General features: G+C 37.9%; 1 protein-coding gene across 7 annotated transcripts; it reads right to left on the bottom strand.

Annotated features, from left to right (window-relative positions):
* Positions 1-25,810: 25,810 nt before the first annotated feature.
* Positions 25,811-142,500, bottom strand: TRPC6 (transient receptor potential cation channel subfamily C member 6). Of its 7 annotated transcripts, XM_073808276.1 has the most exons (15): positions 141,909-142,047; positions 86,591-86,648; positions 83,417-83,533; positions 74,766-75,540; positions 56,750-56,935; positions 54,694-54,858; positions 48,763-48,979; positions 42,616-42,849; positions 39,977-40,241; positions 38,543-38,738; positions 37,538-37,741; positions 35,803-35,877; positions 28,420-28,503; positions 26,876-26,951; positions 25,811-26,178 (listed from the first exon to the last, which is right to left on the bottom strand). In XM_073808276.1, the coding sequence occupies exons 4-15, from the start codon at positions 75,450-75,452 to the stop codon at positions 26,027-26,029; spliced, it is 2,541 nt and encodes an 846-aa protein (XP_073664377.1). In that variant the 5' UTR covers positions 75,453-75,540; positions 83,417-83,533; positions 86,591-86,648; positions 141,909-142,047; the 3' UTR covers positions 25,811-26,026. The 7 variants fall into 7 exon arrangements, with proteins under 7 accessions (XP_073664377.1, XP_073664376.1, XP_033718002.1 ...); XM_073808275.1 differs by lacking the exon at positions 83,417-83,533; XM_033862111.2 differs by lacking the exons at positions 83,417-83,533; positions 86,591-86,648 and having other exon boundaries at positions 141,909-142,498.
* Positions 142,501-144,179: the final 1,679 nt, after the last annotated feature.

Genomic DNA, 144,179 nt, shown 5'->3' with positions numbered 1-144,179 from the left:
TCTAAAGTCTCTATCTCCCACCCAAATCCTACTCTTTCCTCTTGAAGTCCAGATCATTATTTACAGCTGCTTACTGAACATTATCTTTCATTTGACTTTCCTATAAATACCTCAAATCAGCACGTCTGCAAATAAAATCATTATCTTGTCCTCAAACATGCTATTTCCCATGTTCCTCATCTAGGTAAATGGCAGTGCCATCCACCCAGTTGCTCAAGCTGGAAACATGGAAATTATTCTGACTGTTCCACCTCTCCCCACCCCCAATATCCAGTTAACTACAAAGGACTTTTAATTCAATTCACTTTGCAAAATTCATCTCTTGTCTCTATTTCCACCAACACTATTCTACCTTCTAGTTGCTCTGCCTCCTTCTAGCTTGATTTCCAAATGCTCTCCCCCTGCCATTTGCCCACACACAGACATACTCACCTACAACCCATTCTTCACATTGTGTCAAGTGATCCATCTAAATGTGAATATGATCAATTGATCCTCTTCCTTTAAAAAATTTTATGTCTCTTCATGGCCGTGAGGAGAACTTCAAATTCTTATAATTAGTTTGTTGGATGGTCTCAATTTGGAGGCACATAACCTTGAAATGGTTTTAATTTTCTCCATTCACTGCTGGTGGTCAATATCCACACTTCCTGCTCAGGAGCAGGGTCTTTCATGACATATTGGGCAGATTCTTTAACCCCAGGTAATTTTTGTCTATTAAAAGTCTATCAAGTTTAGCAAACTAAGTGTCCATCGACAGATGAATGGATAAAGAAGATGTGGCACATATATACAATGGAAAATTACTCAGCCATAAAAAGAAAGGAAATTGAGTTATTTGTAGTGAGGTGGATGGACCTAGAGACTGCCATACAGAATGAAGTAAGTCAGAAAGAGAAAGACAAATACCGTATGCTAACACATATATATGGAATCTAAAAAAAAAAAAAGGTTCTGAAGAACCTAGGGGCAGGACAGGAATAAAGATGCAGATGTAGAGAATGGACTTGAGGACATGAGGAGGGGGAAGGGTAAGCTGGGACGAAGTGAGAGAGTGGCATGGACATATATACACTACCAAATATAAAATAGATAGCTAGTGAGAAGCAGCCGCATAGCACAGGGAGGTCAGTTCCTTGCTTTGTGACCACCTAGAAGGGTGGGAGGGAGACGCAAGAGGGAGGGGATATGGGGATATATGTGTACATATAGATGATTCACTTTGTTATACAGCAGAAACTAACACAACAATGTAAAGCAAATATACTACAATAAAGATATTAAAAAAAAAAAAAGAAAAAGGACACAGTATGGAGTGGTAAACCCATAGAAGGCTTAAAAGATATTGATGATTCTTGATCTCTTGAGTTACGTCATGTGTTTGCTTTAGGGTTGTTTTTTTTTTTTAACATATGTATTAAACTAAAAAGTCTATCAAGTTTAAAACTCAAATCTCCTAGTGAAGATTAATCTGATCTCCTCTGTTCCTCTTGTTAGTCAGTTGGGTGGAGTTGGAGGAGGGAGGCTCTTGCACTCTCAGCTTGGGTGAGACCAGAAGAAGCATGACCTGCCTCTGGGATATTTCCTTTCCCTCTCTCTCTTTTTTTTTTTTTTGTGGTACGCAGGCCTCTCACTGTTGTGGTCTCTCCCGTTGCGGAGCACAGGCTCTGGACGCGCTGGCTCAGCGGCCATGGCTCACGGGCCCAGCCTCTCCGCGGCATGTGGGATCCTCCCGGACCGGGGTACGAAACTGTGTCCCCTGCAGCGGCAGGCAGACTCTCAACCACTGCGCCACCAGGGAAGCCCTTCCTCTCTTTTTAAAGCTCTAACTCCCAAGCTATGCAAGGCAGAGTAAGGGCAGACAACATTTGTCCTTCCCTAAATCATGTTGGGGGCTGTTGCAGTCCTCTCTCTGTTGGTTGTTGCAGTCTCTCTGGCTAACACCGACTTAGCCCTTCTTCATTTTCTGGTTTCTACTTTTCTGTTAAATTTTAACAGAAAAGAGGAGCTATTTCATCCTTCAGTTTAGGTAGGAGTCAGTCACAGGGATAATATGTGTCTACAGAATAGGCCTCTTTAAGGTGTGGACAGCCTCCTCCAGAACACCACCTCAATGACAGGTACGTCTTGAGGACAGCCACACTGTATCAGGGAGGTTGTGGTGCCATGAAAATATGACGCTCAGATCTCTTGCTTCAGGGAGCATAATTGACTGGTGGCCTCAGCTGCTGCTCTTCTGGGTGGCATGCTAGGACCATGCTTCCCATGGGTTCTTCCTAGCTAATAGATGAGTGTAGTCAAAGAACTAATGAAGGACTATTCCTGCAAAACACAGACTCTTTTAGCGTGTGGCTTTGCTTGGGAACTTCCACCTGGCTGAAATTTTCATAGAACTGGGCTGTGGTCTGAGACTCTTATTACTCAGTTCCTTTCGCTTTCTCAAAACCTCCTTGTCTTCACAGCTTTAAGACCTGTACCATGGCCTAAAGGCTCTCCCTGCCTTCTCTGGTGTTGTCCCCTTAATTCTTAATTGACATCTCCTTCACTAAATCAAATCTCATCTTGATACCTGCTTCTCACAGGAACTGAACTAACACAAGTGGAGCCTGGAGTGATCCAAGAAAAAGGCAGTAAGATGGCAATTTGGGACTGGCTTGCTCATTGCCCAGGGAGGATGCCAACCTGAGTGGTGTATATAGTGCATGGGTAGTCTCTGGCACAAGGTGTCCTCTCAGATGCTAAAGATTTCACAAATCATGACCTGGAGAAACTCCCCCATGGAGGGGGGCATCACTGCAGGTACACAGTTCAAGTTTTTGAAAAATTTGGGAGGTGCAATGTCTGGGGGACAGAGAAGTTGGTCAGTGACTGCTAAACTATAGTGATGTCTTATGCAAGGATAATGAAAAACTGAGGACCTTTAACAAGCATTTAAAGGCTATGTGTGAGAGCCAGAGGGCTTCCTTAAAACCTTATCTCCTGCAGTGGGAAAGCTGACACAGTTGAGTAGCTGACCAGCGATCTGAATTTTGAAGTTGGAGCTCCTAAGATGTAAAAAATGGTGAGAAAGCTTGGAAAAGGGTGAGAAAGCTTGGAAAAGGGTGAGAAAACTTGGGACCCTGAAAAATGGTATGAGGGCATCGAGAAGTACGACAATGAGTATGAGAATGTTGGCTCTGTACACACACCACAGCCCCCTTGCCAATCCTCAGAGCTTGTAGCAGGTAGCTACCCTTCCCTAGTAAGAGCTAACACTTTCCCCTATACTGGAAGATGCAGCAGAGACTTCTTCCCAACGATGCAAGAGGCACCCTCCCCACATAAGAGCTACTCCTACTTTATCTCCTGTGATCCAGACTGATAACCAGTTGAAGATATGCTGGATCTGATAAGAGAAGGAAGAGACTATATACTAGGAGGAGCCACAAAAACTGGCTAGCCTGTACCACTACTGTATTCTGAGGGTATTTGATCAAGGGTGATGGAATGAAAGAGTGGATAAGCAAGAATTCATTGACTTGGGGGAAATTTCTCAAGACACTGGATTTAACACCACCCTGGCAAGGACCCTAGGGGATGAGGCAAATTCACTACTAGGGTGGCTATTGGAAACCTAGAGAAATTGATGGCCCAGTTTGAGTAAAGTGCAAATGCCTGAGTCCTGGAAGACAGCAGAGGAAGGAATAAAGGGGCTGAGGGATGTGGACATGCCAGCATGGATATATTCTGTAAGGGCAGAAGAGCCAGCAGAATTCTGTTTTGCAGGAAAGCCCAGAGGACACACCATTCACCAAGGCCATCAGGAATGTACTGATGACAAGGACAGCAGTTTAGTGGGAGCGCTCCTCTGCAGGCCAGTGCTACAGAGCTGACAGAGCTGGCCTTGTTAGTGTCCATGGGGATGACGGAACCTTGAGGTATTAGATGTTAGGTGGCAGCCCTTAGCACTTAACTGCCAGAAGCCAGGAGACCATAATTACCATAATAACTGGCAGGTAGAGAGGGAAGTCAGGAGGGCTTGATCTTCAGGGAGTTTTGTAGATGGTTAATTGAGCATACCGTTCCCAGGAGCAAAATGGACAGCAGCCAAAAAGGGAGCCATAAAAACCTACAGCCAGAAAAAGGAAGAACGGAGGAGCATGAGGCTGAAGACAGCTATCCCAATACAAAGTCAAAATTCCGTGCTCAGTTCCCAGACCTAAGCCAAATTTCAGATGCTGATTGATATAGTTCATCCTGGGAGGGATGGCACCTCAAGATGCAGAGCTCATGGTCCCTGTCATGTCTCCATTTAAGTCATAGGCTGGCCTCTGCAGAAACAAGACGGATCCTGGGACAGACTGCAGTGTGCCCCAAGCTCAGCTGCCTGGTAAACCTGATCAGTGACTATGAGCTCATCAGACAGGACAAGGAGAAGGTGGCTAGTGCAGTGAAGACACATGCATTCCAGGTCCAATGAATCTCTTCCCACCCGCCTGGACTGTCCTTCTTGCCCCCTTTCCCTCACTGGTGCCCGTCTCTGCCCACCTTCTCACTTTCTCTCCCCTTTATCCTTACAGTAAGTCTCCTATGCATCCAATCTTGTCTTGAGTCCGCTTTTAGGAGGGTCCAAACTAACACAGGAGCCTTTGGTATTAGTCTATGAGGAAAAAAGCCAGAAAGAGAAACTCCATCAGGGCTTGTTTTTCTTGAGGAATTTTTTTCTCTTGGATATTTTCCCCAAATCTCTGATAAACAATCTCAAGTAATGTGTTGTTTGTCCCCAAGCTATCCCTATACTCTCAGACTAGGAATTCTATTTCCTAAGGCTACTCCCGTCCACAGCAGAGCTATAAATTTTAACTACAGCAGGGCTTGAAGAATGAGAGCCCAACTCAGTTCTCCCAGGCCAGAGGCCTTCAGTTTATGCTCAGGGCTCCCATTCCAAATCAGCTGTAACTGGTGATCATTAAAGTGAAAGGAAAACTGCCGATCTTAGTCTGTGTGGTCTCCCCCTCCCTCCCTTTACTCTTATTCTTCATAGTATTGTAGGTGGCCCATGCGGGAGCCACAAGCCCTGTTCCACATGTGGCCCACCCGAGGCGAATCATCGTGTGGTTCTGATAAGGTTTCAGGATCCACCCTGCCCAGGGCTTTTGTGATCTGACAGGTCTGATGGAAGTACCTATATGTTGGAGTCCTCCCTCTGCAAATAACCTTTGCTTTGAGCTGAAATTAACAATCACTTCCACCAAGTACACCCTCATTTGTAAGCAAGGAATCACCTGGCCAGTATTGACTGCCTACATCACAGTATTCCCTGAGGCTCTGAGAGCATGGATTTATACAAATATTCATATCCTTCCTCACCTGCAGGTAGCTCTGTACCATGTTAACTTGCTGTGTGAGGTGCTTGCCACTTTGGTGTGCCTTTTTTGTTCATTGCGGCACTATTTACAGTAGCCAGAACATGGAAGCAACCTAAGTGTCCATCGACAGATGGATAAAGAAGATGTGGCACATATATACAATGGAATATTACTCAGCCATAAAAAGGAATGAAATTGAGTTATTTGTAGTGAGGTGGATGGACCTAGAGTCTGTCATACAGAGTGAAGTCAGAGAGAGAAAAACAAATACCGTATGTTAACACATATATATGGAATCTAAAAAAAAAGGTTCTGAAGAACCTAGGGGCAGGACAGGAGTAAAAACGCAGATGTAGAGAATGGACCTGAGGACATGGGGAGGGGGAAGGGTAAGCTGAGATGAAGTGAGAGAGTGACATTGACATATATACACTACCAAATGTAAAATGTAGCTAGTGGGAAGCAGCTGCATAGCACAGGGAGATCAACTTGTTGCTTTGTGACCACCTACAGGGGTGGGATAGGGAAGGTGGGAAGGAGATGCAAGAGGGAGGGGATATGGGGATGTATGTATACGTATAGCTGATTCACTTTGTTATACAGTAGCAACTAACACAACAATGTAAAGCAATTATACTCCGATAAAGATGTTAAAAAATAAAATAAAAATTAAAAAAAAAATAGAAAGGTGTATTGCCGAACACTCATTTCTTGAGATGCTAATAATTGTTCTGCAAAAAGCGTTCCATGGGGCTTCCCTGGTGGTGCAGTGGTTGAGAGTCCGCCTGCCGATGCAGGGGACACGGGTTCGTGCCCCGGTCTGGGAAGATCCCACATGCCGCGGAGCGGCTGGGCCCGTGAGCCATGGCCGCTGAGCCTGCATGTCCGGAGCCTGTGCTCCGCAACGAGAGAGGCCACAACAGTGAGAGGCCCGCGTATCGCAAAAAAAAAAAAAAAGGGTTCCATGGTGTTAAATTAATTAAACCTGAAGGCCATTAGATTGAGGTGGCTCTAACATCATGGTGACCTATGCAAGCAAACCAAATCTAAGCCTGTAACGGCCTGAAGATTAAGGAGCTGATACCTAAGGACAGCCGATCACAAACAGCCAACTGGGATTTAAGCCATAGATAATCAGTAATTTGTTTTTTACTTCTTCACTTTATAAGTCTTCCTTCTAGCTCCTATTGGAGTACTCCTAACCACTTCAGCTTGGAGCTGCCTGTTATAAATTGATTTTCCTCAAATAAACTCTTAAGGTGTTCAATATGCCTCAGTTTATCTTTTAACAATGGTTAAAGAAATTTTGAAAATGCTGGACTAAAAAATATGTAAAGGAATACAAAAAAAAATGAAAATGTTTTGACTTCAGAATTTCTGATGTCTTTAAAATGACCAAGAATATTGTGACTCTTCAGGAGGGAATAAAATAGTTAACATTTGCCAAAATTATTTACCACAAAACCCCCAGAGTCCACCCTGACGTTTGCAGGGTAACTTTCCACAGGTAATGCCTCAGGGCCTGACATGTGCAAAATTCAAGGTGGAGTGATGAAAAGGATGTAGGCTGCTGTCCTCTGTCTAATGAGTAAAGCCTTGGGGTCCCAGTCTCAAGTGGAATAGGCCTGATCCCTGCTGCTCCTCCCGTGGAGCTGCCTGCAGCCGGAGCCATTAAGACTGGAAACAATTTGATTTTTCTTTATGTATCTTTATTGGAGTAAAACTGCTTCATAGTGCTGTGTTAGTTTCTGTTGTACAACAAAGTGAATCAGCCATATGCATACACATGTCCCCATATCCCCTCCCTCTTGAGCCTCCCTGCCATCCTCCCTATCCCACCCCTCTAGGTCGTCGCAAAGCACAGAGCTGGTCTCCCTGTGCTATGTGACTGCTTCCTACTACCTATCTATTTTACCCTTTTTATGGCTGAGTAATATTCCATTGTATATATGTGCCACATCTTCTTTTCCATTCATCTGTCAATGGACATTTAGGTTGCTAAGACTGGAAAAAAATTGATTTTAATGTCCTGGATGCATCTCTGGCAACATGAGGGTTTAAATCTAGGCCCTGCCTTCAACTTTAAGTGTTGCCAGATCCAGACTATGAGGTGTACAGTTAATGGTTTTAGTTTCTTTTTCCCAGGTTCAACTGAGTCTCATCAGAAGACAAACTCATGGTGGCTGAGAAAAACAGCTGGGCTTGAATTCATTTGGTAATGTTTGAATTCATTTGGTAATGAAGGGGAGCGGATTGTGTCCCTGGATATCTCCTTTGACAACACTAAAACTTCCAAGCTTTGGCTAAATAAAAGGTTCCTGTTTACCTGACACACCATAACAGTCATGAGTCCACACTGCCCTTTGGTTTGAAGGCCTCCTAAGTTGTGGTTTGTCTTTAAACCTGTTGCACATCCCCATCCAATGCTTAGCAAACTCTTCCAGGATGCATATATGTTCAGAGGCTTCCTGATATGTGCTGCAGCCTAAACATAACCTGAATTGCTTCAGAAGGAACCCTTTTGCCAACTCCTCTCTGGAGGAGAGGAGTGTGTCATTGCCACATAGATGAGCATGACAGACTCAAGTAGAGAAAACTGCCTAAATCAAATGGAAAAGACTTAAGTGCTTGGCTGATACAGCAAATCCTAGGATTAGAGAGGAATACCCTTGTGGGGACGTTTGTTGGTTTTCTGACAATCTTGAGGCTCCATCTGGCTTCGGGGGACTGTCCTCAAATGTAAAGGCACTTGCTGCTGCACAGTGGAATATTCCAGTTGTTACAGGTAATTTCTTTAAAAATCTCCTTGAATTTTCTTCATTTAACATGGAGAATTTACTTCAATTTATATTTTTATTTATGGCTTTATTACTCTCTTCCATTAAGAATCTGAGGGCATGGATTTATTCCAAGAACATGAGTTTTTTTCCAGATACACAGACTTGTTTTCCATCCTTACATTGCTTCTTCTGCATCAGTGTCCCAAAGTGAATACATTGACACTCCTATAACAAGAGGACATCAGGACTTTCCACTTTGCCATTTTTTTTTTTTCCTGGAGAAGTGTCAGATGTCGATAATATTAATTCATATATCAAGACCTCAAGATGGAGGCCATCCCAGTGACCCAGCCCAGATCACAAATCTAAACCTACATCAGCCTGCACTTATGGGAAACACTTGTCAAGGAAACCTAACAACACAAATTGCAATCCTCCAACTCAACTTTAGCTACTTTACCTTTCCCTAGAAAATAGGACCCGCTTGCCTTGACCTTGACCTTCCAGCCAGTTATGCCCTGTTTCTATGTTGCTGCTTCTAACTCTTGTTAAAACTCACTTTTGCCCCAAATCCCTTGGGCAGAATGCTCCACTGCTTGTGAGCAATGTACTTCCCCAACCCATGGACTGTTTCCATTGAATAAAGGACATCAAACTTTGACTAAACTGTTTTAGTTTTGTCAAAATTTGACAGTTTATATGAGGAGGACTTTGTTGAGGTATTACAGGCAGGCAGGGAGAGGGTCTGTGAGAGGAGGGTTAAGGGGAAATGAGGACAGACTTAATGGGCATGTAAAGAACAACTAGAAGACGTCAGGAAACCCTGTGTGCCTGACCCTCTAAACTACCAGATTTAGTTACATGCATTCACCCTGTGGCTTAACTTCATGGATCTTGACAATACCCTTTTCTTAAGGGAAATGTTGGCACGTCTGGCTTGTAAAAGACAAGAACACTCTAGCTGAATGCATTTGCCAGAATTTTTCTCTTATTGTCTAAAGGAGATAAAATGAAGATCACAATTTTGTAGGAGAAAAAAAATCAAGAAATGAAATAAAGTTGGGGGCACAGACCCTAATGGCACCGTCCTGGGAGCCTGAGTGGAGCAGCTGCCAATGGAACAGCCCAAGTAAGGAAGCTCACCCCTTGGCACGGAAGGGAGGGTGGCAGTTGGGGCGTGCTGGAAGGAACCTACAGCTATCTAGATGAGTCCTTTCACCTCTCAGCTCTTTTCTAATCAGTTTACAGGAGGGGAACGTTAGGATTATGTACTGGAAAGCCATTCTCATTCCTTAGTATGATGTTCTCATATCCACGAACTCAGAAGTTTTCTACAATTCTCCTTATCTATAGCAATAGAATAAACCGCTCCCTTCTCTGTACTGCATCTTGTAGTTTTTATGCATTGATCTATTGTCACGATTACTACTCTATATGATCACTTGCCTGCCTTCTGTATAAAACTAGTTCTGGAGGTGCAGGGAGCAGGCCACACTCACCTCACTGCCTCAGTGCCCAGCATGGTGTGAGGTGTAAGAGCTCCGTTGATGTTTGTTAGACTTAATTGAATTGAAGATGGGAGTGGAGAGGGGAGAGACAGGTATAAAACTGACTTTCTTTTCATGCTCAGAAGGAAATTAGGGACAGAGCTCTTAGAATCATTAAGCTTCATTTTCCCACCTGCAGCCAGAAATCTGTTAACTCTGTTTGCACAGACATGCAAGCATTAACCACACGCTCTATCTCCTGTATAGCTCAGATCGAAAACCAAGGCTCTATCTCCATAGTTTACAGCCTGAACAAGCCAATCTTGGTTTGTACCACCCACCAGCTGCTTCTTGTCCTTGTCAGACAGAAAAATAGATACATGACCTATAGCTGTCACAAATTACAGTGCTCATGCTACCCAGAATAGTACAAGCTGTTCTTTCTTTTCTCAACAGTCAATCAACCTAGATGTGGAAAACCCATTAGGGCATCTTTACTGTGCTTCTCCTATCTCTCTCATCCTCTCATAGCATCCCTGCAAGACGGCCTCTGGGCCGAGCTATTTCTTTTTCTAAGTTAATTAAGGTAGGGGACAGCCACTGCTATTGATGGGAGGTGATTACACACAGCAGATTTTACCATTACTCTCTCCCACTTAAACTATTCCATCTTCAGTTTTCCAGGGCTCAGTTTCATCTAGCACTCCTAATTAGAGCCAGCTCCTACTTATTCAACTCATCAGGTATTTATAAAGCATCTACCAGGAGCGTAAGTTGTGTCTGTAACCATGGATAGGAAAAGGACAAATTTAAACGTCATCTATGCTTGATCTTCAACATGCTCACTACTGATAGGTATAAGGCAGGCAGCTCAAGACCATGGCAGGAGGGGTAGCTGGGGAAGGTTTCCATCACCTTGTTACTGTTGGTGGTATTTAAGCAGAGATTTGAGTCAGTCAATCATTTGTTCGACCAGCAGTCATTAAGTGCTCACTGTTGACAGAAGTCCCTGTATTGTCCACTGTTTTACTCCCATGTCCAGTAAAATGGCTGGATGAGAATTCAGAATTGGTGGTGGTTGAGGAATAAGGTTAGAGATCATTCTCTGTCAAAGTTTAAACTTTCTGGCTCTCCTGACAGAACTAGGAAAAGCTGATTATTTACGAACTAATCCTTTCTGCCTAAAAGAGGAAATTAAAGTTATTTCAAGAAAGACAATAGGAGTTATTGTTTCCCTCCTGGGCCTCATTTAGTCATTTAAAAATATTTTTTAGTGAGTTAAAAAATCTGAAGACAGTTTCAAAGACATCAAATTATCTGTATCCATAAAGTGCAACTCCCTACTTGCTTAAAGGAAAATTTTCTTTTTGATCTCTTGAATTTTGAGGAAAGAAGATGCAGGGGCGTATATCCTCATTTTATATATATATATATATATATATCCTCAGAAGTTTGGGGACCTCTCACCTGGACCTCTTCCTGAAGGCAGGCAGGGCAAGCATCCTAGGAGTGCTTTACCACATGCGCACAGAAGGGCAATGGCACCCTCTAGTGGCTGACATTTTTCAGGACGCTTTCTGCTGCTCTCCTTGCCTGGTAAATTAAAAGACAATTTGTTCTTCTTTGCCTAACTTCGCTGCGGATGGACAGGAGCAACTTGACCAGCGTCTGAAGATTGCTTCAACACTCTTCCTTTTGGAGATAGTCTCTTCTTTTATTGTTATGGAAAATGCATGCATAAAGTACCAGCCTTGGCATCAAAAGATCTGGGATTAGAATCATGGTCTCAAGCCAGAAAAATGTTAGCTCCTTTTTTCTCTAAACCTCAATATGAGCGCTGATGTGAAGATTAAAATAAGCAAATGCGTAAGATATCACATGAAGCACACCCAGAGAAAAACAGTACACATTAAACAGGTATTCTCCAAGGGCTCACCTATTTGTTCTTACTCTGGGTATCAGAAATTTGACTTTAATAGTCAGATAGGATCCAAATATATAAAAATGACCAGAGGGGCATAGGGATTCTTAATAAATCTTTTAGTCATCTTTATTTAGTATGGAGTTAAATGCTCTGCTAAGAGAATTAAACACAGCTTGGCCTGTATACTCATTAGAACCTTCTGTGTATCTCTTTCAGCAGTTGCAGAACTCAGGCTCCAAGTTCTTCCTACTGTAGAGCTAGGGTTTGTTTTAACCCATATGATAAGGGAATGGAAGAGAATTCTAATTGGGTAAGCAGCTAAACCACTCTTTGTATGTTAGCTTCATATTTTTGGACCTTTGGGACCAACCAAAGTAAGTATTTTGTTTTTGTGATCTCGGGACACGGCAGTGCAGAGCGGGAGTTGTCGCTGTGATGGGGGGCTCTGCAGACTTCTGCTGTCACAGTCCCCCTCAGGAGTAGTGTTCTCCATGGGCTGTGATAGCAAGTGGAATGGGGACTGAAGTGGGAGCTGAGATACATCCTTCCATTTGTGCAACACTGTTACACCCACTGTGCAACACCATTAAACACTCGCAAACCACCCTCTGTCCAGAGAAGCCACCACAGCTCTACGAATCGCAGGCATTTTAACTCCCAACACCTTCACTGCTTCCACAGCACTGTAGTTTTCAGACCTGTATTTAAGTCCTGACTCTACCACATTAATATGAGGTACCGTTAATGCTGCATGGTTTTGGGCAAATTAAGTGATTTAACTGAGCTTGAATGTTCTCATCTTTGATAAAACAATAATATTTCCTTCATAGGGTTATCTGAAGATTACATGAGACAGCAGGGAGAGATGTAGCACAGAATCTGGCATTGATGTGTGTTTCCTAGATGACAACTGCTGCGGACTAATCTTACTAAATCTTCTACAAATAATAAGGATTCATAAATTATAAAATCTCAAACTATAAAATAAAAATGTTATCATTTAAAAATCTTTATAATTTTAGATTTTCTTCATGTTATATTTGAACACATTTACTTGCAAAACTCAAATATCACAGCAGAGTCCCACACATTATTGGGGAAGATAATATGATGGAGAAAATTGTGTGTGACCCTGATATAAGTCGAGGCCATAATTGCATTCCCTCTTCAGACAGTCTTCAGGGCCCCTTCTCAAAGGCCATGGTTATAAGCAGGGCTATTAGAGGTCACCAGGGACCTTGGAAAAGCTACGGAGCCAGCACAGTGCTCTGGGCTGCCAGGCAGCCTGCTTCAGAAGCTGGAAGACATGCTGGTCCTCAAGCCAGGCCAGCTAACTGAAGAACCACAGCATCACTCTTCCTCAGCCAGAGAGTGATGCTGGAGGGTGACCTGGATATATGGCTCATACTGGCCCCTGAGTAACCAAGCGCATCTTGTTCTGAAATACTGGCTCAAGTCAGTCAATTTCATGAAGAAACAAGTTGATGAGATCTTTCTCTCTCTCTCTCTCTCTCTCTCTCTCCTTCCCTCTTCCCTCCCTCCCTCCCTCCCTCCCTTCCTTCCTTCCTTCCTTCCTTCCTTCCTTCCTTCCTTCCTTCCTTCTTTCCTTTATCTGTTCTCCTCTTAACCTATAATTCTGAGGCAAGTGTTATGTTACTTTTATTATAATTTCTTGATAGAAATGGGCAGAGAGGGGGATACAGAATCTTCCCACTAATCACCAGGCAGCTTGGCATCTGTCACCAGCTTCTAGCAGATATTTAGAAAGCCCTGAGACTGGTGCCAGTTTCATGACATGGTAAGGACAAAATAGCCCATTTCAAGGAAATTATGGGGAAAGGATGGGGGAAAGGAGAGAAAGATTCAGCTGGAAGCCTGCATGTATAAGCTGTAATCAGAGAGAGTATATAGAGGGATGTGATTGACCCAGTTCATTTCCTGCAGGTATGTCAAGAGCAAAGGTGTGCAAAGAACGTCACCAGGTGGACTCTGACCCAGCCAGTTCTGATGTTCCCAGCATCTCCTCACCAACCCGCCATTCGTGAGATGATGGCAATGTGAGATGAAGAAAGACAGGGCTCAGCTTCTAGAAATGAGGGTAAGAATCAGACCCCAGAGAGATAACTGGGGAAGAATGTTGCTTTCACTGATTGAAGATCTTGCTACGGTTTCCGATGCCACTCAGAATAAAAGCCTCTGCCATCTCTGGCTTCAAGGCCAGCAACCAGGCCAGCACTTGTTTCCTGTCTGCCCTCATCTTCTCTTGCTTTCCCCTCCGTCCCTCTGTGCCAACCCCACTCCCCTCCTCGCTGTTCCCCAAACACACCAGACACGCTCCTGTCTCAGCGTCTTTGCTCTCAGGTTCGCCCACGAGAATGTTCTCCTCACACATCTGCTAAATCCCCTCCCTTGCCTCCTTCTGGTCTTTTCTCATGAGACCTTTTCCAGCCACTCTACTTATTTATTAATTTTTAACATCTTTATTGGAGTATAATTACTTTACAGTGGTATGTTAGATTCTGCTGTATAACAAAGTGAATCAGCTATATGTATACATATATCCCCATATCCCCTCCCTCTTGCGTCTCCCTCCCACCCTCCCTATCCCACCCCTCTAGCTGGACACAAATCACCAATCTGATCTCCCTGTGCTATGCGGCTGCTTCCCACTAGCTATCTATTTTACATTTGGTAGTGTATATATGCCCATGCCACTCTCTCACTTTGTCCCAGCTTACCCTTCAATTGCAACTCCCTCACCTCTTTATTTTTCTTCATAGCACATATCACCCTTTTACACAATGTGTGCTTCACTTATTTATTCTGCTTCTAGTCTACTATGCCTTTCTGAACGTAGGTTCCATGAGGAGGCAGAGGTTTCCTGTGCACTTCACCATCCAGAGTGGTGCCTCGTACACGTGAGCGCCCAGTGCATATTTGTTCCACAGGAAATTAATGTTGGACTTGCCGTTCTCAGCACCGTGTCTTGGGTGGGGCACAGAAACTCAAGGGACTCAAGAGTCCTGAGCACAAGGGGCTCACACAGGAGTGTCGAGGTGGGGCTTCTGATCCAGTGGGGTTTCCGTGTGCCAATGTGTTTAAGACTCAGCAGTAGAGGCCTTCGGTCTGTGGGGGGGTAACTTTGAGGAATAGTCATAAGATTGGGGGTGCCAATAATTAAGCCCCTGCCATTGGGACCCCAGGGGTATGAGAAAACAAAGCCCAGAATGAAACTCTTGTCTCTATCAGGAAGAGCAGCCATATATTGAAGGTAAATTATGTGTGAAGTTTGGAGGGGAAACTTCAGATCCAGATGAACCAAGGCCTACAGACGAGAAGGGGGCATGTGGGCCTTGATGTGCCTCTGGACCACTCCCCTCCCCCAACTACCTGGCAAAGGTCAGCACACATCTTAGCCTGGTCTTTATTGGCCCAGGTGCATATCCTGAGGCTTGTCCTGGGATTATTTTACAGGTATCTCAAAAGTGAGTCGGGCCACCTAAATGTCCTTCAACAGATAAATGGATAAAGAAGATGTGGTATGTTTATACAGTGGAATATTACTCAGCCATAAAAAAGAATGAAACAATGCCATTTGCAGCAACATGGATGAACCTAGAGATTATCATACTAAGGGAAGTAAGTCAGACAAAGAAAGCCAAATATCATATGACATCACTTACATGTGGAATCTAAAATAACAATACAAATGAACTTATTTACAAAACAGAAATAGACCCACAGACATAGAAAACACATGGTTACCAAAAGGGAAAGGGGGAAGAGGGATAAGTTAGGAGTTTGGAATTAACATATACACACTACTATATGTAAAATGGATAACCAACAAGGACCTACTGTATAGCACAGGGAAATATACTCAATATTTTTAATAAACTATAAGGGAAAAGAATCTGAAAAAATAGATATATATGTATGTATAACTGAATCACTTTACTGTACACCTGAAACTAACACAACATTGTAAATCAACTCTACTTCAATTTTTGAAAAAGTGATTTGGGTGTCTGGGAAGACGAGGGGTAAAAGATGTCTGAGGATTGTATCACCCAATGTCTGACAGAGATGCTCAATTGTAAGATCCTCAAAGATGAAGTGCTTCTTGCCCATATCCTTATTTAATCCTCACGTTGACCTCATGAGGAAGGCATTGTTAAACAGCTGAGGAAAATGAGCCTCAGAAAAGTTCAACGTTAGTCCAAGCTCACACGGGGGGTGGTAAGTGGCAGCATGGGGTCTCCCTCCAGATCTGTCTCTGAAGCTCTGTGTGTTTCTCTGAACCACACTGCCACACATTGGCACCAGCAGGCTGGGGCCATCCTGCCCGGTTCCTCACACATCCTGTCGCCAGCCTGCCTGAACTGTGTCAGTGTGACCTCCCAGGTCTGGATAGAATACCTTGTGGTTTGGCTAGCAGCCAGGCATAATGGGAACAAAAAAGGCCCAAGTTGGATGTAATGTACAACATGGTAATTATAGTTAATAATACTGCATTGTATATTCGAAAGTTGCTAAGAGAGTGGATCTTGAAAGTTCTTGTCACAAGAAAAAAATTGTAACTGTGGTGATGGATGTTAATTAGACTTATCGTGGTGATCACTTCACAATATACACAAATATAGAATTATTATATTGTATACCTGAAACTAACATAATGTTACATGTCAATTATATCTCAATTTTTTAAAAAAGAGAATGAGGGGCTTCCCTGGTGGCGCAGTGGTTGAGAGTCTGCCTGCCAACGCAGGGGACATGGGTTTGAGCCCTGGTCTGGGAGGATCCCACGTGCTGCGGAGCAACTGGGCCAGTGAGCCACAGCTACTGAGCCTGCGTGTCTGGAGCCTGTGCTCTGCAACAGGAGAGGCCGCAATAGTAAGAAGTCCACGCACCGCGATGAAGAGTGGCCCCCGCTCACCGCAGCTGGAGAAAGCCCTCGCACAGAAATGAAGACCCAACACAGCCAAAAATAAATAAATTAATTTAAAAAAAAAAAGAGAGAGAGAATGAAAGAAATTCTGAGAGGTAAAAGTCAAAGTCACAGGATTCCATGGACCCACAGATTACCACCTTCCACGTGGTAATTACCTGGTTGGTGGTAATTACCACCAACCAGTCAAAGACTGGGTTGATATTTGCTCTCTTCCCATTGGTTGTCAATGAGATTTTGGTAGAAGAGTCTCAATTATTCCAAGTAAATGGAAACCCTTAAGGGGTAGAATGCCATCACTGACTTTCTGTTCAGGGTAGCTGTCTTGCTCTGTGGAGAAATTTTTAAAAACTTTAGAGACATCACTTTTTTTTGGCACCTCACGTTAATCTCAGGATGTCAAGTGTACAGCAAGGATTACTCCCCTCATCTGATGATAAAGGAAACCAAGGTGGCAGAGATAAAGCCTGCTTCCCTCTGCCCCTTTCTCCCTGGCAATTCTGATTGCACGGTGTCACCCAGGCAGACTTCTTCTCAACTCTAATCTCTCTTCTGGTGTGGATGAAAGGTGATACCCAGAAGGTTGGGACCAGAATACAGTCCTCAAAAAGTGGGGAAACAAAGAGCCCAAGTCAAGGCAGATTTGTGTGTTCTCTCTCTCAGTCTATGGGTAGATCCCTATGGTGGCCAGACAGAGAGAGCCTCGCAGCATTAGAGATCTGTGTCCCTCACTAGACCGCACTGCTGACCGAGCCAGCAGGAGGTTACTGGGGGTCTCATGTCAAAGTGTTTGGCCAGCAATTCTTAAACAGGTCTCCCTCAGGAGTTTTCTCTGCCTGTTCTATTTTTCTTCTCCGGAGGTATAGCAAGCCCCGTTGGGGTATCAAGTGGCAACAAACACATTCATCCAACAAATGTATTCATTCAGAAAATATTTTTTGAGCACCCAGTATGTGCTGGGAACACTGAAAGTGCCTGTGACATAAATCCTTGGGTTATGGTTCTCGAAGAGTTATGCAAAGTCTTCTTTGGCGGCAATAGCATCATGAATATGGTGAAGTAGGCCACGTGAGGGAAAAATTAGTCATTGCTGCTCTTTGATGCATTTTGTAAAGGCTACCCTTGGCTCCTGCATTCTCCACAGCCTTCTATTACATTTCTGCTGTGCCTTAAGCCAGGGACACTGCTATGATATTCTTGGTTGTAAAGTGTCTAATTGAATGGCCCCATATTCTGGATTTTTTCTTGGACCCACCTACATCTAAAGTTACCAATTCTGGGTCTCATTCTCTAGAGGTCTAGGTAAATTCATTCAGTTTGATGATCATAATTGGTTAATGTATCACCCTTATTAAAATTACATTTCAGAGGAACATACTATACCTCTACTTAAAGGAATACCAACTGGTGGGCAATTTGAAGGACCTAGTTGCGTCATGAGGTATGTTGGTCCAGGATATATGTGTAACTCTCAACACTTATTTAGTTTAATGAAGTAAGCAGCCACCTGTGGAAACAGCCCTGTTTCTGGAGGGTACACACTTGAGGTTAAACCACCAAGTACAAGTAACCCAGAATCTCCTTGATTTCAAGAAGATCTTAACCATCTCCTCTGCAGACTCAAAAACAGATACTATTTCTCAAATTTCCAAAGATCCGTAGAAAACCAAGTAGCATTTTAGAATCCTGACACAATCTATAGTTACAAAGAATACCGTCCTTGGCACTGTACATTGGGAGTGGAGTGGACGCGGTCAGTGCTTCTACAGATGCCAGCAGACCTCTTTACAGCGCATCTCCTCCTGACATCTGTGTGCTTTTGCTTCTAAATACCTGTACGTGACGTGTTCTCTGGAGGGGCTGCCCTTGGGCCACTGAAGGTTTATATTATATATTAAATGCCTGGGAGTTTGCATCCCCCTGGGCCAGCCCTTAAGCAAAGGACTGATGGGCCAGGGCATGAAAGTCCAGAGGCAGAACTTCAGAATTCCTCTGCAGGGCCAGGCTGAAGTTACCCTTAGCAGGGTTTTGCCTGCATCAGACAGTTGTGTGGATTTCTTCTTCCCTGTCCTGCTTTCCCCAACTCTTCATCAGTTGGTCCTGGGCCTGGAAGCATTGCTTCATTCCAAGTCTGCTTCTGGGGAACGTTCTTTAAGACAGGCTACATAAAGACAAGCAGCGTGCCAAGCCACAGATGTACTTCCAATACCGCTGTTCCCAGAGGATAAAAGGAGCAATGCTTCAGCCTAATGCAGGCTTGTCTGAAATGTATGCTACTTCCAACCAGAAGCCTCTCTGACCTGAAATAAAGCACTCCACTTCCCCCCTACACCCTGATGCTCCTCCTGGGGGCTTTCATGGCATCGATCAGGCGACATGACTGACTCCTGTGTCTGACTAAGAACTCCTTGAGGGCAGAAACTGTGTCCTGACTGTTGTTTGAATTTTAAGTGAAATGACTGAATAAACCCCTATTGCTGACACCCACAACATCCCAGGTGCTGCACCGGGCATGGAGATGCATAAAAATCACTGGAATGAAAGTATCAATAGCATTAGATACTTCTCTTGTAAAGCACAGGTCAAAGCACACTGAATATAGTATTATTTTAATTTATGATAATGCATTTGATATTAGTATATTTGCAATTTTCATGATATATTGTAAAATACTAGCAGGCTGCAGGCCTGGCGCCTGCTTGGAGGAGGAGGAGGAACGAGTTACAGTCAGCTGCGGAGAGGCTACAATTAACGTCCAGATTCTCTAACAATAGGTAGTAGTGGATTGCTGGAAAAATCGTTATTCTCCCATAATGCCACAACCTCAGCCCAGATTGCTTAGAGAATAAAGTTGTTTTTTTCTAAATGTGCTGATCCTGTAACATATTAAATGATATTTCCAAGCACAGACAATACTTCAGGACTTCTGATTTGTCCTGAAGGATGGATGTTCAAAACGCTCTAGCCTTTGACCACTCCTCACACCAAGGTTATCTTTATAAAGCCTACCAAACTCTTAAGCCATCAGCCAGATGTCATCGGTTTAAGAGAGAAAAACTCAAACATATTCCAGGTGGTAATTAGAGACCTGAGTTAGGAGTTTGTGAGGAAAAGTAACTGGGCTCCAGAATGGACAGCATCAGGGAGAAGCAACAAACTATGACAGTCTGTTCCTCCTTATTAATGAGGCTAAACGCTGAGTGAACTAATGACACAGCCGAGGATTAACAGTATCCTCTTAGTCAATCGTGAAAGATGACTGAATCACATCTTTGAGAAAACTCAATAGGCTAGACCCATAAATGAATTAATAAGAAAAAAGCTGGCATATGATCAATTCATTACTGCCTACTACTTCTTGAGCCAAAGGATAACTATCTTATTAAACAAAAGTATGAAGTGAATGAGTCATGTTGCTTACCCTCCAAGAAGGAGGTAGAAATCAATCAGGAACGCCAAGATTTCCTTACATGGGTTTGGTATGTCCTCTAAGAAATGAGATGAAACCACAAACCCTAGCAGGTAAACTAAACCTAACACAAATGAGTCCAGGCTTCATTTCCTACTTTGTGGATGCTGAAGAATTTCTTCCCAAGTGTTGTATAGCTCTCTAGGATGAACAAGTTAAAATAGGCTTCATGGAACTACTGATTATAAGTCAGTTCTGTATTCTGTTTCTAGTACTGCTATTGGCACTGGTACACAGCACATTGCAATGAATATAATAGGTTTTAAATAAAAGTTCTATGAGTGGAATTTAATATGGTACCTGCCCTAAACCATCTTATGATATTATTTTAAAATGATAACAAAATTATTACAGTGAAAAGTAACAAATGTGCCTTGAAATTTTCCTAAATATTGTTCATATATGATTCCTTTTTTTCAAGGATGGCAAATATGTGGCATGAGGGCCAACTTCCCATGTGCATGGCAAGCATTGTTAATTGTCTCTACATCTCTCTTTCCTCCTTTTCTCCACAGGGGCCTCAGATTCCTTCTCAGCACAATGCTCCAGACACTGTATATCAACCAATCAGAGAAACATGAGTTGAAACTTAAATGTCATAAGATTTTATGAGGTTTAAGAGGGAGAGATTTAAGACAGGGTAGAAAAAGGAATTTGAGAGCCATATCCTTTCTCCACAGTTGCTAACATTAACTGAATGCTTATATGTGCCAAGTATGATTTTCTGAGTCTAAGAGGTATTAACCCATTTCATCCTCACAGAAATTTTATGCAGGAGATGATGTTAGCTTTTTTTTTAATCTGTGGAATTTGGATAATGAGACCCAGAAAGGTTAAACAACTTAGTGAAAAATGCACAGCTGGTAATTGTCAGAGCTGGGATTCAAGCCCATGTTTTCTGGCTTTAGATCCTATACTCTGAGCTACTAGACTGAAAAGAACTCAGTAGAAGAGGTAGAAAACATATAGAGACTAGGAAAAAAGGTTGAAATCATTGAAATGAAAAAAGAAAGAAAAGGACAAGTGAGAAAAGAAACAAATAAAATCCAGATTTGTAAGCATAATGTTTTTTCTAAGATCATTACTATGCTTTGAAAAATGTCTTTGATCATATATATATACACATATATGTGTGTATATATATACATAACATGCATATATTATATATGTGTTATATGTTTATAGACTAAATATAATGACAAACTATATATATGTATAGTGTGTACATATATTCTTCTACATATTAATAGTAGCGACGATATGACATGTTAACATTTTTTGAAATATAAGGTAACACTGAAATTTGACCTTTTACAACTAGTCTGAGAGTACATTTTCTGAGGAAAAGTGAAAGGTAAATGTCAGATGACTGAATCACAAAATACTGGAAAGGTTAAGGCAAAAGCAGAGCATTGCCATAGTACTTTTAGTCTCAGACATGATAATTAGTAAACTTAATTTATTCTGAGTCTGTTCTTGTGGTGCTATGAAAGTCTATTTTCATGAACAATGATGAGGACAAAAAGGCAGGGCAGTGAAGTTCAAGACTCACTTCTCAAATGTCATCATCAAGGCTTCCTCTAATGATTTAGGAAAAAAAGTAATGTTCTGTGCATTTACTAGAGGACATGCCTGTCTGCCTACTTTTTACACACTGTTCCTACAGTTTATCAGTGGACAATGGCTTCCAGAGTGGGCATTAGAAAAAGAAGAAAGGTAAAGCATTCTGAGATTCTGGACATACCTATTTTCTCTTGGTTTTTACTTCAGTGTCTTTGATAACATTATACTTAGAGAGTACTATGACTATGATGAATCTGAAAAACGAATTTTTAGTACTGTGACTTATGTAATCTCCTTAGTATGTAGAACTCCCCTTACCATTGACTATGTGGGCTATTTGATCTGTCATTTTCAAAGAGTTTGAAAAACATGAATCAATATCCCTATGATTCACTTACACTGGATAAATTATCTATCAAGTGGCACTAATATAAAAAAAGCCTATCATACAGTTGGTCAGTGTCTCTAGCTATTTACTCAGTTGTACAAAATTTCTACAAAAATTGATTCCAAAATGAAAGCTTTTGTGACTTGTGAATAGGTGTTATCATATTCATCCTGGAGAAGTATTTTTAAAAGTTTCCATAGAAACATTTACAGTTGTTGCTGTAAATAGAGTAAAGAAGAAACTTCAAGCAATCATTCTAGTGATTCAAGAAAAACAATACATTTGCCTTAATTACCGGGGTCTTTCATAGAGTTTGTGGTGTATCTCTAACCTCAGCTAGTCACACATAAAAGTAAAGACTCAGGATATAAGTCAATGTTGTGTATGGTAACAGATGTTTGGCTGAATTTTCAACTTCTTCCAGTGGTAGGGTGCTGAGCTGTGCTCCTACACAGCCTCTGGTTAACTTTCTCAGGTAAGTTTCCAGAGTACAACACAGAGGTCTGGGTCAGGAACTCACATCCGTTTTTGTTCTCCAGTGATTCAACCTGCACCCTCTGCACTGAAGGGCAGAGACTCTAACTACAGTGTAGGACCTCCCACCCAGCACCACTCAACAGAGCTGCGGGGACAGCTGCCATGGCTTTCATAAACCCTGCCTGGCACACAATGACGACAGACGGTTTCAGAGTGAAGAAGGAAGCTGTATCTGCTTGTTAGAATCAGAATAGATGCAGGCCATATTTAGAATGTGGCACTTAGAGAAAACCCTTGGCCCAAAGCTGGAAATTGGTCCTGACAGTGATTCTATTGGCGCACTGGTAGGTCAGGCTGCCTATTTGGCAAATACTACTGTATAGTCTCTCCATTTTAAGTAAAATTTTAGTTTTTGGTTTTCTTTTACTATTCACATAGTGATAAGATTAATACTGGAATAGTGCTGGATGGGTGGCAGAGATTGTCCAAATAAAGTCAATCTGTTCTCACCAAGTCACAGCCACTGAATTCACTATTTCTCCCTTAGTGTCCCACACTCATGCCCAACTCTTGGCCTTGCTCACACTATCCCCACCTCTTAATATAAATCTCCATCTTTTATTCTTTTTTGTATCTGCAATCATTTTGAAGCCAAGTATTCTTTTTACCCCTAGCCTTTCTTGATTAACATGATTGCGTATCTCTGGACTGGGTATAGAATGGAATTTTGGCTTTTCAGATACAGCCCATTTTTCCTCACCTAGAGGTTGAAATATAAGCTTCACAATGAGACAACCACACTCCAAAATAGCTGTTCAAGATCCCAGGTAACTGTGAGGCCTCTGCTGAGAGGCAGGCCTAGGTTTTGTTCCTGGTTCTGACACTTGTTCTATGTGCAAGTTACTTAGCCACTAAAAGTCTCTGTTTTCTCATTTCTAAAATGAAGATAGTAACAATAGTTACCTCATATAGATGTTGTAAGCATTAAGTTAGATTAAATTATATACAGCATGGAAAGCATTTATCACAGTGCATGGCACATGGTAAGTGCTCAATAAACACTTCTTATAGTTGTATTAAGTCTTATTTCTTTACTTTGTTGCAGATTCCTTGAGGTCAGACACATTTTTTATTCCTTTTAATCCCTGGCAAAGTTTTAAGCAGACTAGATTCTGGTGATTCATTTTATATTCCTAGTAAAATCATATTGAATTTGTGTTATTTCTCAGTCTCAGAGTAATGAGAACAGCAGAGAGTCAAACTAGGCAGCGATGTACAAAACCAGGGGCTTCATTTTGTTCTTTGGTGGATGGTCTGCCATGAGGAGTGGGCAGGGCTTGGCGCCTCAGGGAGTAGCTGTATGGTCAGAGTGCCAGATATCATTGTTCTGTCCTCCTTATGGTACCCAAACTTCCAGAAAGCACCAAACCACAGAGGAGAAATATGAGAGACAGCAGTTTGGATAAACACATTTAAATTTCTTAACCACCTAATTTTAAAAGATTAAGCTTACTGCAACATGAATACAGGATTTAAAGCCAGTGGTCTTGAGATATTTGAAGGATCATTGTGCTTTGACAATCCTTTGCCAATATGCCTTGAATTAAGTTCTTGCTGGAATTTTTAAAGCCTTTCTTAAAATATGCTTGAGTTGTCTTTTCATCTTCCAATTAAAAGGAAATTAGAAGAGATGCCAATTCAGCTGCACTTCAAGGAAAATGTGTTGACTTCAGGACATTTAATTTTGAACAACAGGTGGCCCTTGATGGCAGTGTCTTTTACTGAGGAACTCATTGTCATGCCTGTTGCATTTCCTAAAACTTACATCTTGTCAAGTCAACCCAACTTAAAAGACACTGAGACGTCTAAATACCTTTTCCAGAATCTTCTGGAGTCAAGCCCATTTGCTGTCATAGTGGCTTGGAGGCCAGTCTCTTGCATGGCATGACACACAAGCTTTATGCATTTAGATTGTTTTAATTTGCAGATAGTGCATTTGGTTTTGAGGTTGATTTTTAAAATTTCTGATTCAAATGTTGTCACAAAACATTTGAAAACAGACCTTTTCTGTATCACTAAATAATTTCTCAATAAGTAATAACCAAACACAAAATCACAAATCTCAGCTATATTTTCTGATCTGGTTACATAAAGGCTTTTTGATGTAAACTAAATCAAAGTTGGGGCTAAATAGATTCTCTGTAACCATTTTATCTTTTTTTTTTTTTTTTTTTGTTTGCGGTACATGGGCCTCTCACTGTTGCGGCCTCTCCTGTTGCAGAGCACAGGCTCCAGACGTGCAGGCTCAGTGGCCATGACTCACGGGCCCAGCCGCTCCGTGGCACGTGGAATCTTCCCGGACTGGGGCACGAACCCGTGTCCCCTGCATGGGCAGGCGGACTCTCAACCACTGCGCCACCAGGGAAGCCCCTGTGACCATTTTATCTTTAAAATGAAATTTAAAATTTGCTTGAATTTAAAGCAGCACTTCCAGTCAATGCTCAGCATCATCCAAATGTTGACAGTCTTTGGGTAGCTGAATAGTGAACCTTCATTTCTTTCTTTTAGTTGTTTTAGATATGGCCTCATATCATCAGTAAGTAATAGCAACCTCTTGGTAAATGCTCATGAATTCAGATTCCTGTTTTATATATTTTGAGAGGAGGGTAGGACATACTAAGTATTTGCAAGTTCCCTCAACACGTTTTTTGCTTTACATTTGAGGCCAAACATAGGAATTCACCTGTAAAGTCCCTTGGAAATGGCACAAAAATTGTGCTATAATTGAAGCAAATAACGATAATTGTTTGTGGCTTTCATACTTCTCCAATAAAGTGTTCTTATTTGGCCAATAATTTTTCAATAAAATAAAAAATTGTACATTGTACAATAAAAAGTATAATATAAAGAGCTTTTGAGTATCTGTATTGGCTGCAAAAGAAAATAGGACAAGTATTTCACATGCACATGTGCAAACACACACACACACACACACACACACACACACACACACACACACACAGAACTGAACTATGTTTCCAGAGTTCAGTGAAGGAAACACTTTTTCACTGGTAAGTGTAACATTTTCAAAGAGATGAATCAAAAAATTTAGGAAAGATTTAACCCCATTTTGCAGATATTATCAATCATATTCTGTGGGGGCTAAGAAGGGTAGATGATTAAACAATATTCTCTAAATGGCAAGAGATTATTTTTTTCTAGATTTCAAGTCTGGAAGTCACCAGCAAGGGATCCATAGAGCAGGCAAGAAGGTACCTGATATCTCCATCAGGGAAATACCACAATATGGTGTGTCTGCCCTGCCAGCTAAAATGATTCCCAGGCAAACACTACATGGCAATCACATCATCACAATAGTTGTACCCAAGAAAGCAGTTTACACAACAAGCACCAAACAACTGGGAATAATTTTCATCATAATCTGCAACCTTTAGCCTGAATAATGAAATTTAATCATCAAAAATATTAAATAGTAGAGTTCCAAATAATAGGATGACCCAAGTTATCTTTGAACATTTTCTTCTCTAAAAGCTGGTCATATTGCCAGTTAAAAAAATAAATCAGAAAATAACATGGCTTCAAGTGGACAAATAAATATGAATTTTAAAGAAAGACTTTGCATTATCTATTGCTTTCCTCTTGATTTGGTTTCATTGATAATTTCTCCCCAAGTTTTCTAATAAGTTCTGCCAAGTCTTCTGAATTTTGAGTTTTTTCTTCAAGAAGTTCATAGCGGAGACTTGAGATGTCCTGTTTAATTTCCTTCAGCTCCCCTTTGCAAAACAAGAGTGATAAGAAGTCAATTGTAAATACGTAATGCAGAGAAAGTAGTGATTCTGGGATAGATTGACATGAGCCTTAATGCCACACACACCTGTATTTTGAATCCCTTCAAAGGAAATCACTTTTTAATGGGGGCAGGTTTCTATTTTCTCAGCTCAGTATTTTGGTTAGTGAAAAGATTATAGAGAAAACTTACAACGTCGTCCTCCTGAAGTCAGTGGAAAGGAAACACTGGTGGCAAATGTTACAGGGTTTGGGGGCAATGGACCCTTACTATTCCCAACCACTTCCTTCTCCCTCCAAGCCCCCCACGGATATAACACTGTTCGCTCTCCTCGGGTATTAGGTGTGCGGAGGTGGAGGGTAGACTGTAGTAGTTACTTCATTTTATATAAGGGACTTGGGCACCCATGGGTTTTGGTATCCACACAGGTCCTGGAAACAACCTCCCACGAATACCAAGAGATGACTGTAGTTACATATCTAGCAAGTGTCATCTGCCCCCAACTGCGGAGACATAGCCTATTTCCCCAGTGTGTAGCAATACTGATGGTTGGCGAGATCCTGTCTTCTCCTGTTGAAGCTCACCCTTCCCACGCCCATCTCTCCAGCTCTCCCTCAGCTCTGCCTCAGGCCCCAGGTCCTGGCTTATGCTCAGGGGCTGACTTGTCCCTGTGTTCAACTCACCTTCATTCACTTCATCACTCTCCTTATCTATCTGGGCTTGTAATACATATCTTTTAATGAGCCTCTTCATTATTTTCTAGACAGAGAAAAGAGAAATCCATCTTAGTTTTATGTTCATGATAAATCACTCATTTGGAATAAGTGTCTGATTTTTTCTCTCTTTAGTAAACACTTCAGAAATGATAGCTATGAAAGATTAAGATGATTTATCTGGTAGGGGATGCATACTATCTCCAGATATTAAAAGTAATTTTCACATCACCAGGACTAATGACTGAAAAGTTAATTCTTGAGAAAAGAATAAGTTCAGAGCAAACATCTAATCCTTCATTGCTTGTATTTTACTTGAAAGTGTTAGAACAAGACACAGCCTTAACAGCTGGGCAGGTCAGAGGTGTGCACTTCTGCACGTGGAAATGGAAAGTTAAGCAAATGTGCCCTCATTTATGGCTTTTCCCCTCCATTACAAAGAAATGGAGCCAGTTTTGATTTTATACTTGTTAATAATTTAGGAATGGCTAGCTTCAATGTAATAATATTTCTCTAGCACTTGAGCTTCCACCATGAGGATATTGCTTTTACTATGTACTTTTCATAAAAAGTAAGAGACTCAGCAAGTATGCAGGAAGTCCTGGGTGGATATATAGCTAAACCAAATCTTGCTACCTAAACCTTAAACTAAATGATAGTCAAATCCCACTTTCAAGAACTTATCCTAATGATGTAATTAAGTACATGGACAAGTATGTTCATAGTAGTCTACTTACAATAGTGAAAAAAAAAAAACCCTTAAATGTCCATCAATAGAGGATTATTTATTTGTACAAAGGAATATAGTACATCCATTAAAATTAATATGAATATATGTTTTGTGAAGTGAAAAACTATTATTCATTATATAAGTCTTGTTAACTCATTTATATAATATTACATATACATTTCTATAATAATATTAAACTATATGTAAAATTATATACATACATATAATCATCTGGAAGAATATTCACGAACAGTAAGTAGTCTTTACTTCTCAGTGGTGGGGTTTTTTACTCTCTTCTTTATGTTTTTTGTAAGATAGACTTTTTTTGTGTGTGTGTCTGTGTTCATGTATTGGAAGACTTTATATAGTTAGGACAACAATTCTACTCAAATCGATCTATAGATTCAACACAGTCACAGTTTTGGAATACACAATCAATTCTAAAATTTATATGGAAAGGCAAAGAAACAGAATAACCCAAACAACTTGGAAAAGAACAACAATGGAGAATTCACATTAGTAAGATAGGCTTTTTACAATAAACGTGTAGGCTCTAAGTTCCATGATGGCAAGACTTCATCTATTTCGTTCGCTTCTATATCTCTAGTACTTAGAAAGTGCATGGTACGTGGTAGTTACTCAATAAATATTTTTTTGAATTAGTGTATTATTTTGATATTGAGAAAAATATCATAACAGTTCATTTTCACTTAACTAATCACATAGTTTGAGTTTCTAAATATTACAAATAACTAGTCTTATTTCTTTAAAAATTAATGCTTACCTGATATTGTCTTGGAGGATTACTGAAACTGTTTAACTGGAAATCTTCTGAACTTCTTAAGCTTGATTGTTTACTATGTCCAAACTGTATTTTGAAAAGAATTAGAAATTGATTATCATTTAATTTTTTTTCAATGTGATGATATTTATCTCATTGTTATATATGTGAACTAAGTCTCATATATATAAATAATCTTTTCTATATGTATAGTACCATTTTAACTTAATTTGTTTAATATTCTGTCTTCCAAGACAAATCATAGACACTTTAGGTGTGTTCAGCCTCTCAGTGTCTATTAGAGGTTGTCTGAGGACACTCGTAGACTTTGTGGCTATCAATCATTTTGTCATGAGAGTCATGTTTTAACATTCCCACAGATACACCCTTGGTGGAGGAAGAGGCAAACAAGTTGAGAAAATAACGGTGGTGATCTCAGAAGTCCATTGATGAGGGATCCACAGTCCAGCATGATTGACTACACCATCCACACCTGCAGTAGAGACTGTGCTAAGACTCCTGAAGAAACACCAGGGCAAGACTTTGTTGTAGGATAGGATTCAGGTGCCAAGAAAGCACTAATAAACCATTTGAATTTTAGGATATATATAGTATCCTATCTGGGCAGCACTTTTCAAATAATACATTTGCTTGAATAGGAAAATAACAAGGAAAGTAATCTGCAAGAGAGGTGGTAAAGTACCATATTAACATGATAAGAGGATGATTAAAAACCTCTTTAAGGCATTTTCTAAAGGGAAAAAATTGGTTTTACAAAGAAATAAGTAGGAGAAATTGAGCAAAACACAGCATCTCCAAATATACATTTTTGGGGGTGCAAAACTCTTTTCCAGGGGAGAAGAAACTTCAAGACTATCTACTAAGACAACCATGATTTATATTTCCCAATGACATCTAAGTTGCTACAGGTAAAGCTCGATGAGACTCAATTAAAATCTTTGACTTCAATGCATTGATGCTTTAAATGGCCACATGCTGAATTCAAGCAGCTATGCACACATTCATCCATTAAACAGGTATGTGTGAGTGACCTCTATATATAAGGTGCTGTGCTATGTTCTGAGTATTTAATGAATAACATAAATAACTATGATCTAGCTGAGTTATAATAATGGGAAAAGTATGGCAAGGCTGACAAGATTCATATTCATTGTGAAGATATTGTTTAGATAGCATCCTTTTCCATGTAGTTATTTGCCTTTTATTTCACCCTCTCTAATAATGTCAGCAAAATGTCCGTATTTTTTTTAACTTTATATTAACTTTTAAAAAATTAAGATAAAATTGTACAATTGACCAAATTAACCAGAGGCAGCTTGGGTTCTGTAGAAGAGCACTTGACAGAAACCTGAAAACTCAAATCTGGCTCTGCCACAAGTTAGCTGTGGGATAATAGGTGAGAAGCTGAAACCCTACAATCTCTTCTGACAGTGAAGGGAATGCCCTAGTTGACCTCTACAGTCCTTCAAGTCCTACTAATTTATGAATTCGTGAAACAAATGCAAACTTCAACATATTTTAATGTTTATTTTCAAATTACATAATCATTTATTTTTATAATATTATAAAATATAATGATATTTAATATATTAGATATGATTCCTGGATTTCAAACTATGATTTATGCTTTAAAGACATCATTAAACATGATGACCAGAGTCATCACTTCCATCCCCCAGTTTTTATGATAAAGCATGGAGGGTGAGGACAGGTTCATAATCAGAGCGAAAGGATCCAGGCAAAGGGAATCTTTGTGTGCATCACGTCCATCCCTTCATGAATGCACAGCCTCATGGTGGCAAATCATTAATTTGATGTCTCCTTCTTTTGTTAGAGGCCACTAACACATCCAAATGGTGTTCATGGAAAAAAAGAAAGTGAAAAATTATACTTCTTTGAGAGTTTTTTAGAGATGAATGTGTGGACCTTAATACTCGTGCCGGTCATTCCAAATTAAGGCAGCTCCACAACCCACCATGCCTATGGCAATCATCCTTTTTTGTAAATTTAATATTATATGAACACTATGCAGGCTTTTTTTCATTTGCTCTTTTCTAATTTAATGTTTGTTATTCCCAATTCCTGAAACACTCTTTTCCTGGCTCTTTGCCTGTCTGACTTGCTTTGTCTGATCCTCTGGAGTTTAGCTCAACACATAAGCTCCTCAAATGGCTTTCTCTGCCTACCCCATGAAAATAGATCTTGAGCAAGCTAGGCCTTTTGTACCCTTCAAAACATGCTTCACAATTGTTAATTACTTTATTCACTGGCTTGTTTACATGGTTATTGTCTACATCCTCCTGGGCTCTACAGAAGGAGGGACTTTGTTTAGTTTATCTCAGTGCCTTAAGAGCCGTCGCTGTCCCGCAGATGGTAAGTGCTCAAAAGTTGTTGATTGGTGAATGAATGAAGGGAGAAGTGCTTTCGGGTCACTAATAGAGTTCACCTGGTTTCTGAACAACTTGCTATACAAGACGTGTACAATACAGGTTCATGAACCAATTGGCTGCAGCTCAACCACATGGGAAAGATAAATCTGAAACATGGTTTTAAGGTCTGAGGCAGATGACTTACAAATTAATACCCTGGATGACACAGAAGAGGTAACAGTACCAGGAAAGCCAGAAAACAGTTTTCTGTTCATTTGAGAATGGGTATAATTGTAGATTTTCCAGATTGTAGATCTTGACGTGTCAATGACTACAGCTACAGTGTGTCATACAGTTTTATAACACACAGCTCCTCTTTGCACGCACCCAATGGGTAGAGTCTGGGATTTCTCAACTGCAACATTTTTGACACTTTGGGCTGGGTAATTCTTTATTGTGAGGGGCTTCCAGTACATTGTACAATGTTTGCCAGCACCCATGGCCTTGATACCCTAGATGCCAATAACAGTTCCCTTCTCTAGTTGTGACAACCAAAAAAGTCTCCAGGTATTACAAATGCACCCTGGACTGCTGGTAGTGTGGAATCAAAATTACCTCTCAGTGGGAACCACTAGTATAGTTAAATGGTATATGACTAAACAGTTACAAATTAATTTGGATCACTTTTATGTGAAGAGTTCTGCTCTAAATCTGAAGTATGAATTTGGATGCAAATATAACATTTATTTAGCAAAAATTTCTAAACAGTTTCTGATCTATAGTAGGTATTCAACAAATACATGTTTAAAAATTTAATAACACAAAGAAGTAATATGTAAGAAGAAACTTACCCAATGGTGCAAAGAAGCATTATTACCACTTGGTGGCAGAAAATTCTAATTTATATTTGTTTTGATGTACAGCTACTAAAATAGACTGGGAAGTCAAGGGAATTCAGTTGGCAATATGAATAGCATTTAAACCTTAGTGATTTGGACATTTATAGATGGCACTGACGCATAATGTGATGGGAGTGGGAAAGGGGAGCTTGCTGAGTAGAAGCAGGAAGGACTGAGTGTAATAAGCTTTCTTCCTGTGTAATGCAAATACACACTCTGATTCTGAATAAAGCACTGCCTGTCCTTTTTTTCCCCCATACCTTCTACCGCATTTCCTGCATTCTTTATGTTTCTTTTCTTTTTTAATCCTAGTAATTAGTTTGATATTAGCATTTCTTACCTTGCTGCAGCTTCATTGTAGGATTAGAGTGAGGAACACTAAATAACTTGTTTGTTATTCATTAAGAATAACAAGTAAGCCTCAGGCTTGGGAATTTTTTATGTTGTTGGACATAGTACTAGGAGTCAGTCTCCCATTCCCCACGTTGAGGGGTCTGAGGCAGGGATCAAAGCAATGAACTGAAAATGTAGAGGAAATATGATCAGTCAGCAGGGGGTGCACATATGACATGAAACCATGTGGTACAGTGCTTGTAAAAGCTCTTGCTTGAAATCAAACAGATATGGATTTGAATTCTGGCTCTGTCATGTGTCTGAAGTGGGACTTTGAGCAAGTCATTTCACCTCTGTTAACCAAAGGTTTCTCATGTATAAAATAGGGAAAATAATATTACCTACCTTCTAGAGTTAATATGAGGATTAAAGAGATAAGGTGTGTAGCTTGACATAGTAGATGTTGTACAAGTGTCAACAGCTATTATTATTGTACAGAAGGATAATTATCTACTATGTGGCTTTAGGCCTATTTCATGGTTAGTTTTAATCTGCTCTATTTCTTTTGGAGACACTTTGCTGAATATTGCTTTTTACTGATGTGCTCATGTCCATGACTAAGTCATCCAGGGAATGAAATATTCAGTGATTCCCATACCCAGATAAGCATTAGAATCTCCTAAGTACTAATTAAAATGCACATTTCCAGGCCCAATGGCCAGAGATTTTAACTCTATAGACCCGGAGAAGAGGATGGGTAATTTGTACAAATTCATCTGTTGAAGTGACCCTGGTGATAGTAACAAATTGGAACCACTACATTATATAACTGGTTCATCAGATGACTAAAAAGAAAGCCCCTGACCTAATTAGAAGCTAAAGGACATAGTTCCTGGATATGTAACTGCTAAAGCAAAAAAATCTCCACATCTCATTCAATCCAGTACAGAATGGACCCCAAATCCTAAAATAACATTTACGCTCCATACTTGCCTATGGTCCATGGCATGTAAAACCTGCTCTGAAACTGACTACTTGAAGGGGATCTGTTCTAGAGCTAGAACAGAGCAAATATTCAAGAAGTTATTTGGCATTTTCAGGTTTACACATGTAATACAGTATGGCAGAGACTGAATATTAATGTATGCTGTCCTTTCAGACTATATGTCCGGAAAGCTAATGCTAACCACCAAAGTCAGTGATACTCGGAGCTGAAGGAGATGATTAAAGATAATAAATAGATATGCTAAAAAGTATTTTTATATGGCTCATCTGACTGATTTATATAGTGTCCGTGGAGCAGATGTGAAGGAAGCAGATGTGAAGGAAGGTTTGTGCGACCTAACCACTTTAACTTTCAAGGAGCCAAGAAAGAAGACCCCAGCAAAATAGAAACTTAACTGTGCCATTTTAGACATAGACTTTATGAAAAAGAATGAACAAAAGCCATGCAAATGGGTTAGGGAAAACACACAGCAACAGGCGAAACTGATTGGAACTATAAATGGTTGCTTTAAAAAACATTTTCTCAGGAATATAGTTAATGTATCAAGCAAAAGCAAGCTATGTGAAATATGCCTCAGTTTTGTTCACCACAAGCTTAAATAGTGAGGGAAAATAGACACTTGTGTTGATTTGGTCCTCTAGGAATCAAATGCCAAGACAAAGTGAGAAATATGAGATGTATTCAGAATTATGCCTGTGAAAGATAATGGGAAGTGGCAGCAGAAGGCATAAAAAGCTCCCAGACCGTGAGGCACGGCTCACCTGGGAAAGAGGGAAAGGTAGTAAGATTGTCTGGGAAAGTCAGCCAGCCCAACGGGGAGCTGCGGTGCAGAATGCCCCAAGAGAGGTCCTGTGTTGGCTTGAACTATCTGGGACCTAAAGAGCATGGCCATGGCAGGAAAGCTGAGGGGATCCCAAAGATGCTGCAGCCGGAGGCTGTCAGCTGACCGAACTCCTTGAAGCAGGCTCTCTCTCGAAAGAAAACATGAGCCGTACATTCCCATGGCTGCCACAATAAACAGTCTCTCAAAAGGGTCTCTAGAAGGTTCAGCTGACATTGGAATCAACATTTCATCGATCTACCACTGTGATCAGATACCAGAGGCTTCGTATTGCTGTTAAAGAATTTGCTTTCGCCTGGGATTGAAATATGTGCTATCGGAAAGTGTAGAGTAATCCAAGCTATGTTTAAAAAATATAAAATGTATTTTCCAGATGATTAAAACAAATTTTAAGTTTCCACATTTTTTGAGAAACTCTAAAGAAAATAAAATTATTTGATTTGAAAGACACTATAGTTTCTATCATAAAGAAAAAAGCCATGTTGATCCCCCTTGAATTTTTCTCATATTTGTCCAACGCTTTATTGTTATCATGCATTCATCATACTTTCAGCACAAGTAATTTCTTACTGGAAAACTATAAAATCCAACTCACACTGACCTATTTTTGAAAAATTTTTATTGAGTTATTCATAACCAAATAAAAAAAGCTGCTTCTTTATAACAAGTACTTCACTATTTGTATAATAGTGTTTGTGATTTACAAAGCATCAACTGAATCCTCTCAACGATTTTGTGTGATGGGCTGTACAACTTGATCATTCCTATCTTGTAGATGAGGAAATTAAGGTTCAGAGAAGTCAAACGAATTGCTAAAGGGGCAGAGATAAGATGAGATCCCAATCTTCTGACTACTTGGTTCAATGATCTGGCTATATCAATACTATATCAATACATAAGAGTATTCCTATTTTGTTGGAGGAGGTAACATACTTGGCTTAAAAGCAAAACAAAATAGCATCCCTCCTTGGCATTTGTGTCCCATGGGGTGGCCCTGTAGCAGAGTTCTGTCTAATGAGATATAATAACAGAAATTGTTGGGAGGCATCTCTGAGGGTGATTCAGCTAGGAGCCCACTTTTCCTTTGCCCCATTCCTTCTTCATGCCTGAAAAGTGGGTGTGATGTCTGGAGGTGAAGGTGTCATCTTGCATCTGACTATGACAAAAAAATCCAGGAGAATCAGAGAGACTCACTCCTGGCAACAGTCCTGTACTGCCAACTCTGGAGAGTTAAATGAGAGAGGGAAAAACAACTGTCTTGTTGAAAACACCATGATATGTGCAACTGAATGCTAGTCCCACCGGATACACTGCCTTCTCCTAATGAATTCACTCAAAATTTCCCTCAGCAACATGCATTTATTGTATCCCTACTATGTGCCTGCTGCCAGAATGAAGCAAAAGTCCTCAGCATCAGGGATTTTGCCGCTCCAAATTACGGAGCTGATGCAGCTCCAGGGTACATTGCTCATTATAAACTGGGCTGACGACAGGAGCCATTAAATTCTCAGGGTGCCTTTTTGTGACAGCTTCTCGATTACTGACAAATAATGCAGCTCTGTTAGGTGTGCATAATCTCCACCTGAGCTGCCGAGAATTAAGTTAATTATATCTCCATCAGGTCCCTATTGTTTCAATTTTCCCTTCTTTACATCACAATTTCTATATTCCATCACCCATAAGTACCCCAGTATACTTGTTTACTATCTGTCTTAAACAGCCATGTAATTCTTTTTGCTGATTAACAGGACACAGGCTTATTTTTACTTCTCAATAACAGATTCTTTGAGCATTGTTAAATTGTTAATTCTTTAATGTGTCTACTGTTTCTTGAAATTGCTTCTGAACATCTGTCCTTTTCTCTGAGTAGAAAGCCTGAACCTACTCGTGGTTTCATATTTTCAAATGTGATCTTACCTGTCTTTTGTCAAGTGATAATTTTGAAAGGTCTTCATGACTTCCCAGAATTCCAAATTTCTTTTCTTCATTTCTCTTTTAAAGATAGAGAGTAAAATAGGTACAATCACTAATTTTACATTGGGAATTATAAAACGAATTTCACTCTTTCTTTATTCCATATTCTAAAAGCCATCTGGTCCAATTCTCCAGCAAGTTTCAATGAGAGAAACATATTCTTATTCAGGTCTTCCCTTTGGTGAGTACTTGGACATTTCCTTTTGGAGACTGAATTGTCTTGGGTTGCAGCTCTAATCACACCTGTAAACTACACACTTAATAACATTAAGTAAAGTGAGGGAAATTTTTGCCACTCAACACACTGAGTTCTGTAAGTTATACATTTGGGAGAGCACCAAAGATGGCATATTTTTCCAAAATTCCTATACAAAATAATGATAATACATTTAAAGAGGGCTTTAGAATTCTCAAAGCACTTTTACATATTTATCTGATTTGATTTTCATGATGTAGATGCAATTTTTATTCCCATATTACAGTTGAGGAAATTGGAGCTCTGGGAGCTTAACTTGAGAATCTCACATAGTAAGTAGCAAATCATTCAATAATAGAATCTTATAGCTGCAAGGAACTTTTACAATCATTTGGCTCAGTCGATCACCAGTGTAGGAAAACCTATAAATTCCTAATGTTGGTTAGCCAACATTTATTGATTACCTGCAAAGATGGGGAGCTCACTATTTCACAGGACAGCCCACCACTCTGTTGGGCAGATCTTGTTGTTACAAATTTTATTTACATAGAACTAAAAATGAACTATTTGCAACTTTTGCCCATTGCCTCTCTTCCTATTTTTGAAGAGAAAATTAAATGTGCTTCCTCATTAAAATTGGGAATTGGAAGCAGCCAGCTCCTTCACGTCCCCATAATATGACACCATATCCACACCTGTTCCCTTCCTGGCCCTCCTCCTCTGGAGGCATCTAGTCCCTCAGTGCTCCTTCTGGATATAGAGTTCTGTCCCCTGCAGAGTTCCCTGCTGAGAGTAACCTCCCCACCCCCATGCATTCCACACAGCATTCCACATGCTCCACACATTTCTAAACCCACTGTGATTGTTCTACTCCTTCATCTAAGCAGTAGACCTCTTCTCTTTCATGGCTTCTTAAGATGGTACTGCCTCATGGGATTACTGTTTCCAATTAGTCTCCTTAGATATTTCTTTCTTGAACTACTTAACGCCAAACCTGGTCTCCCATATTACATGTGATCAATTGATTTCTGAACTTTTCAATGTACGACTTACTTGTCTGTCAGATTCCCCCAAGTCATAATCAGCTAGCTGTATAAATTGAACATGCAAAAAATGGAAGCTGTATAAATTGAAGTATATAAATATACCTAGCTGTATAAATTGAAGGTGAAGTGAGGGACATGTAGCCACAATAGCAAAAATGGGGCCCAGAATAGCTCTCCCTTTCAGTACCCACTCCAGATAATGTAGTACATTATTTTAGTTATATTTCATGAATTTTTCTTATATTTTTAAGCAGAAATGCCCAGTGTTCTCCTAATAAACAGACACAAGCCAAAGGACTGCTCTGAGCTAAGTGACTACATTTGGGAATGGATGGACATGTCATCACAGACTGCTTCTTTATAAAGGGATGTGGCACAGTGGTTATAATGGTTTCAGCATTTAAAAATATAATTTTAAATTATCAAGTCAAATCACCTTGTTCATTTCCACATCCTCCTGGAAACCTTTTTTATGGCCCTGGAACAGCTCAGAAATCCATTTTTTAAGCCTCAGTAGGAGATAAAACAGGGACTTTGGACTTGGCACCAGGTTGAAGGGAACAGGAAGAGTTCTTCCTTCCTCAAAGTAGGAAAACCAAAGTTTGGCCCTTGCAAATTTCCACTCCACATCAGCATCATCCTATACAAATACATATGACAGTTCAGCAAGGAAATGCGTAAAAAGAATTACTGGGATGCTTCTAACATTGCGTGACTAGATGGAAGTAATGGTGCCTACAACACTCTCAGGCCCCAAAGACCACTCCAAGATTTTTTCAAAAATGTTAAGGTACTATTCACACACTCTTTCCTAAATCTGCCTAAAATTTTATCAGGCTTATAGATCTATAGATCTCAAAACTTGCATGTGTTTATAAATACATTGAAAGATATAAATGCATTTTCCTACATTTGAGAAAACACTATGAAAAATTATTCACTTTTTTATTCTGCAACAGATCACTACTTTGATTAATTTGGGAGACAGACCAAGATTTCTGGAATAAAGATGTACACTATCACTCTGAGTTTGAGAAAGGGTCAATTCTGAACATCACTCAAAACAAGATTTGGAGAATAGTGGTATTCGGAAGCAATAACTTTTAAAATAAAGTATAAATTCATGCTGATATAGTATTTCTAAAGAGTTTGTAAATAATAATAACAAATCATACATCATTTCTCATCCTTCCGCCTTACTATCCCACCACACCCATAGATATTGTGTTTGGAAGCAAAACATTAAAATTTTCTAGATTCCTTGTATATAAAGTATACAAAAATATAGATATTCTCTACAGTATATATAGTATATAAAGAAGTATGTAAAAAGGGAAAGAACAGATGGAAAGCAGTCTATACTGTCACCACCAATGCTGAGTTGATCCCTGGAATAGTTAAAACATGCAGCACATAGTATACAAATGTATAGAGATTATACCTCAATTTCCTGGAATGAACTGTTGATCATTGCAATTAACATATTTAGCAAAACAATAACCATTGTAACATTATAGACTCCATAAAGAACATAACCGATGTTTTCAATGAATTTGTGATTATAGTTGATGACCACTGATTTCACTTCAGAAAGTCCAAATATAGCCCAAAACAGTGTCTTAAAACTCTCTTCCACTCTGGTGAAAAAGAAGGAGAGAAAGGAAATGATAAAGTGTACAAATAAACAAAAATGGTACCATAATAAAAGTGAGTTGATTTAGTGTCTTTGAAAATTATTAGATATTCATGAGAAAACTCTTTACTTCCCTGAGCCTCATTTTTCTTTTCTATAAAATGGGTACAATAATTATTTATTTCTAGGATTGTTGCAAGGATGAGGAAATATTGTGTATATGAAGCACATAGCTCACTATCTGGAACATAATAAGCACTCAGTAAATGCTAGCATAATTACATAACCACAGATATTAACATTTAAATAATCCATAGTTGTGGCAATGGAAGTGTTAAATGTATTACTTAATAAAAGATAATGCTATCTGTTAGAGTCCTTTTGGGTTTCCTGCTCATCTATACTTCCACTAATTTCCAATAAAAAGATTACAATATTATGTGTCTTAAAGGTGTCTTAAGGAAAATATGACAATATAAATAAGTCGATGTTACCAAAATCACTGACATGTCTTACATAGGAATTTCAATGCTTTAAGCATAATTATTGACCTTAAACTAAGCCCCTCTGCTTAGCCCAGGTGGTTTAATTTCTCTCATAAACTGAACTTTACAGGAATATGGGTAATAGGTTATGCTTCAGTCAATACTTATTGTAACACTGAATACCTAACATTTGAATAATGTATTCCAAACACACTTTATAAAAAACATGTGTCTATGGTGAACATAAGTTAAAACTCTTGTCACTATTGATAAATTGGATTGTCTCAGTGATAAGATCCAACAAATTGAATTAGGAAGCAGCTGTTCTCATAGTCAGCATCCCAGGAGTCTGTAGTAAGCAGAAGGACACAGCAGTGAAGAGCACAGATGTTATAGTGGACAAGGGACTATGTCCTGGCTTTTCTATCTATTAGCAGCTACGCAGTGTTCAGCACATCATTTAACTTTTCTGAACTTCAGCCTCCTTTTTTTCTTCTGAAACAGAGATAATAAAATGATGTGTGTGAGGTAGTTCCTAGCCTTAAAAATGTTAGCTATAATTACTTAATATTACAGAGGTTGCCTACATTATTGAGTTCTTCCAACCCATTTTAAAATCCTCTCATTTTGCTAAAGAGTAACTGGAGATGAAGTCTTTACCAAAACATTATTTATGCCATGGACGCATATGAACACTGTTAAGCTAACATTTATTTAATCGATGATCTCCATGATCAAAATATCTGAAAGCACATACGTTGTGAAGGCTTCGTTTTGCTTTGCACCAATGTAGTAGGAATAGAGGTTGAACATTCCAATCATAAAGGCCACAAACACCATGATGAATATGACCATGAACTTGAAGATGTCTTTCACTGTTCTTCCAAGTGATATCTGCAGAGGTCCAAAGCTTTCATTTGCTGGTAAAATGTAGGCTATTCTGGAGAAACTTAAAACTACAGCAATTGCATAAAGACCTTCAGATATAATTTGAGGATCAGAGGGGTCCCACTTTATCCTGGCTAGGAGAAAGGAAAGACAAGAGTTATGGTGAGTTTATTTAAGTTTTTTACTTAGGTAACTTCTTTTCTGGGGTAGAAATAAAATTACATTAGCAATCCAGTTCCTGATGGAAGTCTTTTATCTTAAAGGGCTTCTTTAAGTGTCAGGTGTATTTGAACTTCTGAATTTACTGAGAAAATTACGCCCCTGGTTTGCTGGAAGTTTTCCATAGGGTATAGCATAATGGTTAAGAGTACACATATATATGGAATCTAAAAAAAAAAAATGGTCATGAAGAACCTAGGGGCAAGACAGGAATAAAGACGCAGACCTACTAGAGAATGGACTTGAGGACACGGGAAAGGCGAAGGGTAAGCTGGGACAAAGCGAGAGAGTGGTAGTGTATATATGGGCATGTATACACTACCAAATGTAAAATAGATAGCTAGTGGGAAGCAGCCGCATAGCACAGGGAGATCAGCTCAGTGCTTTGTGACCAGCTAGAAGTGTGGGATAGGGAGTGTGGGAGGCAGGGAGACGCAAGAGGGAGGGGATATGGTGATATATGTATATGTATAACTGATTCACTTTGTTATGAAGCAGAAACTAACACACCACTGTAAAGCAATTATACTCCAATAAAAATGTTAAAAAAAAAAAGAGTACAAACTGTGGACTCAGCATATGTAAAAATTCCAATACCTACCTGTCTATCTATCTATCTATCTATCTAAAGTCAGCTGGAAGAACTGGTACAAATTACTTATCTCAGTTTTATTTTCCCCTCTTTAAAAATGAGATAATACTGCTTCTACCTCTGTCATCTGTTGTGAGAATCCAGTAAGTCAACATACATTCAGTGTTTAGAAACTGCTTGGCACTAACTAAATGATAGCATTTACTATTTAATCTTAAACTATAATAAAAGAAAAGAAGGCCCTAAATACATGATATCATTATTTAATTTTAAACTGTAATTACACTATAATGTAATTTGGGGCTTTTGGAGTTATTTAAACTTACTAAAGTAATTTATATTGGTCACTCAAGTCTATTTTTATCATAAAAATGTAGTAATTATTCACTTATGAGTTCTTCTGGCATTATTACATCAGGTCATCAAAAACCTAATTAAGAAACCATTATGAAGAAAAGCAGTGTGTAGGAAAGAGGAAAAATATAATTATAAATTTGTATTTGCTTATTTGCTGAGAAGTGGAATCAGGAAAGGGTACAGTAAACTAATAAAAGCACTTTCTTTTTTTATAGCACTTTGAATATAAGTACAATATATAAATAGATAGTTCTGACTTTAAAATTCCATATAATAAAAATTTTTGTTATAAAATAACGGCTACATTCCCTGTGCTGTACAATATATAGAAGCCTTACATTATGCACTAAAAGTTGTTAATTAAATATTAAAAGAAATATTAAAAAGAAATAATAAAAAAGAAATCCCTATGTGATATAGCCAGTAAAACCCATAGAGATGTCAACTGACTGTTAACTGACATCTTAACAGAGGATTTGAAATAAGTATTCAAAGAGAATCTGTTTTCCCCACTCTAGGTTTCTACAAGGAGAGATTTTCCCTAAGTAAATAACTGAATCTATTTCTATCACTTAGTCACTTTCCTCCTGGGGAGGTGGAATGACTTATCTGATTACTAAACTGGGGTGGAAACTGAGCATACTTGGTTCAGCTCTGCCCTCTTTTTTCTTGAGAATTTTCCTCTGTTCTTCCATGGGGGAATCTCACATGATCAGACACTTGCTGCCATACCCCTCTTTGAGGAAGACTGCCCTGTCCATATATCTGCCTAAGCCTGAGGTTCAATATTACTGAGCCAGCTGGCTAATAAACTCAGAATTATGTCATCCACCCTGAACTTTGTCATTATTAGAGGTGATGATCTGGTCTCCGTGTTCGCTTTTGGTTTTATCTCTTATCTAGTTTCAAAGACTGGGTGAGAAAAAGTGGTGTTATTTATTGGGGGCCCTCTAGAGCCTCCAATGATTCCTTTGCTTTCAAATAGTTTATATGCCTTAAATGGAAATAGTACTTAAATGTATACTATTTTTAATGGACAAGAGGAAAAAAATAAATCCAAGACATAATACAGGCATTCTCAATGAAGTTTGGTGGTTAGCCAATTAATCCCAGAGATAAAGTGAGATGATTCTTGTGATTAAAAGAGGTTTCCAGCCAGAAGAAATATCAAGGGAAGAGGTAGAAAGCATGCTTCTTCAGATACAGATACTCTAAAGAAGCTGGAAACTGACCAACAATTTTATGAGAGCTGAGTAGTAATCAAACTGTTACTGATGTGTACTTTTATAAGAAAATTCTGCATTTTATAAACTTACATTGACTGTGTCCTATAAACTCACCCAAATTGTAGTATTTCACATTGTCTCCCAATGTGACTTTTGTCAAATCCTTCAAAGTATCATTTGCATCAATAATGCTCTGGGCTTTGGAAGCATGCCAAAATGCCATGAATCTTGCAATGAATGATGCTGCAAAGATTGCCAACATTCCAAAATCAAGCATATTCCACAACTCAAACAAGTACTCCTTGGGGCCTTGAGTCCAAATTTCTTTACATTCAGTCCATATCATGCCTGTATTAGAAAGAGGTTAAAATATCAATCCAACTTCATTCCAGCCTTAGCTCTTCAATAAAACAATAAATTTGAAAGATCTCAGGCTGATATTCAAAACCCTTCAAAATTTGGCCTCATCCCACCCATCCAGCCATAATTATCTTGTCCCCACAAATCCTAGAGTCCAACAATATCAGTGCATTACCTTATAGCAATGTGACAAATTTCATCAAGGGCATTCAATGTTTGATTCAATGGATCAAACATGATTTGATCCATTAATTCTATACATAAAAATACATTAATAAGATGTTCAGTGTAGGGTTCTTTATAACAATCAAACCATACAAACACACCCACATTCACACACTCAAAATAGAAGTAACCATGGGACTTCTACATATGGGATATTATGCAGCCATTTCATATGATATTTTAATTACCATGGGATAGTGGCCACAGGAATGTACCTCCCAGACCTCCAACTACAGGAATTTAATTGGCCATGGGCCTCAGCTACAGCATTCTGAAAACTACTGCCACTTTTGCCCTAAGGCCATGCTTCCCATGGGCTGCTCCCCAGTAGTGACTGAGGGCAGTCCTTCTTCAGAGACATGGGACTCCTTTGATGGCTGACTTTGGCTCAAGGATTTCCTGACGGCCTTGTTAAACTTTCTTTAGACTGGATGGAGATCTAGGATACTTCTACCCTACTTTCCTTCCCTCAAGATAAGACTTGCATCCCCGTCTTACAGCCCTTGCAGCTCTCTTCAGTTCTCTCCCATTTTCTCTCACGTGGAATTTCCTTAATAAAATTGTTGTACATTAAATCCTGTCTTGCACATGCTTCCTGGAGGACCTGGACTAATACACATTGGAAAATGTTTATGTCATAAACATTCAAGCATGCTAAGTAAAAAATGTTATATATTGTATGACTTTATGTTTCAAACAAGCATAGTAAAAGAATAGAAATAATTACAGGAACATATTAATAGTAGTTGTCTCTTGATGGTGGAATTATTAATAATGTTGCATATTCACTCCAAAACTTAATGTGGTACTCAGGAAGGAGCATAGGTTTTGGAATTAGACTGCCGCAGATTTGAGACTTTGCTCTTCCACTTATTAGCTGTGTAATCCTTGGCAACTTATTTAAACTTTCTAAAACTCAATTTGGAAAATGGGGATGATAGTAGTTTGTACCTACTTCACAGGTTTGTTATGAGACTTAAATAACACATGTAAAATGCTCAGCACAGTGCCTGGCACTTGAAAAAATAACTAACATTGATTGAGCATTTACTATTTAAAATTTCCTATGTCTGGCACATTTTCTTTTTTCATCTGAAAAATCGTGCTTTATTAAAAAGAAGTTACTTTACCCCTATTATCTTTAGATCCCTATGCTCTGATGTCCCACCTCCTCCTAGAGCCATCTGGAGAAATACAAGCCAAACTCCAACAATCCATCAAAGGCTACCTCCATCAACAAGTCTCCATGGTCCCCTAGCTGAAATTAATCTTCTCCCCTTTCTCCTACCAAGCACCTTCCCCAAGTCCCCACATTTGTCATGAACCTTTATCACAACCTGCCATGTGAATGACTGTAGAGCTCTTCAGGGGTTTACAAAAGCCATGGTCTCCACTCTTCCAACAGCTTACTATGTGCTTTTCTCAAAATGATCATTCACTGTAACCCACAACTTACTTATTTGTAATTATTCAAAATTCAGAGGAGACTAGAATTGAATTCATATATACTTTAGTGGATCAGATTTAAAACAGGACACACTACATGTGTACACTCATGAACACATACATGCATGCACACAACTATGAGCAGGGGTGAAAAAAATCTGAGGGCAGCCTTTTTTTGTGGTCCCTGGATTCCTGCCAGCTTCCTCAATAGGACAAAAGGGTAGTTTAGAGTAACTGAAGAATAGGAATTAAAGGGCGGTTTAAATTCATATCGTTTAGTTGTTTTCAAAACTTCTCTCCTTCTTCCTCCTACTTCTCCATCTTCTCTCTCTTTAAGATGTACAGTTTTTGGTAAAAAATGATATGTCACCAAAGCTTAAAAAATAAAATAGATAGAGCGAACTCTTCTGTTTGAAGGAAGAGTTCCCGTCTTATTTCCCCTGTGGACCCCCAGGAGCTGCCAAGCATAGATTGAAATCCCCCATCTAGTCCAACTTCTCCAGCAAGCAGGGGACTTCTCCACAGGGTTGAGCCTCTTCTTGAATTCGTCCTGAATGACTACTTCTGAAGACGGCTCATCCCATTGTTGACTTTTTAGGAAGCATCCCTTCACTGTGGACCTGTTAGTGCTAATTCTGCCCTTGAGAGAAGAGAATGAGTCTGCTCTCTCTGCCTTTAAATTTCTTAAAGCAAAACAGAATAAAACAAAGCACAAACACCTGCACACTCATTAAATCTATGCTTCTACAGCAGAGGCAGGTTTCCCACAAAGCTAATAAAATTTAAACTTCAAGATGTCTTATCTGCCCAGGCTCCTCCTAGGGCTCTGTTTTGTCTTCTTTTTCTCTAAATGGGGCCCTCCAAATAACTAAACTTCAGGTTCCACAATCCCAGGGTTCTGCCCTACCTCCACCCTCCAGAGTAAGCTTCCGCAGTTCCCACAAGTGCTGTTCCCTGGAAGAGCCACTCCCTTTTCTGGTTGCTTTCAATTTGTGATGCTCCCTAGTTTGCCAATTGCCTGCAGATGGGATGTGGCCAGAGTGTGGAGCAGGAATGTGATTACGGCCCTTGCCTGCAGTCCTCTCCTTCTGTTGAAGGGTCAACCCAGCATTGCATTTGCTTCCTCAGCAGCTCACACTGGATGTTAAGTTAAAAAGTGCTCCTTAGGTGAAGCGTCATCAAGCGTGTCTCCCCCCTCCCTGTGTTCCTGCTACACTTCTCATTGGTTTCAGCTTGCCCTTCAGCCTTGTCAAGATCTCCTGGAATGTCAATTCCATCATCCAGCCTTTCAACATTTTGTCTACTAAAAATTATATAAATTTGCTTTCTGTGACCAATAATGTCAGTCTTTTCCCTCAAGCCAACTAGCATCTTGACCTAACTAGTCCACTTCTTATTAATATTTCCAGAAAGTACAGCAACTGTCTTTCAAGAATAACTTCAAAAAGAAAAATAAATACCAGTGTCAGAAATTGAACCAGGAGTCTAACATATGCTACAAAGTATCAGCTGTCCATTCTGAGTTGTTCCTTGTCTTCCCTTTAAATGAATGCTGTAAGATCATCTCTGAATCTCAACCGTAAAGGTTATCCAGCCAGTTGTTCCAAGGAAACGGCTTTTATTCATAAAATTAAAAGTTAACATTCTTGGTTTAGGTTTCCAAGTGAAAAAGGAAAAACTTCCAATGTTTATATTAAAATATTAGTATGAGGAGAGTCAATTAGTTTTGATAAAGAATAAAATGTGCATTCATTGTATTTAATCCTCTTACATAAAATTTAATGTTTTCAAAGTTTAATCTTGAACTGAAGTGTCATATCTTGCTTAATATGTTTTCAGTAGGAAATAGCACTTCCATATAAAACACATGAACTCTTAATGAAGAGTTTAATAGTAATCATAGTTATCTGAAATTTATTAAACATTTCCTATGTGCCAAGTGCTGTAATATGTACTTTAAACATACTAACATAAAACAAAACCTATAACATATAGGCTCTTAGCTTGAGGTAAAGGCAATGTCCAAATGATTATTCTTATTTTAAATCAAATATTCAAAATGAAATGTAATTTATTTCTTATAGCATTATGTTATAAGGTAAATATCAATTAAATTCGAAAAGAAAAAGTGGAAAATCAAACTCTTCTTTATCTAAGGTTTACTTTAGTGATGCAATTCACATGTTAAGACACTATATTTCTCCTTGGAACATTTCCAGGAAATGAAGAGATTCAGAAGTTTTGAGTAACTCTCAATGCTGTTGAATTACCTCATATGCATTTAAAATGATCATATGGTAATTTGTATAGTGCTTTGTAGTATTTCAATGGATCATCCTATCAGCCCCAGTATGAGGAAGCCAAGAAGACAGCCCCTGCCCTAGAAGTGATATAAAACTGACTGCAGATGCTTCTCCAGATCACTGAAAGAGAACCAAGCTTATGGGCTACCAATGGTTTTGTATGAAGATTCCTTGGGCCTTCTTCTCTTGACACTCTCCACATTACACCCTAGGTGACTTCATGCATAGTCAGGGCCTTATGAAGATTGCTGAAACTTTATCCACAGCCTGGCTTCTCCCAGGGGTTGCATTTTAGCGGACATCTTCAACTGGAAATCCCATGGGCACTTCAAAGTCAATCACAACCCAAACTTACCTACCAGCTTTTCATTCTCCCAGTCTCAAGCATGATCTTCCCTCTATATTCTTCTTCCTAGAGACTTGCAGTCACCACCTAGTAATCCAAGGCAGAATCCACAGTTCTCCCTTTCCATGTACAATACATCACCAAGTTATTTGAAGCGTATCTTTTAAGAAGCTCTCAACTCCTTTCCCCACGCCCTGACTTCTGGCACCATGTTCCTCACAGGGATCACTTCAATTGTCTCTCAGCCTCCACACTCACTCCTCCCCAAAGCCACCCTCTACCTCACAACCACTGTGATCTTTCTAAAATGTGATGGATCACATCACCAACAGCTGAAAATCATCCTCTGGCCATGTCACCACCCTTATCTCCCATCACCCACATCCATAAGTGAACCTGCATTATAGCCAGACCTAACACATGACTTTGCAAATGAGGTGCCAGCTGTCGACCTTTGCAACCCCTGGGAGAAGCCAGGCTGTGGATAAGGTTTCAGCGATCTTCATAAGGCCCTGACTATGCATGAAGTCACACCTTTGCATCTAACATTTTGCATCCATACCTCGTAGTGTCCTTACTCCCCATAAACACTCTGTAGGATTAACATGTCCTTATCTTCAAAGTCTCAGATTGAACATACTGTTCAGGGAGGCCTCCTTCGTCCTATCCATACCCCACCCCATTCAGATTTAGATGCCCAATCCATGTGTGTTCATAACACCCTAATAGCTCCTCAGTTACAGTATGTGTCACATAGGTTTTCTTTATTGATTTACTTATTGACCTGTCCCCTCCCCCCAGACCTAACTTCCTTGACTATAAAGACTGCATTTCATTCACTTCAGTATCCTCATTATCTAATGAGGGCACTTTGTTAGACAGCTATTAGGTAGGTAATAGCTACTGACTTTATTCATTCATAAATATCCAATTGAAATATCTTTCATTTGCATTATATTTAATGACAAGCCATATGGATGAGTGATTCTAAAGATAAATAGCATAGTAATTAAGACCACATTCCCTCTGTATCACTTAACATCTGGGAGATCTAAAGCAAATTACTTAATCTTCACATTAATGCTGTAGTGTAGACATTATTATATGACAGATTGGACCACTAAGGCACAAACAGAGTGTGTGATATGATGTATGTAAAGTGATTTGAACAGTTCTTGGTACATAACAAATGTTCAATAGATGTGAGTGGCTACTACCTTCAGTTCCTATTAAATTGCAACATAAAATCATGTGGTTATTTTTAAACTTGAAGTCACAGCTCTCCTAAAACATGAATGGCAGTTTTTCATCACTGGCAAGGTTTGATTCATACTATCCTGTTCATTTTCTTCCTGAGTTTTTCTTAGAAATCTAAAGAGCATGTGACATGTGAGAAGACTGTTGTACTGATAATGAACCCGAGATAACTGTGCTTTAAAAACAACAACAAAAAAACATGCTATGTGGAGCATTGTATCATGCTGTATACATCTGTATAACTGATGTGTGAGGGAATCAGTGTCATTCAGTCCTACTGCTAAGGCTGTAAAAATAAGTGATGACAGAAAAATCAGTCTTTACCTATTACCCAGGAAATAATGAGCATCTCCATCCATGAGAAGCAGGAGGTTTTCATCCTGAACAGCTGTTTTGCATTATCTGTGCTGGTTTCATTAGGAAGGAGTTTGGTGCCTTCAAATCTGTCAGCTGCATTCATGACTAGTAGCCCCAGAAAAATGGTGAAGGAGGCTGCATGTGCTACAAACTTCATGAATGGGCCACGCATTATCTTCCCCATCTGCCACAACACACACCAAAAGAAAATCTTAGCTTTGTTCTGTACATTTTGCAAAACACACATGCGTATACACAAGAATAAATATCTGTGCACTCCAATCTTGTCCTAAGATAATTATGTACCTTTATATAACTAATAATAGAAAAATAATTCCTTATGCTGATATAAAATTTTGGTCATGTTGCTCAGCTACATATGCTGATATTCTGGATTGATAGTTAAATAAATTAATTTCTATTAAATGTTATTTAAGTTCTTAAGATATTACTGACAAAATATTTTATGAATATAATAATGACAAAAGGCAGAGCATAGTATCACCATTACTCATAAAAAGAAAACTAATTTAGTGGGTGTGAAGTATTGAGGAAGCAGCAATGAAAATATTAACCTGAATCTGCTTTACAGTGTATACACCCTTGGTTGATGTTTGTCTGCTTGTTGTCCTCATGTGCATTTCACTGACATGGGTGCAAATCAGGCTTCAAGTGATGCTGTAAATGGAGTAAGAGTCAGGAGTACCAAGAAGAGAACTCCCAGCCCAGGACAGGACAGCAAGGCAGTTCCCATCACGTACTGGAAAGATGTCCTGGAATGACACTGGATTGAAAAAAGTCCAAGTGTCTTTTTTTTTTTTTAACGTCTCTAAATCTTTAAATATGGGATAGGAGCAAAAGGTTAAAACATTTGGTCTCGCGTTGGGAAGGGAGTTTTGAGGAAGAATGGGTGAATTCACTGGAGCTGGCCCAGGCGACAGAAGCCAAGTAGGGGGTGGGTCTCAGGTGCAGAGGCTGGAAACAGGGACTCAATGTGAGCAGTTTGTAAGGGTGGCTGTAGGGTCTTCAAACTGTTTTTTATATTTGCAGAAGCCTATTGGAAATCACTTTATATTTGCTGTTCATAGGCTTCGGGAAAAGGTTTAAAAAAAAGTTTTGTGGGGTTTTTTGGCTAGAATTGCATCAGTGTGGTAAGAAATGCAGATTGGCAATTACATACCTCTCTGGTCACATAACCAACACATTTTAGGTTCAGGTTCCAGTTTCATTCCCTCATTAGCTGAGTAGCAATGAGTGAATTTCCTAAATTATGTGAAAGTCAGATTCTTCATATGAAATACGGAGACAATAAAAGTTCTTGTGCATCTATAGTACAGGAATCATTTCCATCTGAGATGCACGAATCCTAGCTGGGGCAGAGGGATGGTGTGTGCCCAGGATGTGTCTCAAGGGCTCTGTGTATCCCCTGTAATGGTTAACAAAACTCAAATACAAGTATGCAAGAATTTTTTCTTAGGAGAGGACCAATAGCTTTCGACAGCTTTTCAAACGAGTTTATTATTACAGAAAAATGTAAAAATTAATAATACCACCAACACTTGGCCAGTACTTTTATGTACTGTTTTAAGTGCTTTACCCTGTTAATTCCATGATATAATTACAATACAAAGCGGTATATGCTGCTGAAATGCCCATTTTATGGATGAAGAAACTGAGGAAGTGAGGTCCAGAAACTAGCTTAAAGGTCACACAGCTTATAAGTGGTAGAGCTGGAATCTGAACCCAGGCATACTTGTTTGAGTTAATGTTTCTATTTGGTTTACAAAACAAGTTCATATTTTCTCACTGAAGTACATATATATGTAAATTCTTAGAGAACAAACGGTTCTAAGATTTTAAAAAGCTAAATGCTATAATGGAAGGAATGCAATCAATGTTCTCTGTTCCTACACACTTTATCTGTCTATATGGTTTTCAAAATCATAAAAGTTAGAGCTAGGATGAATCACATAGTTTAGTCCCTTCTCTCTTGATATTTAGAATCTTAGGTCAGGCAGAATATCAGGGTGTGTATGTGCGTGCATGCATGCGTGTGTGTGTGTGTGTGTGTGTGTGTGTTTATCTAGATCAATAGATCAACTGCTCTATCTATCTAGTTTTAAGCCAATGGATCTATACAGTTAGATATATTGCAGGCCCAATCCAAGGTTACTTTGTAAAAGGTTGCTGTAAAAACGTTGTCCAAAAACCATACTTCCATAAGTAAATGCTCATTAGATTGAATCAAAGAGTACTTTCTGTGTTTTTTTAAGATCTTGTTTAAATAGAACTCTCAAATAAAGTTAAAACAAATGGGAGAGAAAGTAGGCTTGATTTTTCTCTTGCCTATTGTCCTTAGCAATGTTTTCTAAAAAAATATGGACTATTAAAAACTGAACATTAATGCGACTTTAATTTCTTTTTCTATGGTGTGCCACATATACAATTTTAATTCTACATTTGCTTTATATGCAATTTATTGTAATCATGGCTATTTAATCATGTTTTATATAAGATTTAATCAAGTGTACAAGATTTATTTAATCATTTATTGCAAGGTTCAATATCTTCCTGGTGAAAAGAGCTATTATTATAAATATTAAACCAATTTTTTAAAGTTCTCAGTTTATTTGACTGTTGTGGAAAACTGGGATTGGGGCATTGACTATTAGTAGTAAAATCTATGGAAAACTTATTTATTCCCTGTTTTGTTCAGGAGAGAATCAGAGGTGGCCTTCAAAATACAAAATTACGAAAAACTCAAGAGAGCACAAATTAAAATAGGAGAAGGAGAAGAGAAAAGGCTGGAGACGTAAAACGGGGTGAGAATAAAGCTACGCACATTAGAGTGTGCCTCAAGCCTGAGAGGTCTGGAACTTGAGTTCAGCTGTCTGGACACATCTAAAGTCAACGTTCAGTTATTCAGGGCATGGTATCTGATCTGCTCCTTACTCCTGACCTGCCTCACCTTCCTTCTTCCCTGGGTTCCTGGTTCTTACACAATATGACTCCTTTATTTTATTCGGAAGGGAGAGAAGAGAATCAAACCAGGTACTTTTGTTGCTTACTAAATATATACTACCAAACGTAAAATACATAGCTAGTGGGAAGCAGCCGCATAGCACAGGGAGATCAGCTCGGTGCTTTGTGACCACCTAGAGGGGTGGGATAGGGAGGGTGGGAGGGAGACGCAAGAGGGAGGATATATGGGAATATATGTATAGCTGATTCACTTTGTTATAAAGCAGAAACTAACACACCATTGTAAAGCAATTATACACCAATAAAGATGTTTAAAAAATAATAATAAATAAATAAAATTTAAAAAAACAAACACATAAACAAACAAAAAGATGGTTGACAGGAAACTAAAGTGGTGTGTTTGGATAATCATATCTTCTATTTCTTATTACAAATCACTGAGAGTTGTGTTTCTCTTTAAACTAAAGGAGATTCTGGTACCACTCAATGGACTTTAGGAACTGAAGTGAGTTATTCATTTTAGTAAAATTTGTCATCTATATATTCTGTGATGTAAACAGATTTCTAAAAAATAACTGTAAAGAAAAATTGAACAAGGTGAAAAACTGATGTACCTGGAAAAATGACTGAAAGAAATACCTGCTTTTAAATATTATATCATACTCTTTTTAAGTATTTACTGATGATCAAATAACTATCAAATACCAATAGTAGCAGAAAATGTTGAAGATAGCTTAAGTCAAAATGATTTGAAATCACAGCATGACCTATTTTTACTATAATGAGTATAAAACACATTTGGGTTATGGTGGAAAAAGAGAACAAGTAAGGACAAAAAGAATTTCTTAAAGAAAAGAGCAGACTTGAGGAAAGAAAACCAAACTTTAAATAGAAACAAGGACTCTGTCAAGGTGCATATGCCTGCAATTTGATCTCGCTTAATTTTCATGGATGCTTTGGAATTTTTTAATATTTTAAATAATATTTTAAATAAAAGCATCAATATAGCTTGAGCAATCTCCCCCCGTTTAAAAAAATCAATTCTCTATACTGTAAATAATATTTATATATATTAACAAAGGGAAAAATGTAAAATAGATTTTATCATCATGCTTCAAACATTAAATAACAGTAAAATAGATTTTACATATGAAAAAAAATACAGTGTCCTTGACAGTGTCCTTTTAATTTGATTATTTGCCTCAGGGTGGAAAACATGGCCAGGAAAGAAGAAATAGTGAAGGAAATCAGGTTTAATTAGGATTCAATCAAAATTTAAGAAATGTGCAACTCTAAGGACTGCCAAAACTAGTCTGTCAAAACACCAAACACTCTGGAAGGCATTATGCTTTTGAACTCACTGGATATGGGGAGGCACAATTATTCACCTTAGAAGAGATATTATAATTTAACTGATCACAGAGTAATAACAAGGATAATTCAGAACGCCCCCCCACTTTTTCCCCCAACTTGTAATTCAGGTTAAATCTCTGAAGACCCAGGAAATGTGAGTAGAAGCAGAACAGAGACTACATACATAGATGTAGCTTATGTTCTAGTAAGGAGAATTAATTCTTTTTTCAAAGTGAAATCTGTCATTCCTATGAAAAAGGGAAGAAAAGAAAAATCTTAACTTTCTAGAAAAAAATCCATGCTATAAATTTCTAATTCTAGTAAATATAACTATTTTCATTTTACTTTCCTCCTTTATAATTTACTTACAAATATATAAGGCCAACTTTTGGCCTTATATATTTAAGGGAAAAACATTTATAATGACAGATTTTACCCTCAGGAGAAAATGCCAAGTTTCCAGCAGTTCCTATCATCATCAATGGAAGTAATTATGAAGTTCCCACTATGTAAGGCTTTGCACCAGCTTCCTACCATAAGCCACTTAATAACATTCCTATAAGGTTAAAGCACCAAATATATGACTAAGTAATAAGAAGAAGAAAATATGTAGGTAATGGTGATATATGTCTTTGCACCCACATGTTACAAATATTTGAAAATGAGTCATGCCCAGATTTAACAACAGCAAGTGATTCAACTGGCATATCGACATGGCACATAAATAGGTGGTCCAGCAGACATTTCAGCCACATAGCTTTAGAGTTATTTCAGTCTGACTCTAAGAGTTGAAACTTTGACAATTCCAGAAATGTGGCTTCAAAAACATGCAGAATAAGATTGTTGGCAATGCAGGGCAGACAAATCTCTATGCCTGTTAACAGAATGACAGGTCAACATTTTCCAAACTTCTTCGGTCACACTGATGAAAGGCTAGGTCCATCTGAACAAATTAATTTCATCAAATCCTGGGCAGAGTTTGCAAAAAACAAAAAAACCCTAAAAAACAGGCTATCTTTGTTGTCAGGTTACAATGTACTCTGTCCTTAAAACAAATAGTCTTCATTGAAACAAGCATTATAGTAATATTTACACAATTGCCCTTTATTTATATTAAGATTTATCTGGTCATATTCGTTAAAATAAATACAAAACAAAAACTTTCATCTCAAATTTTGCCAGAGGAGAAATAACAAAAGAAAACATGTTCTTTTAGGGTGTTATTTGAGATATCTACTCAATGCATACCTCATCAAAAATGTAAAAATATATGCATAGGTGTAACTAGAGAGAAGACAAATAGGAAATATACTGAGGTTTTCTTTCGCATATTAACAGTGGTAATATTACAGGTGAATTTTCTCTTTCCATTGCTTTCATTATTTCTTATAGCAAATATATGTTATTTTTATAATAGTAAAAACAATAAGATTATTTAAACCCAACTCTGACTTCCCTGAAATTTTTATTTGGGAAATAGAATTTTCTTTGCTTAACTGGCTCTGATATATAAACCAGATACACTTCTAGGAGATAACAGAGGTGCAGGCTTCACAGACATACCTTGCTGCATGGAGCAAACCAGTAAATGAGAGCCAGGAAAGGCAGTCCGATGGCAACGGCGAGGACCACAAGAAACTTGACTGCCGTGGTCTGCTGCCGCAAACCGGAAAGGTTCTCATACCATATGGACAGAAGCTGCTGTTGACAGTTTGGATGAGCTACAAACTAGCAGGGGAGTGACAAAACATTTAACAGCTTGCTTAAAGATTCAGCATAAACTCTTTTCTTGCATTCTAATATTATGTTCTGTTCTTGCCCATGAAAAATATTGTTAGAATTAAAGAACAAATGTAAAATATCTAGCAGGCAGGTATTAAGCAAGATGGCACGGGGTTCTAATATGTATTACATAAATTCAAAGATTCCAACTTTTGCTTTATGACTAATGGGTTTTCTTTCAAAGCACAAACAAATTTTGGAAATTTAATATTGGAAAATGATTCATCAATATTTTACAAAAGGACTTTTATGATTATATGTTTTTTCCATCTAGAAGGAGTGATATAAAGATCCTGCTAGATCAGATGTCTGAATACTTTTTTTTTAAAGTATACGACCTTTTCTGCACTGACCTAAAATGCTAAACTTATTTTATACTAGGCTCCCATTTGCATATGGGTCTTTTTCTGGACTGCCTATTCTATTCTACTGATATTTCTTTTTATTCCTGCACCATAAACTCTTTCAATTAAGAAAACTTTATAATTAAATTTCACTCTTAATTTTTCAGAATTTTTTATTCTTACATATTTATTGCTTACAAATGAACCCTATATATGACAGAGAGCTGCATTATTTAATATACAAAAAGCAACAACTCAAAATAACAATTGGTAAAGAATATTAAAAATTAGACAAAGGACAGGTTATATAAAGGAACTAAAAATGTTTCTTAAGGATGGTTAACCTGGAAGATAATTAAATCAAGATACAATGTTTGTCTTCTCAGAATGGTAGGGTTTAATAATACCCATTATGTAGCACAGGGAGATCGGCTCAGTGCTTTGCGATGACCTAGAGGGGTGGGATAGGGAGGATGGGCGGGAGGCTCAAGAGGGAGGGGATATGGGGACATGTGTATGCATATGGCTGATTCGCTTTGTTGTGCAACAGAAACTAACACAGTATTGTGAAGCAATTATACTCCAATAAAGATCTATTTTAAAAAAATAAAAAAATAATAATACCCATTATGAGTGGAAGAAATAATCCCTCTCACATACTGTTGACATGTGTAAACTGGTGTACATTTTTTGAAGGGAAATTTAGCAAATGTTTTGAAATAACAAAAAAAATAAGGAAAATAATAAACACCCTTAAATAGTAAACTGACTAAATGAACATAACAATATAAATAAACATAACGATATGCAGCCTTTGAAAAGATTAAGTGGATGTTTATTTACTGATATGTGAAGATGTCCAAGGTATAAATTTATGGAGAGAAATATAATATTGATTAACCACTCTCCATTAAGAATTGAGAAGACAGAAAGAGGGCATGTCTATATTGTTTGAAAGCTTACCATAAGTCTGTGTTACTTTTATTAGAAAACCTACCTTTAAAAACTGTTTTTTTTTAAGATATCTTACATAACCTAAGAAAGCAGTCAAGGATAGGGGGCACCACATGAAGACAGAAATAAAAATACTCCACAAATAAAGATGAAGGAGATTCAAATGCTCTAAAGAAGGAATAGAAGGCATTGGTCTGGAATTGGAATATATTAACAAATGGGAAAACCGAGTTGGGTCTTAAATAATGATGTTCCTATCCTATAACAAATGCCTTGTAGTTTGAACACACAAAGTCATTTTTGTATCATTAGTTAAGTAAAAGAAAGTGTCAATCACTGCATAAACAAGTCTAGGTTTTAAAGACTGGCATTAGTGTAGGTTAAATGCCTCACAACCAGGCACTTAGAATTGTTAGAGAACCTACCTAGTGCAATTAATTAGAAAAAACCAGCTCAATCTAATTATGCCAACCCTTCATCCTGATTTAGCACAAATAAAAACTGAAATAATGTAAAAGGGGCTTCAGGCCTGACCTTACTTTTTTTACGTCATATTTAATGGCAAGTTTTAAACGGCTGAGATTTGGACGACCGTGATCTCCACCACTGTGGTGTATTTCAACATCCCCATTCAGAATGGCCTCTACTTCTTCGGTATTTCTGCACAGATCGAGGAGTCCAACAACAAAATCTTTGCACTGCATTGACAGTTTTTTGTAGTCATTCTAGGAAAGACAAAGCAAAGCAAAAAACAATAATGTAGAAGTAGCAAATTTTACTATGTTATGCTGCAGAATTTATCAGTGATTTGATGGTCTGTAGAGGAAAAAAACTCTATTTTTAGGTTTACTATTCTTTTAACATCTTCAATTGCTGTTCTGCTGAGCGATCTCTGAAATATCTTAGCACAATAAAGATTTTCTTTATATTCTGAAAGAGGAAATTTGTCTAAAACATAACCAAAGTTATCAAAAAGTACTGCACTGTGCCAAACTCATCTGCTGATTCAGGAGAAATATAAAGTAAGCAACATTTCCCACGGCATGCTCATACTATTTTGCATACATATATCTCTTATGTTCATAACTTCATCAGCTAGGCACGTAATATATATTTGCTAGACAAAAGCAAACATATATCACTTATCTATTTACTAAATTGTTACCGAGGAATTTTATGTACCAAACACAGGGTCAAAAGACAAGATCTAATATAAAGTCTGCAAATTGAGATTCTTCTTTGGAGAAAAGGAAATTTAATGAAAATGCTTTCACTGTAATTTACTGCTGATGAACTAATGGTATTTTGGGAGGATTTAGAGAGTACAGATCTTATTTAAACACCAAAAACTCATTTTGAACTTACATACACCATGCATTCATATCTTCATTCAGGTCTTTGATATTTCCTTCCTCTTTATTCTCTTACATTGAAATAAGGCCATTTATAACCCAATGTTAATAAAGAAAACCTATTAGCTAGAACTTGTTGCATTCCAAGTGGATCATATCATTTAATCTTCACAGTTGCCTTGATCACTTAGGTTAAATAATATGTTCAAGATCATGCAGTCACCAAGTATCAAAATGAGGCTTTAAACGTAACCCTGTTTTGCTCTAAACCCTTTGCCTGTAAGAATTATGCCACTTTGTCTTTTTGTAGAATGCTTCTCTATTTTGATCTATGAAGAACTGGGAGGCAAGCCAGGGAAATACTAGTCCCATTTTACACATCAAAAAACTAAGGTCCCGGGCTTCCCTGGTGGCGCAGTGGTTGAGAGTCCGCCTGCCCATGCAGGGGACACGGGTTCGTGCCCCGGTCCGGGAAGATCCCACATGTCGCGGAGTGGCTGGGCCCATGATCCATGGCCGCTGAGCCTGCACGTCCGGAGCCTGTGCTCCACAACAGGAGAGGCCACAACAGTGAGAGGCCCACGTACCGAAAAACAAAACAAAACAAAACAAAACAAAACAAAACTAAGGTCCCTTGAGGTCACTGCCTCCATGGCAGAGTTTACTCTTAAAGCCAGCTTTGTAGGTTCAGAATTAGTTGTCTCCTCCATCTTGAAGCCACCATTGTGTTGTAGGATAAAAAGATTCCTTGCAGGGGGAGTTAAGATAGCAGAGGAGTAGGAGGACATGCAGTTCATCTCTCCCCATGATGCATCAGGAATACATCTACAGATGCAACAATTCTCACAGAATACCAGCTGAACACTAGCAGAAGACCTTCAACACCAGAAGGGACTATAAAGATCCCTGAATAACTGGGTAGGATGAAAAAAAGGAGGGAGAAGGAGGAGGAGAGGAAGTGGGATGGGACATGCACCTCGGGGCAAGGGAGCTAAAGCAGAGGAGAGATTCCCGAATTCAGGGAAACCCCCACTCCAACAGGGAAATCAATTGGGACAGAAGGGAAAAGCATTTGAGGCTGTCAGAAGAGGGTGAAGTGGCCGATCTACGGCAGGTGGGACAGAGTGAGAAATATACAGGTGGTCTGTACCACAGCCCTATGTGCCCCAGACTGGGATGTGTGTTCACAGGTGTTCAAGGGGGCTGGGAGCTGGACTGTGGGGATTGGAGAATAGACCTGGAGTGAGAACTGCTGTTGGCTGTGGGGAGACAAACTGAGGGGACGGAAGGGAGGAAATCTGCAGCAGGGAATGCCTATGGAGGAAGACTGGACTGCCATGGAAACAGGGCGCTATTGCAGGGGGAGGAGCCGCTACTGTAACCTCTCTCTCCCCACACACCGGCACCAATAAAAGAAGCCTTCTCACGGCTGGCCCTCACATGCCTTATGCTGAGCACCAGAAAAGGCCCTCACTTGGGCCATATCTCTTGTGCCCATGGCCACCAGCTTCCCTGTGCATTTGGTGCCACCAGGGGTCCTGTGATCCAAGCAGCCATACCACCTCTGCACCCCGTCCTCACAGGGGAAGACCCAAGAGCTCCAAGGCAGCCTCAGGACCAGACTCCTGTGGGTGGACCACAGGAGAGAGGTGGGGATAAAACCAAAGCTGAACCTCAGGAACAGGGTGACTAAGGAAGAAGATCAAAAATCTTTCCATCAGCTGTTCAAGCTGCAGATTAAATCCCCGTGATCAGCTAGGTAGACCCTGTGTCTATGGAATATCTGAGTAGACTATGAGTGTTCCCACAAATGAAAACAGTCTAGCTCTGGCAGCTGTGGACTTTGGGGGCAAGCACACACAGGAATTGGGCCCAATCAGAGTCTGAGTGGTTCCCACAGGGCCCCCAGCAAGTCCAGAGACCAGCCCAGAGGCAGAGGAGGGCCTCTTGGAGAGGCAGAAGTGGGCTGTGTCTCACTGCATATGCAAGGACACTTACAGTGGAGACCCCAGGGAAACATAATTATTACTAAGAATTTTATCATGTTTTCATTCATTCTGTTGTTGGTTCTGGCTTTTTTGTTTGGTTCTTTTTCTTTCTTTTTTTGTTTGTTTGTTATTATTGTTTTAGTTTTATTTTTTTTAATTTAGTCTTTTGGGATCTTCATGTTTTATAACTTTCTTAAATATATATTTCTATTTTTACTTTGCTTTCCTGTTGTTCTGTGTTCTTTTCCCTTATTTTTATTCCTCTTCTTTTTCCTTAATATATTATTTATTTTAAAAATATTTCCATTTCTACTTTGCTTTTCTGTTGTCTTGTGTTTTTTCCCTTTTATTTTATTATTATTTTTTTAATCCTTTTTATCGGTTCTGTTTCCTTACTTTATTCTTCAGTTGGCACACTGCTTTGGTTTTGTGGTTTTGTTAGTTTTGATCCTAATTGTTTGATTTCACCTTTGAGTTCCTCTATTTGTCTGGTTGTTCTTTGTTTTTTGTTTTATTTGGTTCTATTTTTATTTCTTTTGTATGTGTGTGTGTTTCCTTGCTGTTTTTGTTTGATTTTACTTTTTACCATTTGTCTGGGGTTTTGTTAGTCTTTCTTTTTTTAAATCCCCTTTATTGTGGGAATGAGTGACTTGCGGAGTCTTGGTTCCTCGACTGGAAGTTGGGTCTGAGGCTTTGGGGTGGGAGCAGTGACTCCAGGAAGCTGGACCACTAGAGAATTCCTGGCCCCAGGGAAGATTAATTGCCAAGAGCTCTCACGGAGGCCTCTATCTGAATCCAAGACCTTGTTCCACCCAAATGCCAGCAGTTCCCAGAGCTGTATGCTTCACACAAAACAACAAAAAAGACAGGAACACAAACCCACCCATCAGCACACAGACTACCTAAAGTCATACTAAAGTCACAGACACCCCAAAACACACCACCTGACATAGCCCTGCTCAGCAGAGGGAAGGACTCAGCTCCACCCACCAGAACACAGGTACCAGTCCCTCCCATCAGGAAGCCTACACAAGCCACTGGACCAACCTCTCCACTGCGGGAAGAGAAAAGCAGGAAGAGGAACTATGAACCTGAAGCCTAGGGAAAGGAGACCTCAAATACTGTAAATCAGACAAAATGAGAAGACAGAGAAATATCTTGCAGGCAAAGGAGCAAGATAAAAACCCACAAGATCAAAAAAATGAAGAAGAAATCGGCAAACTACCTGAAAAAGAACTCAGAGTAATGATAGTAAAGATGATCTTGGAAATAGAATAGAGAAAATACAAGAAATGTTTAACAAGGACCTAGAAGAACTAAAGAGCAAACAAACAGTAATGAACAACACAATAGCTAAAATTAAAAATACTCTAGAAGGAATCAATAGCATAACTGAGGCAGGAGAACGGATAAATGAGCTGTAAGATAGAATGGTGGAAATAACTGCCGCAGAGCAGAATAAAGAAATGGAATGAAAAGAATGGAGGACAGTCTCAGAGACTTCTGGGACAACGTTAAGTGAACCAACATTCAAATTATAGGCATCCCAGAAAAAGAGAAAAAGAAAGGGTCTGAGAAAATATTTGAAGAGATTTTAGTTGAAAACTTACCTAACATGGGAAAGGAAATAGTCACTCAAGTTCAGGAAGTGCAGAGAGTCTCATACAGGATAAACCCAAGGAGGAACATGCCAAGACTCATATTGATCAAACTAACAAAAATTAAACACAAAGAAAAAATATTAAAAGCAGCAAGGGAAAAGCAAGAAATAACATACAAGGGAATCCCCATAAGGTTAACAGCTGATCTTTCAGCAGAAACTCTGCAAGCCAGAAGGGAGTGGCAAGATATATTTAAAGTGATGAAGGGGAAAAAACTACAACAAAAATTACTCTACCCAGCAAGGATCTCATTCAGATTTGACACAGAAATCAAGAGCTTCACAGACAAGCAAAAGTTAAGAGAATTCAGCACCACCAAACCAGCTTTACAACAAATGCTAAAAGAACTTCTCTAGGAAGGAAATAAAAGACAAGAAAAAGACCTATAAAAACAAACTCAAAACAATTAAGAAAATGGTAATAGAAACATACATATCAAATATTACCTTAAATGTAAATGGATTAAAGGCTCCAACCAAAAGACACAGACTGGCTGAATGGATACAAAAACAAGACCTGCATATATGCAGTCTACAAGAGACCCACTTCAGATCTAGAGACACATACAGACTGAAAGTGAGGGGATGGAAAAAGATATTCCTTGCAAATGGAAATCAAAAGCAAGTTGGAGTAGCAAGATTCATATCAGAAAAACTGACTCTAAAATAAAGACTATTTTAAGAGACAAGGAAGGACACTACATAATGATCGAGAGATCAATCCAAGAAGAAGATATAACAATTGTAAATATTTATTCATCCAACATAGGAGCACCTCAATACATAAGGGAAATGCTAACAACCATAAAAGGGGAAATCAACAGTAAGACAATAATAGTAGTGGACTTTAACATCCCACTTACACCAACAGACAGATCAACCCAAATGAAAATAAATAAGGAAACACAAGTTTTTTTTATTTTGTTTTTTTTTCTTTTTGCTGTACGCGGGCCTCTCACTGTTGTGGCCTCTCCCGTTGCGGAGCACAGGCTCCAGACGCGCAGGCCCAGCGGCCATGGCTCACGGGCGCAGCCGCTCTGTGGCATGTGGGATCTTCCCGGACTGGGGCACGAACCCATGTCTCCTGCATCAGCAGGCGGACTCTCAACCACTGTGCCACCAGGGAAGCCCAAGGAAACACAAGTTTTAAATGACACATTAAACCCACAGCCAACATCATTCTCAATGGTGAAAAACTGAAACCATTTCCACTAAGATCAGGAACAAGACAAGGGTGCCCACTATCACTGCTATTATTCAACATAGTTTTGGAAGCTTTAGCCACAGCAATCAGAGAAGAAAAAGAAATAAAAGGAATCCAAATCAGAAAAGAAGTAAAACTGTCACTGTTTGCAGATGACATGATACTATACATAGAGAATCCTGAAGATGCTATCAGAAAACTACTAGAGCTAATCAATGAATTTGTTAAAGTAGCAGGATACAAAATTAATGCACAGAAATCTCTTGCATACCTATACACTAACAACAAAAAAATCAGAAAGAGAAATTAAGGAAACACTCCCATTTACCATTGCAGCAACAAAAAAATTAAAATATCTAGGAATGAACCTACCTAAGGAGGCAAAAGACCTGTATGCAGAAAACTATAAGACACTGATGAAAGAAATCAAAGATGATACAAACAGATGGAGAGATATACCATGTTCTTGGATTGGAAGAGTCAACATTGTGAAAATGACTATACTACCCAAAGCAATCAACAAATTCAATACAATCCCTATCAAACTACCAATGGCATTTTTCACAGAACTACAACAAGAAATTTTTAAATTTGTATGGAAACAGAAAAGACCCTGAAGAGCCAAAGCAATCTTGAGAAAGAAAAATGGAGCTGGAGGAATCAGGCTCCCTGACTTCAGACTATACTACAAAGCTACAGTAATCAAGACATTATGGTACTGTCACCAAAACAGAAATATAGATCAATGGAACAGGATAGAAAGCCCATAGATAAACCCATGCACTTATGGTCACCTTACCTTTGACAAAGGAGGCAAGAATAAACAATGGAGAAAAGACAGCCTCTTCAATAAGTGATGCTGGGAAAACTGGACAGCTACATGTAAAAGAATGAAATTAGAACACTTCCTAACACCATACACAAAAATAAACTCAAAATGGATTAAAGACCTAAATGTAAGGCAAGACACTATAAAACTCTTAGAGAAAAACATAGGCATAACACTCTATGACATAAATCACAGCAAGATCCTGTTTGATGCACTTCCTAGAGTAATGGAAATAAAACCAAAAATAAACAAATGGGACCTAATGAAACCTAAAAGCTATTGCACAGCAAAGGAAACCATAAACAAGATGAAAAGACAACCCTCAGAATGCGAGAAAATACTTTCAAATGAAGTAACTGACAAAGGATTAATCTTCAAAATATACAAGCAGCTCATGCAGTTCAATATCAAAAAAACACACAACCCAATCCAAAAATAGGCAGAAAACCTAAATAGACATTTCTCCAAAGAAGACATACAGATGGACAACAAACGCATGAAATGATGCTCAACATCACTAATCATTAGAGAAATGCAAATCAAAACTACAATGAGGTATCACCTCACACCAGTCAGAATGGCCATCATCAAAAAATCTGGAAACAATAAATGCTGGAGAGGGTGTGGAGAAAAGGGAACCCTCTTGCACTGTTGGTGGGAATGTAAATTGATACAGCCACTATGGGAACCGTATGGAGGTTCCTTAAGAAACTAAAAATAGAACTAACATATGACCCAGCAATCCCACTACTGGGCATATACCCTGAGAAAACCATAATTTAAAAAGTGTCATGTACCACAATGTTCACTGCAGCACTATTTACAATAGCCAGGACATGGAAACAACCTAAGTGTCCATTGACAAATGAATGGATAAAGAAGATGTGACACATATATACAACGGAATATTACTCAGCCATAAAAAGAAACAAAATTGAGTTATTTGTAATGAGGTGGGTGGACCTAGAGTCTGTCATACAGAGTGAAGTAAGTCAGAAAAAGAAAAACAAATACCATATGTTAATGCGTATATATGGAATCTTAAAAAAAACGGTACTGATGAAACTAGTGGCAGGGCAGGAATAAAGACACAGACGTAGAGAACAGACTTGAGAACACGGTCAGGGGGAAGGGGAAGCTGGGATGAAGTGAGAGAGTAATATTGACATATATACACTACCAAAAGTAAAATGGACGGTTCGGGGTAAGCTGCTGCTTAGCACAGGGAGATCAGCTCGGTGTTTTGTGACGACCTAGAGTGATGGGATAGGGAGGGTGGTAGGGAGTCTCCAGCAGGAGAGGATATGGGGATATATGTATGTATAGCTGATTTACTTTGTTGTACAGCAGAAACTAACACAACATTGTAAAGCAATTATACTCCAATAAAGATGTTAAAAAAAAAAAAGATTCCTTGCAGGGATCAAGAGAGAAAGATGTTGGAGGAATATAAGAGGCTCTGGATGTGAATCAATAGGTAATATTTGCGGAGCGGCTAAATGGAAAACAGCTTCAACCTGGGTATTTGCAAAGCACCTTCCTGGGCTCCTCCCCGTAAATCATGCCAAGTTTCACTTTGCTAACTGTAGGTTCAAACAGATTCTATAAAAGAAAATTAATAAAACAAATTCTGTCTTAACTGAGAATGGCTCAAACTACTTCTAAACAGGTATCTGGTCAGATAGTATAAATAAGGTCACAAGGAAACAGCTCTACCCCTGTCATGAAATAGTCAATTAAGGTCATGGGGAAGAACTTTGAGGTGTGGAAGCATCAATACATATGCTGTCCATGCCCACTATTCCATATTATAGTGGTTAGGAGCTTGGGCTTTTAAGGTTAGATATACCTGTAATCAAATCCCAGCTCTTCTGTTTTTTAGCCATGTGATCTTAGGTAGCTTCAAATCACTCTATGAGGTAGGTGTTATTATTATTTTCATTTTACAGATGAGAAAACTAAGGTTTAGTGAGAGTAATTGTTAAAGAAATCACACATTGCAAAGCACATAGCAAGCATCTGATAAAACATAATTATTTTATTTATATCATCAAAGGCAAGATCTGAAAACAGGCCATTTCTTGACATTTGTAAGTACCTATGGAGTTTAATGCATCTAGGCTTTCTTGTTTATAGTGCTCAATTCTAGATGTATCTTTAGTCCTTTTGGAGATAAAAATGTAAGACTCAAAACCAGTACTCTCTCGAATTCCAAAAAAGCTCAGGTGAAATTAGATATTTCAAAGGAGGGTATGACCCTTCAAGTGTAGAGTAACATTTTTAGTAGAAACCACATGGACTGAAAAAGTAAAGTACAGGAGCTCTGTGCTGTTTCATATCTTGACTTAAAAAATTGTTTCCAATTCACTGCTAATTCTCAAGACATATTCCAAGCAAAAACAAAACAAAACAAAAACCAACAATTAAAAAATAAAATAAAGAATAAGACTGCTTTTAGAATTGCATGTTTTTTTTACCTTGGGAATCCATTTACAAATATTTTCATATTTTAAGTTTTCTCAAATTGAAATGTAAACTCACTTAAAATGAGATGTTGGCAGTTCATTAGCCAGACACAGCACTGTGATTTTGGTTTTTTGAAAAAGTGAAGCTGACGGTTGATTTAATTCGGCCTTTGGCTCACACACCCACACCATACATTAATAAATTAGAAGTGGGTGCTTGCCTATTAACCTTTGAGTTATAAAGAGATGACTGATAGTGGGTTAATAGAACAGAGTTTAGAGATTAATAGACATGAAATACCCTGTTAAAAGCACCCTGTCAAAGGGTCATCTTAGTTGGATTTTACATAGTAGAAGATATGTTATGGTGTGTAATTTTAATGTCTGGATCTATACATAGAATAACATTTGCTTTATAGAAATCAAGAGAGTGGGGGAAAATGCATGCCTTAATTCTCACTAATCATCCCTGTGGGCTTTGGAGAAGAGCAGACCTGGATTTGAAACTAGGTGCAAACACTTACTAGCTGCATGACTTTGGGCAAATTACTTAATCCCTTAAAGCCTCAAAATTCTCATGTGTAAAACAGGGGTAATGTAAGTACCTACTTCCTAGGGTTACTATGAAGATTATATGAGATAACAAATGCCACTTCCAGGCCCAGGGTTGGGATGAATCAATGGCAATTGTTATTGTTGTTGTTTTCATCATTTCATAAACAATATCCAAGTAGTCTCAGTACCTAGGCACAAAATTGTGCTAAAAAATAATAAAGCCATTATGGGATTCCTGGGGGTAAAAGATATTTCCACATACTGAGGTATGGGTAAGTCATTCTAGCTTATACATGAGTTAACTTGAATTTTATGCCAACTAAAATTGCCTGTTTGTGGCCTGTCAAACATACATTTTACACCTGCTTTAATTATTAAGTAAAGGGCGCATTGACCAGAAGTAAAGAATATCCATGTTAAAAGTAACGATTAAATGCCTCTCTTCCTGGGAGGCCAATGCTGGTTCTCCTTCGATGATAAGACTCCCTTTCCAGGTGCCAAGGCCATACTGACTTGCTGTGTACATGTTAATCTGTTTTGTTTTGTTTTTTCAAACCTTGAAGGAACATATCCCTGACTTGTTTAATGTTCTTTGTTCTGACAAGATATAAAACTGTGCTGAAAACCATGCTTTTTCAGGTCAGTTCCTCAGAGTTATCTGAGAGGCTGTCTTCCAGGATATAGTCCTCAAATAAAACTCTTTTCTATTCCTATTGTAGATTGTTTACGGATTATTTTCATCAACATTGGGTATCACTTGAATGTACTGAAAATAAAATGATTATTCATTCATTCATTCTTTCAACAAATATTCTACAAATGTTCAGCAAGCAATCAGCAACTAGTGCTGTGATAGATACAGCAGTCTTACTAAGATGGGAGTTTGGTAAAATGAGATTATGTTCCTAAAGAGTAAAGAAAGTACAGAGTATCATTATCTATCTAGTGATCGAGTTAACCAGTCCTGCTTCTTGGGACCATAAGTAACTCTTAAGACTTTTCAGAATAATTGTCACTCAATGGCACATTGATCATTGAACCCTGTCACAGCTGATGTGAGGATGATTAACAAGCATTTTTACAGCACCTAATATGTGGGGTTGTGAGGGACAAAAAAGGTAATCAGACACTACTCTAAAGAAAAAGTAAAAAGAGATGAGATACATTTTCAAACAAGAATTGAAGACAGACATTTTCCTAGGTTTGTCAGACGCTATTTGCTTTTATTTTGATCTTTGCCACAGCAGTGGATACTTATTTAACTTAATAGAGTGTTTGATAAACAGGTTTTATCCTTTCCTTCGCATAGAAATTCTCAGGTCCCATTGAAGCCAGGAAGATTGAAGAGCAGCAATGAAGGTAAACAGGTGCTTCAGGGGCTGAGGTCTCTCAGGGTATACACTGTTGCACGTAACTTCCATCCCTAACTGTTGACTTGCCTTAGATCTAAAATTTTGCCAGAATGGATTTTTCCTGCCCATCTATTTAACTGATCGGAAATTCAAAGGCAAGAACAAACAGACTCATACACTTAACTGCATTTGTTCATGTATCTGTCTCTCTTGAATAGAATCAAATATCCTTCAGAACAAAGACTGTATCTTACTCACCTTTGAGTTTCCAGCACAGTGGGTGGCACACAGCAGGTAACCAAAACTTTTGTTGTGTCATATAAAGAAAGGAGCATGACTGGGTATAAAACATACCTGTGTTTGAATTTTTGCTCTGCTACTTAACAACTATGATCTTGAAAGGCTACTTTATTTTCTGGCCTTTTGATAATTTCTCCTAATTATGGAGAACTTAAACGCTGCTATATCATAAAGTTAGAGTGTAAATCACTTAGAATGATTCATGAAGCTCAACAATGGTCCATTTCCTCCTTCCCCTTTGGTCTGGATCCCTGCCCTGTGCTTCTGTAGGCTATTTAGCATGCAAGTGACACCTTTGTCACCCTGCTAAGGTCTGATAACAGTCACACTGCCTTTCTGCTAACAAAAACTGCTTTTCAACTCAGTCAGTTTCTTAGAGGGTATTTCTTTTTCAAAAATGCCAGGAATTTTTGAACATTTTGAACGCCAGAACATAGCAACAGTTTAAAAATGGACACAGCAGAGTGTCTTCCCTTTCCTCAAAGTCAGTGGCAGAGGCATCTGGAGGGCCATGTGCCTGTTTAGATACACACCCCGCAGGAAGACATGAAGGATCTGGAAAAGCTTCAGAAAAGTTACTTATCTAGAATGACAGGGAAGAGGGCAAACTCTGATGTATAGAGGGGGTAATTTTAGGGTAATTAAAGGAAATCCTTTTTATTACCACAAACAACCTAAAATATAAATATATTCAAAAAAGGGTTTAGAGACATAAGTCATAGGTACATATTGATATACTAAAAGGAAGTTCTGAATTTGGGAGAATGAATTTGCTGAAAAAGCACCCCTGGTACTGATCTCCTTGTCTTTATGATAATTCTTAGTCTTGAGTCAAGGAGAAAAACCAGGAGTTATGCTCTGCTTCACCAGGATCAAAAACAGTCAAAATTCTGTGTGTGTTTTTTTAATCGATTTGGTGTTTGTTGCCAAAATTAGGTTTAGCCCCAGTTTTAAGTTTAAGGTGGCTGAGGTCTCTTGCTACCAAAGCAAAAACTTATTTATAAAAATTCAGTACAGGGCTCCCCTGGTGGCGCAATGGTTGAGAATCCGCCTGCCAATGCAGAGGACACGGGTTCAAGCCCTGTCTCGGGAAGATCCCACATGCCGCGGAGCAACTAAGTCCGTGCGCCACAACCACTTGCCTGCACTCTAGAGCCCGTGAGCCACAACTACTGAACCCACGAGCTACAACTACTGAAACCCACACGCCTAGAGCCCGTGCTCTACAAAAGAAGCCTCTGCAATGAGAAGCCCGTGCACCGCAACAAAGAGTAGCCCCTGCTCGCCGCAACTAGAGGAAGCCCGCGCACAGCAACGAAGACCCAACACAGCCAAAAATAAATAAACAAATAAATTTATTAAAAAAAAATTCAGTATAAAAATTAAACTTGAATGGGTGAAAACTTTTAAATCTGGTTTCTCCCTCATTCACTTTGAAGACCTGAAATCCCTCAGACCTATGGGTTTTCTTCTTATTCCTGTGGTTCCATCTAATTGTTAGATTTCTCTGCTGTGCTCTGGTTGTCACCCCCACACGGAGCCAGCTCCAGACCTGATGATACGGGTAATGAGTGCAATTTGTTCGGTTTAGAAGATTCAAGGTGCAAGACTACAATTGCCTGAGGAATTCAGTAGCAACCACTCTGGCCTCTTTTGTTAAAGGACTATGGGTTAATTATGGAAAAGGAGAATTTAGGAGGAGCTTAAAGAAGCTATATATTGGAGTTTACAAAATCTTTGTGAAAGTTCTCATTCTCTAACTCTCATAAAATAGATTAGTTGCCTTCAAACAGAGATATGTTTTTTTGTTTTTGTTGTTTGTTTGTTTTTTTGCGGTACGCAGGCCCCTCACTGTTGTGGCCTCTCCTGTTGCGGAGCACAGGCTCCGGACGCACAGGCTCAGTGGCCATGGCTCACGGGCCCAGCCGCTCTGCGGCATGTGGGATCTTCCCGGACCGGGGCACGAACCCGTGTCGCCTGCATTGGCAGGCGGACTCTCAACCACTGCGCCACCAGGGAAGCCCCAAACAGAGATATGTGAAGACTTTCCAAGCGGCCAGAGAACACTGATAGTTTTAAGGGAATACATTTCCAGATCTTCAACTTTCCTAAAACTGATTTCCTTGAAAATAGATCTTTCACCCCTTTAACAAAATAATTCCCCACTCTCACTCACCCATGTAGCAAACAATGGAGAATTCCCCTTTAATAATTAACCCAAGTACCATAGACCTGAGGGGCTTCCTGTATTTTCCTGCCCTAATACACATTCCTGTTGAAGATGAAGTTTAATGATAGAAATACAACATGCTGGTTCATGTTGGGATGTTCTAAATTTAGATGTATGGTGCAGTGTAGTGATAGGAACAATGATAATTTTTGCTTAATGTACTTTGCCTCTTCATTCTTCAACAACTGTCAAAGAATGCATCCTTCTTGAATAAGAGGATGGCAAAGAAGGTATCAGTAGGAAATACTGAATACAAAAATCACTTCATGTACTTAAATGTGATTCTTTTAAATTATTAATACTCAGCTTTTGGATGTATTATTAGCTTAAAGGAAAGACATCTCAAATGGGCAAGGCAGAAAACGTTAGGAGGATGATTCCTTTTAATGTGATTTGGAATGGTTTCCAGGACTCAAAATTTTCATAGGATATTGGCTAAAACACATGGATAAAACTTTTATGTGATTTTTTTCAGATTCATTGTGGATAATTCAGTAAGGCAGTTATCAAATCACATCAAGAAATAGTTATTCCAACTACAGTCAGCTCTTTTAATTTTATTACATAAAATAATTTATATTTAATTTTATTAATTTATATATCCTATTAACAAAAACTAAAGTAATATGATAGCTGACAAATCAAGTTATTTTAGCAGGCTATAACTTTTTCTTTCACTAAATACATAATAAAAGTATGGACATGATTAATCCCATTAAAAATTCATTTCCAATAAGACCTGTGTCATATATTTAAAATTTACTTTTCAAAATTTGTACATATTTGTTATTTTGAAAAATTATATTCAACTTATGTAGTTTTGATCAAATATACTGCTAATATGTGTTATATAATATATATCATATATATATAATATATATGTAATTGGGTGATCTATAAAGGACTTTACACAATAAAAAGCTATTACATCAGGAATCATATTTGTGGAGGAAATTGGACTGAAAATACAAGCTCAAGGAGCAAAGGAAAGATGTAGCTATTCTGAATGTTAAAAAGGAGGTTGTTTACTTATTTTTAAAATAGGTGATGTTATGCATAAAATCACAGCACTTGGGCTTCCCGGGTGGCGCAGTGGTTGAGAGTCCGCCTGCCGATGCAGGGGACACGGGTTCGTGCCCCAGTCCGGGAAGATCCCACATGCCGCGGAGCGGCTGGGCCCGTGAGCCATGGCCGCTGAGCCTGCGCGTCCGGAGCCTGTGCTCCGCAACGGGAGAGGCCACAGCAGCGAGAGGCCCGCGTACCGCAAAAAAAAAAAAAAAAAAAACAAAATCACAGCACTTAAAGGCCCCTAGATACATCTGAAGAAGCACTAAGAGTTCTATTTTTAAATGTCAATATTTACACTATGCAGAAATTATATCTTTTAAAAATATTTAAACTTAAAAATAAAAATATTTAGATGCCAATTTTAAAATGTGCACATGAGCACAGAATTTTTCAAATGTCTTTCAGGTGAAAAAGAAGCAAAAGAATTTGAAGACCATGAGCAGAAAGGATTGCCTGTGGCCAGTACAATCTCTCAGGTCCCTGTGAGGCATCCCAGGCCTCAGGTGGTCCAGACTCTGCAATCTTTGTTCCCTGAGACTCTAAGGGACTTGACTACTAAAAATACAAATAGAAGGATATGTGCTGGCGTGTTTGCAGCATCAGTGTTTATTTCTTGGTGGCAAAATAGAAATGATTTTTAAACTTTTCTTCATTTTTATATTATTATTTTCTAACATGACCATATACTCTGAACAAAGCAGAGGTTAGGAGCACCCATCCTCTGCGCAGTTGAAAACCTGCATGTAACTCTCCAGTTGACCCTCGGTATCCACAGTTCCACATTCATGGATTCAACCAACCTGGGATTGTGTAGTACTGTAGTCTATATTTAGTGAAAATAATCCACATATAAGTGAACCCGCACTCTTCAAACCCATTTTGTTCAAGGATCAACTGTATCCTTTTAAAGTAAGAAAAGAGAAGTTACTTTTGAAGAGTAGAGCAGCAGACTTAGCAAGAAATCTCACCAGAGACACCAATCTCTTTAGCCCTGTCAGGTCCCATCCTGTTGTAAACTGAGGCTGGGCTGCTGGGAAAAGGTTTAGCATCACAACACCGTGGATGGTGGTGGATGGAGGATGTGTTTTCCCTGAGTTTACACACAAAGGCAATGGCAGCTCATCCTCGTATGAGGCTGTTCTTGCCTCTGTGGACCCAACTAGGCTGGAGAATGAAATATTTGTTTTAGAGTGTTCTGTCTGGTGAGAAAGAAAACCTTGTGCTTTTTTATTTTGTATTTGCCAAAGACTTTTTAAAAAAAGTCAAGAACTGGCCTTTCTCCTTGTGTAATACAAGAACTTTTGGAGTCAAATTTCTAATTAGAAAAACTGCTGATTGTCGAGTTCTAGGATATACTTTTAAAAACATTTTTCTGAACTGCTATCCTCTTTTAACAGTAAACTAATGTAATATTTGCGAAGGATTTTTAAAAGATATTAGGGATAAAATACTATTAAAGAGATATGTGTTTTCAGAGAGATTTGTTTTTTCTTTGCCTTCAAACCTTCACAGAGGCAGGGCATTAAGCAGACAGTAAGCCTGAGTAGAGGCTCTAGGTAGCTGCTAAAGAGAGTGGAACTACACAGAGAAAGTATGAATGGAGGGAAAGTGCCTGATCCATGTACCTTGCACCACCTGAGCAGAAACAATGTGTGGTGAACAAATAAAGGAACGTCCAGATCCTTAAATCCTCTTAATCCTAAAGGGGCTCTTACATTATGCAATGCATTTAGGGACAGTGAAAAATTCACATTCTGGTTAGATGTGATTCTTCTCACCTTTGGCCCACCTGCCCGCCCCCTCACTCTACAAGGTCATGCCTTATATTATAGTTCCTACACACAGGTCTTTCCTCTCCTATTAGATTACAAACTAATTGAGGGCAGGATTACTGACTGAATTGTCTTTGTGTTCGTGCTACATCTCCATCCTCCCTTCTCAACTCTCCCCAGTACAATATTTGGTACAAACATGGGCTCAAAAGATGTAAGCAAGTGAACGAATGAATTAAGAATGTAATATTCTTCTGTGGTCTAGAAAAGTGTGTAAACAAAGATACAATTGCAGAAACAGAGATGTTGAAACCTAAGCAGTGAAATTTCAAAAAAATTAAATACAAATTTTAAAATAATATTAATCAGATTTTGAAGAAACTTCTCTAATTGAAGATTGCATAGCTCTCTGACTCACTGAGTCATGGGAGTAAAGTGAGAAGTAGGAAAGACTGAGACAGGATTGTAAGCGATCATTTGCTTGTCCTGTACCCTCAGCTGCCAGGTAGCTAAAGGAAAAGCAGCATCCTCCACCCTGGGGGCCATTGAAAGGTTCCAGTCACCATTTACCTCCCCCTCCCTGCCTGGATGGATAGGACCCAAGGATAGATGGACACATGACATACCATGCTGGGTTTAACAGTGTTCCTTCAATGACAGAGGCACCAAGAAACTGCAAGAAACAGGAGAGACCCCCAAAGTGTGGAATGTAGAGACATGCTTTCTCATAGCATAGAGAACAGAGAAAATAAAACCAATATTTATCTTTGTGTAATACTGTATTTGATGAATCAGGCCTGATTCCAAGCAGTGTATAGCTGAGTAATGGAGAAAACCTCACCCTAAATAACAGTAATGTACAGCAGAACGTGATGAACACTGTAAGACAGGTCAGATAACCTGTGGAGGGAATTTAAAGGTGTATGTGTGTAGGTGTGTGACCTTAGACTAGGAATCTGAACTTTCACCCTTTCCAGATGTAGCACAAACCATGGGGAAAATGGCAGCATCTGATATGGTATCTCTCCACTTACCTTTTATTCAGAGACTGCTCAAACTTCCCTCGAAGCGACTACTTCTTCCATATCTACAAGCTTTTGTTTTGGATGTTACTTTGGCCTAAAATATCTTCTCCCTCATTCTCTGCCTTCCAAAATGCTACTCATTCTGCCATATACAGCTGAAACACCATTTTACATGTAACTTCCCCGACACCTAATGTGAATTAAATACTGCTTTCTCTGAACCGCTATAGCACACAGCTTATAGCCCTACCTAGTAGTTTCATTTCTCTTTATACCATATTTATGCATGCATGCATCTGTCTCTCAAGTCAAACTACAACTTCCTTTATCATATTCATCTTTCTGACCTCAACAGCAGCTATCACCATGCTCTGAATATAGAAACAGTGTTTTACAGGAGACAGAATCTGGGTTTTAGAGATCAGCATCCATGGATTCTGATCCCAGCTCTGTCATTTTACCAGTTGTGGATCTTGGGCCTTACTTAACCTTTCTATGCCTCCATTTCTGCATCTGAAAAGGAACTAAGATCTTCTCAAGGTTGTGATAAGAATTAGACATAATAAATGCAAAATGTCTAGTGTATAGTAGATCATCTCCAAATGGCAGTGATCACTACTTTTACTCTATATAATAATGATCTTGTTGGCAAAAAAAAACATGTAAAATTGCCTACTGTCTACGATACCTAACAGGGTGTGAGTACCTAGTGGAAGCTTGTAAATATACCTTGACTTCGACTCTTAAAGACCTACCTTGAACTCTTTCTCAATGTTGGCCAGCACTGCCAGCTCATTGCTAAGCTCTAAAGCTGTCATGACTGGATCTTCACTAGACAATGACAGGTAAGCTGGGCTTGCCAGGCCTTTGTAGGCATTAATTCTAGATCTGGAATGGCTGAAGGAGTCATGCTTCTGTTTCTGGTTGCATTCGCTGCACTTGCAGAAATAGTCATGAGGCCGTTCAATCCGAGCACCCTTCCGCAAGAGGGTGTGCACAATTTCATATTCCTGGCAGTGGGCGGCCAGAACGATTGGAGTCACATCATGGGAGAACCGTGTTCCGTCTTCATCATAGGCATAAAAATCATCTTGCTGGAGTTCAGACTGACTGGGGCTGGTTGCTAACCGCTTGCCTTCAGCAAAAGCTGGATGACTGAGAATGGCTTCCACAATCCGAACATAACCTTTACTAATAGCTAAAAGTAAGGCATCCCCAACACGAGACAGATTTTCTTTCTTGAGAAGAAGTTCTGTAATTTCCAGATGTTCATTGGCCACCGCCAGCTGCAGGGCATTCTGGCCCATGTAATCCACACAGTTAACATTGAGTGAGAGGCATTCTTCTAACATCTTCCTTACCACTGGGATGTTGCCATATTCAGCTGCATCTAAAAAGCGTTCCTCCTCAATAGACAGGTTTGTTGAGTGATCATTAAACATGTATGCTGGTCCTCGGTTAGCTAACCTTCTCCCCTTCTCACGGAGAACTGTCTGCCGCCGGTGGGTCAGTCTATTGTCGGTGCCCCGGCTGTAATAAAATAGAAAGATTGTGAACAAATCATATTAAGAGCATCTTAGTGTGTAAAATGACCTACCATTCATCTAATGCAATCCTCAAGTATATTAGATGTTGTCTCATCATCTCTAGACCAGCTATAATACAAATGAAGATGCATTTATTTGTTAATGGATTCCAAGAAGTCCTCTTTTTAGAAAGCCAAGCACTTTGCAGATTTTGACATTTTAATTTGGGGTGGAGATTCTGGCAATTCCCATAGTCTCTCTGTGCCATGCACACAGAGATTAATGTGTGTTTTTCAATCGCAGATATTATAGATATAAGAAAGACCCAAAATGTCACCGTTATGACATAGAGTGTAAAAATATAAAAAATAAGTAGGAAAATAGCAAATCCATTCAAGTCAACATATATTTATTGAGTCCCTCCTATGCCAGGGCCAGGCATTATATAAGGTCTGGAAAAAAGCAATGGTAAAAAAAAAAAAAAAAGAAACCTTTCTGTCCTTAAAAATCTTGTAGTTCAAAGGGAGAAATGGGCAATTAGCACATTACCTTGTTATCAGCTGTTTAATTGTCATGATAAACTTATAGCAGGGGCATCTAACCTACCTTCTGGGAGAAAGTGACATGCTGAAAATGGAAGGATAGCAGGAGTCAGGTGACAGTGTGTTTGGGGAGAGTGTGATGAGGTCAGGTATAGGTAGAGAGCTTTCTCCAGCAGAGGGATCAACTGCCACAGCGTAGGTTTCATTAACAAGGACAATTAATGGATTGGACTCTGGTAGGCATTGTTCTGAAAATCACTGGTAACTTGAGAAAGTTGTGATCCAGGTGGTAAGTGGGAAGGAATGAGTCTGTGATGGAGACCGTGGTCAAAGAGGAGGCCAGCCTTCAATGTCAGCTTTCGTTCTGTGATAAGAAACAGTGATTCCTCCTCTGATCGAAATGCTACAATGAGGATTTTTTTCCCTAGTGATTCATAACTTTATGTCTTAAGGTGTTTTTGAGTTTGAAGGGCTGAAGCTTTGTCACTATCACTAACTGGAAACCCAAAAAGGACAAGTTCCTGCAGAATACAGAAGAGCCAGGTTAAAGGGGAGCCTGAAAAGAAGAAGAAAGGTGTGATTGATGATTAACGTCATAGATGCTTCTTCTCTTTATAAATGTTCTAAAAGCCATCCCTCTTCAAAGACTGTCACAAACTTCCCCATATAAAGAGAATTTAAATAGATCCAAAGACCCCATAAGCCATCTTCCCCTCCGATGTGGCCAGGCTAAGAGAAACTAATTTTCTTTCCATACTAACCCTTATGCATCTTTATACCAAAGCTCCAGGCAATGTTGACAATGGCAGTGTGATGCCCAAAGAAGTTAGCAAAATGTCAGCAACTTAGAAATAGATTGTGGCTCTCCAAGGAGCTTCAAGAGTCTGCTGCCATATTCACAAAACTTTTTCATAGACTTTCGATCAGCAGTGAACCCTTTAGCCAGCCATGGCCTCTTCAAAACTAACCAGGCTGATGTTTTACTGACAACTACGTAAATTTTTTAAAAATGACATTAAGGGCCATAGCCAAACATATGCTATAATACTAGTAATTTTTAAGATAGATCTTTAGATAATGTGTCCATAGCTTTTATTAAGTAATAAGAGAATGATTTATATATCTATTTTGCTTTCTATAGCTATTGTTTTGTTTCCGATTCCATTTTAAATTGTACCCAAGTTATGCATGTGCGTGTTTACAGACTCTAAAAGCTTGTTACAAAAAACAGCAGTCCCTTATTCTTCACCTTCTCCATATCCTGATCCCCAGAGGAAATACATTTCAACTATTTTAGCTGGTTATTTTATAATTTAAATCCTTACATCCATATAACTTCATAACATTGCTATTTCTTGCTTTTTCAGATTTGGTATTATCTACAGACTTCCCATTATGAAAGTTGAGTATTTAGTTCACTTTCACAATCTCCCACCTTACCTTCACATCCTTCTCTCTCTCTCTCTCATACACACACACACACACACACACACACACACACACATGCTTCATGGTCCCTTATCATTCCAGTATAGTTATATCATAACTTTTGTTAGGTAGCTATTTACATTATGACAATGCAGGTGCTAGCTATAGCTATGACAAGTAGTATATACTATACTGTGGTGTCTTTTCTGGTACAGCTTCCCTGTGTCCTGCAACCCAGTCTTTAAAAATCATCTTTCTGTATTCATATGCTTAATGTTCTACGTATTTATGAAATTCAACAAAATTAATCTCCTTCAGTATAAATCTTCTTTTAATACATTCAACATACTATGTGTTTTTTTTCAATTTTAGCTTCTTGAAGAATCTCCCTGTCACCTTCTGATCTGCTCATCTGGACCAGTTGCTATCACCAGTTGGTGAATATTTGTTGTCTTTGAATCTTCCTTTTAGCATCATTCCAAGGATTCTGTTTGCTTTGCTCTTGTGTTGGGTTCCTTACTGTCTGTATCCCAGATCTTCCTCTTTTTTAGTTTACTCCCTGGAGGATGGAGTACATCCTCCAGGAGCTGACTGAGAAAGCAGGCATAGGAAATAAATTTCTTGAAATGTTGCATGTCTAAAAATGACTTTGTCTTACCTCCAAACTTGATTGGTAGCTTGGCTGGGTAGAGAATTCTAGGATGACAATAATTTTGAAAGTCTGGTTCTGTTAGATTCTAGTTTTTGTTAGTTGTTATCAAGGAGTATGATTCTAGAAATTCTCTTTCTCTCTGGTGCCCTACAGTTACTTGATCTTTGTTATTGAAGGGAATCTCTTTACCTCTATAGTTCTAGGCACTCAGTAAAACTTTTAATGTGGAAAAACATGTCCTTCTTTTCTGAAGAATATTTTTGATTTATTTCTCTGATAGTTTTGATTCTTGCTTACAGTGTTCCTTGTTTCTGGAACTCCTTTGTTTTGGATGTTGGACATTCTGGAATATCCTTTTACTTTTTTATCTTTTCTCTTCTATTTTCCAATGGTTTATCTTTTTGCATTGTACTCTGAAATATTTCTTCAACTTTATCCTCTAATATCTTTTGAAAATTTTTTTCTGCTATTACATTTTTAATTTTTAAGAACATCTTTTATTCTTCAAATGTTTCTGTTTATAAGATCTTTTCTGCTTTCAAAGACACAGTATCTTATCTAATTCTGGGGACATCAGTGATAAAAACTCTAACACAGATCAGAACACTTCAGAGAATTTATTCCTAAGTCACTTTTCTTATGTTTGTTTTTATATTTTATATTTTTATGTTTGTTTAATACTTTATATTAAAGTTATTCCTCAGGGCTTCCCTGGTGGCGCAGTGGTTGAGAGTCCGCCTGCCGATGCAGGGGACACGGGTTCGTGCCCCAGTCTGGGAAGATCCCACCTGCCGTGGAGCGGCTGAGCCCGTGAGCCATGGCCTCTGAGCCTGCGCGTCCGGAGCCTGTGCTCTGCAACGGGAGAGGCCACAACAGTGAGAGGCCCGTGTATTGCAAAAAAAAAAAAGTTTTTCCTCAAATAACTAGTGATCCTTAGGAGATATTCTTTTCCATTTAAAAAAATAAATATTATTTCTAATGTCTTTACAAAGAGCATGTAATTTTCTCCTACAAGAATCAGCCAGCGTCTAATGTTGATTTTGGCAAAAGGTGACTCTTGACATAGAAGCGAGTTTCTAGAAGAGCAGCATTATTTCTGAGTTAACAGGATGGATGAAGTGAAAGAGATAAGAAGTCACCAAGATTTGTTGCATGAGCAACCATCCATCATTTCCTTCTGAAATTCTGAACCTTCTTCCCTTTTTCAGTCACTTTTCTGACTTCTAATAACCTCGTTAGCCTTTCACTTCCTCTCTTGTCTTCTGTATAAATTACTTTCCATACTTCCTGTTGTAGACAAGAGGAAGTTCAAAGATTAGAGGGAGGGGACGTATCTGTTGAACATGGTTAATGCTTTGAAAATGAAAACCTGTAAAATTAAAGGAGAAAAGAGCTAGGATCAGGGGATTTATAAAAGTGAGATGAAAGTACTGGTAGCACAAGAAAGGTTTTTGTGTAACTAAAAAAAAAGGACACAAAATAATGCCAAATACCAAAAGACGAAGGATCAAGCCTCTTTTTTGTTCTTTTTTTCCCCGTAAGATTGAGAGAAATAATTATACCAGCCTAATTTACAGGATTACTTCTAGGGTCAATTGAAATTATGAATGTGGAAAGCACTTAAATTTGGATTTCATCATTTTTACAGACATAGGAATATGCGTTTATATGAAGAAGAAGGACCCTGACTTTATAATTTTTCAGCTGTCATTCAATTAGAAAACCCACGAAAAGCCAAGGACTGTGATGGTAATTGATATAAGTGGTTTTTGTCTTTTTATAGAAAGAAAAATTATGATTAGCAACTTTACTCATATTTCAATTTTTTTTTGTTGTTTTTTTTTTTTTTTTTTTTTTTTGGTACACGGGCCTCTCACTGTTGTGGCCTCTCCAGTTGTGGAGCACAGGTTCCGGACGCGCAGGCTCAGTGGCCATGGCTCATGGGCCCAGCCGCTCCATGGCATGAGGGATCCTCCCGGACTGGGGCACGAACCCGTGTCCCCTGCATCAGCAGGCGGACTCTCAACCACTGCGCCACCAAGGAAGCCCCTCATATCTCAATTTTTAACCTAGTTTCCAAAGTTTTATTTGTTCATATAACACCTCTAAATTTACATTGAGGTAGAATAAGACTGAGTTGTGACATTTTTTAATTCTAAACTTTTAAAATAATGATTTATGATTTTAATGTTATTAATTTGAATAATGGCAAGTTCTATACTGGCAAGGCACTAATCCTAAGGATATATCCTATTTCCTTCTAAACTATTATGCTTTCATACCTATAACTTCCATCCTTTTGAAGAACAGGAAAGACATTTCCAGGGAAAATGTTTTCTTCAGTTTCAAATCTTTTCCTGTCTCTATCACAAATTTTAATCATTTGCAGTTACATAAATTTCAGATATGTTTTTATTAAAAGGCCTGGATCATCATCATCTCTTTAGCACTCTGTCAATGAGAAAGCCAGATAAAGAATGTTTACAGAGGTGTTTAAGATTGTTTTAGGAAGAAAACTCTTAAATGTACAATGAAGGCAGTACTCCTTGCATGGGTAGTGAGATAAAGGGAAAGTGCTTGCACGTTGACAAAATGCATCCATTACTGTCTCCTTATCATTCCCAACTGCAGTCTAAAGAAGCAACAAAAGGCTTCATGTATAGTATTTTGTCATAAGTGGTGCTGCTTAATCCTTGTTGAAACTCAAAAGCAAAATGTGTAAAACAGCTTTTTAAATGACAAACATTTGAAGCCTTTCAAGAAAGATACTAGATGTTGCCAGATTATAGAATGGATTTTATAAGGCTATATTATAGAATTGTACATTAATTGCAAGTGTAACCTAGAAAAATTGTCTACTAGAAAGAGGAACAATAGCCCAAAGCACTATGTCAACAAAAGACACATTTTCGTTCCAGTTAAAGGGCACACTTTTGCAAAGTGGGCTCTTCTATTTAAGAAAAATATTTATTAAGATTGTTTTCTTCATCCTTTTAGTTATATTTAGCATGGCTGAATGTTCAGTAACCTACATATTCATGACTGTATTTTTGTAATTTGCTTTATCACAGTACATAAATACCAGTTCTAGGAAGAATGTATCTAGCCACTGCCCCCATGGTACTCAAATATTGATTAGGTCATGAAAACAAGTTTTTACATACCTCATTTTCCTTATTCTTTTTGCTGGCAGAATAGTGCCTGTTGCCCCAGATAGTGAGAGGTGGAATAATCCATCTCTACTGAAAGTGCCAGCAATGTGAATTAGCTTTTGAGTCAAATGGACTGTGTGCTTGAGGCCAGAGCATGTGCAGTAATTTCCTCTACATCCTGTTCAAATATGATGCACTTTTATCAAATAGAACTGCTCCTATACAAACTAAGCTCTATATTAAGTATCCAGCTTCACTTTTATTTTTTGCTTCAAAAATCCTTGAAATATTTAAATAAAGCACAATTCTACTAAAGCAGAAGTGTTGAAACATAAATGGCATGTAACTATTCCAGGCAGCATGGAAGAGCCACAGGAGTAGACTTTTAGATGTATCCTAGGAAGGTGAAAATTAAGAAAATTCTAGAATGTATATTTTATTACATGCACAATTATCCATGGGAAAAATTACATGCACAATTATCCATGGGAAAAATTAGACGTAGATATTTAGAGATTAACAACAAACACAACTAGCAATTTTGCATACTACTTTAGGAGGATAAATGATAAAAGTAATTTTATTCTAATTTTATAACAATGAGATTGTTTTTACTCTACTTAATCTCTAGCCACACATTCCTGGTCCTTCCTCTGGGGTTGAGGGAGCAATACACAATCAGAGTGGTTTTCCTTTTTCCCACGAGAGCAAGGACTACTTTGTCTTATTCACCACTGGATTCCCAGCACTTAGTAGAAAGGCACACTGCAAGTGCTCTGTACATAACTTCAAATGCATGAGTCCCTCTTGTCAAAGGAATAAAAATCAAAGACTGGGCTTCCCTGGTGGCACAGTGGTTGAGAGTCCGCCTGCCAATGCAAGGGACACGGGTTCATGCCCCGGTCTGGGAAAATCCCACATGCCACGGAGCGGCTGGGCCCGTGAGCCATGGCCTCTGAGCCTGCGCGTCCGGAGCCTGTGCTCTGCAACGGGAAAGGCCACAACAGTGAGAGGCCCACATACCGCAAAAAAAAAAAAAAAAAAAAACAAAGCCTGTTTGCCCTCTATTAAGCCAATAGCAAATCACAACGACATACAACCCTACAAAAAAAAAAAAAAAAGGAACACAACATGAAGGTTTAACCACAATGTGTCCTGGAGTACATATAATAGTTTGCATTCATTTCAAATAAGCATCAAGCTCAATAGCGAATGAAGAAAATTGAAAGGCATATTTTTTAAATGGCATCCTTGTGACTTGTCTTTGATCCAGAAGTGGAGATTTTCTTGTCCTTAAAGGTAAAACTAATATTCTCTCACCTCTATTGCTCTGTCTATCCTTGACACTGCGCATAGAGCATAACCACCCACCTTCACACCCATCTTCACAATGCATTACCAAATCCCTTTAACCTCCAGATATTTTTCAAAGTAACAGTTCTTTATTTCGATTCAGTTAGCTTCGATTTTCCCCATGGACTCCCCTCATTTCATCAAATACTAACGTTCTATTTGATCAGTCACACTACATAACAACACTGCCTTATTACTTTGAGAAGCAAAATGATAGAAACCTGAACTGTCTGTCGCTTTCAGTTGGGAACCAGCAAAAGTGTGACTGAAAAATGTCTTGTGCATGTTATATATTTTTGTTTGTTTATTTTTATCACCAGTTGGCATCTCACTTGTACAAAGTAGAAACCAAACTATATGAGAAAATGAAAACATGAGTAAATAATGGAACAGTTATAGAAACTTTACTTTTTGTAAAACAACTAAGTCTGAAATGTCATTGTTTCTTTTCAGCCTTCAGCTTGTGGTTTATTTCATGTGTCATGTCATCCTTCTTTGAAATGCTCTTTTGTAGATCTCTGGGCACATGCATTTATTTTGATCTATTTTGACAGAGTACTCTTGGAAATATAAAAAAGTTTATGTCTAATACAAGCAAGATATACCCCAATTATCTCATCAAAGAAACAGGTTTAAACCTTTTGCTTCTATTATCAACAGCCATCATAGTCCTGTGTATTATACAAGCATATTATCCTGTTCAACAATAACTTCTGTATAAGACAGATTCCAGGCAGAAAAAAGACAAAATACCTAAATTAGGCAATCTGACAACTTTAATGAAGAGACTCTAGGAATGTGTTGGCAGAAGTTTGTGAAATCCAGCATGGTGCCCTACAGTACCCGGTCTAGGACAGTGTAGGCTTCAGCCTGAAGGGGCAAAAGGAAGAAGAAGTTACAAGCAGTTAAACAGGGTAACTGTAAGGCAAGGGCCACTTGACAGCATTTCTGACCTTTGGTTGAGGGTAACAGCCAACTCACCAGGAGAGAGCCAGTGGAATTGATACCCTGACCTCACTCTCCTGCCCTCTGATATGATGGAGGGGCTCTCCCATGGGCTGTACCCAACCCAAGGGCTGGGGACAAAGGAGCCCACTGATACCGTCTACACAGTCTGCATTGATGCCAACCTGCCAGGCAGAGGAGAGTGTGCAAAGGGTGGAGAGTGGACCATGAGAGCGAAGCCAACAACACCCAACACATACTCTCTAGGTGAATTTGACTTTGCCATGATTATATCCTTCAGAAATCACTGACGAAAACATATGCATAGAGAAAATGATGTGTTTAATCTTTTATTATGAGTCACTGATGCATCATCAGTTCTCACCTTTCTGAGCTTAATTTTCCCTCTATAATCTATCTGTCAGGAAAGATACCCACATTCAATTTCAGGCAGTCCATTATTTTAAAAAATGAGCCTTTAACCAAGAATCATCCATCCAATTTAGGCTTAGGAGGAACAACTCTGATTCTGAGGATGAGAAAATGGGTAATGTGATATAGAAACATTCAGAATTGTTTAGATTGTGTGTTCAGCACAGGCTGAAGCTGCTGACTGCTGGAGATAACAGTGCTAGACTGCAATAATAGATCTGGAACATGCTCTCAATCTCTACCTCCAGGGCTAGATCCAACCACTCATAATGTGGGTTTAAGTCTATATGCACCTGGAATGTATAAGAGAGTACAACTATAGAGAAAGATGACTAAAGGATGCAGCACATAGTTTAATTTATTTAGAAAACAAAATTATGGAATGCCTTTCTTTGCTGCTGATTCAGCACAATTTTAGATACCACTATCGCACCTCACATCCACCATCAGTATCTTAACAGATCACTCACTCATCAGTTCAAATATTTGCACTTCCAGGCACTATGCTAGGCACATGGGGGACACAGCAAGGAAAGACACTTAAGGCATGGCAGAAAAAAGAGAAAAGTAAACAGAAGATTAGAGGGTGATGCATGTTATTAAAGAAAAGGTATGATGTGCCATATAAATGAATAACAAGGAGTTTTCAACTCAACCTGTTGGTCAGGGAAAGCCTTCTGAAGACATTTCCCTTCTTGTAAGAAAGAAGGAAAAGTTAGCAGAAGGGATGGAAGAGGAGAAAAACACTCCAGGCAAAGAGAACCATACTTGTTTGTATAAGTCAGTAGTCTAGAGAAAATGGAAAGATGTCCATTATGGTGGGAATGTACAGGAGTTCCCTCCCCCAAGGGACTTCTTATTCCCGGCTCAGGTTAACTGAAAATTGAGGGCTCAGGGTTTAGAAGCTGAGGTCTGGGTTCCATTGTTGACCTCAGTTCAACACATAGCATTTATACCTTAGGGCAGAAAGGTGAAAATTTAGGTAACTCCCAACCAGCTAAGGATTCCATTTTAGGAGATTCAAGCTTCAGAACTCAACTATTGGGTCTCCAGCTCAAGGGGTTTTGTTCTGAGGCATTTGGAGCTTACATAATTCAAGTTCACAAGTTTAGGAAAATTAAGAACAAATTTATGGTTCCTGAGAACTGAGTCTTTAGGGATCTGGACTTGAGGCAACTCTGGGGAGCTATGCCAAATACTGGGAAGAACATTGCTTTGAAGAAAGAAGAACTTTGTTGGGAATCTGGACTCTGTCATTTACTAGCTATATCATCTCTCTGAGCATCAGATTCCTTAGCTATTAAATGGGTGGATGGGGGGTGGGGAATAGTAGTTACTTTGCAGGGTTACTATGAAATTGGTGACTCATGACATTCAGCTTAAGGCAGTTCGACGCCTCATCTCTTATGGACTTCAAACCCTTCTTAACTATAATTGTTCAAAGCTTTCCAGTTTGAAGATGTTCTGTTTAATAAACAAGGTGGAAGGTAAGCAGTCATTAAATGGCTTTCCTTTCCCCAATGCAATCTCTTAAATTTGTACCATGTGCCTAAAATAACAGATTGACCGTTCCTTGTTTTTCTCCTTGCTCTGTATGTAAACATGGCTAACAAGCCATTTTCATTGCCTGAGTTTTTTTTTTGTTTAATCTTTAAAATATTCTGTACTTCATTCTTGCTCACACTGTTCTTAAACTATGTTCTATTCTTTTATCTTCATCCCTTGATTGTGTATTTCCCTTACCCTTCTCGTATACATGAGCTCTTTTTTTTTTTTTTAAGATTTTTTTGATGTGGACCATTTTTAAAGTCTTTATTGAATTCGTACAATATTGCTTCTGTTTTACGTTTTGGTTTTTTGGCTGTGAGGCATATGGGATCTTAGTTCCCCAACCAGGGATCGAACCCTCACCCTCTGCATTGGAAGGTGAAGTCTTAACCACTGGGCTGCCAGGGAAGTCCCCCTTACATGTGCTCTTAAAACCCAAATCCGTCTTCAATTTCTAGTGCCAAGCACAAGCCAGGCACAAAATGTCTATGAATCTACAAGTGAATGAATAAGTAATAGAAAGAAAAAAGGATGAAAAGAAAAATTAATGGAGAGCATTCTGTTTTGTCACATTTTTAGGAGTTTCCCAACCCATTTTATTCCATATCAAGAACTTATGTTTTACTATACAATTAGAATATCATTTATCATCAATGATCAAATGTATAACAACCATACTACACAAGCTTCCTGTGCTGTCAGAGAGTCAAATTTTGAAAAGTGTATCCTTTATTTACCAAGTAAGGGTGACTCTTCATAATGTCCCTGCATTATTCAGGCAGTTGAGGGGAAGGTAGACAGACTACTCTGTAGGTGTAACCACATCTGCTTCACTTCCTACAAAATGACAGTGTATTCATTTAGGATTTCTCCTACCCAGAAGGATGTAATCTAATTAACAACACATCAGGTTTTAGCTCATGAATCTGTGGGATAAAATAATTTTATGTCTGAATATTAGAATGGTCACAAGGCTAAATCAACCAATTTTTATATACTCACTTGATACAGCTAAGATCTTCCAATAATCCACAATGCTCTCTTTTAAATAGGCTGGTTCCTTTGAAATATAGGGCAAAGTGTTAGAAATCATCATAAATAGTAAATGTTGCCTCAATGACTTTCAAAACTAATCTATATAACTTTGTCCTTTATACCATTCCTAGTACAGCAACGTCAGACTTTGTAAAGCTACACATTTTTTTCCTCATCCTGTGACCAAATTAGTAAATTTTCATCAAATGCTTCAGATTCACAGTGGTTTAAAGCACAAATGCTTGAGTAACCCAACATGGATTCAGGTTCTGATGTGCCCATTTTTTGACTCCCTGGCTTCCTCCAAAATAAGGATAATAATGACCCTATTTCACAGAATTTGTGGGAGGATTATAATAATGTATGTATTTTATTTGGAAATATCAGTTATAGCCCTTGCATAATACTAAGTGCTCTGCAAGTCTTAAGGAAGCTTAACAATCTTATGTAGTTTGTACTTATTATTCTCATTGAGGTAAAGATAATGTAAAGCGTTTACTACTTGATAATAATAAGTGCTCAATAAATAGTCTTAATTTTTATTACTATTCTACTGTATTTTAAAATAATTTTTACTTGTAATAAATTCAAATATACTTGTCCACCCTCAGTGAGAATGAAACATGGCAACTTGCTAGAGTTTGATTTTGAGCATGCCAATTGTGTCAAGTAAAGTTGTAAGTTCACTATATAGTTACTATAATTTTTCTAGCTTTATAAATAAAATTTTATAAAATTTATATAAATAAAATTAAAACACATGTGCAATGTTGGTAGGAATGTAAATTGGTGCAGCTGCTATGGAAAACAGTATGGAAGTTCCTCAAAAAATTAAAAATAGAACTACCATATGATTCAGTAATCCCATTTGGGTATGTATTCAAAGAAAATGAAATCACTATTTCAAAAAGATACCTGCGTCCCCCCATGTTCATTGCAACATTATTTACAACAGCCAAGACATGGGAACAACTTTAGTATCCATAGATGGATGAATGGATAAATAAAATGTGATGTATATATATACAATGAAACATTATTCAGCTGTTAAAAAAAAAAGGAAACCCTGCTATTTGCAAAAACATGGGTGGGCACCAAGGGCATTATGCTAAGTAAAATAAGTCAGACAGAGAAAAAAAAAAAAACACTGTACAATCTCACTTATATGTGGCATCTAAACAAAGCACAACAAAACAACAAAAAACCTGAACTCATAGACACAGAGAACAGATGGGTGGTTGCCAGAGGCAGCGGGTAGGGAGTGGGGTCAAAATGGGTGAAGGGCGCCAAAGGTACAAACTACCAGTTATAAGATAATTGAAAGTTGCTAAGGGAGTGGATCTTGAGAGTCATCATCGGGCTTCCCTGGTGGCGCAGTGGTTGAGAGTCTGCCTGCCCATGCAGGGGACACGGGTTCAGTGCCCCGGTCCGGGAAGATCCCACATGCCGCGGAGTGGCTGGGCCCGTGAGCCATGGCCACTGAGCCTGTGCATCCGGAGCCTGTGCTCCTCAACGGGACAGGCCACAACAGTGAGGCCCACGTACCGCAAAAAAAATATCATCACAAGAAAAAAATATCTGTAACTATATGTGGTGATGGATGTTAACTAAACTTATTGTGGTGATTATTTTGCAATACATACGAATGTAAAATCATTAAGTTGTACAGCTAAAATTAATACAATGTTATGTCAATTATCTCTCAAAAAAAACAAAATAATATAAATACAATTATTGGAAAAACACTTATGAACATATATTTTATATTAATTTGACTAGAACTGGGAGGATGAGAACCGACAACTACTGGGGTTTATTATGTGTCAGTCACTTTATAGATGTTATTTTATTTAATTTTCACTGCAGTTGGTAAAGTTGGCTTTGTTACTTCCACTTTACACATGAAGAAATGTTCGGTGATCAGTAGGGATCAGAAATGGTATGCATAGGGAAAAGTGTTGTTTCTGTTGTTGTTATATTTTTAATACAGCTGAAAAAAAAAAGCTAAGACTGAATACATTAAGAAAATGTTTATGAATTCTCTACAGTACCTAGAACTAGTTATGATCTATAGAACACTCCTTGAGTTCATACTAGTAACAAATAGTAAAGCAAGATTGTAAACTTAGCTTTGCAGATATTGTATCTCATTTTTTAAATCTTATTTTTATTACTGTGAAACATACATGCTGAAAAGAGCTACGATTTAAGTTTAGTAATAAAATTAACACCATTTACCAACCCTGCCCCCCATCTGTCCTCTAAGAATTAGATCACTGATAACTTTGGAAACCTCTGTGTGCCCATTTTGAATTAGTACTATCTCCCCCTGAACTCCAACAAGTGACCGCTACACCACCACCTAGCTTTTGGGTTAAACGTCCTCAACTTTATTGCTATAGCTTTTCCATCTTTATATGCCCTAAATAATATAGATCAGTTTGGAAAAATTAAGTACTTAGCACAAACCTGGAAGAATAAGGAAAAGGAAATATTGCCACTGTTACACTATTGGGGGAAGGCTCCTATGATATGACAAGAAGAGCAGAGTCTGTGGTTCACTGTCTGGCTCCAGCTTCCCTGACAGTTGACAAGGGCCCCTGTAGGTTAGGCAGTGGTGGATCGCCTGGAGTCCTAGGAAACACGGGGCTCACCAGAGCTGCAGCATCTGGCCAGACATCTGGCAAGGCATCTGGCCAGCCTTCTGCTGCTCGTGACAATACTACAGTTATTCTGTAGGAGTAGGTCAAGGCAAATCACCTCAGAGAGGAGAGGGGCTTGCCCTTTTCCTACTTATTCCATAAGTCCTCTAGATGTAGGTTATCAGCCAAGTCTTCACTTCATCTCTGCTTTTGTCTGTATCTTTAAAAACCAATTTCACAAGAACAAAACACTGAATTACACTGGAAGTTACGTAGCGAAACTAGCTGTACTAGATGTAAAGCTACTAGTTATGCTGAGCCAAGGATGGAATGTGTCTATCTCCATTTTCAGCTATATTCAACTTTTAGAGGCATGGTCAATGAGCTTCTAGTTAAAATGGGACTTTCAAGACAACTTGAGCTATAAAAGTTATATGACTTCTCTAAAGTAAGGGGAAAAGGAAAAAACAAACTCAGTGAAACCAGTAAAGTAATTGCTTTGATACAACACAAAGCAAACCTAGCTGACTAACTTCTGGAGGCTTTGGTATCACGTGAACAAAAAATAAGGGTCTACGATTCTACAGAGAAGTTATTCTTAACTTACAATTCTTCTTTTATGGTAATAATGAGCTTCAGTTTCTATAGTTATAACTCAAACCATTTTTTATTAACTGCATTATATTGCTCTGCTAGAACGTTTATAATTGAGAATCCTGCCCAAGGGTTACAGTCTCTCTAAGCATCCTATTCTATGATTATTATTGCCATCAGTCACTTAGTGAATGTAAGTTACTTAAATGTCTGAATGTATGGGATACATTTCTGCATCACTTTCACTTCACCTACCAAGGCAATAATAGTAGGATCACAGACTGAAAGTATCAGAACAGCACTTAGAAATTGTCTTTTTCAACTTTCTTACTTTTCACGTATCTGCCTTAAATTTTTCTATAAGAGGGAATATATATAAATTATTTTAAAAAATTATATAGTTACCTTCTATATGAGAAAATTGAGGCCCAAAGTAACTTGCCCAATGTTAAATAGCTTCTTATAACCCTGAACTGTTGACTCATTTTCACTCCAAGATGCTATTACCTTAAAATAAATTAGTTATTTAAAGGAAATTAGTTTCTGGTCCTGTTAAGAGGAACTTTCTTATGATAAAGATCAAATTTAACAAACAACTATTGTTCCTCAGATATTTCCATAGCTGGTGCTAAATTTATTCCCATATAGATTGTGGCCAGGTCAAAGCAGGAAAGGCCAAAGAGTTGGCTGAGTCTATAATCTTCATTTCTTCGCTGAAGCCCAGAGTAGTAATAAAATCCATGAGTAAATTCACTCATTGATGTTACTGTGGCACTGAGCCAACTGGGTCACTCCAATGTTTACCACCAATTCAACTCAGAGAAAAGCATCAGTTTTCCTCTCTGGTCTTCTATTTTCTTGCTTTTAAAGCAATCTCTAAGGACCATTACAGTTAATACTAATTTGATTCTCTTTATTTTAAATAAGTCGAATATTTATCTTCATTTTCAACAGCTTTGAGGATACAGACTAAGCAGAATAACCTGAAATCAGGTGAAAACTGAGGGAAAACATTCAACAATATGATGTTTTCTCCCAAACTGCTTCTCTTATCTTGGTCCCCATCTCAGTTAATGGCACTCCAATCTTCTAGTTACTCAAGAAAAAAAAAATCCCGGTGTTATGCTCCCATCCTAGCCCAGGCCTTTTCGTCTAGATTATTGCTATAGTTTCGATCCTGCTTCCGTGCCTCTTTGCAATCACCACCATCCAAGAAAGACTATTCTTACCACATAGCAAAGTAATACTTTTAAAATGTTAGTTAGATTGTATCACCTCTCATCTCAAAACCCTACAAAGGCTCCCTGTCTCAAAACAAAAGCAGAGTCCTTACCATGACCTATAAGGAAGGCCCAGCACAATCTGACTTTGTATTGGTTCTCCGTATCCACCCTGTATTGGAACCCAACCCCACTCAATCCTTTTTCTGCAGCCACACTGACCTCCTTGTTCTTCCTTTATGTACCAAGTGTGCTGGCGCTTTTGCACTTCTACCCTCTGCCTGGAAACTCTGCCCCTGGTATCTGAGTACACACCCCCAGTTTCTTCAGGTCTTCACCTTCTCATTGAGGCCTTACCTGGCTACTATTTAAAGGTAAAATCCTAATCTCTAACATTCCCTGCTTTTTTTCATCTTACCACATATCACAACATCTATGTTTTAATTATTTATCTTGTTTACTGTCTGCCTCTCTCACAAGAATGTAGATTCTATAAAGGTATAGGGTCTTTTTCCTAATGTATTCTCAATGCACCTAGTAAATTCTCAGTAGATGTCTGCTGAATGGATGAAAGCATGAGTAGATATAACCTGGATTGACTGCCTATAAGAAATTGTTTGGTGTAGCTTCAGTGACAGCATTATATAGAAGGGTTTTTTTTTTTTAGGAAATCAATGCAATCTATAAAGCTCTAGCAGATTAGAAACAAAAAAGATAGAAAACACAAATTATCAATGTCAAGAATGAAAAACATGACATCATTACAGATTCTACAGATTTAAAAGGATAATAGGAGACTATTATGAACTACCTTATGCCTATAAATTTGACAACCTGGAATAGCAAAGGATTTTAGATATGACACCAAAATAATGATATATGAATTTTAAAAAAATGGTAAACTAGTCTTCATCAAGATGAAGAACTTTCACTTTTTGAAAGACAATGTTAAGAGAATTAAAAGGAAAGCCACTGACTGGGAGAAAATGCTTGCAAATTACCTACCTAATAAAGGACTTGCATCCAGAATATATAAAGAACTTTCAAAATTCAATAATAAAAATTCAATTAAAAAGGCAAGAAAGAATCCAATAAAACAAAGAACCCACTTAAAAATAAGCAAAGATTTGACAGATTTGAAATCATCAAAAAATAAATATCAATGACAAATAAGCATAGGAAAAAATGCTCAATATTATTAGCCATTAAAGGAATGCAAAGGATAACCTTTATAAGATACAATTGCATATGTATTAGGATGGCTAAAATTAAAGAGAATGATCATACCATGTTTTGGTAAGGATGCAGGACAACTGGAACTATTTTCTGTTCCTTTTTTTTGTTGTACAAGATTCCTAGTTCAATTGCACCCTCTCTGTCAGTATTTCAAAGCTCAGATAGGTTAGTGGATTGATGCTATTTTGGTGGTGGGAGATGAGATTGTATATCCTCCAAATTTCTGGTTATCTATTGTCTTCCAGGACAGACAATAGATAACCAGAAATTTGAAGTGAAGCTTCTTTTTCACTTCTTTTATCTTTCACTACCTAATAACCAAAGGGGGCTTTTCACATCATTTTTACCTTTCCCGCAGATGGTACACATTTTGAAGAATGCTCTTTGAAACCATACATTCCCTATAGTCCTTTACCTATAGTTCAGGCTCTGATCTACCAGGGTACTTTTTTAGTATTTTTCAGACTTAGGGTCGGCTTAGTATTTCTGACAGTAGTTATAGATCAATGAGAGAGTATTCACTAGCCTTCTTCTTCTCTCTTCCCTGTAGTTTTTCTTGGTCTGTCCTTGCTTGCACCAAAGCAAGCCAGGGTAGAGGAGGAGAGTCAGGAAGATGAGATCTCGCACTAGGATTTAGTAGGTTTTTTTCCTTTTTCTTATTACTGTTATTTTGAAGTTTGATCATTCTCTGTTTTCAAGTTATACCATGGGCATGGTTTCTGTGAAATTTTATTTACCCTTTCTTGTTCCTTACTGTTTGTAAGATATATTAGAAGACTAGAAGCTAGGCAGTGGCCCTTGTCTTCCATTACCTGGAATTTTCTGTTCTTTTGTCTTTATTCTGAAATATTTTAAATCAACAGTACCAGAAATAAACATAGATTCCACTAATCTTTGGAGACTAACTCTGTGATAAAACCAATTTCAATCTTCAGTAGAGAGTAGAAAATCAAACGTTCCATATTTCCCCTTAGGTTAGACAGTTGTTCACTTCACAAATACTTATCTCTGGCTGAAATTGAAACAGAACAAATTGAAAAAGACCATACCTATTCATTTGACATAAAAATGTATCTAATCACTACTTGAATACTCTGCTCTGCTTGCAATGATTATTTGTCATGTATATATAAATAGAAAAAAAAAGTTGTTTAAAATTTTTCTGATTATTAAAAGATTAAAAGTGGATACAGTGATTCCACATGAAATTTTCTGCCCCTCCCATGTCAAAATTTGAGGAAAACATTCTTTCCTCTCTCACTTCTGTGCCCCTGTATTCCTTTGTGGTTCTAAAATTATAATGGCTAATTTGGAAGCTATCTCTCTAAGCTAGACAGGCTCTGTCCTTGCCAAAGTCAACGTGAGATTACTCAGTGATAGCCAGCTGCCTGCCTCCAATTGGTTCATTAGCACTTCTCCAATCTAAAAGTAGACTCTCATTTGTATTACTTTTTATCTTTACTGTAGTCTTACTTTTACAAATTTGGGACTGTGGGCTCGTCAAGGGACTCAGGTGAATTTACCAAGAGATGGGAACTTCAGTGTCTGCCAGACCTTTTTTTATCCTTTAGATCTGAATATATTTAAGTCAAAAAGTAATTCTACCATATTGTAAGAGCTTTGATTTCAAGACTGGGTCTTTCATTTCAATATTTCCCATTTCCCAAAACAGTGAGTAGCAAGAAGTATGATATGTGAGTATAGTGTTATAAATATGACCTTTATAAAATACAGCAAAATTTGATAACAATGGTTATCTATGGGTGGGTGGTAGAATTTCCTATAGTTCACTTGCAATATTTTTTAAATTTTTTATTTGTTAATAGCAGATTCATAACTATAATCACATTTTTGCCTGATTATTATTTATTTATTTTTTTAATAAAAATTGATTATACTGAAGGTTTACAATATGATGATTTGATATATGTATACATAGCAAAATCATTACTACAGTCAAGCTAATTAACATATCCATTTATTCACATAGTTACCTTTTTTGTGAGGGTAAGGGACCTGAAATTACTCTCTTAGCAAATTTTCCATATTCAATACAGAATTATTAACTATAATTATCATGCTGTATATGAGATGTCTAGCCTGTTCATCTTACATAACTGTAACTTTGTACCTTTTGACCAACATCTCCCCATTTCTCCCCGCTCCCTGTCCCTGGTAACCTCCATTTTACTCTATGCCTCTGTGTATTCAACTTTGTTAGATTCCACATATGAAGTGACATCAGCCTGAAATACTTTTTAAATAATTTCTTTTTCTTTGATTTAAAATGAACACACCTGCTTCATTCACTTTCCAATTATTGCTCACTTTCTATCCCTTAGAAATATAAAGTAAAAGTCTAGTGCCCAATTTTGTTAGCCACTCACTTTATATAACCATGAAAGAAACAATTAAACAAAATGAAATTAAACATCTCAAAGTAATAACATTTTTGGAACAAAGACATAATGGTCATTAGTCTGGAAAAGTAGTGGAAAGGCAATGTGGTAGAGCATTTCGGCTTTGGAGTCAGATGGAATTTGACTTGCATCCCAGGTTTGTGACCTATTAAATGTGTGATCCTGAATTGGTAACTTAATCCCTTTTAGCTTCAGTTTCACCAGGGGAGTAAGAATACCAACATTGCAGGGGTTTTTTAGTAAGTAGGAAAAAAATTTAAATAATCCACAGCAAAGATGCTTAGTCTTAGAATTTTTAGGATTTGATGATTGATTAAATGGAAAGGACAAGATAAAGGGAAGAGAGAAGGATGACACTAATATTTCTGGTTTGGATGAATACATCTGAGCTGAAACCTAAACAACGAGAATGAATTAGCCAGGTACAGGTGCAGTAAGGGAGAAGAGAATGTTCTAGAAAGAGGAAGTACATGCACAAGGGGCAGATGATGAGCATGCACATAACATGACCTTGGAACTCAAGGTAGTTTAGTTACACTTGAGGGTCAAGTGTAACAGGATAGCTAGAGATTAGGATGGAAGGAAAATGGCATCCCAACCAAGAAAGACTTTTTGAGACATAATGCTGTGTTTGGACTTAATCCCAAGGGTGATGTGGAGACACTGAAAGCTTCTAAATTAGATTTAGAGTGGACAGAAGCAAGGGACAGGAGGCAGGATGACCAGTTAGGAGACTATGGCTAAAAGTTGGGTGTAAGACAATGGTGACCTAAAGTAAGGTAGCAGGAATGGGGACTAAGGAACACATCAGGAAAGCCTTTCCTGATCCCCTAGGATAGGAGCAGCTACTTCTCTTCTGTGCTCCATAGCCCTTTGTGCTCACTACCTACATTGTAGGGTGCTTATCACAATGTATTTTCATCACACAGTAGAATGTAAGTTCCAAGAGGACAAGAACCATTTTTTCCCCAGGCCCTCATACAATTTCTGGGACGTGGAGAGTGTTTAATATATATCAATATTAATGAAAAAGCGTAAATATGAATCTCTCTTCCTCCCATTCTGCAGCTTTCCTTTGAACAATGACTACTCATGGGGATAATGCAGACACCTCTAAATAATGGAATTGTTTCCTCCAATGGAGAGAGGACCACTATCATCCCCATAAAAGTTTTGAGTGCTAACTTCCATGTGAAATTGTAATAAACACTGAACATAAGTTAACTATGGTATATTTTCTGTCCTTAGAAGTTTATATATGATATATACTTTTTAACTTTCAAAAAAATATTATATATCTTAGTTTCCCTTTCTCCTCTTAAAGTCAACATCAATAACCACAGTTATTTTTTACTGAATGGATTTTTCCAGATGTGTTATTCCTAAATTGTCTTTTGTTTGTATATAAAAATTCTTTCTAGAATGTTCTGATATCAAAAGATGATTTTATTAGATAGGCTTATCTCCCAAAGTATAGGAAATGTACATTTTTTAATTAGGTCACGTTTCTAATGAGTTACACTATTTCACGGTACACACAAAGGCTGAAGGGATGAAAAAGGTCACAATTTCAAAACATATTGTATAGGTACAAGGTTGTGTAGTATTTTATATATCATTGTACTTAAACTGGGGAAGGAAATATGACTAGCAATATAAGAGCACAGCATCAAAATACTGGTGAGTCAAACCTGATGTGTTTTAACTTTATGCATTTTTCATAATTCTCTTATTCAATCCACTCTTCCAATTAAGCTGTTAACTACTAGTCCGATTAGGGTCAGAACAGGAGGCATTTACTGTATTTTCAACAGGTTAATGTGGGAAAGAAGAGGCAAGAAGAGGGCACTGGATGTTTGGTTTAAAAAAGTTACCCCCAGGTAGCAAAAGTTTTCAAAAGTTTTGAATAGACTTATTATCTCCATCCTCTCGACCTTATACTCTCCTCAACTTATTCTAATCAGGATTTTGTATTTAACTGCTGAATTGAACACTTTTCACCAAGGTGGTTATTGACTTCTACTGTGAAAATTCAAAGTCAATTCATCTATACTCATCCTGCTTGTTGTTCCGGCATCAAAGACACAAGCAAGTATTTCACCTTCTTAAAAGATTTATTTTCTCTAGGTTCCTGAGATACCAAATTCCCATGTTCTTCTCCTATCATACTAGCTTCTCCTTTTCAGCCCCTCCTCCTCTGCCTGACCTCTAAATGTTATAATATCCAGGGTCCTTGTTCTGGTTCCCTTTCTCTCCTGTATTTCCACTCACTTCTTAGAAGAGCTCAACCAGTATCTGGCTTTAAACGTCAAATCAATATACCCAGATCTAGCCTCATCCCTGAGGCCATTGATCCCACTTCATGATGCCTAATACTCATTTAAAATTTAATATGACCAAAATGGTACTCTTATATCCCATTTTTTCCTGTTTCCCAATTTTCCTTAACTCAGCAAATGGTCCCACCATCGACCTTAGGCCAGAAAACTTAGAGTAGTCCTTAATCTCTGTCTTTCCCCTACATCTCATACCTATATATCAATAAAGTTTTCAGTGGTTCTGCCTCCAAAATATATTTGGAACCTAATACATATCAATGTTTCTACTCCTAAAATCCTGGTCTAAGCCTCCATCGCCACTTCCCTGATATTCCACAATAACTCCATAACTGCTCTTTTGCATCCATTCTTGCCTCTTACACAGAGGTCCAAATATTTTCTCAAAATATAAAATCAGACAGTATACTTGTTTTGGTAAAAGACAAACAAACAAACTCCAATAGTTTCCCAATGCAATCAAATAGTGTTAAACTCTTTCCCAAGGCAGATTAGGAAAAAAGTCAAATAGGTAACTAGCAGTCTGATTATATATGGCTCACTCTTCTCCCTATTTTCTATTCTGCTCCAGGGACACTGGCTTTGTTGCCATTGCTGTTCCTGGAATATGCCAGGCCCATTCCTGTTTCGGGGTCTCTCTAGTCTACATGGAATGAAATTCCCCCCATATTTACATGTAGCTCTCTGCTCCTCAGACATTACTTCCTTGCACAGCCTAGCTAAGGAAGCTCTACAGCCTATCATATTATGCCCCACTGCCCAACTTTATTTTCCTAAAGTAATATTTACCACTCTTTAAAATTACTTTATTTGCTTAACTTATGTATTTGTCAGGTTTCCCCATTAAAATGTAGTCTTAAAAGGAAGAAACTTGGGGCTTCCCTGGTGGTGCAGTGGTTGAGAGTCCGCCTGCCGATGCAGGGGACACGGGTTCGTGCCCCGGTCCGGGAAGATCCCACATGCCGCGGAGCGGCTGGGCCCGTGAGCCATGGCCACTGAGCCTGCGCGTCCAGAGCCTGTGTTCCACAACGGGAGAGGCCACAACAGTAAGAGGCCTGCGTACCGCAAAAAAAAAAAAGGAAGAAACTTGTATCTATACACTGGGTTACAATTGTGAGTGGGAAAGTGTTGATAAATAAATAAATGGTTGAATGAATAAATAAGAGAAGAAAAATAAGATAGAGTCTCAAGGCTGTGGTCCCAGGTAAAGGGACACCACAGAAAGAGACAAAGGCCTTTTATACCCAGGGTTCTCAATATCCCCAAAGTATATTTATACTAGGAGCAAGGCAAGGCCTAAGATTCCTAGGCGCTCATAAACTACCAGAGTAAAATTTTCCTTTTTTGATATGGGAAATAACAGAGCAGCTCAAGTTCTCCAAAGTGTGCACAGGATGAATGGCAGAGAAAAAAACTCTGCTGCCAGGAAAATTTTTCAGAATTCTAGTACCTGATTTAGAAATCCCCAAAGCCTCCTTGGTTCAAACTAAGGAGAATTTATGATCCCTGCAGGTTATGCCAAGCATACCCCCAGGCGGCTATCAATTACTGTTATAGCTTAGTCTTAAGAATGTCTCTCCTGTCTGTAATTTAGAAAGCAGTGAGTTACCAGAAACCTTGTATAGAAGACAGGCTTTCCTAAAAGACATCCAGGTGGTAATCTTCCTGTGAGTGTTTCAGACTTGTGTCCTAAGAGACAGCACAAAGGCCAGACAAAGACTAACACAGGGACATGGAGAATGGAACAGGTATATTTTACACAGTTATATTTTCTTTGGTCTCAATAAGCGCAATATTCTCCTAGCCTGCTGCCTCTCTCCTCCTATTTATTAATTTGTGATATTCATGACTATAAAGCAAACTAAGGGGCACTAAAATGAGACTACCAACCAATTTCAACATCAGAACTGTTATGGCAATAAATATACAACATTCAAATATATTCACACATACTTATCACATGTAAACTGTCTCTAGGAAATGCCAATTATGACTTGAAGATTCCTTAAGGCTGTTCAGAGCACAGAAGTCTCGCCATATACTTTGAATCTATTGTTTCAGTAATGGGGCTAAAATAGGATTTCTATAAAACCAACCAGAAACCAAGTGAACTTCAACAAAGTAGGCTTTCTAAATAGAGTTTTCTCCTTTCTTCTCTTCATGTACTATATACTAGGCATTAAACATTTACTACCTCATTTAATCTTCCCAACAGCCTAAAAATATACATATTATATTAATGTCACAGATGAGGAAAGTGAGATTTAAAAAGGTTAAGTACTTTGTCCAAGGAGAAAACAAGCCATTTAACCAAAATTAGACTTCAATCTTATGTGACAGCAAACTCCATACCCTCCCATTGCTGCATTCATAAACAATCATGCTTATTTATAAAAAGAAGACTGAGATAAAAGAACTATTAAAAACTTTTTAGAAATTATTTCTATACAATGGAATACAGTGCAGCTACTAGAAAGAATGGAATAAATCTATATGTAGTTACTAAAATGCAAGATTCGGGACTTCCCTGGTGGTGCAGTGGATAAGACGCCACGCTTCCAGTACAGGGGGCCCAAGTTCGATCCCTGGTCAGGGAACTAGATCCCACATGCATGCCACAACTAAGGAGCCTGCCTGCTGCTACTAAGGGGTCCACATGTTGCAACTAAGGAGCCAGTGAGCCACAACTAAGGAGCCCGTGAGACACAACTAAGGAGCCTGTCTGCTGCAACTAAGACCCAGTGCAACCAAATAAATAAATTTTTTAAAAAGTTACTATTATTAAAAAATCCATATCTTAAAAAAAATAAAATGCAAGATTCTACAAAATGCATATACTGTTGAGTAAAAAAAAATCATAGTGTAGAAAAGTATGAAGAAATAATCTGATTTTGCTTTGTAAAAAGAATATATATACACAGGGCTGCATATGTATAGACATTTTCTGAAAGGACATGCAAGGAAATATCAGTGGATAACTCTGGGGAGTAGTACTGAGGGTAGGGCTTATGCAGTGAGATTTAAAGTTTTCCTTATTACCTTTCTATATTTTCTAATTTATTTCCTACTCAAATATCACTTTTTTATTAAAGGAAAACTAGTTTTCTTTAAAAAAGATGGTGTGATGTTCAGATAAAGAGTAAGGCCTACTACCAGGAGGAACTGAATACTACATACGTCTGCTTTAATCTCCTGAAGTGACTAGAGAGTGAGTAAGATGCAAAATTAATCTCTGTGTAAAATGAACAGAATGTGAAGCCTAGAAATACACTCAGGGTATTCAACAGTTTGATGAAAAAAGAAGGATATATTACAAAATCAAAGGAATAATAAAATAAAGGAATTATTTATTGAAATTACATTAAATTCTGTGAGGCCATTTTACTTCTTCCTTTCCAATTTGGATGCTTTTTAATTTCTTTTTCTTGCCTGATTGCTTTGGCTAGGACTTCCAGAACTATTCTGAATAGAAGTGGCAAGAGTCTTGTCTTTTTCCTGATCTTAAAGGAAAAGCTTTCAGCTTTGCACCGTTGAGTATGATGTTACCATGGGCTTGTTATATATGGTTTTTATTATGTTGAGGTACATTCCTTCTATACCTAACTTTCTGAGAATTTTTATTATGGGTGTTGAATTTTGTCAAATGTTTTTTCTGCTTCTATTGAGATGATCTGATAATTTTTACCCTTCATTTTGTTAATGTGGTGTATCACATTTATTGATTTGCATATGTTCAACCATCAGTGCATCTCAGGGATAAATCCCACTTGATCATGGTGTATAATCTTTTTAATGTGCTATGCTGTTGATTCAGTTTGCTAATATTTTGTTGAGTATTTTTGCATTAACATTCATCAAGATAGTGGCCTGCAAATTTTCTTTCCTTACAGTGGCTTTGTCTGCCTTTGGTATCAGGGTAATTTAGCCTCAAAATGTGAGCTTGGAAATGTTCCTTCACCTTCAATTTTTTTGAAGAGTTCACGAAGGGTTGCTATCAACTCTTTAAATATTCAGTGGAACTCATCAGTGAAGCCATTTACTCCTGGACTTTTCTTTGTTGGGGAATTTTTGATTACTAGATCAATCTCCTTACTTGTTATTGGCATATTCAGATTTTCCATTTCTGCATGATTCAGACTAGGTAGGTTATATGTTTCTGGGAATTGATCCATTTCTTCTGAGTTATCTAATTTGTTGGCATATAATCATTCATAGTAGTATCTTATGATCCATTGTATTTCTGTGGTATCAGTTGTAATGTCTTCTCTTTTATTTCTGATTTTATTTGCTTGAGTCTTCCCTTTTTTCCTTAGTCAAGCTAAACATAATCTTATATATAGAAAACCCTAAATACTCCACTAAAAAACTGTTAGGACTAATAAGTGAATTCAGTTAAGTTGCAGGATACAAAATCAATATAGAAAAATAAGTTACATTTCTATACAGTAACAACAAACTATCTGAAGAAGAAATTTAAAAAATCAAGTCCATTTGCAATAGCATAAAAAAATAAAAAAATACTTAGGAATAAATTTAACCAAGGAAGTGAAAGAGCTATACACTGAAAACTATGAAATGTTGATAAAAGAAATTGAAGATGACACAAATAAATAGAAAGGCATTCCATGTTCATAAATTAGGAGAATTAATATTATTAAAATCTCTATACAAGCAAAGCAATCCACAGATTCAGTGCAATCTCTATCAAAATTCCAGTAGCATTTTTCACAGAAATATAAAAAAAAATCCTAAAATTTGTGTGGAATCCAGAAAGACCCCAAGTTGCCAAAGCAATCTTGAGCAAGAAGAGCAAATCTGTAGACATCACACTTCCTGATTTCAAACTGTATTACAAAGCTATAGCAATCAAAACAGTATAGTATTTCGGGGGGACGTTCCAGATGGTGGAGGAGTAAGATGTAGAGATCACCTTCTTCCCCACAAATACATCAAAAATACATCTACATGTGGAACAACTCCTACAGAACATCCACTAAACGCTGGCAGGAGACCTCAGACTTCCCAAAAGGCAAGAAAATACCCACGTACCTGGGTAGGGCAAAACAAAAACAAGAAAAACAGAGACAAAAGAATAGGGATGGGACCTGCACCTCTGGGAGGAGGCTGTGAAGGAGGAAAAGTTTCCACACACTAGGAAGCCCCTTCACTGGCAGAGATGGGGGTTGGGCAGGGGAGGGAAGGTTTGGAGCCATGGAGGAGAGCACAGCAACAGGGGTGCAGAGGGCAAAGCAGAGAAATTCCTGCACAGAGGATCAGTGCCAACCAGCATTCACCAGCCCAAGAGGCTTGTCTGCTCACCCACAGGGGCAGGTGAGGGCTGGGAGCTGAGGCTCCAGCTTCGGAGGTCAGATCCCAGGGAAAGGACTGGGGTTGGCTGCAAGAACACAGCCTGAAGGGGTGCTAGTGCACCACAGTTAGCCAGGAAGGACTCCAGGAAAAAGTCTGGACCTGCCTAAGAGGCAAGAGACCATTATTTTGGGGTCCGTGAAGAGAGGGGACTCCTTCCCCATCTGCCCACAGAAGGCAGAATACTGCCTAAACAAGCTTCAGAGATGGACACAAGCCACGGCTATCAGCTTGGACCCCAGAGATGGGCATGAAACGCTAACGCTGATGCTGCAGCCACCAAGAATCCTGTGTGAAAGCACAGGTCACTATCCACACTCCCCTCCAGGAGCCTGTGAGGCACGCCACTGCCAGGGTCCCATGATCCAGGGACAACTTCCCTGGGAGAACACACAGCGTGCCTCAGACTGTTGCAACATCTTGCTGGCCTCTGCCACCACAGGCTCACCCTGCATTCCAATTATAACTACTGTACCCCTCCTTCCCCGCCCCCAGCCTTAATGAGCCAGAGTCTGCTAATCAGCCGCTGCTTTAACCCCAGCCTGTCTGGATGGGAACAGATGGCTGAGGGTGACCTACATGCAGAGGTGAGACAAAAACCAAAGCTGAACTCCAGAAGCTGTGAGAATAAAGAAGAGAAAGGGAAATTTCTCCATGCAGCCTCAGGAACAGCAGATTAAATCCCCACAATCAACTTAATGTACGCTGCATCTGTGGAATACCTGAACAGACAACAAAGCATCCCAAAACTGAGGCAGTGGACTTTGGGAGCAATTGCACACTTGGGGTCTACAATTGTCTACAGTTGTCTACAGTTGTCTGGAACTGATTTGTTTCGGATTTTTATCTTAGTTTAGTGTTTAGCGCTTGTTATCATTGGTGGATTTGTTTATTGGTTTGGTTGGTCTCTTTTTGTTATTATTATTATTTTTTTTAGTAATTAAAAATTTTTTTTAATTTATTATTTTTTTCTTTCTTTTTTTCTCCCTTTACTTATGAGTCGTGTGGCTGACAGGGTCTTGGTATTCCAGCCTGGTGTCAGGCCTGAGCCTCTGAGGTGGGAGAGCTGAGTTCAGGACATTGGACCACCAGAGACTTCCTGACCCCACATAATATCAATTGGCGAAGCTCTCCCAGAGATCTCCATGTCAACACTGAGACCCAACTCCACCCAACAACCAGCAAGCTCCAGTGTTGGACGCCCCATGCCAAACAAGTAGCAAGACAGGAACACAACCCCACCCATTAGCAGAGAGGCTGCCTAAAATCATAATAAGTTCACAGACACCCCAAAACACACTACCAGACACAACCCTGCCCACCAGAAAGACAAGATCCAGCCCCACCCACCAGAACACAGGCACCCGTACCCTCCACTAGGAAGCCTACACAACCCACTGAACCAACCTTACTCACTTAGGGCAGACACCAAAAACAATGGGAACTATGAACCTACAGCCTGAGAAAAGGAGACCTTAAACACAGTAAGTTAAGTAAAATGAGAAGACAGAGAAATATTCAGCAGATGAAGGAGCAAGGTAAAAACCCACCAGACCAAACAAATGAATTGGAAATAGGCAATCTACCTGAAAAACAAGAATTCAGAGTAATGATAGTAAAGATGATCTAAAATATTGGAAATAGAATGGAGAAAATACAAGAAAAGTTTAACAAGGACCTGAAAGAATTAAAGAGCAAACAAACAATGATGAACAACACAATAAATGAAATTAAAAACTCTCTAGAAGGTATCAATAGCAGAACAACTGAGGCAGAAAAATGGATAAGTGATAAGATAAAGGTAAAATAGTGGAAATAACTACTGCAAAGCAGAATAAAGAAAAAAGAATGAAAAAACTTGAGGACAGTCTCAGAGACCTCTGGGACAACATTAAATGCACCAATATTCGAATTATATGGGTCCCAGAAGAAGAAGAGAAAAAAAAAAGGGTCTGAGAAAATATTTGAAGAGATTATAGTGGAAAACTTCCCTAATATGGGAAAGAAAATAGTCAACCAAATCCAGGAAGTGCATAGAGTCCCATCAGGATAAATCCAAGGAGAAACATGCCAAGACACATATTAATCAAACTATCAACAATTAATCACAAAGAAAAAAAATTAAAAGCAGCAAGGGAAAAGCAACAAATAAATACAAACATACAAGGGAATCCCCATAAGGTTAACAGCTGATCTTTCAGCAGAAACTCTGCAAGCCAGAAGAGAGTGGCAGGATATATTTAAAGTGATGAAAGGGAAAAACCTACAATGAACATTACTCCACCCAGCAACGATCTCATACAGATTAAAGGAGAAATTAAAACCTTTACAGACACGCAAAAGTTAAGAGAATTCAGCACCACCAAACCAGCCTTACAACAAATGCTAAAGGAACTTCTCTAGGCAGGAAACACAATAGAAGGAAATGACCTACAATAACAAACCCAAAACAATTAAGAAAATGGTAATAGGAATATACATAGAGATAATTACCTTAAATGTAAATGGATTAAGTGCTCCAACCAAAAGACACAGACTGGCTGAATGGATACAGAAACAAGACCCATATATATACTGTCTACAAGAGACCCACTTCACACCTAGGGGCACATACAGACTGAAAGTGAGGGGATGGAGAAAGATACTCCATGCAAATGGAAATCAAAAGAAAGCTGGAGTAGCAATTCTCATATCAGACAAAATAGACTTTAAAATAAAGGCTATTATAAGAGACAAAGAAGGACATTACATAATGATCAAGGGATCATTCCACGAAGAAGATATAGCAACTGTAAATATTTAGGCACCCAACATAGCAGCACCTCAATTCATAAGGCAAATACTAACAGCCATAAAAGGGGAAATCAACAGTACCACAATCATAGTAGGGGACCTTAACACCCCACTTTCACCAATGGACAGATAATCCGAAATGAAAATACATAAGGAAACACAAACTTTAAATGATACATTAAACAAGATGGACTTAATTGATATCTATAGGACATTCCATCCAAAAACAACAGAATTCACTTTCTTCTCAAGTGCTCATGGAACATTCTCCAGGATAGGTCATACCTTTGGTCACAAATCAAGTCCTGGTAAATTTATGACAATGAAAACATGACAACCAAAACCTGTGGGATGCAACAAAAGCAGTTCTAAGATGGAAGTTTATAGCAATACAATCCTACATCAAGAAACAAGAATCATCTCAAGTAAACAACCTAACCTTACACCTAAAGCAATTAGAGAAAGAAGAACAAAGAAACCCCAAAGTTAGCAGAAGGAAAGAAATCATAAAGATCAGATCAGATATAAATGAAAAAGAAATGAAAGAAACAATAGCAAAGATCAATAAAACTGAAAGCTGGTTCTTTGAGAAGATAAACAAAATTGATAAACCATTAGCTAGACTCATCAAGGAAAAAAGGGAGAAGACTCAGATCAACAGAATTAGAAATGAAAAAGTAGAAGTAACAACTGACAGTGCAGAAATACAAAGGATCATGAGAGACCACTACAAGCAACTATATGCCAATAAAATGGACAACCTGGAAGAGATGGGCATATTCTTAGAAAAGCACAACCTTCAGACACTGAGCCAGGAAGAAATAGAAAATATACACAGATCAGTCACAAACACTGAAATTGAAACTGTGATTAAAATCTTCCAAGAATCAAAAGCCCAGGACAAGATGGCTTCACAGGTAAATTCTACCAAACATTTAGAGAAGAGCTAACACCTATCCTTCTCAAACTCTTCCAAAATATAGCAGTGGGAGGAACACTCCCAAACTCACTCTACGAGGCCACCATCACCCTGATACCAAAACCAAAGATGTCATAAAAAGGAAAACTACAGGCCAATATCACTGAATCCAAACAGTAAATACTAGAGAGGGTGTGGAGAAAAGGGAATCCTCTTGCACTGTTGGTGGGAATGTAAAGTGATACAGCCACTATGGAGAACAGTATGGAGGTTCCTTAAAAAGCTTAAAATAGAACTACCAGATGATGCAGCAATCCCACTACTGGGCATATACCCTGAGCAAACCATAATTCAAAAAGAAGCATGTTCCACAGTGTTCATTGCAGCACTATTTACAATAGCCAGGACATGGAAGCAATCTAAGTGCCCAACAACAGATGAATGGATAAAGAAGATGTGGCACATATATACAGTGCAATATTACTCAGCCATAAAAAGAAACGAAATTCAGTTATTTGTAGTGAGATGGATGGACCTAGAGTCTGTCATACAGAGTGAAGTAAGTTGGAAAGAGAAAAACAGATACCACATGCTAACACATATATGGAATCTAAAAAAAAAAAAAAGGGTTCTGATGAACCTGTGGGCAAGACAGGAATAAAGACTCGGATGTAGAGAATGGACTTGAGGACACAGGGAGGGGGAAGTTTAGGGTAAGTGTATGCTGGGACAAAGTGAGAGAGTAGAATTGACATATATACACTACCAAATGTAAAATAGATAGCTAGTGGGAAGCAGCTGCATAGCACAGGGAGACTAGCTTGGTGCTTTGTGACCACCTAGAGGGGTGGGGTAGGGAGGGTGGGAGGGAGTTGCAAGAGGGAGGGGATATGGGGATATATGTATACATAGCTGATTCACTTTGTTATACAGCAGAAACCAACACAACATTGTAACATAATTATACTCCAATAAAAATGTTAAAAAAATTAAAAAAAAAACAGTATAGTATTTGAATTAAAAAAAAAAAAAGACTCATAGATCAATGGAACAGAACAGAGGCTCCAGAAATAAACCCACAGTATACAGTCATGAAATTTTTGACAAAGCCGCCAAGAACACATAATGGGGGGAAGAACAGTCTCTTTAATAAATGGTGTTGGGAAAATTGGACTACTGTCTTACATGCAAATAATGAAACTGGACCCTTATCTTATGACACAAAAATCAACTCAAAATGCTTAAAGACTTAATCATAAGACCTGAGAAATAAAGTCCTAAAAAGACACATAGGGGAAATGCTCCCTGACATTTGCTTTGGCAAGAACTCTTTAGATCTGACAACAAAAGAGCAGGTAACAATAGCAAAAATAAACAAATAGGACTATGTCAAACAAAGAACTTTCTGTATGGTAAACAGTTAACAAAATGAAAAGGCAACCTACAGAATGGTACAAAATATTTGAGTGATCTATTTGATAAGAGTATAACATCCAAAAAATATAAGGAATTCTTACAGCTAAATAGAAGGGGAAAAAACAATCTGATTAAAAAATGGTCAAAGGGGCTTCCCTGATGGCGCAGTGGTTGAGAGTCCACCTGCCGATGCAGGGGACACGGGTTTGTACCCTGGTCCGGGAAGATCCCACATGCTGCGGAGCGGCTGGGCCCATGAGCCATTGCCACTGAGCCTGCGCGTCCAGAGCCTGTGCTCTGCAACGGGAGAGGCCACAACAGTGAGAGGCCCGCATACCACACACACACAAAAAAAAGGTCAAAGGACCTGAGTAGACATTTTCCCACAGAAAACATACAAATGGCCAACAGGTATATGAAAAGATGCTTAACATCATTACTCATCAGGGAAAGGCAAATCAAAACCATAATAAGATATCACCTCACACCTGTCAGGATGGCTATTACTAAAAAGTCAGAAGTTTACAAAGTTCTCAAGGATGTGAAGAAAAGGGAACTCTTGTACATTGCTGATGGGAATGAAAATTGGTACAGCCATAGGAAATTCAGTATGAAGGTTCCTCAAAAAATTAAAAGTAGAAAAACCGTATGATCCAGCAATCCCACTTCTGGATATATATCCAAAGAATATAAAATCAATATCTTGAATAGATATCTGCATTCCCATGTTCATTACAGCATTATTCAAAATAACCAAAATATGGAAACAAACTAAATGTCCATTGACAGACAAATGAATAAAGACATATATATATATATATATATATATATATATAGAGAGAGAGAGAGAGAGAGAGAGAGAGAGAGAGAGAGAGAGAGAGAGGAATAGTATTCACACTTAATAAAGAACAGAATCTTGTCATTTGCAACAATGTTGGTAAACTTTGAGGGTATTATCCTAAGTGAAATAATTCAGACACAAAAAGACAAAATCCATGTTCCCACTTATATGTGGAACATATTATTTTAAAAAGCTGAATGCATAGTTAGAGAGAGTGGAATGTTGATTTACCAGAGGCTGGAGAGTGGATAAAAATGGGAGATTACAAAAAAAAAAAAAGAAAAGGAAGAAAGAAAATAGATTGTTGCCAGGGACTGAGGGGAGGGAGTCATGGGAGTTATTTTCTAAAGGATACAGAAATTCAGTTTTGCAAGATCAAAAGACTTCTGGAATGTTTGGTGGTTGCACTACAATATGAATGTACTTAATACCACTCAACTGTACACTTTAAAATGTTAAAGACAGTAAGTTTTATGTTATATGTATTTTACCACAGCAAAAAATTTAGTTTTCTGAAAAAGAAATTATGTGAGGATAATAAATCAGCTATAAGGAAAAATAATTATATTACTTACATTTCATATAATAATACCATATAACTAAAAAACTTATATGTGAAAAAATATTTCCATGAGTTTTATTTAGTTTACTAAATAAAAACAAACCCAAGAAAATAGCAAAAAAGGACAATAAAAAAGAATTTAATATTTATCAGATATTATGTTAATAAACTTTGATGAAATAGAAGAGACCATAATGAAAAGAAAGTTTTAAATGTTTATAATAAAATAAACTCAGTAAAAAGAAAGTGGTAGAAAGAAAAACCCTATACTGAATAAAACAGCAAAGGGTTAGTTACTATATTTTGAAAAGAGCTTATATAAAATTTTGAGGAGAATAATAATGACTATAATAAATACATAGACAGTATTCATCACAGAAATACAATTCACACATTATAAAATACTACAAACCAAGCAAATTTTGAAAAACAGTCAATCAACTAATAAATAAAAGCAAATTAAAACTAAAATGAGGTATTATTTTTCATATACTAAATTAGAAATAAAAAGAATGATATCACCAAAAGTATACGACTGAAGTGAAATTTGTATCGTCCCTTTTTACTGATGACACAGAAATTGGAAAAATCTTTTTGGAAAATAATTTAATAATATGGTCTAAGAATCATGAACATATATTAAGTTTTTGTGCTTTAGAATTCTCCTTCTTGGAATTTAGTCTAAAAAAAAAGTCTAAAGGAAAAAAATATGCTGTGTTGGATGGTTTTCAAAACACTGCATAAGAACAAAAATTTAGAATCAACTTACAAGTGTCCAACAATAAGGAAATAATTAATCATATAATAATTAATTCTTTAATAAAAAAGTTCCTCAGCAGAATTTTATGTGACTTTCAACATAACTATTATAAAAAATATATATTATACATGTGAAAAAATTGGTATAATACTAATTACAGTTAGAAAGTTCAGAGTTATATACTATGGTGGAAAATGATACATATATATGCATAGGTACATGAAGGTAACTAAAAGAATTATATTTTGATTTGTTAGAGTTCAGATGTATTGATACTTTTTTCTTAATTTTAATTTGATTTCTATTAATGCTGTTATGAAAATATTTGTGCAACTAATGATAATAATTTTTATAACCCTAAAACACAGAGTAGTGTTTTTAAGCAACAAAAACAAAAATTACTTTCAATTGCTAAATTTATAATATATGCCATAAGCACTAATTAAAAAATGACAAAGGGCAGTTGAATACTATATTATTGTTTATATAAATGTTTCTTAGAGACTTTATAAGGTGATACATCATAAAACACAAACAGATTAACTAAAAATGTATGTGATACATGCAGAGCAGGTGGTATAAACTTTCAAAATTTAGAAAAATATATTTGGACCAAATGTAGTACTTTTTAATATTCCATGTTGATGTTTCATTTTTATTTAAAAAATAATACACAGGCTAAATTATGTGTTCACTAGGTTCACTTAACATTGTTGTGGGATAAGAGATGATTCCTACATTTTATTGGATTGTAATATTAAAAAGAAATTGAACCATGTGATTTAAAAATGAAATACTTAATTTTTGGTGCTGCATTAGCCAAAGTTAAAACAATCATTTTCATTAAGAGCAGTTATATGACTATAAATATGTAAGTATTTAGGACAAAGTAGTCAGGTTCTCTAGTCTAGTTTTCTTGGAGAAAATGCTTCTGTACTTTAGTAATCAGAAAATAGCTTCTCGATATAAGAACATATTTTCAAGTCAACATACTTCTATAAAAAATAGTTCAATTTTAAACGTCCTAGAAATGAGTATTTAACATTTAATCAGTAAATACATTCAGTGAAACTACTAAATGAAATAAAAGGACTAACTGAATATCATGAATTGGCACTCATTAAGCATGACAAACTTTAAAGCATTAGAGTAAACTATATTTATGGCCAATTTAGGGTGACAATCTTAATAAAAAAATTTTTATAAACAGTTCATCAAAAAGAAAGCCTAAAATATGTTAGATTTGACCATTTAAACTATTTTTCTTTGGGGAGCATAACTTCTCATACTGAAAAATGAGTAATGTTATTTAAATTGCTCTCCTGAGAAATAACATTTAGAAAAACCTGACATTTTCAAACCTAAGTTAAATTGCTTTTCACTACTTCCTCATATAGTCATGTCTGCAATTTTTTTCTGTAGTTATAAATAATTTTAAAATCACCTTTTCCCCCAATATATTGTCTCTACCAATTATTGACTCAAAAAAGCTCCTAAAATCCAATTATTCACAGATAAGTCTAGAGTTTCTACATATTTTATGTGTGAGGCAATGATTGTCCTTTGCTCTAAACTATAACTCCAAGGATGCTAGAACAGCAAAGAGCCTTGGAAGACAGAAATGGTGTCCTTCTCCAGAGCACAACGGCAGTCATGGTTATTGTCCATTTCAAAAGATTTAGGTTCCCTAAGCGCAGAGTTTCTCTCTTGTAATGCAACTCACTGTGAGTACAGCACCATCTCGACCTCTCATGTCTCCCTGTGGAAACTGCAGCTTGGGGAACCAATCCGAAAATGTGAATACTCTGGCCACTGTTACTGCTAGGGTAATAAACTGTCCTTTATCTCAGACCCAGGAGGTTTGTGTCTTCTACCAGTATCCATGCAGCTATGAGAGGCTACATTGTAAGTCTGCAAGTGAAGTAAAATCTCAGACCCTTCGCAGTACTAGACATCAGTAAGATCATGCAATTTACTTACAATTTATAAAATATTTGCAGGACTTAGCTGGTTTTGATTGTCTTTAACTAAAGGAAGCCAGGGCCACTCACTGCACATTTTCCAATGTGCAGCTAGCTACCCCTTGCTGTAAGAGACAAAAGAAATAGATGATAAAGAGAAATCAACATAACCCATATTTGAAACACAACATGACCTATATTTGAAAAAATAATAATAAAGCTGCATGAGGCAGAATTTTCCAAAATTACTTGGCTCTAAATATTTTTGTCACCTTCTGTCTTGGTGGTTTATATATCAAGAACAAAAATGGTCCAGGAAACATTTGGACGAAATAATAAAACTTTAGTCAATACATTCTGGCACAAAACAGAAACTGAGGCAGTGAGCCAGAAACTTCAAGTTTTGCTTTTGAGACTTCTTCTCTTCTTTCCATTTAGGTTTGTTTATTTGTTGCCCCAAACAAAAAGAGAGCAGTGGTCAATACTCCAACCACAAATTCTAAAAGAAATTGTCTTAGCTATCAGATTACTCAATTTTTAAAAATTCTGTCTAATTGCTTATGTCTCAAACTGCATATTTCCTCTACAATTCCTACATTATTATGTTGTATTAGTACTGAGTATTTATCTTTCCCCAATAAATGAGGGTCAGGTCTAATTCTGAGTTCTAGGCAGTGCCTAGAAAAACATATGTGTAAACGTTATTGCATGAACAAGAATGATAGTTACAAATATTGTTGGACTTTATCCAGTGTGGTTTTCTGCTTCAAGTGGCAGAAATGAAATGAAAATATCAGGACTGGGAAATCATTTTTTCCCCTGAAAATGGAGAAGAAACTAAGTTGTATTCAGTTAATGTGAAAAGAGAAGATTCCTTAAAGTCTGTTTTTGCAGAAAACAGGAAGTAGGGTATTAATGGGAAGTAAGATAAGAGCTATGGGGTGGAGTAATAAAAAAACGAGGCAGTTAGCCCCTTCTTTCCATGCCTGGCTCAGCAGCTGGTGCTCAAGACCATGAACCTGAGCTAGTCTTGACCAGTACAATTACTCTAGCCTGTGAAGTTAGGAATTGAAACAGGCCTGGTACAGAAACCAAATTTCCCCTGAGGTATACTCTTCCCTATAACCTATTCCACATTTGCCAACCCTGATACAGCCTTTTTTTGTTCTTGTTTCTCCCCAACTAGGCTTTGTAATCCTCTCCTTGAATCTTTTTTAGATTTGGTATCTCATTTCAATTGGATGAATAAAAAATAATTAAGGTACTTCCCTGGTGGCCCAGTGGTTAAGAATCTGCCTGCCAATGCAGGGGACAGGGGTTCGAGCCCTGGTCTGGGAAGATCCCACATGCCGCAGAGCAACTAAGCCCATGCGCCACAACTGCTGAGCCTGCACTCTAGAGGCCGTGAGTCACAACTACTGAGCCCACATGCCACAACTACTGAAGCAGGCACGCCTAGAGCCCATGCTCCGCAACAAGAGAAGCCACGGCAATGAGAAGCCCGAGCGCTGCAACGAAGAGTAGCCCCCGTTGGCAGCGACTAGCGAAAGCCAGCATGCAGCAACGAAGACCCAATGCAGCCAAAAATAAAATAAATAAATACATAAATTAAAAAAATAATAATTAAGATGATACCATAGGATGAATCTAAATGTCTCACTACCAGTTGACTCCTGCTGCCTTGCCCACCTGTTAGAACAGATCCTTTTGGATGCCGATGTTCACCTAAACCAAGTAATTTTGGTCCCATGCCTTTGGACATTGTAATCGAGACTTCTAATCAAAACTTTAGAGTCAACCTAGACCGTGTTCCTAATAGTTTCCGGCTTTCTTCCCTTCTCAAACAGCTCTCCTGCTGAGATCTCAGCATACATTGTATCAAGTCCGCTAAGAATTATAAAATATTCTATCATATATGTATCAAAAAGTTCCTTTATTGTATTCATGTCTTCTTTGGCTCCCATAGTTAGTTCTAGAAGAGTAGATACACCCATACTTCATTCTCTCCACAGAAATTCACTTAACATTTGTCATGTTCCAAATGCGAAGCCCATAGTAAAAGGATGTACACAAAGGAAAATAAGACACTTGCAAACAAGAAGTATTTTGTAAACTTCTGCTCTGTCCTGGAAGCTGTTGTAAGTGTTCATACTTTAGTGGGAAAAATGTTCATGTGAGCATTTTTCATATTTGCTTTAAATGCTACACTAGAAGTTTATATAATAAATATGAAAATACAGAAACAGACACACTGAACTCAGCCTGAGTTGGAGCTGAATTCACAGGGAGGTGATTTTAAAGTACATTGATAAGATGGAAAGAGGTTCGCTAAGTGAAGAGGAAGGAAGACAGCTTGTATCTCAGGCAGACAGACCAGTATATGCAATGGAAAGGATGTATGAGACCATGTACTGTCATTTCAACAGGAAGAACTGAAAGTGGAAATTGTTCCTTTTTACTTTCTTTTTTATTATTATTGAAGGGTCAGTTTCAGAGAAGCTGTACAAAAAAAGTTTTGATTTGCATATATTCATGTTTTTAAACTTTCATTTGTATTTATTTTACGCTTAACATATTAACTAGACACCTAAGTTTATCTGAAAGTTGAGCAACAATGGAAAGTTAACCTATTAAGAGAATAAGCAACAGCCTGAGTATGCTGGAATCCTTCATGTTTCCCATGCCTGTATGACTCTAAGTATGACATATATATGGATTGGGTATATGGGGGTCTTCCTGGCTACAAGGAGAGAAACTGACCTCTACAGTAACCTCTGTGCCCTGGTCAATTTCAGCTGGTAGCTGCCCAGGGCCAGGCAACAAGAAAGACAAGTTATTTGTCTCACTGCATCCTTTTTTGGTCTCACCCAAACAGTGATGAAAAATTTAAAACCAAAATGAAATACAACCAATCAAAAAAATTACTTACTAAAAATTAAAGAAATGTATTTTAATCTCCAAGCTCAGATAGCAGCTGGCCCAGCTATCAGAATTGGATATTCCCTCAAGAGATCCCAGTCCTATTTCTTTACCCTAGGTGTGGGCACTAGCCCTGCTCTGTTGCCTCACTGTCCTAAGTTTGTCTTGTTCTCTGTACTTCAGTCTTAAAACAGGCCACAAAGATTCTATTCCACATATTTAGCTGCTTTAGGCTGCATTAGTGTTTACCTCCCCTCGTTTCCTACTGCTTATGATTTTCAGTGCTAGCACAGTGTGACCTGATATTCACTGAGCCCTCACTGTGACAAGCCCTGTGCTAGGCTGTAGAGATACCACAGAGGACAGGAGAGTTCAGGCTTTCGAATTCTTTCTCTGTGACTGGTTATGGACGTGGAGTGTGTATTCACTAGGGGATACAACTGACTCTCTTGTTGGTGATATCAGCTTTCTTCACCTATTCTTCAAAGCAGGATGCTTTATGCTTGGTGTCAACTGGTCATGGAACATATGGGCGGCTCCATCTTATTTCTTCCATTCCAAATACCTCTCTCTTCAAAATTGCCATATTGCATCCTACTCTTTCACCATGCCGAAAGGGACCTCCCTTTTATTCTATTATTTTAAAAAGGCTTCCTCTTGGCTCCCCTAGCTACCTTTTCCTGTCTAGGAAGTTCCTGTGTGCTCAGTGTATTTGCTCATTGGGAAGGGGTTGAGTTGACGTTTTTTTGTTCATAGTCACTGATGTGAATGAATCACTGGCTTTCCCCCATCCTGTATGAGTACCACTGAGCATGTGACAAGACCTAACAGCACACAAAGCTATAGATAAACATATTACATCCTTTTGGAAGAACGGATGGTGGAAAGCTATTTTCAGATAAACATGGGAACATTATGGAATAAGATGCAAACTTTTAATGTAAAACAGATGTCAAAGAATATTTGTGCTTCCAGTGGGCTGTACCAGATTTCTATGAGAACCAGCCTTTTTTTTTCCTGTGGTTGGGGATATAAAATGTTGAAAATTTTGTATAAATAAAATTTTATTCATAAAACTTTGAGGAGCACTATCCCAGTTATTCCCTAGAGAGTGGTTTTCCATGAAATTATCTTTATATATTTTAACAGAGTAAATAAAACTTAATAATCGTAATATCATGAATGTACCTTTAAGTAAAGGTGAACTGTTTTTTACCAGGGAGTTAACAGAATTTCTTGATAATTTGAAGGTATTTTTATTACAGTGATTTTTCAAGATTTATTCCTCTAAAAGCATCAGTTCACTCTTTTTTACAGTTTTTTTCAAAGCAACATCTAGCCATCTTGTGGAAAAGTAACATCTGTAAGTCCAAGTTGAGAAATAAAAATTAAAACCTATATGCCACCAAGATATAATAACATTCTTTTTTTTTTTTTTGATCAATAGAGTGGTAGGTTTCATTATAGTGGTATATTAGCAAGCAAAATTTATTCAACCTCTAATTAAGGTTTCATGGAAACTGACCTTTTATTCATTCTAAATCTTTAAAAATTGTCAGTCTGGGAGTTAGATCTGATCTATAGTCATTTTGGACCATTTGATGTTTTAAAAACCAGGACATTTCACATATAAAATCTTACTTCTGGCTTCTCTTTAAAAACCAGATGATTTAGGAACACAGACCTCTCTAGTGCCTCATGGTAGCAATTGACCAGGGCTAAGTGGAGACTGCCATTTTTACATAGGGCATCTTCTCAAGGTCACTACATCCCCAACACCCCCAGCCTTTACTTGCTTTATTTCTTTTCATGACTTGCCTAGACATTTGAGTTGGCAAGATTGATTCATTCAACCAGCCTTCCATGCCTCAGATATTTTTAGATATTGTATATGACACACTGTTCTGCAGCTAGCAAGTAATAACTAAGCCCTAGCCCCTGCCCTTGAATATCCAAAAGTCCCATACAGCAGATGCAGGAATGAATCACTGAACTATGGTATTGTAAAAGGAATGAAAGAGATCTGCTCAGAACACGACAAGAGCTCTGAGGTGAAGCAATTCCAGCCTGGGGTGGAGAGGACTGTTCAGGGAAGGAGGCTTTGAAGGGGTGTGCCTGATAAAAAAGGAGATAAGGGTAATTTAGGCAGAGTGAATAGTCTAAAGAAAGGCACAGCAGTCAAAAGTATCAGTACATTTATTGTGACAGCACAAGAATTGGGAAGAAGGTGAGGAGAGATGATGTTGGAGAAGGAGGGAGGAAGTCAGTCTGTAGAAGCCAGTATATCGAGTTGTCCCATAGTAAGGTCTCAGATTGCATTTGATTGGCATCAACAAACTAATCCACATAAGGGAACATTACAGTTTACACCCACGTCTTATAGCATGAACATTTTTGTTAATTATGTTAGATTTAAAATCTTTCTAAAATGCATTGCATACATCTCCCCTTTCTTAAATTATGTTCAGAATGCTCAATTTAAGTTTCTTTTGATGACTCAAGGATAGCATTATAAATGTCAATGATTAAACCATGCTGCCAATAAAATATCAATGCTATAAGTGGGACTTTTCCTCCTACACTAATAATATTCTATTTGAGTAACTCATCTTTTTTGATATAAATCTGTTAGGCAAATTGAAAGTAATTGACAGAAAAGTAAGAAGTCTCAAGTGCTGTCTCCCCCTTCTCATTTGTTGTTTCTGATACACCATAGGCTAAAAGTAAAGGATCAAACTCATTACAAATACATTCAATATGTCTTTCATTTAGGTTCAGATGAGCACTCATAAATGATATGCATGAGCTTCATGCCAACTCTTTTATTTACTCAGAACGACCACCCCCTTTTTTTTCTTTTAACTTTCATGCAGACTCTTGAGTACATTCGAAATCAGTGGCTCTCACCCCTTTATCCTTCCACTCTACATCTGAGCTGGTGGATATCAAAAGGGAGAGAAGCTTCCTTGGACTGGATATAGATGGTACAGCCTGGGTTATACAGAAGCCTCACTCCTCTCTCTCTTCCACTCAGGAAAACATATGAAAAGGCATGTCAATACCAGGGGGTTCTAGGGATTACCTTAAGTCCCTTAAAATTTAATTAAAAAAAAAAGCAAATTCCTTTGAGATGTTGGTCCTTTAACTCTCGTTATTACTGAGTTGCTTGGGGCACACCTCACAAATGTCTAAGATATACCATAACACCACAAAAATATGGCCTCAGTTGCCAAGATGAGTGAAGTGAACCTGTGGTGACATAAACATCTTGAGATGTAAAATTCCAAATCTGCTTGGACTATGAGTGGTTCCTAATTCTGATTTCTCTTTCTCCTCTAACCCTCCTGAAAATGGATAGGTCAGGTCATGGAAGAGGAAGAAAAGTAAGAAATTTAAAAATAAAGAACTGAAAAAGGAAAAGGTACAAAGAGGAAGGGAAGAAACCAGGGGAGATCACCCAATTTCAAGGGACTTGTTAGGATGTGAATGAGCCGTCATATATTTAGTAATGGTCATTTTGGGGCACTCCCTAAATTCAAGAAGCTATGACTTCATCCTGAGGCCCAAAATGTTGCCAGGGTAAATCCCTTTGCAAATCATGTGTTTTAAAATTCTTTCTCTGTTCTCTTTCCTTTTTACTCCTTTCATGAAAATGCTTCTTTCTGTACAACCTGAAATTTTAGAATAAGTGGCTTAAATTTTGTCCCAGATATTCCTACCAAAAATTCTAGTTTGCATAATAAAATAATGCAATTCATACCCGTATGTAGGCAGCTACCTACTATTTTGAGTTGAAATGTAGTAAGAAATGTGCCTTTGTCCTTGTTTTTGACTCTTTGGATTATGATATTGGAAGTGGGTATTAAAAATATCTTACTTGAGGGTAGAGAGTAAGAATTTAGAATATAGATTCTGGAGTCAGACTGCTTGGGTTTGAATCCCAGGTCTGACAATTACCTGTGTGTGACTTTGGGAAAGTTACTTTAGACATGTCGGCTTATATTTCCTAATCTATACAGGGATAACAGTGGGTGGAGGTGTGGTCTCTGGGAGAGGTAAATTTGGTGCAGTTGGAGCCTTCAAGGTATGCTGTGTGACCATGGGTGTAGCGGGGGGAGTAGGTGTGGGTCCTGAAGGAGAGGCAAGGAGAGGATGGGCTGGGATGTGCTGAGCATCTGAGGTGGCTCAGAGGAAAAATAAAAATAGGCTGTGCCTTCTGGGTATTTATGATAAAAGACTCCACTTGAAAAGGTCAAGTGAAAAGGTCACATCGATGTGAAAAGGTCACATCGATAATAACTTCATAAAAAAATCTATGTAAACAAAAAAACCACCTTTTTGTGTACACATTCAGTCTTATGACAACAAAGCAACATGTAAAACTTGCTTAAACCTGAGATTATCTTTCCAAGGAAACAAAAGAAAACTTAAAAATAAATAGGAACAAAATTAAAGAAGGTCAATTCCAAATAAGATCCTACATGTTCTGTTGATTCTCCCACTGAGTGGCACGATTCAAGTCATCATTATGAGAGAATTTTATTTTAAACGTGTCATCTTAGACTGCAAGGATGTCCAATAAACCCTACCTCATAGGGTTATAGTGAGGTTTAAATGAACTAAGAGGTGTAAAATGCTTAAGACAATGCCTCCCCCATAGTATGTTTTTCATTAAAGTGCCCTCAGCCAGGAATCTGGAAAACTAGCCTGTGTAAAGGTGTTGGAACAGCACTGTCCAATATGGTAGCCTCTAGCCACACATAGCAATTTAAGTTTTAATTCAAATTAACTAAAATTAAATAAAGCTAAAAATTCAGTTTCTCAGTTGCACTAATCACATTTCAAGACCTCAATACCAGTGGCTGACATATTGGACAGGGCAGATATAGAACTCTTCCACCACTGCAGAAAGTTCTATTCCACAGTGCTGTGTTAGAAACTGATAATAATAATAGTAGTACAACAGAGACTGGAATGGAATAAGAGAATGGAATGGAATAAGGACAAGAACACGTTGAGTCAAGCAGTCGTTAAACATGGAGTGAGGGTTTCATCTGGACCAGATGCTGTATGAAATGCGGAGGATACTATGATGCCTCTGTTCGTCCAAATGTGCCTACAGGAGGGGGCGGATGTATCAGGAAAATTAATTGTAAGGAGAATGGAAGGGTGATTAGACTTTTGGTAGGAAAACATTACAGAATTTTAAAGCTGATAATTGGTTATCTTCATAAGTAAAATCTCAACTCCATAAGCCAGCATCATGTATGTCTCGTTCACCTTTTAAATTTCTTGTTCCTAGTACACAGTCCACTGCATAACAGGTGTTCACCATACATTTGTTGAATTAATGAATTTTAAAAGTCAAATATGAATGGAGGGAGGTTGGTGAAGATGAGATATATGGAAATGAAGCTGGAGGGAGGAGGAGAGAGGACAGGATGGGAGGAGAGACAGATTCTGGCATAACTGAGTAAGCGTAAGCGAAGCACAGCCTAGGAGGAGGTGAGCGTGGACAAGATGGAGAGCGAAGGTGAGAGTAGATCAGGCCTCTTCACGCTTTTGCCTAGGGATGCCCTGTTAGGTTCATATTAAGTATTTACCTTCTTTACTCCACTTTCTACTTGTACATTTAGAGTAAGGAAAAGGTGGCCTGGCCTGAGAATAGAGGGCAAACATAAACTGTTTACTGAATGGAGCTATAGAAATGGAGAATGTCTATCCATGCTCACACTGCCAGGGTCCAAGGAACTCCCCTGCACCCAGCACCCCCATCAGGAATCTAATGTGAGGGAAGTTGAGTGGTTCCACTCTGCTAATACCCTCTGCTGTTAATTTGTTTTCAAACTTGGCAGGCCTACAGGCAGCCTACAATTTCTTCTCAGTAATGTTGCATAATTGTTCAATATTAGAAACAATGTTTCAAACATTCCTGTATGTATATTTTGGGGCACATGGGTAAAATTTTCTGTTCGGTAGTAGCTCTCAAAATATAGCATGTATTAGAATCACCTGCAGAGCTTGTTAAAACACAAGCTACTGCACTTATAAGTGGAATCAAAAAACAAAAACGAAAACCAAATTCATAGCGACAGAGAACAGACGGGTGGTTGCCACTGGAGGGGGGTGAGGGGTGGGCAAATGGGTGAAGTGGATCAAAAGGCACCAACTTCCAGTTCTAAAATAAATAGGTCCTGGGGATGTGATGTACAGCACGGTGACTATAGTCAATAATACTGTATTATATTTTTGAAAGTTGCTAAAAAAAATAGATTTTTAAGAAAAAAAGATTTGTAACTGTAGTGATGGATGTTAACTAGACTTACTGTGATCCTTTTGCAATATATATACTTATCAAATCATGTTGTACACTTGAAACTAATATAATATTATATGTCAATTATAACAATAAAATAAATATTTTTAAAAACAAAAGCTTGAGAAACACTAGGGTTTAAATTTTGCAACTCAACGTAAATTAATAAAATTAAAACAATAATTTTGTAAAAAATTTCCACACATCAAAACTCCTTTCAGGCTTTAGTAAATCTCAGTTGACACATTATTCAATTGTTTATTCAAAACATATTGATTGATTGTCTGCTTTGAGAGAGGTGCCATTCTAGGTACTAGGAATATAGTAGAAAGGGTCTCCAAGTCTCACATTCACTGAGATTATACACTAGTGAAGATACAAGGGGAAAAAAGTCAAACAGCATGAGTTCAGATAATGCAGAGACAAATACTGGTTAATCAGAGACTTCTCTCTTGACTCTAACCCCATATTTCTCACAGCAAAGGATACTGTCCCCTTTCTCACTGTCCAGGAATAGAAGCAGTGGCTATTTCCCTTCTTCCAAGTAAAGACACCACCAAATTCTCAATTCCTACTTGACTCCAATTCCTGACACCAGCCTACAGCTCCTTTCATAATTGGTCAATGAATCCACAAATGTTTATTGAGCACCTACTATTTCCTCAGGATGAGGCTCTTGTCCGGGCAGAAAAGGGAAGAGAAAAGTAAGAACCCAGAGAACATTTAATAAACGAAGCAGCCTAATGTTGATGTGCACTCAGCAAGTCTTTACTCAACACCTCCCACATAACTAAGTACTGAAGGGTGAGAGGAACACAGTGGGGAGGAAGCCACAATTCTTTCCTTCACATAGGACAAACCTTCTGGCAAGGCAAGTCAAGGCAATATTTCATTCAATCAAAGACACCCATTTCTTTTACATTTTAAGATCTTTAAAATTGGACTTTATCTTACAATGGTGATGCTTTCAACTGGGTGAAACCATAACGATAGCACAAAATAGCATCATGCCCTGAGAGCTGTGTAGAGTCTATGGCAATTAGAACAACGGTCCAAAGTCAGGCTGCACATTAAAAAAACAAAAATAAAAACCACACGGGCTGCTGGACTCCACCCTCAGTTTCTGATTCAGTCAGTCTGGAGTAAGGCCTGATGATCTGGATTCCTAACAAGTTGCAGAGTGATGCTGGGCATGCACTTTGAGAAGCCCTGCTCTAGGGTTTCTGTCTTTAAACTGGAGCACCCCTACCCATGGAGCACACAACAACTTTGCAAAAGGTGCAAGGACAGAAATAGTTTTACTGAAATCTATTTTCAAATCCTCCATATCTATATGTACTCTTTTCTAAAACTTCCCTTAGATTTCCCTCGGAATACTCTTGTAGTCAATTAGTCATATTGATTCATCATTCCCACCGCTCATTCCACAATCTCCCCTCTCTCACTTTGCAAAGGAAAAGCACAACTCTCATTCATTCTTGGCATTGCCCTAAGGTGTAAAGGCTTCTTGAACATTAAATAAATGTCCCCAAGTTCAAACTAAGCCTTTTTTAATTAGGGCAACGAAAGAGTCCCCATTCATCTTTTTAGAAGATGCATTTCTAGTCGTTAGTAAAGAAAAAATAAACTGTAATAGTACTGATCAAAATATATGAAGTTTTGATCAAAAAAAAATCTGAAAACTGGAGCCCAAATGTCTAGAATCCAATCCTGAACCCAAGACTTAACTAACTGTGAAATCTTGAGAGAGTTACTTAATCTCTCTGTGCCTCAAATTCCTCATCTGTAAAGTGCAGATGATAAGTTCCTTTTATGATTATTGTAAGCATTAAATGATATACATAAAAACTGTAAATTAAATTAAAATTATATATGTTAATATACGTAAAAAATGTTTAGAATTGTACCTGGCACATAGGAAATGCTGTCTGTGTTAGCTATTATTGTTGTTGTTGTAATTATTAATTGTAATAATAACTCAGAATAACTTTTTTAATTTAAAAATTTTACATAGATTTTCTTTTGTTTCAGGAAACTTTTATAGGATCATCAATAAAAAGCCTTCAAAAAATATGTTGTGACATGATAGTTAAGTTATGTAAAAGTATGATTTCAAGTAAAAGGAAGTAACAATTTTTAATTAAAGAACCTATATATTTTTAAATTGATGGTGACAAGAACATATATATTTTTAAATTAATGGTGATAAAAATACAATTTTAAAAGTAATGGATCCATTTTAATTATAAACATTAATTTCACAATATACTGGCAATTACATATGATGAAAACTTTCAGATGTTAACATTCTTTTAGGGTAACCAACCTGAACAACATTAAGACCACTGCTTTAGGTATATGCCAAAGAGTGAAATTGTTGGGTTATATGGTATTCTCATCTTCACCTTTACTAAGTTTTGCCAAATTCTTTTTCTAACAAGGTTGCTTCCCTTTGATGTATACTCCTACACGCTGGGTATAGGGTTTCATTGATCTACATCATCATAGGTACTTAATATTATCGAGCTCATTTACTTTTTGCCAATTTAGTGGATGTCAAATGGTATCTCTTTGTGATTGTTCTGGCATTTTCCAGATTATTAATATGACTAAGGATGATTATTGGTCATTTGTGTTTCTGCTGCTGTGAGAAAGCTGTGTATGTCTTTGCCCATTTTTTAGAGAATTTATATATTGTCATGTATATTATATGCTGTCAGTAGCTTTTTCCAGTCTGTAATCTTGTCTTCCTTTTCCATTTATGGTATCTTTTGGTAAGCAGAGTTTCTTAATTTTTATAGATTAAATTTATTAATTTTATGATTTATGTTTTGTGATTTTTTTGTGTGCCATAAGAATCTTTTTCTACCCCAAGTCATTAAAATTTTTAGAAGAAAACAAAGACAGATGTTTTGCTTCTAAAAATTCATCTGTAGCGGATTTTTGTTGTAGGACGTGAGGTAGAGATCCAATTTCTGCTTTTTTACCCCCATATGGATATCCAATTTCTCTATCACTATTTAATGAAAAATCAGCTTTCTCCTCATTGATCTGCCCAGCCACCTCTTTCATATAAATTTAATTCAATCAATTAGTCTATTATCACAGCAATGTCATACCAGCTTAATTATTAAAACCTTAATATGTATTCTGATATTTGATAAGTCCCTCCAGATGATTCTTCTTCAGGACATTGGCTATAATTTGGTTATTTGCACATATGTATAAATATTAGAATCAACTTGTCAATCTTCTGGAAAGAAAAAATCTTGCAATTTTCATTGAAATTACAGTTAATTTATAGATTAATTTGGGAAAAAAGCTGACATCATTAAAATATCAAGTTTTAATATGTGTGAAGATGGTTTAGTATATTTGCATTTACATGAACAACCTTTTATCTTTCAGTATAATTTTAAATTTTATTCCATTAAAGCATACACATTTTTGGCTAGATTTATTACTGATGTCTTAAGTATTGTTTTTTTCAGTGAATAGTAATTTTTGTAATTTCTAACAGCCCATTGCTAATATAAATGAATGTAGTTGATTTTATATGTTGATCTTAGAACAATGTGTTAAACTCTCTTATTATTTGTAATATGTGTCTGCAGAATTTGGGGGCTTTACTATGCAGACAATCTTATGCTAATAATGGCAGGGGTTTTTTGTTGTTGTTATTTCACCTTTATTGTGGTATAACTGACATATAAAATTATAGGATATTTAAAGTGTACACCGTGATGATTTGATATACATATGTATTGTGAAGGGATTCCCCTCATCTAGTTAATTAACATATCCAATTAACATATCCATATGTGAATATTTACATATTTATCTTTACTTTATTTTGATGAGAATATTTAAATTCTATTTTCTTAGCAAATTTCAATTATACAATACAATGTTATCAACTATAGTCACCATGTTACACTGGATTCTCAGACTCAGACTTTTTTCATCTTATAGCTGAAAGTTTGTACCCTTTAACCAACCTCTGCCTATTTCCCCACCCTCTATCCTCTGGCAACCTCTTTTCTACTCTGTTTCTATAAATTTGATTTTTTTTTTTAGAGTCTACATATAAGTGATACCAGTACAATATTTGTCTTTCCCTGACTTATTTTACTTAGCATAGTGCCCTCAAGGTCCTCTTGTTGCAAATGACAGGATTTCTTTCTTTATCCTGCTAAATAATATTCCATTAAACATATACACCACATCTTCATTATCCATTCATTCATTGATGAACACGTAGCTTGATTTGGCTGCTATAAATAATGCTACAATACTTATATAATAATGGCAGTTTTATTTCTTCCTTTATAAGCCTATCATTTTTATTTCTTTCTCTTTTCTTCTGTGCTTATTAAGGTTCCAGGACACAGTATAGAAGCAGTGATGTGGTTATCAATGTCTTGCTCTTGAATTTTAAAAGAAATGTGTCAGAATAGTTTCATGTAAATGTGGGGATATTCCTATTTTATTGAGCTTTGTTATGAATTAATACTGAAATTCATCAAATGCTTTTTCACTTCTCATTGAGATGATCATATATCTTATCTTTTCTCCTTCAATTTATTGATCTGATGAATTAAATAGATTATTTACTTAGAATTAAACCGCTGGGTTTGGTTTACTAATATTTTGTTTAGAAAGTTTTACATTTATGCTGATGAATCAAATTGTCATAACTTTCTTTCCTTATACTCGTTTTGGACTGTGTATCATGGTTACAGTGGTTTCCCTATAAGAGTTTGTGTGAGATTGAAGTGATCTATCCTTAGGAAATTTGTTTTATTTATAAAACTCTCTGAGCGTGTCTTTTATGAGAAGATTTTTATATAATCTTCTTGAGTCAATTTTGATATGTTCTATTATTCTAAAAATTGAACATTGTGCCTTAAATTTTCAAATTGTTGGCATAAATTTGGCCTATTATCATACCTTTTCAACCTCTGATAACTGTTATTATGTTTTATCATTCCATATTATCACTTTTTACAATCTTTCAGGTACCTGTGAATATATCTATTTTTCATGCTTAATATTGTTTATCTGTGAATTCTCTTTTCTGGATAAGTCTCACCAGCCTTTTCTACTTTCTTAGTTTTTGAAAATAATAAACTTCTGGATTTGTTGATCTCCACTATTTTATTGTTTTTCAATTTTATTCCATGTCCTTATTTTTCAGGTATCTCTCATATTTAAATGAAAAATAACTAGATTAATTTTATTCATTAGCTAAGTGTTCAATTATGAAAAGAGAGAGCACAGAAGAGAATAAACACACAAAAAAATAACATTATCAAAATAAAAATATTTGCTAGCTTTTGTTTCCTCTAATTTAAACATTTAAGGTTAAGCACCAATCCTACTGCCACTATTACAATTTGCTATTTTCATTGTAGTTTATTTCAAAGTATTTTAAAATTTTTATTATGATTTCTTCTTTGCTCCATGAAGTGTGCATGTATGAGTGTGTGTGCATATATATATATTATATATATATATATATATTTATATATATACATTTTCAAGTTGATGGCAACAGTTTATTTTTGTTACTCATCTCTAATTCAAATGTATCATGATCAGATAGTCTTTCTATGAGATATATATTCTTTAGTAATATTTATATATGTTAGACCATAAAGTTATCTCAACAAATTTTAATGTTTCACATGTGCTTGAGAAATAGTGGATATTATTTAAACAGCCAGGTCCCATATATGTCCAATAAATAATATTTGATAATTTTACTTTCAAGTTTTCCTTATTTAAATGTTTTTATTTGCTCAACCTATCAAAAATTGAGATTTCTCACTATGATGACAGATTTGTCAGTGTTGTTCTTACAGTTCCTTTGATTTTCACTTTTATATTTTTAAGGCTACATTATGATGGGTATGCAAATTTTTAACTTCAATACCTGCAAGGTGAATTATATCTTTTATTATTTTGTTGTTGCCTCTATTTCCCTACTAATGATTTTTGTTTTAAAACATTTGTTTCGTTTGATGTTATTATACCTACCAATATTTCTCTTTGTGTTGCCAGATACATCTTTGTTCCTGTCTTGATTCCCAGTGTTCCATGTCCTTATTTTTCAGGTATGTCTCATATTTAAATGAAAAATAACTAGATTAAGAAAAATCTATTCTCTAAATCTCTGGGAATTTTTCCTGGTGAATTTAGTCAGTTTATATTTATTATCTTAACAGATACATATGAACTTGTTTCTACCATCTTACTTTTGCTTTGAATTTATCCTATTTTTCTTTTCTAGGTGGCTTTTTTCTTGTTTTTTTTTTTTTTTTCCAGTTCTCTGTCCATTCATTTTCCTCTTTCTTTTTATTTTCCCTCTCCGATTTGTACCGTTATATACTCTATTTTTATTCTTGTATGGACTTCCTTTGAAATTTTACAATGTAGTTAATTTAAGCCCCACCCCTTCCCAAGCAACATAAGGACTCTAGAATTTTTTAAGTCTGAAAATTCTCTCCCAGTTTACATGAAACTGTTCAGTATTTTAGTTCTGTCCTTTTTTAAAAACACAAATTAGACATAACTATATTATAGGAGAATGATTATTTAATGTTATCTACGTGTTTATCAATTTCATTGCTCTCATTCCTTTAATATCACAGACCATCCTCCTAGGATAAGTTTCCATCTTTCTGAAGTACGGTATATCCTTTACAAGTTATTTTCATGTAAGTGTGTTGGTAATAAATTCTTCTTATATTTTTTCCCTGAAAATGTCTTTATTTTAAACTCTTTCTTGAAAGGGGCTGTTTCTGAGTACAGAATATTAATATGATTTTGGATATATAATTCTCTTATCTTCTGCTTTCCATTCTTACTGTTGAGATGTTTGCTGGAAGAAAATTCTCTTTCTTTGGTACATAATCTGTATTTTTCTCTCTGGCTGCTTATAAGATCTTTTTAAATAAATTTTTTATAATGTAGTTGCAGTTCCTTGTATCTAGGTGTGAATTTCTTTTTATTTATCTTATTTCATATGTGTTGTGGCTCCTTTCTCTGTAGCTTCATATCTTTCATCAATTCTGCAAAAAACTTAGCCATTATTTTTCTAATTGTTTCTTAACTACATTCCCTTTCTTCTTTGCTTATGGTTCTTTGAATATATGTAAACTGGTCTTTCCAATTCTAGCCTCTATATCTCTTAACCTCTCTCACATTTAACATTTCTTATCTTTCTGTATTACATTTTGAGAAACTTTTTAATATCTATCTCCCAAATTATAAATTCTCTTACTAGCTGCACTTAATCTTCCATGAATAACTCTGGTCCATTGATACTTTTCTTTCAATAGTTTTTTTTTTTTTTTTTTTCCTGAAAGCTGTATTGTTGTCTTGTCATTTTTTTCAATACACTTGCTCAGAGAAAGACAAATATCATATGATATCACTTATATGTGAAATCTAAAAAAAGGTTATAAATGAATTTATCTACAAAATAGAAACAGAGTTACAGATACAGAAAATAAACTTATGGTTACCACGGGGCAAAGGGGGAAGGATAAACTGGAAGATTGGGATTGATCAATACACACTATTATATATAAAATAGATTATTAATAAGGACCTACTATATAGCACAGGGAACTCTACTGAATACTCTTTAATAGCCTATATGGGAAAAGAATCTTAAAAAAGTCAATATATGTATACATATAACAGATTCATTTTTCTGTACACCTACTTCAAACTAACACAACACTGTAAATCAACTATATCCCAATAAAATTTTTTTAGAAATATGCTTGCTCATTTTTGATAGTTTTCTTGTGCTTGTTCTCTTTTGGGATTCCATCTTTATGTCTTTATACAGTTCAAACAAAGTAATTTTATGTTCTTAACTTTAATCCTTATATTGAAGTCTTTAAGGATTTTATATCTTGCTTGCTATTTCTGTTGACTCCCACTCAGGATGGCTGTTTTCTTGTGTATCTAAGGTAAATTAAATATATACTCACAATTAAAGATTACCAATTTGTAGAGAACCCAGAGGACCAGGATTAATTGAGGATTACCAGGTCCAAGGCAGAGTCTCCTAACCACGATGCTGACATTAGCACCTTATTTATGGAATTCCACCTTTCAAGAGAGTTCACTGCTACTCTGATAGAAGCCTATGACTTGTGCATGTTCGTGTTTGCATACAGGGGTTGGGTTAAGATTTCCCTTGCTTCCTACAAGCACAGAAATATAAATTATATTTTATGCAGAATCTAGTTGTTTTGAAACAGGATGACCATCAAGATTATCTATTCCACTGGAGGCAGAATTTCAAGAAAGTTTTACAAAACCTCATAATATTCAGAAAAAGAAATCCAGTTAAGTGATAATAAGCTTCTTCAATAGCAAAATTTTCACCCTTTTGGAAAATTTTACCCCATAAAATCTTGGATGATTTAAAAAGGACAAACTTCCTCTATATTTTCTGAAAATACAGATAATTCAAATCAGAAAGAAGGTCAACATTAAGATAAAAATAAAATTTAAATAAATTACTTTCTCCTCTAATTTAAATATAAAATTATTGCATCATGTTTTGATTTAAGAAACAAACTGGAAAGGTAGTTTTTCTCATAAAACAACATGTTACTCTCCTGACATCTTATCAAGCATATCTCCTATCTCATCACTTATGCTCCTAAAATATATCAAGAATAGCATCTTGTGTATAGCAGGTATTTGATGAGAATTTGCTGAATTAAAATATACTATTTTTCAATTTATCTGATAATAACTAATCATTGGATCTTAGGTAGAAAAATGAATTTCCTTTTTTTTTGGGGGGGGGGTGGGGGGTACGTGGGCCTCTCACTGCCGTGTCCTCTCCCGTTGTGGAGCACAGGCTCTGGACGCGCAGGCCCAGTGGCCATGGCTCACGGGACCAGCCGCTCCGCGGCATGCGGGATCCTCCCGGACCGGGGCATGAACCCGCGTCCCCTGCATCAGCAGGTGGACCCTCAACCACTGTGCCACCAGGGAAGCCGGAAAAATGATTTTCAGTCTCACATTTTTGCATGGATGAATACACTGTAATGGTTTTCTTGATTGAAATTAGGTTTAGTTCCTAACTCTGGTTTTCATAGTGAATCTAAAGTAGCTGAAACAATAAGTTTCTAAACCTGACTACATATTAGAATCAACTAGGGAAATTTTTTAAAAAATATTATTCCTAGGTCATAACCCCCAGAAATACTGATTTATTTGAACTCTCGTAATTATTAGGGAATCTATATTTTTAAAAATTATCCAGGTAATTCTAATATATAGCCAGATTCTCAACCCACTGATAAAAACATTTTTTAATCCCCATCATCTGGTGTACATGTTTAGACAAGAGGCTGCTGATTTTTTGTGTGTTTACATCAGTCGATGTGCAACACTATTCCTTTAGTAATATCTCACTGCAATTTTCTAGTGAGGGTATATCAAATTCTTGCATGTAAGAAAGTGAGGATAATGCCTAAGTCTGAGCATAAGGTGGATTGCAATACAATTTGAGAATAATTGATCTAATTTCTAGAAGACAGATCACCATGAAAATCAACTAAATGTGTAAGTTTTGCCCTGCACAATGTGATCCAAATCAAAGTTACAATATCATTAACATGTAATTTTAAAATCATTTTTATTTAACCATTCTTTTCTCACTTTCTCAATTTTAAGTTGGATTATTTCATATAAGTATTTAAGACTTCTCGGGATGTAATGAGCTTTGGTCACAGGAAGTTCAGTTTTCACAAACTTTTTCAACTTAATTTAAATAAAAAGACAAGAACCTTTCCTGTTGCCATTTTAGTAAAAACAAAAAAGACTAATCTCCATGAGTGTTCTATCAACACAATATAAAAAAATAAATGGTTTATATTTATATTTTCTTGTTTGCAGGATTATTTAAAAATATTTGACAAGCACAATTTTAGGGATCAAGCAGATATATCACAAAGCTCTTAGAATTCATTAAATGACCTAAGCTGCAAGAATACAAAACTCCAATACTGTAGTATTTCTGAAAAGGCTAAGATGAAAACATGGTATCCTAAAGGCAAAGTCTCACAAAACTGTATGAAGCCCAAAGAGAAAAGAATTTTAGAGATAAGGCCAATCTACTGGCCTTCCACTTTGTATAAGGAAGACATTGTATTCATCCAGCAAACATTTATTGAGTCCCTACCAAATGCTAGTTTATAGACTGTATCCCCGCCCTCAAGGAGCTGCCATTCCAGTGAGGGGAAGAAGTTCAGACAGTGAGGGTCAAATGCAAACAAACAAAACAGTCAAATAGAAGTTTAAGTACAGGCTCAGATTTTTGAGAGCCATAAATTCTTAGACAATTCTTAACCTTTCTGAACTTGCTTCCTCATTTACAAGTAGAAACAATATTACCCATCACACAAGTTTGCTGTGATGATCAAATAAGCTAATATAAATAAGGCAAAAGACTGGCATATTCTTATCTGTGTCTTAAAGTCAGAGAATAAAGTTCAAATTCCGGACAGATAATAAAGTGTATTGTCTCCCTTGTAATCTTTCATATCTCACCTCCTCTTTCATTTACCCTGACTCTAGCACACCAAACACCAAATTTCATTGATTCTAGGATACATAATTCTCCCACTTTAACTTCTCTGGAATAGAACATGTCTTATCAGTGCTGCCAGTTGGTGTCAGTCATTATCATGACAGTTTACCTTTAGCAGTGCATGTACAAGCATTAAAAGCAATGGCTCCAAAGTTTCAGAATGGATGACAGTGGCTTGAAAATAAATCCTGGAAACAGTAGCTAAGGATTCCTTTCAAGCCTAAGAAACAAATACATGTGTGTATGTGCATATGTGTATTGGGGAGAGTGGATCGTACATGGGGAACGATGGCGAATCAGATTTGTTCAGCAACATTCAGGAACTGCTAAGTCAAAATAGTCTAGCTCTATGTAATTGCAAAGTCAGTTTAACTGCCTAGCACCGAAAGCTTTTGGTCTATCATGGTTCTTTGGATTCTTTAAAGAAATGCTGCATCACCCATGTCTTCTTGGCACAAAGGACAAGACCGTGTGGAGAAACATAGATATCAAATATTTTGAGTTGAAAATGACTCAGGAAAGTTCATCTCTGAATATGAAGAAGCTTTAGGAATACCTTAACTAAATTTATTTTGTTTAGACTTTTTTTTTCCATATGTGTGTAAGAGTTATATGTGACCCAAACCTACACTTAATTAAGTATAAAGATCTATTTCAATAGCTATAATATAAAAATCTAAGGTATAATATAATTGATACAGTACTTTTTTTCTTGTTTTTCAAAGGCATATAAAACATCAGGACAGGTTAAAATTGATACAACCTTGGACTCTATGAAATACTGTAACAGTGATTCCCAAATACGGTGCTAAGCACATCAAAGGAGCTAAACAAATATTTGTTGAAAGAAATTAATGTTTTCTTCAAGACGAAATACAGTGTCTGGCCCTGAATGCCCCTCCAAGAAAAGGGGTCCTGCAGAAAACATTTTACTGGGGAGAAGAGAAGATTCTTACAGTGCCCAGGAATCAGCTTTTCATAGCAACTACTGCCACCCTTCAACCTATTCAATGCAAAATTCTGTTTCAGAGAGTTTAACATATTAATAATAAAAATAAGTTTTATCTCTAACAGTTTAAACTGCCTAAAAGAATCTTTAAAAGAGTTTTAGAAATCATGTCATTTCCAAATCCTATTATAATTCTCAAGATAATCTTGTTAGTAATTCCCATGAAGAGAACTCTTCCCAGTTTTGTGCAAGGGTTTTGTGCTGACCCATACATGTCAGGACAAAATGTTCTTTGTGCTGCAACCAGAGTTTCTGTAACTGAAACGTGAAATCTGCCTTGAAAAGGCAATCAATCTTAACATAACTATCCATGCTGTAATTGATTTCTAGCAATATATACTTTCAGATATGTAAAATGCTTTACAAAGTACGCAAATCCTGCAATGAAATCCAGTTTCACACTACCATTTGAGTCAGGTCAGTTTTTCTAATACAACCTGTTTCATAGCAAAGAAGCAATTTCATCCACATGATAGAAATCAAGAGTAAAAGAAAGCTTCCTCTTTTGTAATCTTAAAAGAGTCATGATCAGCTTGTGGACCATTGCTAAAATTAGTAAGTACTTTACAGATTACTTAGTTTTGATGCATTCACAGTCTTCCTTTGGTGACAAAGATTGACAGTTTTTCAAAATCTAGTTTCACTGTGTCTAGATAAGTGATAGGATCTTTCTTTCTTTCCTTTCTTTCTTCTCATTTCTGTCAACTACTGGCTGTGTAATCCCTGGCAAATCACTTAACCTCTCTTTGCTGTGGTATATTTTTACTTTTTTCTTTCTTATTAAAACATCAGTAAAACAGAGATTTGCTGGGAGTATTAAATGAGGTACATATAAAGCACTTAGAGGGCCTAGCACATAGAAATCCCTAATAAATCTAGTTGTTATTTTTATTATTATGTGACAAAATCATATAAGTCAACAAAGATGAATGAATAAACAGATTAATCAATTAGTGGAATATAAAGCTTGATCTTCACGGATGACTAAGATTTCAATAGAAAGAAGAGGTAGAAGTGAAACACACATATTACTGCTATTATAACCTTTCTTCCTGTCTTCTTCCCTCACCAGAGAATAACTTAGATAAAAGGAGCACAGCTCAGGAATCTTGGTGCCGTAGATCAGAGCCAACCTGTGGCTTCTCAAGTACCTATGAAAAGATAGAGGAGAAGGAAGTGAGTGTGCTCTCCAAGAGGACACCCATCACGTATCCAGCTGTGCCGGGCACAGGCATGATTATATGGGATGCCTGGAGATTAGGGGACTCTGTGCAACCTGCCAGCCCTTCTGTTTATGCGTTCCAGCCTGCGTTACCTAAAATGTATTGGTTTTTGTCCACTTGACAACAACTTTCCAGCTGTGTAACTTTCTAAATATTGCTCAATGTTTCTAAACTTCAGCATGGTCATTTATAAAATAGACATTAAAAATATCCAGGTGGCTGCTCTGAAGAGCAAATTACATTTGTATGACAACTAGAAGAGGACATGCTACAGAGTAGGTATTCAAAAAATGTTAGTCCCCCAAAATATACACAAATACTTTAGATTAGTCCTCTACAGAAACAGCAACTCGCCCTGACCTGTAAATAACTCTAGTCAGTACCCCTGCTCCTCTTTGTTCTGGCTGAGTTACCTGAATTAGGGTGAGAATAGTTAGACTGCAACTAACGTGTTGTTTCGGTATTTGTGACATTCATTTCTATATGCTGCTCCAAAAGGACATTCTATAAGAAATGTGATTCAATCCATTCCAATATCTTAAGGGTCTTAAACAGCATACCAAGTTTTAGATGCCAAAGTTTAATTGAAATTTGACATAGAGATGAGCACTTCATGTCCTGAAAGCCAGCAGAAGCTTCCTAAACAAAGAGCAATCACAAACGGTAATTTTATCCAACTGGTTCCAATTACATTCAGCATTTTTTATGAAAGAGGGAGAAAAACAAGAATGGACTCAAGAAAATGTTTTCCTTTTATGATTTACTCTCTAAGAGGCAAAGATGAATTGCCTTATGAAGTCAACTTACCTCTTGTAACTCAAGGAACATAACTGTCTAGAGAAAAAAAGTTATGCAATGTCTTCCTAGAGGTAAACAAACATTATGTTACGGAATAAATGTGGGCATTTCAGCACATCTGGAAATAACTCCACAACCTACGGTGTTGGACCTCTAAAAAAGATGTTTCATGATAATAAATTGTTATCAGCAGATGTTGATTACTTCAAGCCAGGGGAGGTTTAGAAACAAAATAGATGGTTTCTGTCATGCAGAACACAGAACTTCAAAGTGGTCAATTAAAAGACAGATCAGCTAGGTGTTTTGTGACCACCTAGAGGAGTAGGATAGGGAGGGTGGGTGGGAGGGAGACACAAGAGGGAAGAGATATGGGAACATATGTATATGTATAACTGAGTCACTTTGTTGTAAAGCAGAAACTAACACACCATTGTATAGCAATTATACTCCAATAAAGATGTTAAGAAAAAATAGATGAATGGATAAAGAATATGTGGTATATAAAAAAAAAAAAAAAGAGACACACCATTAATCTAAATGGCAGCTGGAGGAGTTGTTGATTCCTAAATGAAGAAGGGAAAGCGGATCCAAAGGTGATTTTTACACTTGTTTTTCTCCGGCTAGCACAGCAGCTTCCAAACTGCATACCCTTAACCAAGGTCCAAGTCTTTGCTTTATGGTTATAGATGCTATTTCTTTCAAAGGACATAATAGATACTAGGATTCCCTCTGAATTCTAAACCACTACATATGTTTGTGATATCATAAGAAATCATGATATCACACATACTCTATTTGATTGATTTTATTTTTCATTTGATAAATGTGTTCTTATAAGGAAATGAGTCCTTGATTTTACTTGGAAATCCCTTATACTGCTGCTGAGTGGCTGTGTTCTAAGGTAACTGCCCCTATGGGTCAGAGAGTGAAGCCATACCTGTGTGGGTAGGTGGTAGGATCTCTGCTTAAAAGAGTAGACATACCTAATGTCAATGATCTAGGAAAGAAGGAGATCCTAGGAAAAGAAATGGAGTTTGAGAGGCACATCTTACTCTGGATAAAGGGAGGAGGGTGGTATTCCTTTGTCCATCTGGGCTAAGACTGACTTTTTTTTTTTTTTAACTTTTTTTAAGATTTTTATTGGAGTATAGTTGATTTATAATGTCGTGCTAGTTTCAGGTGTACAGCAAGGTGAATCAGTTATACATATACATATATCTACTCTTCTTCTTTAAGATTCTTTTCCCATGTAGGCCATTAGAGAGTATTGAGTAGAGTTCCCTGTGCTATACAGCAGATTATTATTAGTTATCTATTTTATATATAGTAGTGTGTATATGTTAGTCCCAATCTCCCAATTTATGGAACACTGACTATTAAGGGCTAGATTGTCTGTGGATGGTCTGAGGAGGAGAGGGAAGAATACTCTCTGCCAGCTGGATAAAACTTGGGGTTAGGCAGGGGTCAGTCCTTAGGAGACTCCACAAATGAGCTGAAAGACAGTTATAGCCAGCCAGGAGTTTTTCTCTGTATGTTAATTATCTTTGGTTATTCCTAAGCATTTGACAAGTACTGATAAAGATACAGCCTCATCTCAGGTGAGCAGAAGGAACTTGAAGGGGAGAGTCTGGGGCTAGAGCTAAAAGGCGAGCAGCATGGTAGTGGCATAGTAATTAGTGACAGATCCCCCAGAAGAAGGTGAATCTAAGTGGACAGGCAGCCGGAATATAAGATCTGGGTATCTCCTTCTATGTGGACATTACTCTCTGTCTTCCTTAAAGGACTCAGATGTTATTTTATGAAAAGAGCTGGCACCACGTTATTCCTTATTAGAATAAATACTGATGAGAGGATAATGTCTTTGTTGAGGAATAAATTAATTTACACCTTCTCTTTGCTAGATTCTATGCCAAGAGTAGACAAATGAAGGACTAGAGGCATACAGTCTGGTAGAAAGAGATTTGTGAGCAAAAAGTAAAACGGATGTTTGAATAGACATATTTATCAGACATAGGGAGGCAAAAATAATGGAGGGATAACAAGCACATAAAAATGTAATGTGATTCATAGGCTTGAGTCCATACTCTAACGTCAATCCTAAACTTTTTCAAGGGATTCGTGTACTCTATCAGCAGTTAATGTCAGAAAACATTTTCTATCCTGCAGTCTGAATTTTTCATTCCCTTTTAATACATAAATAAATTCAAGCATATTTTATTTTGCCTGGAGAAAAGAAGGCTATGTTGGGGAAATCTATTTATCTGTGGTCTCTGACCTTAGGTTACCTCTCTTAAATCAAGAGTTCAAAGTCTGGGTCCTAGAGCTCATAGATGGGTTTCATCCAAAACCATCCTGAGGTCAATAAAAATTTAAAAAGATCCATGACCCATTAAAACATTTTTTAAAAGGTCACTTTTGTTTCATAATATGAATTAAAGTATACAATTAAGAATCTCTTTGGGTTTCTCCTGAGACCATGATTTAATGACCCTTGGAATCCCTTTTTGTCCATATCCATGTTTAAAGAGATACTACCAGCAATGGAGCACTGACTTTGTATTAAAAACTACATTAATAACTAGAGAGTAAACAATGCTTCATGTAAAAGAAAAACCATAGTTCTTATAAGTTACACATCAAAATACACTGGGTATCAATACACTGGGTATCAAAATACACTATGAGTATGTTTTCTTATTCTAAATTTTAAAACTCACTCATTTGAATCTCTTATATTTTGGTTCATTTTTATATTTCTTATCTTTAGTGTTCTTCAATTTCAATATAATACATTTAAATGGGTTTATTTTTCTGTATCACACTAGTATTCTTGTACTTCATAAACATGAGAATGAATCACTTCTGGAAAATTATCATCCATTATCTATTCAAATGTTGCCTCTCCCTCATTCTCTCTATTTTCTCCTTCTGGAACTCCTACCTTCGTGTTTCTTAGCTCAATAATGTTTATATTTTCCATTTATTTATGTCTCTGCATTCTAGGTATTATCATTGATTATACTATGGCTAATCTGCATTTTTAATCTTTCCATTGAGTTTTCATTTCAAAATTATATTTTTCACTTACAGGTTTTCTATTTGTTTTTTAAAAATAAGTCATTCTTTGTTAGGGTTTAACTTCTTTTTATACTGTCAACATTTTATACATACCCATTTTATATATTCTCTTTCATGTTGCTATATTATCTCAAGTTATTAAGGATCCAATACTGCTGTTATGTCTCATGTTAACTCTCCCTCATGGACTGTACTGGCTGCTAACTTTTGTTCTTAGTTGATTGTTTCCTTGTGTGTTTCGTTATGTATTATAGTGAGCATATCTTTAGCAGGGATTGCTGTTTTCCTGAAAATCCTTGGCAGTCTAGATAGTTGGTACTACACTTTCAGAATGCCTTTCTGTTTTACTCTTCTAGGAGCCGGAGTATTTTTCAACTTGAAGATTTCTAGGTCAGTTAGGTAGTGTAAAAAACAAAAGCAAAAATAGAGTCACATGATGTTCAGGCCCAACGAATGAAATTCTTAGGGGAAGGTTCCTTTTCCTCTTACTAACAAAGTTTCTTGTTCTCACTCCGTGCTGATGGCATATTATGCTAGTCTAACTTTTCACTAAAATAAGGGTCCTGGTTTTATGCAGCGGACAGGGATGTCTCAGTTCCAACACTGCCTCATCTGGAACCAAGGCCTTAGCTTTTCTCCATCTCACATGGACATTAGACTCCAACCTCCTGGTCACCCAGATCCATAATCACTGGGGTAACCACAGCATCGTTTCTCAGGGTATACTCTGTCTTTTAACTTCTTTGCTTTTGGCAAATGGTAATCCCTTTTATTTTTTGCAAAATTGGGTACCACGTTAAAATCATTTAGATTATTTTATCCAGTACTGCTAGGTGTTTGTAACCGTAATTTTTTTTAGAATATCTCAGTCTATTGTTTTGCCAGAGCTTTAGTTTACAGTTTGTTTCATTATTCATAATTAGTCTTTTCCAAGCAGAAATTTCAGTTGGACTATTTCAGATCTTGAGAATTTAGAAACACTTAACATTTTTTATGTCCAGAATTCTTCTCCATGTTCAGAAGGGATGGACTAGAGACATTTTTAAGTTCTAAATGAAGGAACTCTCTAACTCCTGGGATCCTCCTTGGACATGGACATTTCTTGCTAACCATGATTACAAACTGATCAAAATATATTGTATTAATTGATTTCCAATTAGAAGTTGAAAAAAGGGAGAATTTGAATCTTTTTCTTCTAAGCACCACTTCAAAATGTTACTTCTTACACTTAAGTTCTGAGAATACTTAATTTCTCTCAAACAAGATAATTTGCCAAAATTTTCAGTAGTAAAAGCCTCATAAATATATATATAAATCATTCTACATAAGTGAACTATGACAATATTTTAGCAAGAGTCATAGAACTTATCCCACAGAATTGATAATTTGCAAAAATCTGTTATCTTACAAGGGAAAAAATCTCAGTGATTTGAGATAATGGCAGTACCCATATCTAAAGTATACTAGTAATTGCCACTTTCACAAATATTATGCCTCTCACTCTAGGAAAATATACAAACAATTGTTTAAATTGCAAGTCAAAAGCATATAGAAGCTCCTATTTGTACTCTCTAACAGAGGGAAATAATTTTTTTATTTTTATTTATTTATTTATTTTTTTTTTGCGGTACGTGGGCCTCTCACTGATGTGGCCTTTCCCGTTGCAGAGCACAGGCTCCGGACGCGCAGGCTTAGTGGCCATGGCTCATGGGCCTACCCGGACTGGGGCATGAACCCGTGTCCCCTGCATTGGCAGGCAGACTTTCAACCACTGCGCCGCCAGGGAAGCCCAGGAGGGAAATAATTTTCTTTCATTCTTTCTCATACATCACAGGTGTGAAATACTATTGTTTACTGGTTAAAATTTTTCAGTTACTTGATTATTTAACTGGAAAAAATTAAAACCTTGCCAGAGTAAATAGTGATGAAAAGTAACTAAGAACCTTTTGGAAATAATAGACTTGGACAAGACCAAAGTCTTACTTAGAAACATGGCTCACTCTTAAATTTACTATCATACCTCTGACATGACAGGGGGTGCTCAATAAGAATTGAAGCACATTAAAATATTTCTGTTCATCTCTCTACTGCCAAGGCCTATCCATTAAGAGTGATCTAGGATTCCTGAACGAAGGGAGAAAAATACTTATTCTCTAAATAGTAGATGATGTAAAAACTAGATAAATCAATAAGGCAGTAAACCACATTTGAAGAAAGCATTGGGGAAACTTTTCAGGACAACTTGCAATTATTGTTTTATTTAGTCTGTCTCACTACTAACATATAGCCACAAGTGTTTAAAATCAAATTATTTTCCCCACACAGTAACAAGTGACTATAGAATGATTAGGTGATAAAGAGAGAAAAAAAAAAGATTTTGTCTATGGAGCAGTCTCATTTTTAAAAAGCAATATAGCTTTTATAAGTTGCTTAACTTACCCACAGGTAACATTACCAAACATAACCCTCAGGCTTAAGGGTAGATCTTAAGTCTAAGTCAATGAAAAAGTCCATCTATGTTTCAAAGATACCCTTAAAGCAAATTTGAAAGTAGCTGCGTTCAGAATATCCAGAAATTATTTATTTATTTTTATTTTTTCTTGGCATATATCTCCTCGCTACTCAAAGTATGCTCCACAGACCAGCAGCCTCTACATCTTCTCAGAGATTGTTAGAAAGGCAGAAATTTGGGCTGCACTTAGACCCTACTGAATCAGAATCTGCACTTTAACAAGCTCCATAAGTAATTCATATGCCATTAAAATTTGAGAAGTTCTGTAGTAAAAGACACAGAAATATTTTCTAATTTAACGTCAAGTACAAGATTTCTTTTGAGGGTGATGTCCTGGAATAACATAGTGGTGATGGTCCCCAACTCTGTGCATATACTAAACACCACTGAACTGTACAACTTAAATAGATATATTTTATGAAATGTGAAATATATCTTAATTTTTTAAAAAAGAAAAAAGTAAGTAACAGTAAATGCTTTCAAACCATACAGCACGTAGATGAATGGAACCAGTTCCAATTTTTTTTTCTTTTATCTAGGGGAAAAATTAGATGCACCATTTCCCGGGGCTCAGTTCTTATTGGGAAAGGGATCTACAGCAAGCCTTGACTCTGGGCAGCCCTGACCAATGATCTGAAGGTGCACCCATCCATCCTGCCCCCCATCCCCCGAGAGTGAGACACACACACACACACACACACACACACACACACACACACACACACACACACCCCTCTACAGCTGCTAACAGAACTGCTACTGAGAACTGCTTTCCTCGGGAAACCGCATGCAGATGGATGTGACATGTCAAGAAACCATACTGCCCAATCAACTAAAGGAGCAAAGAGGCAGACACACTATCTGCCAGCTGCACTTGTGGTCCCAGGCGTGTGGGGGAGGGGAGACTTCCTCATTCCGTCCTCTGCTTGCCCCTGCCACCCATCCCCCGCCAAAAAAGAAACTCCAGATTCTTAAATAATATCTCGTAGTCACTCAGGGTCCACAGCAGACGACCTTCTTCAGCTTCTACAATTATCAATTTCCGGCCCGCACCTGTAACAGGCTCGCCTCCCCCGTACGCCCTTGGTAAAAGTTTCGCGCTATGGGTGGGAAAGCCTAGAGGTTCTATTTCTCCTATTTAACTCGGAGAACCGGAGGCTGGGGAGAGGATGCCTGGGGTAAGTGCACCCCCTCCCACGCGCCCCTTTGAACTTTGCTGCCGTCTGGTAGCTGAGGACCTGTGCGCGCCCCCTTAAGGGCAACGGTGGGGAGTGTTTAGAGGGCGGGCGCGCGGGTTCTCGAGTTCCCCTGGCAGAAGCGCCGAGCTGCGCCCAGGACCGAGAGTTCTGGTCATCCCTCCCACAGATGCTAAGAGTCACTGGGGACGCAAATTTGAATCAGTCCCCTGCCCAGACCATGCCTTTGGCGCAGCGACACAGGGTCTCTTTGAGGGCTCCCGATTACTTGGGACTAAAGAAACCGACATACACCTATCACCTGTAGTGGCGTCGGTACCCCACGGTCTCACTCTCTCGGGCAAACCTACCCGTGCGTGCTCGCCCGGAGCAAACCTTAGATCCGCGCGCGCCCTCCTCTCACTCGGGTCTCAGCCCGGCTCGCGCGGCCCTGGGAAGGCAGACGCGTGCGGAGACGCGCGCGGAGCCCCGGGTCTTCTCCGGCGAGCGCACACCTCCCGCCTGCAGCGCCCCCGGCCTGCCCGCAGCGCCCGCACTCACAAGCAAGGGTAGTAGCCGTAGGGAGGCAGGGGGGGCTGCGGCCAGCCGTCGTCTCCCACCTCCGAGTCCATGAGCAGATAGTCTTGGCTCTCGTTGCGCCGCGCGCGGGCCCGGGTAGCCACCCCGGGAGAGCCTCCCCTCCCGGGCCCGAATGCTGAGCTCTGGTTCATGGCGGGAACGCCCGACTGGCCGGGATCCAGCTCCTGGGGGAGGCGCCTCGGCAGTTCCAGCGGGGACCCGGTGCGGAGGGGTCCGCGTCACCTGCCGGACTGGCCCGCGGCAGACTGGTGCTCAGGGGGTGAGGGTGAGGCGAGGAGGGCAGACGCCCTGAGAGATGAGCTCCGCGAGCGGCTCACCCGCTGGCCCGGGGAGAAGTCACCACGCAGCGGGTCGCAAAGGGGACCTTTTCTGGGGTGCGTCCGGGGAGGCGGCTGGGGCTCCCGGACCGAGCGAGCGCAGGCGGGGCGGCGGGTGGCAGCGGAACCTGAGAGCTGAGAGCAAGGGAGAAAGAGCTGAAGAGTTACTATGTCAACCGAGACTCTTCAGCCGTCGGCTCCCGCCTTCTTCCCCCGCATCCTCCGTCATGATTCCACCTTTAAAGGGATCGGAACGACGTTCCAGAAAAAGCCTGTCGTGTAGCCACAACTTTCAGGGCCAAGATGAACCTAAAGTAGGTGGAGCCACACATGCACTTTTTTTTGGGGGGGGGGGGGGGCTAAGAGTTTGCTTATTTAGAAACCATACAAATTAAGAACTTTCTAGGAAGCTTCTCTTAAGTAAGACTCAAAGAACTCTTTTTTAAAAGAGACAGAAGCCTCTCCTTTCTCCTGTCTGCCTTCATTTCTTAGGACATTTTCTCTCCCACTCTCAACCCCCGAAGTTATAACTCTTCACTTTAAAATGAACAACATTCTGTGTTCCCAATGCCAAATGTTCCCAGTTCCTGAGCAAATCAACAAAAATAGGCATTTTCCGATGATACCAATAGAGGCCACCAACCTGCTTACTTCAGAGAAAAACTTTCCTTCCATCATTGCAAATGCCAGAATTATCTCTCTGCCAGATGTTTCCCACATTTCCGAACTGTTTTTAATTTTAAGACAGTTTTAAATTCAGATTTAATCTTCATACATGTGCAAAGTAAAAGAAACTCAACAAGGATGAATCACTATCTGTAGTAGTTCAAGTAGTTGTCATTTAGGAATCCATTCGTTCAACAAATATTTAGTTGATCCCAATTGTGTGCCAAGCACCATTTTAGGATTCAGAGGCAAACTAGCCAGACAAGGTGCCTGTCTGCCTTCCTGGAAGAGAAGGAGACAGAGATTAAACGAGCAAACGAGAAAGTATCAGAGAAAAAGGCTACAATAAAAATAAGACAGGTTGATGTGATAGTAACTGGAGACTGACTACTTAAGATTATTAGGAGGTTAAAAGAGACCTTTCCAGGCAGGTGCTAGTTAAGTGGAGATGGACAGGGCAAGGAGCCAGACATGAAAAGATCAGAAACTGGTTGCAATAGGATTGAAGAAAGCCAGACAGTCTGAAATTCTGTTGACAATGGTACTTTTGCTTCCCATAAATAAGTGGACAATAAAATGGATGTTGGAAGTGTGAAAGCAGTGAACTTGATGGAGGAGAAAAGAGGTCACAAATTTAGTGTTTTTGACTCTGCCAGTACACTAAGAACTAAAGCTCAGAGAGGACAGGAACTGTTGTATTCTGAGGGCCTGGGTCTGTATTTGTCACTGGTATGTGGAATGAGTGAATGAACAGATGGATGGACGCAGTACAGAAAAGATAGGAAAACAGTCTTGGCCACTAAAAGAACATTTACCCTGAAAAACTAATCACCATCATTGTGAAGTACATTATTCGTGATTTAAGAATCTCCTCCTTGGGGCTTCCCTGGTGGCGCAGTGGTTGAAAATCTACCTGCCAATGCAGGGGACACGAGTTCGAGCCCTGGTCTGGGAAGATCCCACATGCCGCGGAGCAACTAAGCCCGTGAGCCACAACTACTGAGCCTGCGCTCTGGAGCCTGTGCTCCACAATGGGAGAGGCCGTGACAGTGAGAGGCCCGCACACCGCGATGAAGAGTGGCCCCAGCCCTCCGCAACTGGAGAAAGCCCTCTCACAGAAACGAAGACCCAACACAGCCAAAAATAAATAAATAAATTTATTTTTTTAAAAAGAGTCTCCTTTGATTTCCCATCATGTGGAGTCATGGTTTAAAATTCTTACTTTTGCCTAATAATTATACATAGTGAA

This window comes from Tursiops truncatus, chromosome 8 (genome assembly GCF_011762595.2).
Source record: "Tursiops truncatus isolate mTurTru1 chromosome 8, mTurTru1.mat.Y, whole genome shotgun sequence".
Lineage (NCBI taxonomy): Eukaryota > Metazoa > Chordata > Mammalia > Artiodactyla > Delphinidae > Tursiops > Tursiops truncatus.
This window is presented reverse-complemented; position numbering and strand designations above follow the sequence as displayed.

Excerpts from the sequence above, each read along its gene's own strand:
- TRPC6 (XM_033862111.2), bottom strand. The coding sequence starts at position 142,078 with ATGAACCAGAGCTCAGCATTCGGGCCCGGGAGGGGAGGCTCTCCCGGG. Across the intron at positions 54,859-56,749 it reads TTAAATATGACGTAAAAAAA|TTTGTAGCTCATCCAAACTG; the intron begins GTAAGGTCAGGC and ends CTCCCCTGCTAG. Across the intron at positions 28,504-35,802 it reads TATCACTTGACAAAAGACAG|TTTGGACATAGTAAACAATC; the intron begins GTAAGATCACAT and ends TTCAAAATACAG.